Source organism: Trachinotus anak, unplaced genomic scaffold, assembly GCF_046630095.1.
Source record: "Trachinotus anak isolate AG129_WGS33_773 ecotype Australia unplaced genomic scaffold, CSIRO_AGI_Tana_v1 ptg000010l, whole genome shotgun sequence".
NCBI classification, from domain to species: Eukaryota; Metazoa; Chordata; class Actinopteri; order Carangiformes; family Carangidae; genus Trachinotus; species Trachinotus anak.
The window spans coordinates 25,148,699-25,270,594 of NW_027273861.1; the positions used below are offsets into that span (position 1 = coordinate 25,148,699).

General features: G+C 40.3%; 4 protein-coding genes and 1 non-coding gene across 8 annotated transcripts; 2 read left to right on the forward strand and 3 right to left on the reverse strand.

The window, feature by feature from the left end:
* Window positions 1-25,452: 25,452 nt before the first annotated feature.
* On the reverse strand, window positions 25,453-25,524 carry trnae-uuc (transfer RNA glutamic acid (anticodon UUC)). Its single transcript has one exon. It is a non-coding gene; the product is annotated as a tRNA-Glu (tRNA).
* Window positions 25,525-46,164: 20,640 nt separating this feature from the next.
* On the forward strand, window positions 46,165-96,342 carry atp11b (ATPase phospholipid transporting 11B). 3 transcript variants are annotated; one of them, XM_071486390.1, is made up of 30 exons: window positions 46,165-46,493; window positions 53,541-53,657; window positions 54,922-55,011; window positions 57,445-57,525; window positions 57,911-58,018; window positions 59,300-59,428; window positions 61,360-61,463; window positions 62,667-62,714; window positions 63,137-63,201; window positions 63,816-63,897; window positions 63,995-64,145; window positions 65,278-65,475; window positions 65,840-65,998; window positions 66,372-66,559; window positions 68,043-68,111; window positions 68,411-68,484; window positions 68,745-68,848; window positions 69,823-70,004; window positions 71,875-72,078; window positions 72,575-72,728; window positions 72,900-73,002; window positions 73,101-73,246; window positions 73,560-73,619; window positions 74,145-74,272; window positions 74,518-74,656; window positions 76,202-76,267; window positions 76,923-77,026; window positions 77,912-78,077; window positions 86,786-87,076; window positions 92,805-96,342. In XM_071486390.1, exons 1-29 carry the CDS (start codon window positions 46,467-46,469, stop codon window positions 87,056-87,058), a joined length of 3,519 nt encoding a protein of 1,172 aa, XP_071342491.1. In that variant the 5' UTR covers window positions 46,165-46,466; the 3' UTR covers window positions 87,059-87,076; window positions 92,805-96,342. The 3 variants fall into 3 exon arrangements, with proteins under 3 accessions (XP_071342491.1, XP_071342493.1, XP_071342492.1); XM_071486391.1 differs by having other exon boundaries at window positions 46,166-46,493; window positions 86,786-86,949; XM_071486392.1 differs by lacking the exons at window positions 86,786-87,076; window positions 92,805-96,342 and adding an exon at window positions 79,503-83,247.
* Window positions 96,343-99,544: 3,202 nt separating this feature from the next.
* mccc1 (methylcrotonyl-CoA carboxylase subunit) lies at window positions 99,545-109,206 on the reverse strand. 2 transcript variants are annotated; one of them, XM_071486393.1, is made up of 19 exons: window positions 108,909-109,206; window positions 108,309-108,352; window positions 107,810-107,949; window positions 107,535-107,630; window positions 107,243-107,364; window positions 106,922-107,069; window positions 106,674-106,795; window positions 106,455-106,566; window positions 105,966-106,047; window positions 105,730-105,857; window positions 105,420-105,603; window positions 105,001-105,110; window positions 104,578-104,794; window positions 104,395-104,481; window positions 103,826-103,875; window positions 103,400-103,537; window positions 102,663-102,770; window positions 101,322-101,393; window positions 99,545-101,198 (listed from the first exon to the last, which is right to left on the reverse strand). In XM_071486393.1, the coding sequence occupies exons 1-19, from the start codon at window positions 108,962-108,964 to the stop codon at window positions 101,064-101,066; spliced, it is 2,151 nt and encodes a 716-aa protein (XP_071342494.1). In that variant the 5' UTR covers window positions 108,965-109,206; the 3' UTR covers window positions 99,545-101,063. The 2 variants fall into 2 exon arrangements, with proteins under 2 accessions (XP_071342494.1, XP_071342495.1); XM_071486394.1 differs by lacking the exon at window positions 108,909-109,206 and adding an exon at window positions 108,583-108,769.
* A 287-nt stretch (window positions 109,207-109,493) lies between these two features.
* lamp3 (lysosomal associated membrane protein 3) lies at window positions 109,494-113,451 on the reverse strand. The gene is made up of 7 exons (XM_071486400.1): window positions 113,302-113,451; window positions 111,961-112,065; window positions 111,564-111,646; window positions 111,130-111,255; window positions 110,503-110,575; window positions 110,230-110,400; window positions 109,494-110,013 (listed from the first exon to the last, which is right to left on the reverse strand). Exons 1-7 carry the CDS (start codon window positions 113,357-113,359, stop codon window positions 109,874-109,876), a joined length of 756 nt encoding a protein of 251 aa, XP_071342501.1. The 5' UTR covers window positions 113,360-113,451; the 3' UTR covers window positions 109,494-109,873.
* An 884-nt stretch (window positions 113,452-114,335) lies between these two features.
* LOC139626155 (piggyBac transposable element-derived protein 4-like) lies at window positions 114,336-118,109 on the forward strand. The gene is made up of 2 exons (XM_071486395.1): window positions 114,336-114,875; window positions 116,225-118,109. The coding sequence occupies exons 1-2, from the start codon at window positions 114,685-114,687 to the stop codon at window positions 117,978-117,980; spliced, it is 1,947 nt and encodes a 648-aa protein (XP_071342496.1). The 5' UTR covers window positions 114,336-114,684; the 3' UTR covers window positions 117,981-118,109.
* Window positions 118,110-121,896: the final 3,787 nt, after the last annotated feature.

Below are 121,896 nucleotides of genomic sequence, written 5' to 3' on the forward strand. Positions count from 1 at the left end.
AAGAATATGCAGTAGCCTACGCCACTGGACTGACTGCAAGTTCCACTTCCTTATCTCTCTTCCCAATGTGGTTCATGTTAACTCACTGATAAACCAAACATGCCACTACAGGAAGAAGCGATTTCACTGACACTGGTTTGTGAAAACAACACTTCACCGTATGATTCAACGTGCATTAAAGTGATGATAGAGTCTGTGAAATGTGGAGTAACAATATTGGGAATGAGCTCGAGACTAAGAGGATTTAAACCAGGTTGCAAAACACAAACCAGAATGAAATCAGAGAAGAAAACTCACAATGGAAATGTAACTTTTTGACAAAGCACTGATTTGACTCGTATTGTAAACTGTGGTGCTGTGAAAACAGGGGCTGGTTCTGTGACATGATTTCAGTGCTTTCACTTTTCTGCACAGAAACATGTATTTTAAATCCTCACAAATAGTGTTACATGCACTGTGCGCTTTAACTGACTTCATGCAACAAGTGAATGGTTTTAGTTGTTGTTGTGTTGAATCATAACTAAACACATCAGCATCGCTCCAACATTGAATAAGTGACAAGGTAAAGCTTTGTATGTACTTCTTACAGAGCTATGAATATATGTTTGAGTAGAAACTGTTGTTTCGAAACCTCCATTCTTCCGCTCTCCTTCTTTTCTCTCTCTCTCCACTTCTCTCCCTCGCTCTCCATCTCGACAGTTCACATGTCTGATAAACCATTTATCCCTCCAAGGACGTTTTTCCCATCTGAGCGTCCGTCCAATGAAATAACACACTCATCACATAATGGAGTCCGTTCCTATCGTCTCAGCACAGAGAGGCCCAGAACCCACATCTGCTCCCGAATACCCCAGACAATAAACAATTCACTCCTCATGTTCAAATCTCATTTTTCGGACAAAGTCTCGACAATAAAAAGAAATAAATTACGCCTCCGCTGAAGGGGCCGCCTTAGCCATTCTGGAGACATAGGGAAAAGTTTTTCTCTGAGTTTTTTCGCGGCGAGCAGATTCCTCTGAGCTAGCCATTATCTCAGGGAGGAAGTTAATTAAAGTGGCCCAGTCTGAATCAATGGGGGAATTTGCAGCCGCGCGATGGACAGACCAATGGACTGACGGAAAGAGCGGAGTGACGGCCATGACACCACTTCAGAAGAGAAGATTAGCCCAGAGACAAAACTCTCGACTCTGATCAGCCCTACAGTACGGCTCTCCTCCTGGATTACTCCTCTCCCACCCCTCCCTCTCCTCCTGTCTTCTTCTATCTCTCCCTTTCTATCCATCCATCCCCGCCTCCCCCATGCTCCATCCCCAAAAGAACTTGAGGGGGCTTGTCTTCAAAGCTCGTCCCCTCCTTCCATCCCTGTAATTCCTCACATCATTACCAAGTTTCCAAAACTTAATTTTAGCAATTACACATGCAATTAATTAATAAATGTGCTGTCATTACAGCCCCTTGTGTGATCTGAGCCCCATGAATGGGAGGTTGAAATAAAGTGGTCAAATGAACTGGGAGGGCTTCAGAGAGAGACAGAGGGAGGGAGGGAGGGATAGAGGGAATGAGATTGTTATTAAGGGATTGCGGAGTTAATCGGTTGAGGGGCTGCTGCTCTATCAGAGGCAGAAGTCTGCAGGGAGAGCGAACGAGAGACAGACTGAGAAAGAGATAGGGGACAGACAGGGAGCGAGAGTGAGACAGCAAGAAATGTATGGAGAGGCAGAGGCAGAAAGACGGGATGGTGAGGACGGAGAGGGAAGAAATAGACCAGAAGAAGCAAGAACAAAAGCTAAAACAGAAGACGGAAAGCCAGAAACAAAGGGCGATAAGGGGGGGGGTTAGGGCTCTATGAAGCGGGCTCAGTTCAGTCAGCCGGATTATTAATGAGATCAGCGAGTTCTCAGGTCACTACAGCAGCATGAGCAGCAATGCAAAGGCAAAAGACACACATGCACAGAACACACACGCAAAAATGCAGAACGTTGTCCTCGTAGCCTTCGAGATGTGAGATGAGTTTGAACGTCAAGATGAAAAGATGAAAAACAATAAAGAAAAGTAAATGTGGCAAGGCAAGTGAGTTTTGTTGTAAAAGGAACAACAACAAAAAAAAAAACTGAGAGGAAGTGCTAACAAATACCTCAAATCGCAAAGTCGAGAAACAAAAAATAACCTAAATATACAGTGTGGTTTGAACGTCAAGTCCAGGGACACAGGCAGAGAAACAGGGTGCTGGCTCATTTATCACTTCAGTGTGTTGACGGGAATCACACCTGATATGAGGAACAGGATTGAATTACAGATGTGTGTGTGTGTGTGTGTGTGTGTGTGTGTGTGTGTGTTTGTTTTGCTTGGATATCAGATGTACAGAATTAGAGCAAAGTCCATTAGCCAATATTCCAGCTGCATCGAGCGCCACAGAGCAGCAGCAGCAGTGACGGAGGATGTTACAATCACATGACGTGGCTCATGGAGACCTTTGACCTTTCTGACCAAGACGTTCACTGGGCTTTCATCATGAGCTCTCCACGGTCCGAGGCTACCAAAAGACAGTTACGTACAAATTCAAGTCTCGCTGAAATTACTCCAAAATATACAAAGTCGACATGTCACATTCTGTGTGTACATTATATATAATGTAAAACTGTTCACTATTCTCACAAACTTAAAAGAGGTCATTTTAAAACTTCTTTATGTTGCATTTCTTCCAAAATGAATCATTAACATATTCATTTATTTGCATAAACAATACAGACTACAGTGGCCTTCAAACTTATTGTATCCAGGATTAATTTAGTAGAAAATCTGCTGCTTTCCTGTGCAACTACTGATGATGATGATGATGATGATGATGATGATGATGATGATGATGAGAGAAGTGAAAGACTGGAAGTCGTTGACATCATGGAAACAAAACTTTGAGACACAATGACACTATTAACAACCCTCCCGTAATTACTTCACCCATGATCACATTTGGTTTGATCTCATCTGTTGTTACCATAGTTACACACGTTAATGTTTGAAGCCAGCAAATATTCTTCAGCTTAAACAGTGAGAAATTTGTCCTGCAGTCGGGTGAAACACAGAACATACACAGAGTTTTGAAGATAAGATGAGAAATGAACTAAAATCTATAGTAAAAATCTGTAGATCCAACTGAAGCTCATATAAAATACAGCGTACATCTACTGACACAACACAACAGCTGGTGGTGAAAACATATCAATAACATCACCCACAGATATTGAAGATTCATCATCAGCTGACTCATCGTGAGCATTTAACTATTTAATGGCATGAGACATATGACCATTTATTCCTGTTGGACATTTGGACTTTGGTACTTGATCTCTGTCCAGAGGAGAGAGGTAGGCTCTAAAGTGAGGAATCACATAGAAAATGTCAGATCAGGCAGTTTGACACCATCTAAAATGTGCTGAGATCTAAACACACAGAAGAACACATCATGATTTTGAATATGATCAATCTAAAATAAAAAAAAAAGCATAAATTGTGAAGAGTACATCATTAGCCACAACATGTGAACAGTGAAAGCTCCCAGCAGACGTGCAGTATAAAGTGTCCAGAGGCGTATTGAAACCTCTCATGTTGAATGAGGAAAGAGGAAAAACAAGATTATGAACAGAAGAGAAACCAAATGACTCTGTGTCGCCTCTCGGCTTCTCTAATCTGCTCTGAGTGCAGGCTGCTCAGTCGGGATGAATTAAAGATGAGGGTTAAAACAACACAGCTTCCAGGGTTAAGAGAGGAAGAGAGAGGAGAAGAGGAGAGGAGAAGAGAAGAGAAGAGAGGAAGGAAAGGAGAGGAGAGGAGAGCAATAGAGAGCAAGTTTTTGTTAAAGAAAATCAATCATAAATTAGGCCCTGCACTGTCATGAGTCCACTCTCAGTGCATCTGTGTGTTTACCAGATCAGGATATTTATTTTAACTCACTATAATACAGTATGTCTCTTTGTTTTACTCTGACAAAGTGTGTTTACCTCTGTCAAAACTGCCAGTACGTATGGGTATGGTCCGCACTCTGCCAATTCCATCCCAACACGCCCGCCTGTCAAAACAACAACTCTCCCTCTTTTTTTGAAAGAGAAAAAGGGTAATTCCATGAATTAAAATGCTTAAATGACAGTCAATCAGGCTTGTAATTCCGTCTGGTATAATTAGAGGCTGGGAAAACTAATTACAGCGGAGAAACCTAACTCTCCTCTCGCTCCCGCTCCTCTCGCTACTACAGCAACCCTCATCACCGAGATCAGGTGACAGCTATCAAACTCGTTAGGCCGCCATGCACCGCCACACACACACACACACACACACACACACACACATATGCAGACATACACGCACTGTGTGGTTGAGCGAGCAGCTAGGCCAAAAAGAGATGGAGATGAGGAGGAGGAAGATGAAGGGATAAAAAAAAAATAGCAGCAGGTAATCAAGAAAGAGTGGCGACAACAACAGGTTGTGTTCTTAATCAGCAGTGGAGAGCAGAGAGAGGGAGAGAGACAGAGAGAGAGACTGTGAGGGTGTACAGGGATGAGGAGGATAAAGAGAGGAGGGAGAGGAGGATAAAGACAGATACATAAAGATGGAGGGAGACAGTGAGAGCATATAGACTGAAATGTAAACTACTTTAAATGCATCAAGTTGCTCTCAGCTTGATTACTGCTGGGAAAAGCTGAAAAAAAAAATTCCTGATTATGCCCACGACCTGCGAACAGTTTTACTCAAATGAATGACAGAGCCAGCTAATAATTAGTTGTGGCTATAATTAACTGCTTAAACTGCAGAAGAACTTTGTTTCACTTAAAGTCCTGCAGCAGCAAACACTGGAGAACAAGTGACTTTCACCAGCAGCTGCTTCAGACCAGAACCTGCAGGACCAGCGAGAACCAGGTGAAACTGTGGAGCCGCCAGCTTCCAGAAATAACTTCTGCACTGGTCGCGCTACAGTGCGTGAACGATAATCTGTCTGATATGAGTGAGGCTCATTAATTTTCACAAAAAATATTCTGATTTTTTTTTTTTTTTTTTTTTTATTCGATGATGAGTTTTCCCTGTTAAAGTTTGATATCAACAAGCTCTTGTTGCTCAGAAATGATTCTGGAAAAGAAGAAAGTTAATGTACTTTTAAATTACTTAAAAAAAAAACAGCAAAGTGTTATTTTCACCCATGAAAGCAAAGATACATTTGTAAATTTGTAAAAAGAATGTATGTAAGTTAAATATGATAATAAGCCCTTGAATAATGAAGATAAGATAGAAAATCATGTGTGTGTTACTCCAGTGAATCCTCCAGGCTGCCATCACTAAACCAGTTGGTAATTTGAGTTTAACAGGTAATTCCACAGTTTTTATTCATGAATTTGGCTGATAAAATAGGTCATTTTATTTTTATTTTTGAACTGTGCAGTTCACAAAAATGATGTTTAGCACACTTCCAGCTGCAGCTTCAGGCTCACAGCTGCAGTAAAACGATGCCTGCTGCTGGTCAGTTAACAGAGGCCTGTCACGTTAAACCCTCTGTAACATTTAGCCCCTTTTACGTCCCTGCCGCGACATGGTAATGACTAGGTATCACCTTGAGGAAAAACTCATTACACTGAAACCAATTGTCCAAAATCAGGTTTCTTAAACGATGGGTCGGGACCCAAAATGGGCCCGGGGCCTGATTGTGAACTGGTTTCCTTGTGAGGAGAGAAACAGAATACTTTGACGCCCTTCCAGCTGCAAGCCAGGAGCTGTTTTATCACTTGGCTCTGTTTTGTAAAATCTTTAGTTTTAGTTTTAAATTAATTTCATGTATCTTTGTGCCAGTTTTGTGAGAGGAAAAACACTTTTTCCTGTGGCATTTACAACCAAATGTTCATACAAATACACACACAAAACTCCACATATACACTTTGTGGCTGCAGTAACCAGCCTGACATTATTAGAGCTCTGACACTCACTCAGGTGAGCTCCCCTCTCTGTTTATTCTAGGTCACTGTGTTTACCTGTTAACCCTCCATGTGTCGCTCACTCTGCAGTGAGAATCTGGCTAAATGTCACCGCTCGTTCCCTCCGAACCACGTTGTGAAGGTGGGTGGGGGACCTGTTTCCAAGGCGACTGGGGTCTCATTTTTCGCCAGCGGCCCATTCCCAACCTGTTACCAAATGAGCCGGAGCAGCAGCGCCGAAGCTTCAAAGAGCAGCAGCCTCGGAGCCGCCACGGGGGCCGCTAATGTCAGGAAACCCAATACAGCAGAAAGAGCTGGAAGATTTCAGCTAAAGCTACGTAGACAGATGGACGGACACACAGACGAGTTGTTTAGTGTTGGGTTCAGGGAAAGAAAACATAAATTCTGTCGTCTCCAAGTCTGGTTTCTCTTCTCTATCTTCTATCTCAGCAATGCATTCTCATCAACTTCAACCCCGGCTGATGGGAGCATGTCTAATTCACATTTTACTTTCTGGGACTTTTCAAAAGTTTGCGTAAAATTCACTTGATAGTCGGATGGGAAAAAAAATTTGGTAACTCTTCCTCACTCCCTCCTCATCTAGCCCACCTGCATTTCTTGCTGTCTTTCCCACTCTCTGTCATTTGCCTTCATGCCCGGAGGTCGCAGGGCTTCAAAGTTTATTTCTCTCCATGTTAACTTCTGGAAAAATGCTTGAAATGAAGAGAAGAGAAGAGAAGAGAAGAGAAGAGAAGAGAAGAGAAGAGGCCCACCTGAAAGATGCAGACAATATACTGTCTGTTCTTCAGCAAAGTTCACAACATGTAACATATTACTTCAATACTATTAAAACACACTAAAGACAGTTTATAACAGCTCTTTGAAACAGCAGCTGTGAAGGAAATCGGAGTGTGGAACTGCTCAAACTGCCAAACAACATTTTTTGAAAAGCCAGAAATCCATCTAGTGTCCTTGAGCCCGGTCATTAATCATTCAGGTGATTAGTCCAGTGTTGGGATTAGTCTTCACTATAAACTGTACATAAAGATGGATGTAGCCTCTGTGAAGTCACCTATATGTTTCTGAAGAGTGGTGTTGAAGCTCAGAGTGAGCTGCTCCACCATCGCCACCTTGGCAGTGCCTGACTCCGGCTAACTCTCGGCTAATCCAAAAATGGGCAAAGTGATGGTGCTTGTGTGGAGCCGAGACTTTGTTTAATGCCAGTTTGTGGGAAGCACGCACTCACCCACTTGTTCCAGGCTGTAAACATGTTTATTTCTGCTGTAAAGTTGAGCATTTTAACATGGGGGTCTATGGGGTTTGATTCGCTTTTGTAGCCAGCCTCTAATGGTCAATAGAGCAACTGCATTTTTTTCACTTCAGCGTTTGCTTCATTTTTCAGCCCTGAAAGTTGCCGCTTGCTCTGTTCAGTGTCTACCCAGCTTTGTATTATCTGCAGACAATCATACATAGTGTATGCTATTGTTGACATGTGGCAGGATGTCTCTACTTGTACTATGGTTGTGTTTGACAGCGAGCTGTTGACAGTCGGTGTAAGAATGTGTGTATGTGGATGTGTTTGCCACAGGCATAAGGGCACGTGGATTCTGCAATTGTATGAAGCACAATTAAGTATTACGTGCCCTTGGTGTTCTGTGTATTTATATGATAACAAAAGCTTGTGTGTGTTGTATTGACATACACAGTATATACACAGACATATCAAAGGCCAAATCGTAATTTAAACGCTGCCAAGCACGTAAGAGATTCACACATCTGTCAATGCAAACTTATTTTCGTCATTTTGTTCACAACTTATTCTCCTGACCACCTGTCTGTTACTGAAATGCAACATTTGTGTCAGTGTTCACACACTGCTGAAAATCCAGGAGGAGGACGGAGCTGGGAAGTTTTTTTTTTCTTTTCTTATGTGTGTGTGTGTGTGTGTGTACGTGTGTGTCAGGACGTCAATACAATCTAGGACACAAGATGATATTACAGTAGGTGTAAACAACACTGACCGCATTCCTTCTCTCAAGATAAAGTATATAAGTTCACTACACGAGCATAATTTGTGAGCATGTGCTTGTTTTTAACACAGTAAGGTTTGCAGTTTAGTCTGTGTGTGTGTGTGTGTGTGTGTGTGTGTGTGTGTGTGTGTGTGTGTGTGTGTGTGTGTGTGTGTGTGTGTGTGTGTGTGTGCGCGCGTGTGTGCGCGTGTGTGTGCGCGTTTATGTTTGATGACTACTTCTCTGTCTCCCATATGTGCTGTTCTGGAGAAGTTTACAGTAGGCTTGGCTTTTCCATGGAACTGCTCTGTGTGTGTGTGTGTGTGTCACTGAAACAACAGCTGGTAAGTGGAGGAGTCTCCTGTTCCACACTCTCTCCTTCCCACAGCACTGTTTCATAACAGATTTTTGGTTTTTGGTCAAAAACCAGATACAGTAGCTGCATCAGGCTCGATCAGGTTCTGCAAAATTGCCTTCCCCACCTCCCACAGGAAAATGACACACTTCCAGCCTCTATTCATCCGCACTTGTCCCTGTGGACGTCTTCTCTGTTCCCTCACCCTGGCCTGGATGCGTCCGTTCACCTGCTCCCCACGTATCCACCTCACTGTCTGTCGATCCATCTATCTATCTGTCTGTCCGGGCCTGTGTTCTCTCACCAGGGTTTGATTTCAGGCTGAATCGACGCCCTGTAAGACGAGTCAAAGCCAGTGGCTCCGTGGAGGCTCCTGGGAGGGGAGAGGGGGGCGTGCGGCCGGGTTTCATCCCGGGGAGGGTGCAGTGTTCTGGGGTTAGGAGTGGCCCGGGGGGCCCCTGGGCGCGATGGAGGGACGGATGGGTGGATCCACTGACTGATGATTGTGTTTCCCCTGAGGCAGAGAGACATAGATCACAGCAGGTAGAGCGAGTGAGAGAGAGCAAGATAGAGAGAGAGAGAGAGATCGCTGGGTAGAGTTAACTATTTCATGCTTAACACACTCTTTACAGAGACTTTGACCCAGAACTCATTGTGCTACATTATATCTGTGCTTTTGGTTTCGGGCTGTTTTTGAGGTTTGAACCAGGTGAAATCTTAATGCTGGTATTTTAGATAACAGCTTCAAACATTGTGCCAACAGTTTGACCCTTTTGCTTCAACATGACAATGTTGCTAAGCACAAGGTTAAATCCATTAAGAAGCTACTTTAGCAAATTCATAAATATGATATTTGTTTGACCTTATTATGGAGGTTGGGGTGGATGAATGAGAAATGTTTTTTAACAGTCGACATTAGTTTATTTAAACCATGATCACGAGATCCCTGAGTGAGTCTTTCTCAAACCCTCAAGTCATTTTTATGCCTAAACCTAAACGAACCTCAACCACGGTGGTGTCAGTCAGTTTATGTCGGCAGCGGTGATCTGTGGCGGTGTTGGATGGCACTGACGGATGTTGCGTGCTGAAAGGGGCTCAGATCAGAAAAGAGGGAATTTACAAATTGTGTATTTTTTGTCAATTAATTTTGGAGGACATGATGACAAAGGAACAGTTTTCCAGGCTTGTTGTGGAAGAGCCTGACTGGCCATGACCTCCAACCCAACCAGCAGCTCTGGGACAAACCAGGCCAGGTTATTACTGCAGTGTATTCATGGCCAGGTACAGTTATGGTGTTTAGGCCTATATCTGTGCGTGTCCATATACTTTTCGCTATAAGCAGCTGTCTTCCCTCTCAGGTCCCTATAGGACTATGTTGCTATGGATACCAGGGATAAATTAGCATTGGCATGTCTTTTAATCCGGGCTAAATCATAACTGTAGCTATAGCTCCGGCTGGATTAATGCAATTACAGCTAACTATTATTACAGGACACTGTTACCACTTATTCTGTCTCTGTCTCTCATCCTATATAATAAATGGCACTAACACACCACGCAACCCTTCCAGACACCAAATATAGATTCAGTTTCCGCTGTAAAGACGGCTGTTTTCATTAAGTACATTTTGGCATAATCCTACTTGTCAAATTAACATCAAAGAAGGAGCAAGAACAAAGCGAGAGGAAGAGCAACTCAGAGGGAGAGACACATTTCCTGTAATTGACAGATCGTCTAACAAAGACGAGGAGCAATAAATTAAAATGTTAATCTGCGACTTCCTCTGTGTTTTGATTTTGTTGTTGGTGCAAAGTTTATGCGGTTATGTTTCTGTTCTGCTGCATTTCCGAAAGTTCTCACGTCAATCAAAGACTGCGCCCTTTTTTTATCTTATTTCATCTTTGCTATCACCGCTCAACAACAAAGCGAACATATTTGATTTATTGCAAACAAAGCGGAAATATGAAGTGCATGATTTTGTGTGCAGCGCTTGTTTTGGGTTTATGTACATGTGACAATCTGAAATATCAACAAAGAATAAAAAATATCAAAGATTCATCATTGTTATTAAAATAAATCTCTTTTCTTTTATCCCCTTTTACATCTTATCACTGCACTTGCTCCAGGCTGTATCTTATATTTTTTTAAAAACCCATTAGACTCTTTTTGTTTTTACTAGTTGATTGCTGGTTGTCTGCCTTCAGACAGGTTTTTCTTGTATGCTGATTGTGTGGTTGTCTGAGTATGGATGTGTCATGTGCTCAGGTCTCTGAGATCCCAAGGCTCAAAGTATGAGATGCATTTAAACTGAATGTCTAAAAGATGTCACTGCATCTGGCTCTTGTGTCACTGAAATTATACATAGAGCTACAGAGCGAGTGTCAGCACTTGGGTTCATTCAGTCCATCAGTGTGACTAATCCTGGTGTCTGTGCTAGTTGCTGCTGAACTAAACTGTTTTAAGTTAGAGACACATTAGTCTTCTTCTTCTTGCGTTTTTAAGAGGTTTGCACACAGCCGTAGTTGTGTTACCTGCTTAGTAAAAGCCACATTTATACCTGGCACATGAAATCCCACATAAATAAGATACAATCACATGCACGGTTAAGTGCACATGAATATGTCTGAGATGATAAAGTCACCGTTTGATGATCAGATCAGAATGAGTTGTATGCACTTGATGATTTTACTGAGTACGAACTAACCCTGTTTTTTCCATTTCTTGTGACACTGAGTGACAGTCTCACTTTGTCACACAGCGAACAGCAATACTGGCCTAGGGGCTGCGCGCATGTGTGTGTGTGTGTGTGTGTGTGTGTGTGTGTGTGTGTGTGTGTGTGTGTGTGTGTGTGTGTGTGTGTAAGGGGGGGTTCACCTCAGCTTTGAAGCAGTTTCAGGTATCCAGGTGCCAGGCAGGTAGACAGCCAGCCCTCAGCCTATAGCCCATGGTACCCTCCCTATATGTCTGTGTGTGTGTGTGTGTGTGTGCAGCAGCAGGTCTCCGGGGAGGTCTCTGGTGGTCACAGAGGTCTGTCTGATACATGAAGGATGGTCTCCCTCTCTACTTTCTTTACCCTTCTCTACTTTCCACCGCTCCATCGTTTCTCTCTGTCTGCTTCTCTCCTCCTCTCGTTCTCTCTCTTTCTGTGTCTCTCTTCTCTTCCCTTTAGTTCTCACTACATCCACACGCTTTCACCAAGATAACCCCGTAGAAAATATAGTTTCTTCAATTAATAATTTCTAAACACAAAACCTTGATTAAATCCCTGGACTTTCCTTGACATCCATGTGATCTGAATCTCATAATGTCAAATAAACTAAACCAGTTTTTAAACAAGTCAAACAAGTTTTCAACAAGTAAGTGAAAAGATTTTTTTTCATTAGAGTGAATAAATTATGAATCATTTTTACAATATAAAACATGAAAGATGAAATATACAGTACATCAGTTTGATTTATATCTATACTTCTCAGACTGGCCCTTTTTTAAAATATCTGGTCTTACAAGATTCGTTCATATCTCTGGTTGGTTATGACGCACAAATCCCTCAAAAACTGAGGGAAAACTTATCATCATGAAACCCTGAAAACATCTTTTTGTATTTTTCCTTTAATTTCTCTCTGTAATATGCCTCTGGCTTTATATGAGAAGAATCCATCTGTCTTTGGGTTATTGTCACTTTTTGTGAATTTTTCTCTGTCGTGACTGATTTTGGTATCGTAAAGATATTTTCACGTGGCTCTGTCTGTCTCTTCTTCATTTCATCTGATTATAGATGGACCTCAGACTGGTCTGTTGGTCACTGCACTTTAAGTCAGTCATTCCATAAAAAAGCAACACAACAGTTTGTTATTAGAAAGTCTGTTGCATGTATGTGAGTGGTTTCATGTCACATGTGGCTGGATTGAGGGGAAACTTAGATAAAGAGAATAAGAGAAAACACATCTTTAAGGAAATTGTTAAATAACTGATACAAAGAAGCTGAGAGGATAAAGTTCTGCCTGGAAAATAAATCTTTCTTTTACATAGTGGTTTACATATGTTTTATGATTGTTATCTGAACAAGCTGAGCATGTGTCAGAGAGCTGCTGTATTTCCTCGGTTTCAGATGAAATCATCATGACATCTAACAGACCTGTTTTAAAAACATGTGCATGTTCATGGCAGAAAGCTGCGTAACACGTGATCAAAGGCGAACATAGTGATAATGTTACAGACAGTTATAACTGACTAATGATGTGATACCTCGATGTTGATGTTCCTGATGACTTGGCAGACCGTTACACCTGAATTATGCAGAGGGTAGTTTTCTGCCTCTGGCCTGACAACTGTCGCCTCTTCCAGCTGCCGGCCTGTCTCAGATCATATAGATAAACACAGTCATGCATAACCATTAACACTTATCCTTCCCTGCAGAAAGTATGACAGGACGTACGGTTACAGTGCGGCAACAACACAATGATATATTTGCTGTCACAATATGAAAAATAATTTGTGCAATTGATCAAATCTGCACCATCTTTTTTTTTCTTTCTGCCATCTGTGGGTTCAGACTTTATTCTTAGAGCCAAGAGTTAGAGAGAAATAAAGAGAGGAAAAACATTCACAATTTATTTTTTTATTCCATTTTATATTTTCTATGCAAATTATATTAAATGTGTTTTTTAGTGCACTTTAGTTCATGGCAGACTGTTTTCAGAATTAACCTTTATTTTTCAGATCTTGTCTTTGTTAATGGCTGCCACTAACTCAATATTATCAATTATTATTATTAATTTCCCCGGTTTATCTGCCTGTTAATAAAGACTGTTTAGTTTACAGTTTCTCTAGTATTTTGGTTTTTTAAAAAAGCAGTGAAATAAAAGTACGAATAAAAGTTGTTGTTTTTCTGCCCTGAGCTATGTCATATTTGCAAGCTGTGAGGAGGTAAATGAGACGGGCAACAGGCCGTCCACACCCACACACACACACACACACACACACACACACACACACACGGGAAGATGCCCTGAGGCATGTTGTTGTGCCGAGTGGCACGGGTTTGGGGGTGGAGGGTTGTCAGTATTGCACCATATGGAGAATGATGGTTAAAGTCAGAATCAGACATAATCTCTTCCTACTCCACCCTTCTTCTCTTTTTTAATCACTCACCTTTCTCCCCCTCTCAGTCCTTTCTTCCTCCCCTCCTCTGCTTTCAAACAGCTTTACAGTGTGACATCTCTCTCTGAGGTTTGAGCTTTTCAGCAAGAGATAATGAAATAATACAGACAGTGTAAAAAATGTATTGACTTCGTTTTCAGTGGTGTGTCATAATCATAACTCTCACAGAGATCTACAATACAACACCTTGTTTGGGGATTGTCTCGTGTTGTTGTCTCGTCTACACTTTAGCATAGCGCAGCATTATCTAAAGTAGGAAGACTGCACAGACTGTGACCTCAGTAGTATTTATTATTCTGAATATCTTGGAGATTCAGTAATTGTGAAAACCTCAGATGTTTATATCCATTCACTATGTGGTGATTTCAGATGTGAACGGGTTTCTAAGACCTCACACCATAACTTTCAGAGAAAACATGGGAACTACCTCCTGGTGTATTCATTTCTGTCTTAAGTGACAGATATAAATCCTCCATCGAGGAGCTTTCTGAAAGCTGATACACATACCTGGAGGTTTTTTTTTCCTAACAATGAAAACTTTTATCTTCTAGTGAAATTTGAAGATGAAAAATTACAAGTATTTTGTTAACATTTAACAACAACCTACCGAGTAAGTCTTTCATCCATTGCCGATTGTCATGTGAACATTGTAATTTTTACATGAGAACTGTAGTTGCTGTTGTCGACCCAAAACACTGAGAGAAAAGCGGCTAAAAGCCTGAGCATGGAGGTTCACTCTCAGGAGTGTATCCATGACAAAATAATCTCAACTCAGAGGAGACATCAGTTCACAAATTGTCTTGGGTCGTTGATGTCAATGGCCAGTGATGATCTTTGACCCTGTTGAAAGTCCTGGTCTCTGTATGTATACGTATGTATCAGCAGCTGATGTTGTCTCTTTCTGGTGTTCATTGGTTCTCTTGTCAGGGGTCTTTGCCCGTTCACTGATGTAGGTTTCTCCACAGATATTTAAAGTGATAGTTCGGGTTGTTTGATGTGAGGTTGTGTGAGGCAGTTAGACATAGTCAATGCGTCACCTGCAGTAGAGCAACGGCACAGAAGCTGAGCGATTTGCTGCTGTGGATGGGGCCATCGGCAAAAACTGTGTTCTAACTACTTTAAAAAATGCCTACACAAAAAAAAAAAAAAAAAAAAAAAAAAAAATATATATATATATATATATATATAATTCAACGGTTGAGAAAATGTAGTTCCAAATGAAAGGGCTGTTTGACTGCAAGATAAAGCAGTGAAAATATTGAAAATAAACCATAGATTTAAACTGATATTAGCTTTTTTTGTGGACATTTTCTTAAAGTGGTTAAAACATGTTTTTGCTATTGACTCCGTCCATCACTCACACATCACTCAGCTTCTGTGCCGGTAACCTGTGTCTACTTTTCTAACCACTTTTCTACTACAGGTAATACACTAACTCTCTATAACTACCTCACACAAAACCACTGTCAAATAACCCAAACTATCTCTTTAAAGCTAAAAGTTTTTTTAAAGCTTGAGAACTGGTTGTTGATTCTCTGTTGAACTGTCAGTGCGAGTCAACCTTTACAAAGTCCTGTAACTCAGTGTAAAACATGTCAGCTATGTTGTCTAATTGGATAATAATCCTAAAAAGCTTTAAGCAGCTATCTTTAAGGCAACATAGAACATTTATTATTTTTCCATAGAGTAAATCCCACTTGATTTACTCAATAATAATAATATCTTAGATAAAGAGGTTTTACTATGTTTTTGCCCATTTAGATGGATGTTTGGCCACATTTGAACACAGCAGGAGTAGCAGCATCATTTGCTACAAGCTTGTTCCCCTCTTCCTCTTCCTCTTCATGCTAAGACGATGACACACAGCCAAGTGTGTGTCACGGTAGATTCACAGTCTCCTCCCTCCCTCCGCCCCCTGTATGTCATGTTGGTGTGTAATAAACCTCCTCTCCGCGCCTCCATCTCACTCTTGCCGCTCTGTCGGTGTGTTTGTTGCCATGAATGGGATTTAGTGTCACACACAGAGAGCCAAGGCTTCTTAAAGTGTGTTCTCACACACCCCCCGGTCCCTCCCTAACCAAGCTGCATGTGTGTGTTTGTGTGTATGTGTGTGCGTGTCAGGCAGGTTAATGCAGCCCTGTCATCAGAAGTCTTATCACTGTTGGACAGGATTCAGCGCTCCACCTCAGTGTCAACTTAACACACAAGCATGCACGCACACACACACACATACACACACTTAAAAAAAACCATGACTTATTTCTTGGCACCTCATTAATGTTTTCCTTGAAAGTTAAAGTCCTGACAAACACCTACAAACTTTACGTGGTTGCTCGTCGGACATGTCTGTGTGTGTCTGTACATAAGCAGTGGGATTGCAGATCATGCTGGTATCGGCTTGTGGAAATTAATGCTTAAAATATTTCTGGAACCATGACTGAGTTGTGATGCTTCAACCCTAAAGCGCTGACTTTGAAAACAGTCATAAGTGACGTTTGAGATCTTAAGTGCTCCGCTCCTCTGAAAGAAGAGGACATGAAAATACACTGTTGTTTTCAATTTTAACCTTTCCAAATTTCAATCATTATTTTATTTTCAATGTTACTTAATGTTTTTTTGTCACATTTTGAAACGCTTCAACACACGAGGACCTCATTTTCTTTAAACTGCAGCCTTGCAGCACAGAAGCAACAACATTTTTCTTGATGTAAAATCTGCACAATTATCCTTTTAAAGCAATTTTAAAACAAAATCCAAGTGAGCAAAAGCTGTGATAAGATGAGATTTGGATCTTACAAATCAACTACTTAGCAGACACACAATGATAGTGGCCTCTCACTCAAGTTTTATTGTTGTTCATGTGATTTCCTCTGTTATTTTTGATCCTTACTGACTCCTGAGAGGGTGGCATGTTGGTGCAGTGGTTAGCACTGTCGATTCTCAGTGAGAAGGTTCTGGGTTTGAATCTGGGGCCTGGGTCCTGTTCCAGCCGTGTCTGTGTGGGTTCCCTCCGGGTCCAAAGACATGCACAGGTTGATTGCTGAGGGTGGACCCCGCCCTCGCCTAATGTCCACTGGGATTGGCTCCAGCCCCTCGCAACTCTATAAGTATAAGCAGCATAAGCTTTAACTGGTTACTGGCATCTCTCCACCATCCACTTATTTATGATTTAGGTGTATGTGTATGGTTCTTTGTAATTTCCACATAGGAAGTGTAATCAGATTATCTCAGATTGATTTCTGCAAACAGCTCAGGCTTGCTTCAGCCATGAAAAACAACCAAATGTGCCAATCAGAGGAGTTCAGAAAAATGACTGACAGCTCTATGGACCTGCAGAGTTAGATGTTGATTCTCAGTGGTTGTGGCAATATACCCAACTCATATTCCAGCAGGTCAGGTGATTGAGTATTAAGATAAAAAATATTTAGCTTGAAACTTGGAATGGTTGTCAATATTCTACACATTTGTTACTGCCCCTCCCCATAAAAATACCAACAATTTGTGTGCATCTGTCAATATTTTCCAACTTTCCTACCCTGCCTGTGGCTCTCTTTTTTTTAAGGCCCTGTTGTCTCCTAAAGCAGCTGGGCACTGTAGTTTTTAGTAAGCAATGCAAAAACAGGGGTAAACAGTGCATTTTTTGAGGACTATTTTCAGCTGTGGATTCATATCTGGAAGGTATTTGAGGAGCATGTGTATGAGTCAAAATAAACTACAATATATCTGTTTATGATAATGAACATGTCACCCAGGGCAACAGCGTGGCTCACCAAGGTGTCTGTAATGGCTTTTTTCAAAGAAAAGAAAAAAAAAAGCTACCGCCTTGTGGTTGTATGCATCCGCCACTCAGTGAAGCTTCAGGTTACATCCCTATTTTATCGACAGTCATATGAAAAATTAACCATTTGTGGGAAATGTTGTCATAATGCTGTATAAAGTTTTGCCTTATGGCTTGACCTTTGACCTAAGACTACCAAAATCAGTTCGACCCTGAGTCCAAATGAACATTTGTGCCAAATTTGAAGAAATTCTCTCAGGGTGTTACAGAGATATACTGAGATATATTTTGTGAGGTCACCTTGACCTTTGACCACCAAAATCAGTTCATCCTTGAGTACAAGTGAATGTTTGTACCAAATTCGAAAGAAATTCCCTCAGGGCGTTACTGAGATATTGCATTCATGAGAATGGGGTAGACAGACAGACGTAAATACGTACGGACAACCCAAGTTCTCATGGGACATAATGAAAAATATACCAAACCAGTTTATGGAGTGCTGTGTCCCAGTACTCTGCACAAACAGATATCCCTGTTAATGTTGTGTTTAATGCAGTTTAATGTTTAATATTGATTAGAGCATGATTTCAGATTTTCCCTCTTACTTTCCCTCAGATCCACTTTTTTTTCCTCCGTTGATATGACAGGCCAGTGTTTGCACTGTTGTTCTCACCACAGCACCTATCTGTTATCTGGAACATGAGGATTACTGTAGCCACTTATTTGATGAACAGAAGGCACTATCTGTTTTATGCTACGCCTGCAAAGGTGCCCACTTAACAATATCCGACCTTAATGATAATATTAATGTGTACCAAGATGAGTCGGGCAGAACAATTAGAGTCAAGCAGCCACGGAGTGTTCGGCAGCTTATCGCAGCGCCGCTACAGTCAAAGACAACCGGAATTATCTATAAAACAACTTATTACACAGACTATCACCTTAAAGAGGAGGGAAGGCAGCGCACGCAGACATGCACAAACACACAGAGGCAAACACACACACACACAAGTTTATCTGTGAGGTTAAACCTATTATTAACCCCAGGGGTCTGAGTATTAAACTCTTCCTCCTGACGGACAAAAGATCTTCCTGAGGAGAATAACAATCACACAGCTACTGAAGAGGGAGCCTGATAGCTTCTTAAAAAGAGAGAAAGCCACATGAAAAAGATAAATAAGCTGTGATTGCCTCCTCCTCCTCCTCCTCCTTCCTCCCTCCTCCCACTCCCTGCGTACACACCCCGAGGCTCATGGGTAAAGCCTCAGTATCAGGTGAAGCCTGATCCGAAGTTAGCACCATTCCCATTGTCAGCGTCCTTTTTATGTGTCATATTAGTTACAGAGAGACAAAGGGGGGATCGATCCAGCGGAAACCAGGTACCGCTGGAGAGAGAGAGAGAGAGAGAGAGAGAGAGAGAGAGGGAAGGAGGGAAAGACTGAGAGAAAGAGAACGAGAGAGAGAGAGAGAAAGCAGTCATGTTAATATCAAGTTATATTTCCATTGAGGTCAGTGGGGCAGAAACACACACACACACACACAAACACACTGAAAAAACCACATTGCCCAAAGGGAAGTTCTTGTGACAGCTGAAGCCACTGTAACATCCCAGAAACCCACAAAACAGGAGGAATGACATTTACTGACACACACAGCATCATATTTGGATGAGACCTGAAGGTAATTCAACTGTTTACATCTTTATTTTTGTAGTTTTGGCCACCAATCCTCTCAGTCATAACAACACTGCAGTCCCCAGGTTAAACACAGAGATCTGGGAACTGAGCAAGAGACACAAGAGGTCGCACATTCAGGTTGTAAAGAAGCCAACAGTTTAGCCACATTATCTGCACCACTTTAAGTGGAGGTAGAGGACGTGAGCAGTCCCTCATTGCACAGTAAACCAACGCGGTCTCCTAGAAATTACATTTATTTATTACATTACATTTATAGACAGCAAAAATGTTTTAAAGGAAACCTAACTGCAACCAGATTAGATTTTCTATTAACATAATGACGATATGTTGTTGGCAAGTTGCAATGTTGATAATGAATATATCAGTAAAATACTCACAAACATATTTGCTTTCCACCAAAATATCCAATCTCTCCGTACAACAGCAGAACTACAGCATTATTATGGAGGAAGATCTTGGTCTGGTTTGATAAACAGTGTCACACAAGTTAACAGTGACTTGCAAATCAACAAATTATTTATCATTCAACTAAATCTCTCCCTAAATTTAACCAAAGTGCTTTTGTTGCCTAAACCTGATCACAGACAGGAGTCAGGATGTGAGCCCTGGTCTCTGGTGTGAAAGCCATGCACCTTCCACTGCTGTTGATAAATGTGCAGCTTCATTCATTCATAAATACCCATAACTAAACACATTGATTTATAAATCCTTGTTAGATATTCTTGCACAGCTGAACATTTTTAGTTTTCCCGTTCTTGATTCCTGCACTTTGGAGAAGCTGTAAGATTTCAGTGAGATCTGTTTCTCCGCTCAAACACAACAAACAGATGAAAAGGTAGAATCTTACAAGCTCACAAACTGTCAGATAGAAGTTTATTTTTGTCACAATACTGCAAATCAAAACAGCCTACTTAGAGAATAATAGTGTACGGGGGTGAGGTTACCATCTTTTTGAGGCAGTAAGAGGCAGGGTTTTTTTTCTTTAAGATATTGTGGATAAAATAATGTCCTCACACAGACCACAGCTAGAGGACAGTTTTTTATTTGTTGTAAATGGATATGCCAGTTACTGTACACTGTGTGACTGAACATAATACCAATCAGTAATATTCACACTAATGCAGCCATTGCCACAGTATAGAAATAGATTCTGTGTATGATTAACTGATTTAAGAAATTGAAGGAATTTTGTAATCACTTTTTTTCATTTTGGATGTGGACATGTTAGTGAGATGTCTTTGTCTTTAAAGCATCCACATGCCTCAAAGAGTGGCTAAAATGTGTTTCTTTTCTTGAACACACATCTTTGTGAAGATTTATTTAACATTCTCGAGGAGAGGAGAGGAGAGGAGAGGAGATCCTCCACCCACCCCCAGGGGAGTGAAAGGAGAACAGGGCTGACCAGTGGAAGGACACAGGAATAAACAATAAAATTCATTCTCCTCCTCGTCTTCCCCTCTGCCAGGAAGGAGAGGTGAAATACAAAAAAAAAAAAAAATTGTTTTGATAAGCACTCAGTGATCAGTGTCAGTATCAGTGATAGTCTGGTCTTGTTCCTGTCCCATTTAGGACCCTGATGGGACCAAATCCCAAGATAAACCAAGACTGAACAGTGTGTGTGTTTACTTGTCTGGAAGCCTTTTTATACAGTCACACTGGAGATTTACCTCCTCTGCAAGGATAAAAATCTAAAAATCCCATGTCAGCCATTAAGGCTTTCAGGGTGAGGGTCTGGGTAAGGTTTGGGTTTAGGCATTTAAGCCTTCACAGAAACGAGAAAACACAATAGCCAAAAAGAAAAAACATGTTTGCGCAAACCTTCCTGTGCAGGTTCGTCTAATAAGCATCTGAGTGGCAGACAGGAGCCTTGATTGAGCGCTATGTACTCTCTTTCACACACACACACACACGAACAACAGCTAACCTTGGAGCGCCAGCGATTCCAAGATGGAGATCTTCCATCTCGCTCTGCGGCCTCAGTGAGCGTCAAGGTGACAGATGCATTCAGCGACATCCAGCTGCTTCCATAAACACCGGGGGGTAGGTGACCTTGAACGCCTGCCGTGTTTCTCTATCTCGGGAACAGAAGCTAACGGGGAGGTCGCGTTTAGTCAATTTAGTCAAGTGTTCTGACTTAAAAGCAAAAAAGAAAAATGATTATCAGATGCATCTGTTTGTCCTCAACTTGTCCTGGCTCACAACCAACGCAACCGGCCTCATCTGCAAACAGATGTGATGCTGGCAGACGCTGCACTGAAGTGAGGCGTACACCTGTTCCTCTGGCTGAACCTGGCCTCCTTCCTGGATCGGACAGTTCAATGTTGTGGTTGTGGACTGTACAGAAGGTGAGTGGTTACAGCACAGCAGCCAGGTCCTCAGTGTGAGCCTTTAACCCTGGTCCCGTGGAGTTTGCACAGTGTCCCACAGTGTGCATGTGGTCTTTCCTGCGGGTGCGTTTACTTTCTCTCTCAGCGCAGCGACAGTCAGCTCAGGTGAATTTAAGATGGACATGAGTATGAATGTGGTTCCCTAACAACGCATGTCTTCCATCCATCCCACTACTCCCACTAAAATGTAGTCAACACACAAGAAGTCTTATGGGATATTTCTGCAAAATTACATATTCATGAAGTATTTTCAATTATTATTTTGCACATATTTGACATGCTTCTTCTGGAAGACATAAGCATTTTCCATTTATTTAATGATTCTGATTTTCTTACTATATGTATCATTACAGTAGAAAATAGAAACTCAACAATGCAAGAAAATGTGTTCAGATCTATGAAACTATTACTTTATATAGCTATCCATTTTTTTTACCCAATGCATGTTGGAAGTATAAATGTTTATGAAAATGGGTGGAGGAATGTGGCATCCATCTATTGCAATGTAGTAAGTAAGTCTTCAGGATAAAAACTAAAGTGTACTTGCTGTTTTTGGTATAATAAATATTTCTGTTGCAAATTATTTTGTCATAGAATTAATTGCTTTTTTATTTTTTATTTTTGATGATAAAAAACTTAATTTAGGAAATATAGTTGTTTTTGTTACATTTGTGTTGCGGGTTTGAGATTTTGTATGTTTTGGCCACTTTGGGTATATTTCTAATAAACTAAAAAAAAAAAAAAATTTATGATACCTTGATGTTAATCGTTTGATGCTGGCGCACTTCCTCTCTCCCATAGTGCTCTCTGGTTTCATGGCAGGTCAGGGTGGCATGAGAATGACCTGGCAGGTGGGGTCAGAGGCCACGGGGCTCAGGGCTAGGCTCAGGTACGGGGGTCCTGTTACACTTAAGGAGACAGGAGAGGGGTCTTGTCACTCACTGTCAGCAGATCACAGCACTGAACCATAACCTTCACCTCTCTGACAAATCTCTCAGCACTGCAGCCCACACCTCCACGGCCCAGAGTCAGAGCAGGAAACATGAATGTGGATCAATATTAAGTTACTGACCTTGAGCTGACGACAGAGACTTTAAATCAAATGTAGGTTTTATCTAAATTTCTTGGTTGCTCAATAATTTTGCCATTCACCTCTATCTAAACAAAGCCAGTGGTGAGGTTACAGACACTTGTTCATACCGTGTGCTACATCATGTCACAGGACGCAGTGAATTCTCATGATGTGTTGGTTTTGTGTGTTGCACTAGAAAATGATGGTGACACAACACAATAACTCAAAAACCTGTCCAGTAAAATAGAGTGAACCAGAACTGAAACAGTCAATAAAGCAGGATTTTGTAAGTAGGAATTTATTTGTATCATTCTCTTTAAAGTTTTATAAATACATTTATTGGACCCCAGAAAGAGCAGCTACTGTTGTTGTTACGATAACTAATGCAGATCTACACTACAGGTGTCCACACCTGTGCAATCCAGTACTGTTCTGCTATAAGGTCAATTTTTATACCTATAATGTCTTTAGTTTTGTTTTTGTTTTTTTTGGACATTTGTGTTCTAGCATTGAGGTCATAGTGAGTGGAGGCGTTCCCCCTGAAGTGTATGTAAATTAGAAACACTTCTCAATATAATTCAGTCCAGTGCAACGCAAGCTTTACCTATGACCTATAATAATCATGTGACTGAATTAACACATTTCAAACAATGTCGGAAAAAGTATTCCGAAGGTTAAAGTTATATTAAAGTAATATTAAAAAGTATTATAAAAGACTTTGTCGAGGTAGAATTCATAGCAGAGCTGTTGGATTAAATTCTATCTGAATGCAGAGGTGTACCTAATAAAATGGATAGTGAGTATAAACAAACAAACGTAATTGTTGTTTTATGCTATGATGGACCATACCTTGTGATATTATATTTTTTCTGGGGGTCCACTTTGTCATAACATAAATTACAGCATCATGTTTTCTGTTACTAATGTTAATTTGATGTTCTGTGTCTGATTCAGATTCTGTTAGGTTGATCATTTCTTTTCTCTTTATCTCTACAACTCCACATCACACCACTGATGTACCATCAGATTAATATCTACATTTCCATGCGGTTCACAGCCTCCCTGTTCTTAATCTCATTCTCTGTCTCCCTCTAGTGCTAAATGTTCCCTGATTGCTGGAAACTTTTAAACATTCTCACATCGAGTCAAGTCAGACCACGCACACGAGATGAAGACGATTTTGCAAACAGTTTTAGTTTTATATTACATTGGCACATATGCACATTATACCCTTCTTTCACACTGGTCAACCTCTTTTCATGCCTTGAAGGTTTGATTTTACTGCATTTGAGCCTTTTCATTTCACCGGTTGATCTAATATGTTGACCTGCAGGTGATCAATATAAATGATATGGAGATAAATCAACCAATGCAAACACACAACAGTTCATCATAATGATTAAAACATGGGACCTGCTGCTGTTGTTGGTTGCTCCAACATGTCAGAGCATTTAACCCAAGAACAGCAAACACACACACACACACACACACACACACACACACACAGATTCATCAGGCTTTGGGATCCAACAGCTTTGCATGAAAGCAAAGGTGAAACTGAATCTGTAAATTGCAGAGCAGGGAAAAGGAAAGAGCGAGAGAGAGAGAGGGGCGAGAGGGATAGACAGAGAGCTGTTATCAGAGCAGGGGTGTGTGTAACATCATCCCCCTGCTAGAGTTTCCTGATCGGGTCACCTGACCGCCGCCTCGGGGTGTGATTGGCTGATTGGCTCTTGCAGCCAGGTAATGATGTAAGGTGAGTGTGTGGGAACGAGAGAGGGTGATAAACCTGTGTGAGTGTGTGTGTGTGTGTGTGTGTGTGTGTGTGTGTGTGTGTGTGTGTGTGTGTGTGTGTGTGTGTGTGTGTGTATGCGAGTGAGTGAGTGTGTGGGAACAGGGTAGGTTGATAACAGCTTTTCCCACTGCTGCCATATGACCCTCTCACCTGCCTACCGAACACTGGTTATCACCAAATCCTACACAGCAGGAGGTCTATGTGTGTGTAGGTGTGGGTGTGTATGTGTGTGTCTGCAAATGTGGGTGTGCTGATGGAGGATTTGTGTGTCTGTCTGTGTGTGTTCATTGGTGTTTGAATAACCTGGGTGAGGGAGAGTTTCACAACCAAGAAAAAGAAATACGAATCAGTTCAACAGAAGAAATCAACCAAAAACACAACGTTACTGCTCTGCTTCAGTAGCAGGATAGAGGAGGTGCTACATTATTACATTTGGCACATTTTCATGTAATGCACTTGTGAACTAGAGTTATGTTTATGTTTTTTTTTTTTTTAATTTATCACAGGATAGGATTTCATCAGACTGGTAAAACTGGAAGTCCTGCATCCAACACTTGCTGTGTAACTTTCCAAAACCAACAATCAAACAAACACACAAATACTTCATGCAGTTATTCGCCAGGTGTGTGGAGGTAAGAGAGTAAGCACTGTTCAGACTTTCTCTCTCTCTCTCTCTCTCTCTCTTTATTTAAACAAAGACTTTCATCAAAATTCATGCGAACATGTGGTTGCAGCACTAAAGCTGTGTCCCACTTCAGGGGCCACATCCTCCGGAGGCTGTATTTGAAGACTGGTTGCGTCACAGCGGCATGACAAGGCTGTCCCGTTTCGAAGGCTCCTTCAAATGTAGTGAAGAAATGCGGCCTTCTTTTCCTGGGCGATGAAGGATCCAACAGTAGGGTCCCTTCATCGCCCATTCTATCCCACGATTCATTGTGGACAGGTAAAATAAGATAAGATCGCCTTTATTAGTCCCACAGTGGGGAAATTCACAGTGTTACAGCAGCAAAGTGGAGTTGCATAGAACAGGAAAGCTGCAAGAAACTGCAATAACAAATATTTAGAAAGATAAATAATAACAATATAATAATGTACAAAATATATAGATACAAAAAATTGCATATTTACAACAACAGTAGCAGCATTTGTGGGATATTGACAGATGCGTGAGGTTGTTACGGTGGTGAGTTGTCCATTTCTGGTGTGTGTGTGTGTGAGAGAGAGATATATTACTGAAAACAGCTGTTCCCATACCGGGAGTCGAACCCGGGCCGCCTGGGTGAAAACCAGGAATCCTCACCGCTAGACCATATGGGACATTGAAAGCAAGTGACACAGACAGAGTCTGGATTCAGTTCAGTTCAACAGCTAATGCTATACAACTGTTAAAACCACGGGCCTTAAAAACCTCAACCTTGTGGAAGAAAAGTTGGGTCAAAAAAGTCACGGTTGCTAAGCGACAGGTGCAGTGCTTTGCGTTGCAACGGTATGCTGGTGAGGCAAGGTGAAAAGCCTCTGTAGGCCAGACCGTCTCATTTTGGTTCGGCCTCGGTGCTCTGCTGTGAATAAAGGACCACACCTTCATAGACCGGATCCTTGACCGCGCCTCAATTGGGACACAGCTTATGAATACCTTTGAGGAGACACTATCCCATAATGTATAGCTTCAGCAAAAAAATCACAGGGTTGTCTGGCAAAAAAAGTTGAACCTGGTGCAATCTGTGCTCAAATCACAATGTGATGTCATCATCAAGGTGCTGCAGTGGCCAATTAAATAAATGAAACTGGTTGATTCCTGGTTGATGACTTTGTAACTTGAAAGCTGTATTTCTACTGTTCAGAGTAAATAATTGCAGCGTTGATAACTTTCACAGAGTGGTAAAATCCTGTTGCATGCTGTGCAGTGTTTTGGCATCTGGTAAATCCTCAAATTTCATGATCTGTTACTCAAACTGGACTTTCTGGATCATCTTAGTCTTAATCCCAAACAGAGACACACCTGCACTTCTTCATATGACCGCAGTGTAGATTTTCAGGTGCCATACTAAGTACAGTACAATAACTAACAGAAATGTAATGGCAGGTTTGTTAAGACCATCCCATCTTACACAAGGATGACCAATCGGTAGTCTGCTGCGTTTTCACACCACCCTTTTGTATCGCCTTAGCTCGCCCAGAACTTCAGCGGAGGTACCAAAAAAAGAAAAGGACCAGGTATCCACAACTTCTGCCTGAAAACCCAAAGAGGCGAGCAGAGTATAGTTGAGTTAAGCAGGTGCCATGCAGTGGAGAAGGGTTAATTGTTGTTGCTGTTTTTCCCCTCCACCATAACTTTCTTCCATGTTTTATGTTCCTTGCTACTCCAACACACACACACACACACACACACACACATTTACACCACAGTCACCAACAACAGCTCCTACCATCCAACACAGTTCCCATCCTAGTTGCCCAAAACCTTAATTGATCTTGGCCCTTAGTTCACCGTGTGTGCATGTGTTTGCATGAGTGTGTGCGTATGTGGGTGTTTGTGTGTGTGTGTGTGTTTTCTGGACAGAGGGAGAGTGAGACAGGGAGAGAGGGAGTGACAGTCAGTGGGAATAGATTTTCTGGGAACTGGGAGCCCCCATGAACACCACACTACATTTAACACACACACACACACACACACACACACACTCCTTCCCCCCCTCGGCCCCCTTCACTCTGGAAGAAGCTGGCTGGTTCTCAGACACCTGGTCATTACCATTGCTAATTAGGTACCATTAATCAGGCCTGTATGAGTGTGTGTGTGTGTGTGTGTGTGTGTGTGTGTGTGTGTGTGTGTGTGTGTGTGTGAGTGTGTGTGCGTGCATGTGTGTGCGTGCATGTGTGTGCAAGTGTGTTTTTATGCATGTGGGCATGTGTGAGAACGAGACAGAACAGGAAAAAGAAGCGTTTTTTTAGAAGACGGGAAGTGAGTTCTTTAACAATGACAGTTATAACATCTTCAACCATTTCCTCATTTAATGTTATATTTAATTCAATTTAATTCGTTTAATTTAGTTCAAAGTTGTAATCCTGCTAGGCCTAAAATTCATAAAACAAAGTATGTTATGCCTTTTTATGTTTTGTTGCTCTACTTTACTCATTTTCCTCCGTATTGTTTATGTGGTTATTTCTGGACTCAGATATATCTAAATTTTTTCCCAAAAAAGAGGTATTTTTTCCAACTTACACTTAACCCTGCTTGTTCCAATATATTATTCATACTGTTTAATGATGTCCTGGAAAATATTCTGCATATTTTCTTCATCATGTTTTACATATTTCTTGACAATTCAGCCAACACACTGTCTATCTTTATGGAATTTAAAATATCTAGAATAAAAATTGTGGGGGGGGGGGTTTCCCCCACACAACCTGAGTTTCTAATGACCAACCCACCTGCTGGTCAGAGGGGTTGTAGAGGTTACACTGCTGCTCACAGAGTCGCTTTCCTGAGCATTTCTCATGACAGACAGATTAACACACAGTAGCCATTATTCTGTGTGTGTGTGTGTGTGTGTGTGTGAGTGTGGTGAGTGCATGTGTGTGATGATAATGAGCGAGATGCATCAGTGAGCTGTGTCATCCGAGGGCATTAAGCAGGGAGATGGTTTAAAATCAGCACACACACACACACACTCACACACACCACCCACTGTATCCAGCACATTCCTCCGGTGTTAGCAGAGGCAGCCCTCCCTGTCTCCCCTCACTCAGCCCAAAACAATTAAAAAAAAAAAAAAAGAAAAAAGAAAAACACTGAGGAAAACAACATGAAGCTAAAGCTGCTCATGTTCTGAATCATCTGAATTCACTGATGCAGATAAACGATGTCAGAATCAGCTCAGACATGACTGAGCTGTGAACATCTTTGGCTGCATATTTACCACAGAGACGATGATTGATGATTATTGTTAAACTTAGTACTGACCTCCAGAACTGATGGGAATAATTAATCTGTGCCAATGAACTAAAAAGCACCAACATGGAATGGTCATAATCGTGTATAGTGGCAATTCATCCTCAAAGAAAAGTAAAGTTTGCTTCCATTTTTCTTACTTTATCTGAAAGTTAAGTTTGTCCTCTAATTATAAAATAATAGAAAACTGTTTTATTATTTATTAATACAACTTTTATTCTGATATTTAGAGAGATAAAATGAATAGGTCGCCATAAGTAATTGTGACACTGAGAATTAAATAGTTAATTTCCCCGTATTTGTATTGAAAAACATGAAAATAATGTGACGTACCAGACGTAACTCGCAGAAGCGTGTCAAGGAAGATCCATGGTTCTGCTGAAGAGACAACCACAGCTGACATTACTGGTCAATGCGGACTGCTTGTGTTTTTCCTACATTCTTGTGATGGTCATAGAGATTGTTTATAGTGAGGAAAACCCTGAGCAAGTTAGAAAACATAGGGCTCTGTAACTTTAAATCCATATTCTGTGGTCTAACTAAGCCATTTCCAGTGCAAACCTTTGCATTGTCATTCTTTCACAACACACAGGATGTTTGCAGCAGCAGGACAGTGTGGGGTCAAATCAAACTACGCTACCAATGTTTCTGTTAATGGAGGTACATGTCATTCAGTATAACCATGCAGCTCAAGTATTGTATGTATTTTTAATAGTTTTTGGGATATAATGCAGAGTACAGCATCACCTTTAATATTATATTAACATCTTTATAATTGATGTTGTATCACTGATGATGAAACATAGCCACACACACATTCTCATCTAATTCCTGCAACGTCCTTGAAGGACAAAGAAACATGTTGCAGAGCACCGACCCACACACGCACACAGCTCAACAGCCACAGAGCCAACAACAGTAATATCATGGGAAGATTAAGGTCAAATACATTTGAACCAACAAATGGCCTTGGATAAGAACATATACGTACTTTATTCTGTTGCCTCTTTCCATTTCTTTTTTGCTTAATTTCTTTCTCTTTCACTGTTTCCCTATTTATAGGCTTTTGTTTGTACTGAAATATGTCAGAAAATATTATATACACACACACAAAGTACCACATACATACACAACAAAGAGCCTGCTGGCCCTGTTTGTCTGTGAGATGCTGTTAATACAAAGGTTTGTGTTTATAGAACAGACAGGACCCCCACCCCATCACCACCCCTTATACCACACACACACACACACACACTGTGTCTGATGACCCCTGACAAACCCTCTCTTGTTAAATACAGGAAATTCCTAATGGGTGTAAACAGTTGTTTATTAGGGTCATTGCTAATTCACACAAAGACGTGCAAACACACACACACACATAAAGCCACGCATGTATTAACTCTCAGCATGTGTACACTCTCTCTCACACACACAAACACACTCTAAAGGATGCTTCACAGGTAGCTACTGCTGGGTGTGTGTGTGTGTGTGTGTGTGTGTGTGTTGTCTCCTTGTTATCAGTTTCATTTATTACTTCACACCTCGGCTATGTGGGACTAATGCGACCCCACACATCAACACACACAGTCTGTCAGTGTGTGTGTGTTCGTGTGTACGTGTAGTTGAATCTATTCTTATGCTATAATTAGACATTACAGTGTGAGAATGGATTCACATAAGAGACACCAGCTTCACTTAAATATTTACAAAGATTTAAAGTATTTAACCGTCCAGTTAAACCTGTTCACCCATTGAGATCTGTTGTACAACAGCTTCACAAACTTAAACCATTAATTGGTTTGACAAACATTTGTTGAAGAAAATGTTTGTATTTTTTTCAAACTGTATCACACCTTATCAGAAGAAGTGGGTTAATTCTATGCCCATGGGTGGTGGTCATGTCTGTTTAATTATGCATAATATAGAGGCCGAGGCAGATATCACTTCATTCATGCTCCAGGGGCTTTTTAAAAACCTGTGTGAATATCTGACTGCTGCATCCCCAGATCTGAACAGCAAAGTTGGTGAATTGTACAGCAGAGGAAAACTAAATTAAGGTTATCTGTGAACAGGGTGCAAATGTATTCATAAAGAGCATTCAGTCTGCATTATCTATTGAGGTTGAGGGTAAGATAAAGATGTTCAAGTGCACAGGAACCCTGTAATCCTTGCTATAATTGTTTATGATCTGGAAATGTCAAAGGAGAGAAATCAGTGACTGATCAGAGATGATCTTATTGTCCATCCTGCGTCCACAGGACAATGAAGACCCACTGTCTTCATTGTAAATGAAGCCTTTCACATCAAGGGGGTCTAATCAGGTATGGGATAAATATGGCTGTCCTCTCCCACCAGTCAGAGGAGGAGAATTAAGACAGATGTGGAGCCAATAGCAGAAGTGCTAAGTGGTTTATGTGCAGAACAACGGGGAAAAGAGCAGATCAGTGCCAAACAAAGCTGCACAACAAAATAGAAACCACCTCAGACAAAAGATCACATTCAGACCCCAGAATAAGACAGAGGGTTATTCATCTACTCTGGATTATTAATAGTATGTTTCAATAGTAGCCTCACGACCGTCAATATTCATTATGACTAACAGCATTCGAATGAACTGGATGTATCGGACACTTTGTTTGCGAACAAAGAAAAGCCAGGTGGAGCTCACAGGAAGTGCAGCCCATTAAGTCATTTATGTGACACTGTAACCTAGTTAGAGATTCATCTGTTGGTGACAAGAAAAGAGCTTATTCATTTTATTCACTCAAAGGTTGGTCAGTTCATTTGGGAATAAAAGAAATCAGAGGTTATGAAATCTGCATATTCCCCTGTTCCCTCATTTCTTCCCTTTGTGGTGTTAAATTAGTCATAAACATATCAGCTGGACCGAATAGAGGCCAGTCGAAGCACTGAAATAAAGCTCCAAATGAGTTTCTTTCCATTTGTTGTCAAAAAAAAAGTCTCATAATCATTATGTTAGTCCTACTATGTGTCATGCAGTTTCAGCTTTCTGCTCGATCGCCACTGTACACTGTGCGACACACAGAAGTACTGAAATGATATTCTTTAAAAATGTTTCAATACTTGTACACAAAGTCGTTTTCTACAGTCTATTTTCCTCCTAACCGGCTGTAGCTCAGAGTTTGAACCGTATAACAGCAGATAAAACCCATTTGGCAGATCCAAGGCATGTGGGAGCCAGATTACCAAATGTTCCACTCCACATTAGTCCCATATTACATTAAAACCACAGTACTTTGGGTTTCATTTCAAAACATACCCAGAAATTAAAGCATTAATTACTGTAATGATGGTAATCTGAGGGAATGTGACACCACGTTAGAGCATGACAGATTTAGAGTATTTCTGAGCAGGGCTAATTTAAAAATGGTTTAATTCTTGCAGAGGTTTGAAGCTGGTAGGAACCATGGGGGATTGTTTGACACGTTGCTATGTTGACTAAATGATACACCAAGAAGTTGTCTCAACTTATGTTAAGTCCAGTTCAGTCCAGTAGGGGACTGCAGGGCTGGGCAGGTCCTTTTAGACACAGATCCACATTTAAAAGGTTTGTTTCTGGAGACGTAAACCAACAGACAACCCTGCTGCGAGGAAGTCTGCTGCACGAGCGCCATAAATGCTGACAACATTACACAAGGCTTTTAGGAAGCATGGAGACAGGGAGGGTGGAAACGTATTGTTTTAGCTCTCATACTCATCGCATGCAACATATATTTGATCAGGCTGAAATGCTGATACAAAAGAATAAGACACAGATCAGGGAGTTTGAGCTGAATCCTGCAAACAAAGCCCACCATAAAACCGGAGGACGCTTGAAACAAACTAGTTCATAAGGAGTGACCATGTAAAAGTGTTTATAGCTGGTCCACATGGTCAATCTCAATGGCAGGGTGAAAATCCTGTCAGAGGGGCAAGTGCAATGTCATGTAGGGGTGGGTGTAGAGGGTTTTAGACACTTCAGCAATGAAACAAGCATGAAGCATACTGATGCCTGTAGCCTTACACTCACAAAGAGTGGTTAGAGGTTAACAGCATCTTTTAATCCTGTTTAAGAACGAAATATTAGCATCAAAGACAATATTTTAGCTTTTTTTTTTTTTGCATTTAGATATTCAGTAGGCTTACCAGTGTTCTAATCATCATCTAATGATGATCATGACAGTAGCAGTCAAAAGTTTAAACACACTCCCCAAAGTATGTCCAAACTTTTGACTGGTACTGTATAAGACTGATGGCACTGGGTAGCGAGTAGGTTTTTTATTTTAAATCAGTGTGCCTGCTGGCTTTAGTTTACTACCTATTACTTGGGCCCTGGGTGGTGGAAAAGTTGATGATGTGTCTTTTTTGGTTCAAGACATTGTTGACATGGACAAAATGAAGTTATGTGTGCTTGCAGTTCAGGCAACAGAGGACAGGGAGTCATCTGGAATACTAACTTTGCCCAACACTGATAACTTACCACTGTCAGTACACTGATCCACTTTTACCCCTTCCATGTTTGTCAGTAAGAGCGACATTGTGAGCCTCCAGATAGTGCCCGTCCTTTCAGCCAATCAAACGCTAGACTAAATCGGTTGTCTTGTTCACGCAATATTGGTAGGGACAATTCTGTTCTCACAAAATATTGGTTGGGACATGTCCCTGCCGTGCATGTGCAAACCTATGTAAACCTTGAAGGAAAGAAAACAATGACACTGGAGACAGAGGACAGAACGGACTGGTCTTTAAATCAACCCCACATTGATCTCCTGATATATTGGATTGTGAAGTGGATGGAAACCAGTGCTGCCAGCCTTCATAGCTGATTCAGTGTTGATGGTCAGGAAAAGCCCCAGAGGCTGACTGGACTTGGCGTGGACCCGGTGAGTTTGAAGGCCACATCAGCGTGAGCCAGGGATCACACATGTTGGTTAAAAGGATTAATTGGAAAAGGTTCTTCATTTCATTCAGGCCATGTGAACAGTAACAGACTGTAAAGCAGCAGAGTCAAGTCTTGGCTCACCCGTGTGTGTCTGCAAGTGTGTGTGTGTGTGTGTGTGTGTGTGTGTGTAATTCAGAACCAGAAGTAGCACCAATTCGCTAAGTAGTCCAGTTGGAGTGACAGAATGACTAAATGGTCCAAAACGGACAAACAAAGATCCATATGCCCATGCTGTGCATATGCCAGCTAGCTCTCTCTCTCTCTCTCTCTCTCTCTCTCTCTCTCTCTCTCTCTCTCTCTCTCTCTCTCTCTCTCTCTCTCTCTCTCAGCAGGCCAAGTCAAATCTTGTTGCTAGGTTTTACATGCTGGCAACTCTCCAAGCCACTCATGCATTGGAGTGGACTGTTGGACTCTGTCAGACACACACACACACACGCACACACACAACCATCATATTTATCATGCAAAGCAAAGTGAAAGCTCCCATTGATAGTACAGCCGGAGCGAGACGGTGGTAAGACAGGCGAAGAGAGAGACAGGCGAAGTGAGAGGGAGGGAGACATTTCTCTCTCCTTAACAACCATCATCTTTAATCACCACTTCTAATTTCTCCTCCTGTTGGCTGTCACAGGCTCCAGCTCGAACCCCCCGTCCACGCTATTAGCATTTTTGGAAAGTGAAATGAAGTTCTAAGGAAGTAAACCACTCAGTGGACTGATACAGGAACAGCACTTCAGCGGAAATCGTATTGCAGAAAATTAGGATTGAGCCTCAGTTTATCAACACTGACTGAGACATTAAAGTTGTATTTTTAGATCAACAATTACAATTAAACAAATGTGAAAGGCATCAGAGTTCTGCAATTCCCTTCAGCTTTACAGATGATTTTAGCATCTTTCAGCTAATTGTTTTTGGTTTTACAACCCAGAACTTTACTGTTTTGGTTCTGTCTCATCACATTCATTACAGAAAGCCAGATATTTAACTCAGGAGTTGGTGGAGACCAAAACAGAGCTAAAAGGAGGGCGAAAAGTGGAATTACATTCGTGAGTTAGACAAAAACGTGACTTAAAATGAATGCCATTGTTGCTGTGTCTCTGCTGCTCTGTGTAAATAGGTAACTGTTTGCTAACATGTTAAACATATCAACTTTATAAGGAGATAATATGCTAATGTTGCGCTAACAGTTTCTTTCCACTGCCCCCAAGTGGCCAAAATCAATCAATGCAGCATAATCAGGAAGTTTATGCATTGCTTTACAGCACAAGTGAGGAATCAATCACTTTATTTGTTAGAGGACAATTTAAAAAACGTGCACACAATTGTATTCTACTTATACTATTGAGTTTTAGTCTCAAGTTAGCTTACTTAGTCTGAATACTGACTGATATTAAAGTGCTTTTATTGATTAGTCTTGTGAAGTAGAAGGGACACATACAGCATAGTGACAATATCCGCTTTTTGCAAAGAAGAAACAGGGTTTATGGGAAGAGAAAAATGTCACTCAAGACATATTTTGCCAGTGAAGTGCAATAATTCCACTTGTTACTCATGTTTTTGCAGTTTCCATGACATTGCCACAAAACAAGGGAAATCACCACCACTGACTGAGAATTGCAAAAGCTCAGTTACATAATCAGCCCTTGATAACTGGACTTTTTTATGAACTGTAAGAAAACTATATAATGAGCGGGACAGTGCAATGAATAGTTACTGTTGTCAGTCAGTTATTAATTATCTGCTATTTTGGTGCCTGTTGTTCCACTCACTCCCAAAAAAGGAGAATCTGCGAATGCCTTTATCTCTTTGCTTGGAGTTTAAACACACACAGTGACACACCTAGGTGGGATTTGATGGCAGAAAGAGTATGAAAGTGAAGCCTGTGCATTCATCAACATGTCTAAAACAGGACAATGACTGCCCTTTAGGTAGCTCCTGCTCTCTTTTCCTCCCTGTCTTTGTCCCTGAAAAAAAAAGCCATGAGAGTAAACCTGTTTTTCTGTACAGGCGATTTAAGGTAACAATAGATGAAACAAAAATGCAGCAAACATCTTTGAAGCTTTTAGAAGCAAATATTTACTCAATATGAAAGAGGCGAGGCAGGAGGGTTTTATAGATTCAGGTGTTGTGTGTGTGTGTGTGTTTGTGTGCGTTTCCATTTTTGGTTGGGATTAACATCATTACCAAGAGACAAACAGCAGGTAAACACGGAGGGAGAACTTCCAGTGTGTTTGCGTGCGTGTGTGTATGTCAGGCCAATGTAAAGACAGAAGCTAGCTACAGGTGTACGGTTACAATTGGCAGATTAAGGACTGATGTAACCACTGGGGAAATACACACTCACACTCACAGACACACTTTCATGCACACACACCAATATGCATGTGGGTCTCGGTACACAAATGAAATATCTTGGACACTAACACAATAACAAAAACAAATAAATATGAGCATCTGTAAGCACCTCTGGATAGTTTTAATCTGTATCAACACCAATAAAACCAATAATGTGTTTTAGGCAATAAAATCGATTCCCTGGAGAGAATGGTTCTTAAGTATAATTCTGTGTACATCTTTTGCCTCAAAGCCAATACTTTTACCCCATAGCTCCATTAGGTTTGGACATGTTAAAGAACAATCCTACATGTAACACTCAGAGGGTTAAGAAGCCATGATAAACAGTAAGGTAAATACCAGTGCAGTCTGTGTCATGAAGCAGCCCTGCTGGGTTCTTATTGGTGGGTATGTATCACCATCTAGTGGTTGTACTGAGAAGTAGTGTGGTCCAAGAAATTTACCATGGTCCAATGGAGGAATCTATATTGATATTAGTGGAGAACATGCTAGGTCAGGAACTGTATACTCAAAAAGAAATTACATTTTGACCTGCATCTGGCCAGAATTTCAAACTTGATGGAAGAAAAATAGCAAAAAGAGTATTTACCTTTAACAGAAACCTCCTAAAGATGAAAGATTTGGAGACGGCATGAACTGCTGCCATCATGAAATGTGCATCTGTGTTTGTGAAACTGCAGGTGCTGTAGTTTCAGTTCAGTGCAAACAATAAATCACCAGTAATACCACAAAAATAAAAATGCTTAGTTGAACCCCTGAAAAACAACCGGTATATGACAAATACACTGAATTTGGAATAAAAAGTAAATAGATTAAAATATATTAATGTAGTAAAGATGTAGAATAAGAACAACACTAACACAAGGATATGATGTATAAATTAAACCACAGGAGATTAACATACAGCTGTTTTAAGGGTGACATACAGCAATCTGATCCAACAGCTAACATCACTTTCAAATGACTGTGAAATTTAACTATAGCTCATAGCTCATGTGATTTGTTTGTTTGATTCGTTCATTTTTCATTCATTTTCATTCATTCATTTCATTGTCAACCGGACACATTCATCACACCAACACACTAACCACCCACACACATTCAAGTAATCATTGGTGTTATTTACATAACGAAGTGAGACCACTGAGATACCAGGGCCTCTCTGAAGCAGGCTTCACACACACACACACACACACACACACACACACACACACACACACACGTGTGTATATATACAGACACTTTTCAAAAGCCCCTGCCCTCCTTGCTTTCCTGCTTTGTCTTTGATAGCTGTGGGTATTTAGCGGCATGCTGCCTCCTCAGAAGAAAAGATATGAGGGTAAAAAAAAGAGAGATTGAGAGAAAAGGAGGGGAAGAGGATGAAGCAGGCCGAGCAAATGTTTGGTCTGTGGCTGATAGAGGCTTCAGATAAACATGCTGGTCCGCCTGCCTCCAAACACGCACCTGACTCCGTATGTAGCAGAGACAGAAGAGAAGACGACTGGCAACTCCACTTCCCCTTTTACCTGCTCTGTCTATCTCAATACTGTGGACTAGCAATTCAAAAATCAAAAATAAGTTGGTGTGTTTCCCGTTAAGTAACTGGTGATTTACTAAATCGAGTTGCACCATTAAAACTTAACTAAAGACTTCAGTGACAAGCTGAAGAAGCACAACTGCTACATACCTGATTATGCCAACCGGACTGATAATGTTCTTTGGTCATTCAGTGTAATTGGCATACCGTTGTCTAATGTGAGATATTTTGTGAAATGTGATTTCAAAAACGTATCAATTTACTTCCGTGTTAGGTCAGATACTATATTAGCAAGCGATCATTAGCTTTGTTAGCTTGGTTCAGTTAGTCAGTGACGCAGCGCAGCGATGTAACAGTGAAAGTTTGAACTTCTGAGTTGGTCAGCTCCTGGAAGTTTATAAGTGACTTCTGAACAAGCACAAATCTAATCAATCTGTCAGCATGGAGACAGACTGTGAGGGGACACCTTTGTTAAGTGAAGACAGAATCATGAGAAGAGATCTTCTTCTCCTTTGCTTTTTACAGTCTTTGCATGTAAACTCTGCTACTGGATTTGCGTCATTCAGTTTGATCCTGTCTTCCAGATTCGGTCAGGTCATTTCCCACCGTGGTAATCTGTCCAGACCTCAGTGTGATGTCAGCCGAAATAAATGTTTTCATTGCACCGTTATGCATCATGTGCTCACACTCATACATGCAAACACACAAAATTATTTTGTTTGCAAATCCTCCAAACTTACAAATCTGTGAGGCCTTGTTTTGTGCTTGTTAAATTATTTTTTTTATCATTAATTAAAATCTATACAGTATACTGTATTTGTATTAGCAGTAGTAGCAGTGTGTGCTCCCTCACTCACATGCCGTCCTCCTTCTATGGATTTAATGCGTACAAACACTGATATTCTCCCATTTTGTGTTTACTGGCACACACATATTCACGCACACATACACAGTAGCAGTAACGGTCATATCAGACATTACTTCAGCGCAGATAACAGAAGTTGTGAAATGAACTATGCAAATCTTTCTACTTCACCTCAATCTTAGTCTCATATCAAAGCTGTGGAGTGATAACAGCTCCCTCTCACACCCCCACACACGGTTTTAGATAGACTTGGTGACTATGTTGGTGGTCTCTCCCCCTCTTGTCTGCCTTGCTCTTAGATTAGCCTAGTGACTGACTGGTATGTGCAACTTAATTCCCAGACATTAAAGTCAGACTTTAACAGCACTGAGTAGGTGTAGCCCAAAATAACAGAGATGCAGCAGTTTTGGGTGAAATAAGATTTTTATTTTATTTGATTTTATTTTTGCTGATACTGTTCTTGAACGTCTGCTTCCATAGCAACTGAAAAACACAGACACATCTGAATTAAATGATTTAATCAATTTCAGTTAGTTTTTTTAAATTCACATGTTCCAACTCAGTCAGATGATTTATATGTATTGCATGTACTACTTTTAGCACACTTATGACAATTAAAACATACTTTTGATTTTAAAAAAGTTTACGTACGCTTACATTCAAAAAAACTTTTGAAACAAGATAGCTTTAGTCGCACACAAATAGGTGTTTTGTTTACATTACATTACACAAAAGTGTATTAAAGTATATTTAATATACTTTTAGAAAATATATTGACCATTTTATTCTGGTAATGCAAATAAATTTCTGTGTGTTGCTGCTGATTCAAGCAGGTCTTTTGAAGATCACAATCACTGCTTCTGATGATAAAATAACTACTTCTGCAAAAACAGGATGTATTAACTACTTCTACTTTTCATGCGCCAACCCTTTTGAGTTCAGCGTGTGTGTGTGGTTGTGTGTGTGTTTAAGGCTGCAGGTGTGCCGTAAATGTGTGTGTGGGACATTCTCTTCTGGTGCTGGAGCAGAACAAACATGGATTAGAGCCACACCACCATGCAGGTATCAACAACTCCCTGTTCATCTACACACACACACACACACACACACACACACACACATCCCAACAGCCAGCTGCTATGGCTTACATGATGTCAGGGCCATTAAAGTCATGTAGCTGGAGAGGGCAGACAGTCAGATGAAAGGCCTGTCATTTAAACAGAGTGAACTATTAGAAGGCTTAAAATCGCTGATGGACAGACAGGTTTACCGCCTGGAGGCACCTTCAGGCATGGAGGCTGCAAAGGCCTATAAAGTAGAGAGGATGTTGAATATACAAGCATGAGTCTATGCAGGTTAATACTGTATCATGGGTTTTACACTATACCATGAAAAACATGTCAGTAGTTTATTTTTCATTATTATTCAGTCATCAAAGATAAAACATGATGAAGAGAGAAAATGCTGCAGGTCTCTCTTAACACGTATTGATTGATGACTCTGATGTTGGCTTAGTCCTTTACACACACATGCACACACACACTCATACACTCACCCGCTGTCTTAGTCTGGAACTGTGCAAGCAATCCACAGAGAGTTCAACCAGAGGTTTTCCTGATAACATTCACACCCGTACATACAGTTGCACATGCACACCTGTGACCTGGCTGCCCACTGTATCACGCTCTCAGGTTTTACTCTCAGTTGGTAACAAGGAGCAAAATGTTCTAAAGATGTTCCAGGACTTCATACAAACATACGATACATAAAATATGTCTGTAAAGATCCTAACAGTGCTAAAAGAAAAAGATTTTCTGTCTCACTCTTCATACCTACCACATACTGTAGCATTTACACTCTGCAGGCTATATAGATGTGTGATCATCTCTGTTATGTATCATTATGGTACCACTAGGCTTAATGCAGGTGTGGAAGTAACCAAATACTTTTCCTGAAGTACTGTACTTCAGTGCAATTTTGATGTCCCTGTGTATTGCTTGGGTACTTGTACTTTTTACTCCATTTCATCTATACCAACAATTAAAGTTACTTCTCAAATTGGGATTCTAGATTCGAAAGATTTGATTATCTTATAAAGCATGATGCATTATTTTAGATAAACCTATAACATGTCCATATACAAGGTGACATCAGGTCCAGCAGCAACATTAAAATGCTGCAATCATCTCAATCCGTCCTCAATAATAATTCTATGTCATAATATGGTATGATTAACATTTTTAATTAATATTTGGTAGGGGACATTTTGCACATTAAATGTATTTATATTTACTTGGATCACATTTTTCTTATTTTTCTTCTAGCTCTGGTGAAGGAGGGAGAACAGAGACAACTTATCGCTAAGCTAGCCGCCTGCTAAAACAAACTGAGCGTGTCTGAACTCATATAGACACACAGGTCCAAACCAGCTGCAGCTCAGTCACCCACAAGCTGGGGAGCCAAGAGCAGGGAAGAGAGGGGATGGGGGCCCTAAAGGCCAAGGTCAGCAGGGGCCAAGGTTACCACGGCAACGTCAAACACACACAAATGCATTTACACAGGCAGATGCATGTTGTGAGCTAGAGTTACCACAGCAACTCACTACAAACACACACACACACACATACCTCATCAAGTCGGGAATGAACGTGTGGAGATGATGACTCAAGAGTTCAGTGTAGAATATACAGAGTACAGTTTTATCACCTTTTCACATCATATGGCAATAACTTGACTCCAAAAACCAGATCCAGGGTAGAATATTTGCCTCAAACCATGAAATACGTGTTTTCATTGAAGTACTTTTTGTAGCAACACATGCAAATTGTAAATCACAAAAGTTTTGAATTCAGGTAAATATGATACTAATTTCAAATTATTTTGCTTGTATTTATAAATTTCTGTCACAGAAGCTCTTCTGTCTGTATCTGTGAGACAAGGGAGTGACACACAGGCAGGATTTTCATCTACACCCTCTTTAACCAAACCACTCAGAAAAAAACTGTTTGTGTGTGTCAGAATGATGGAGGGGCGAGGGTTTGCATTTTCAAGCAACTGCTTGTCCTGGTAGAAATGAAGCAGATCGGAAAAGCAGCAAAGCATAGATTACCCCTTTCCCACACACACACACACACACACACACACACACACACACACACACACACACACACACACACATACCTTCAGCATCTTACTCAAAAGGGAACCATTTGACAAGAGATTCAGAGCTGTTTGGGTGCTCGGTGGGTGGCTCCACTGCAGCAGCTGCTACATGGCACAGTATCTAACAACTGCTTTACCAAGAATCGTGACTCATCTCAGAGATTCGGCTTCTGTTTGGTGAACATTCACTGAGGAATGTGTTGCAATGAAGTAAGCTTGAGGATGGGAGCTGAGATGAAAAGCCGCACTAATCTTATCAGATATAAAGCACTGAATAAGGATTGCTTGGGAGAGCAGACCTTCCCTTCAGATGTCCCTGTGAATCTGCAAACCAGTCATCTGAGACGCTTCTTAGGGCAGTTGAGACGCAACATCCCATAGCTTTTTAAGGCCATATCCCACCAATGCAATTCATTAAAAAAATATAGTTTTGTTGTTGAGTTGGAGAGAAAACTGTCTTGATTTAATCACCTTTGTCACTTCTCCACTTCTTGTTCTCTCTTCTTTGCAGCAAGAAAACTATCTCAGAATTTGATTTAGAGAGAAAACACTGCAGTGCCTTTCTTCTGTCTTTTATTCTGTCTCTTCTCAGTGAAAGGAAAAACCCTCATTGATGTATGTGGATTATTTATAAAGATCCACTGGACTCAAACACACACACAAACGCACACAATTTGTCGTCCATGACCAGGTCCAGTGAAGTGGATGAAGAGCTGCCTTCCCTCTGTCTCTCTGGGTCACAGAGTAAGGAGGTCAGGGTGTTAGGTGAAGAATTAGTAGCTCCTCAGGAAACCCAATACCACCCACCTGGCCACACACACACACACACACACACACACACACACATACGTACACACTCATACACACATATACCTTGACAGACAGATACACACACAAAATAGTTGAACTGCAGAGATTCACCCAGTTGTGACCAACTGCCTTCAGGAATCTTAAGGAGCTGATGAGAAGCTAAAGTCACACACACACACACAGACACACACACAAACACATTGGCACACATGTGTTTGAAGCATTTGAGTTTTGTAGATGTGATGTTGTCCTTTTCTTGTCTTATTTGTTGCATTTTACAAATTGCATGACAGTAGATTGACTTATAGTTGTAACACCACAGTATGTCCACAAGAGGGAGACTCACACCACATATCAGCTCCCAAACAAAGCTTTTACTTTGAAAAATAATTACAAAGTAAGACCAATTAATTTACAATTATCAATAACCAACATCAAGAATTAACTTTCACTTGATTCTAGTAATTACCAATCGGTGCCCTTCAAGTCCATTGTTCAACATTTTGAACACTAAACCACTTCCCTCCATATGCCTTTAATGCTCGTCCTGGCTGAAAAGCACTGGGTTATTTATTAATTTTTTCAAGACTAATACTCAATTGATATTGATTCAGGCAATCACTTTAAAAGCCAATCCATTTTTCTCCCTAAGAGGTAGTATAACCATTTGAGCCAGGCTCCCGGGAGTCCTGGTCCCCACAATGAGACAGATATTCATGCTAATGCAACAAGACAGACACTAATATAGACACATGGTGGAAGCCGAAGTCTGAGCAAGCAGCCATTACACAGGGAGAGAGGGGGTCTATGCAGAGAGAGGGAAAACTTGTCCTAAGCCTATTAGTACTATTAGGGATACTTGGTGGTAATGATTGAAAGCCACTTAGCGCTGGTGTATTTACCAAGGGGATCAGCCACAGCATGGTTAAACAGGCCTGATGGATTAACTCAGTCCAATACTGAGCAATGCACACTGACCAGGAGAGGAGAGTGTGTTTGCCTATAATTGTATGCCAGGAGACAAACTCTGATCGGCATCATTTGGGTTTGTCAAGAAGCAACACTTGCCTCATATACAAATGCATGTGGATTTTATTGTTTTAAAAGCGGGACTAATATTGATTTTAAAAAAAGAAAGAAATTGACAGCCACATTTCAAAATCACATCAGAGGACTCTAGTTTCCTCTTTTTTTATACAACTGTGTAAGATTGCTGACCCATATTTAATAATCCAGGAATAATGATATTAGTCAGTTATCAGTCAGTGCACCTCTAGCAGGAGAACGTATACAGTATATGTATAAGTTTAGGTAAAAATGCAATTTTGCCAAAGCTTAAGGGTCAGTAAGTTGATGCAAAACAACTGTTTTATTAATAGAAAGTAAGTCCAGTTTAGTGTGAGCAAAACATCAATACAGTATGGATATATGAGCCAACGTACTTTGTACTGCAGTGATATTGCTGATTTCCTTAAAGATTGCATTACAGTAAAAAGATACACATTATTAAACTTGTTTTATTATTAAATTTAAATTGAATGCCTCTGTTTAAATCCAGTTTTAGATACTTGATTACTTTACTTTTACTTGAGTACAATTTTGAATTAATAGAGTATTTCTATACTGTGGTGTTGATACTTTAGACTCAGAGAACGTCTCCCACCTCTGTACACAATAGTGTTTTGTGCAAAAGCACCAACAAGACCTCCAGCTCATACTGTTGTATGGTCTAACATTAGTTGTTTTACACCTATGTATGGCCTATAAGTATTTCAAGCACAGGTGTATTTGGACAAATACAATGTCACATCTTATTTTGCCAGTATCACTTAGCCACAGTTGGAAATTATGCAAAAAATGTATAAAATATATATATGAAACATACAAATAATGTTTAGACCATCAGCCACATGTGCAGGATGACTTTTACCCTTAACCATGCAGTATGTTAAGTAATCTCATCCTGATGGCCTACAGCATGACAACATGACAAGCACTTGTAAGATTGCAGTATAGCTGAAGGTAAAATCAATACTTATCTGGGACAGCAGCCAGACGTTACCCTGTATTATACCGTTCACTTCCATGACAGACATCAAGGGCATTATGGATCACTGGCCAGCACTCTTCTGTCTGAGGCATGAAGGCTTGTATTAAGCGTACTGCATTTCAAGTGGCCACACGATCTGATCTGACTCATGCTTCATGAAGCCTAAAGTAAATGTAATTACTTCTGCTAATATAATGTGTGCTACATGGTTTCAAGACATAAACAACAGGGAGAGGTTCTGAGTGTTTTTATATTAAACTCTGGACAGTAGGATTAAGTAAGCAAGTATAGGAGAAGCTTGGTCTGGTTCAAATAAAACATCAGTGCTTTTAGTTGTAAACTCGTAACTCTGGGGGATTCCTTTGGGGTTCCCAGGAAAGGATTTTCTCAATCCCTGAAAAAGTTGACATTTAGAGATGAAAGGTTTGTACTTTAACACCAACATGCACATCCCTGCTGACCTCTCCCATTAAATACTAACAAACTGTATCCATTCCAGCTGTGAGGTGGGAGCTCCCAGATGTTGCTGCTGCAGTGGCGTTATGTAAGTCAGTGCAACCTAGAGATTATACCCTGACAGTCACATGGGTAGAACCGCTGGGCTCTGGGCTCACATACAAACACAGACAGATAGCGGATTAGCCACAGGATTTGCAGAGTAAAGCTGTCTTTCTTTTGACATTTTTGACATTTTCTGCTTTTACTAGATGCACGGCAGAAAAAAAAAAAAATCACAATAAAGCACATGACACTGACTATTGTAAAATATAGATGAGTGGGTCTTAATTCCAAAATGTTGCAAGCACTGTGGCACAGTCAGTGCCTTACTCTGCTGACTCACAGAGTGGCCTAATGCTGTCTTAATCCTGGAGATAAATGCATGTTGGTGGCGTTTGGCTTAGCTTTACTGTTTTTTTTCCTGATCTCTAAAAAGGCTTTCATGATGGTAAGGCCAGTAGGAGGGGTCTTTGTGTGGAAGAGGGTTGAGTCATATTATCACCTTAAGGCGCAAACGTGAGCGTATTTAGAACGATGCATGCAAATACATTTGTATGTTTTACTTTTTCATTCAGGAGGCCAAAAAGAGAGAAAAACACTGCTGGGCAGCTGCAGCTATTCTGTCTAAATATAGCTGCTGGAACACATTGATTACACATGATGATTATCATTTGCCATTTGCTTCTCTGGCCATTGATGGGAACATCACTTCAGTGTCTTCTATCATATACAGCATATTGAATCAATTTAGAAAATGCACAGTGCAGCCAAACCCTTCAGATATTTTCAAAAGTATGAGCGTTTCTCATCCTTCCTGTGTGGTATCATTACATGTCTTTACGTTATTGACTGATTATGTGCAGCAGCCAAGTCTCCAAGGAGGGAGGGAACAGGAGTGGATTCATTACTGGGAGAGCGCCACTAATACAAGGATGACCTCACTTTATGTGAGATGCCTCACAAGAGAAATCCTGGAACAACTGGAGGACTGGAGAGCATTGCTGAGAGATTTAGAGGATAGGAATAAAAGGCAAATACATGCTATATCCACCTAAAAGGTTCCCTTTGTGGGTGTACCGTTTTATGTCTAGCTCTAAATTGTTATGTTTTTAATCTTCCATTCTAAAAAAAATCAAAATCAAAGAAAACAAGAGGACTTGAATGAGCAAGGCCTGTGAATGTTAAAGTTAAAGGGACTGGTTTTCATCTCATGTTCAGTGAGGAGCTGCTCCAGGAGAGGAGAAATGAATTCTCTCTGGCTTAACATATCTAAAGCTAAAACACACTTGGAGTAAGCAAATCCACTTTAAGTCTCCAGTCTATTGGCTCTTTGTCAAATAGCATTGACCAGTTCAAAAAGTGCCCAGTAAGCAATCCAGATATATCTCAGAGCCCTGCATTATCACTATTTGCTGTATACAGTATTAGCAGTTTTGCAATGCAGTGAACACTGCAATTAAATAGCACCACTGCATTATGTACATCTTTATGGAGTAAGGTGTAAGTTCAGGGCCATTCAGCACCAGATATGCTTCATAAAAAAAAGAGTTACAAAAACACTGGTAGCCTACTCATGTCTGATGTCCTCCACAAACATTATTCATCTTCAAAAGGCTTTCCAGACTCTTACTTTTCACAATTTTACTGTTTATAAACCATAGACTGCGTGCATGCATTAAAATGATGAAATTATACATAATTCTTATATAGTGTATATAATGTCAGTTCTATCTATCAATCCATGGTGAGCAGGCAGGGGGCGTGGAGAGGCCGCTAGAGAGCAGTCAGTGTCCGCACAGAGCTGTGTGCTGGCAGGGGGAAGCTGATCGTGGCAGAGCAGAGATGGTGCGCAGCTCGCTGGGACTCTGTGGCCAGTCGTCTGTCACTTTTACCGGGGCTCATTTATCTGACGTTACCGCGGAATGGGAAAGGCTGGATTTATATTTTTGCACAGTTACACTGCATGAATGCGACCGAGAAGAGCTGCCTTTTGGGGGAAATATTTATGGTCCGGGACGATCTCGTTGGAGTAGCTAGTTGCTAGCGCTGCGCTAGCGACTGTGCTCCCGACTTCAAACGTATTTTGCTAGGATGCTACGGTGGATACGACAGCAGCTGGTAAAACTGCTCTCCTACCTTTCTTATCATGTTAGCCTTTATTAGACCAGCAGCCGTGTAATATACAACTCAGCCCACGGAAAGCTGTAGGAACTTTATTTGGATCAAATTTGGCAGGCTAGCCTGGCTAATTAGCTGTTGTCTAAAACATTGTTGTTTGTCTCGCAGCTGTGACAGCCAGGTGTAGGTTATCATGTTAGCCACTTTCCCAGCTAGCTACCGTTAATTAGCTGACAATAGACAACTGCTAACTAGTTGAGACTTGATTTTTGAGTTTAAATCTCAGTTGGTAAGAAGTTTGCTAGCATTTTAACTACACCTGAATTGTTTCCCATTTTAGAAATACTTTGAAAGTCAACTAAGTTAACGCTAGCTAGCGGGCTAACAGTGTAAAAAGTTAAACAGCGTTTTTAACTCTACTTATCTAGCTAGTGTCAACTAGCATACTCTAACTGAGACGGAGTTTTTTCAAACTAACTTGTTTATTTATGTCTAAGGAGCCTGGGGATTAACTTTTGATATCTGGTTAGATTAAATTTCGACTATAATAATAAACGGTGATCTCCCTTATGTTAATTTTAACGTTGCCTTTGTATCGGTCTAGTGCTTTGTTATTTCTTAAATAGCCAGGTCTGTATATATTGGCTATAATATAACATTAACGCCCTTTGATTGCATATGTTTCGAGATCATCCTGTATTTGCTGAATTCACCTGTTGTTTTTCCGCAAACATGAATGTGGTGACACATCGACAGACACAGGACATCAGTAGAGCAGATAACCAACAATAATGGGCCATGACAAGATAATGAGTCCTACCTGACTGTGATTTTAACTAATGATGTCAGTGCAGGAAGTAACAGGGGCAGAGCAGATAAACTTAGTTTTGAATTATGTTTGAGGGATGTAGGATTTGTGTTGAAATCATGCTGCAATGACACAATGGTTATGTGACGATTGTATGAAATGGTTTGTGTGGTAATTTCTGTGTATGAAAATAGAGTTCACAGATTGAATGAGAACCAGCACTCACACGCAGTATAAATGAGAGTGGTGTGACTGGTAGAGAGGCTGTGTGAGCATGTGAGGCAGGCATTCCCATGTGAATGAATGAATTAATAAATGAATGAATGAGTGCATATTATAAGATTAGGTACATATTGGCCTGTTGATGCCACCATAGCCAGAGAGTTAAATCAATGTTTAAGTGTTTCTCAACTCTTCTGCCCAAGCTTCCTGTACTTTGGGTTAGCTGACACTTATTAAATTCTTCAACTTGGTTTGACTCTTGCTCAGTTTGTCAGTGTGTGCAAAAAGTTATCTTTCTGTTATAAGAGATTAATTTTGGCCTTAACTTTTTTTTTTTTTTTTTTTTTTAAAGAGCACCATAGGGAGTTTGTGTCCATAGAACTTGTAGCCTCCTTCTAATTTGAGATAGCTCAGGTCATTTGACCCATCCCATACAACTGACCCGCCTAGTTAATTAAAAATGTAATTAAATTGCAAACAAGTTGGCTAATGAAAAAGTTTGTTGGGGGTATTTGTCTGACCTTGATATCAACTGGAAGGTATTGCACAGATGTTGATTCACTCACACATTGCTTATCAGTTTCTTTCTGGTGACATTGGTCCACATGAGGAAGGAGAAAGGAGGAGGGAAAGTTGGGGAGTTGTAACTGGCAGTGTGAAAGGCTTTTAATGTCTGTCTTTTTTTTCCATCAGTATGACTGACATCATGCTAGTAATGCTGCAATTATATCATAAAAGACCTACTATAATTACAGTACAAGTAACAGCTGCAACTGGGAAAACCCTTTGACATCTTGCACAGGAAACTTTTAAGTGTATTGTGCAAATTGCAGTGTATATAGTATTTCTCATGATTATTATATTGATTTACTACCTCCCAGGCAGCAATTGTTCCATGCCCATTTGGTATAAAAGTCAGCTCACATGATCAGGATGTTTGAGAAGTGTGATATGACTGTAGAACGACTGCTGCTTTATTTCTATAAAAAACCCCACATAAACAATGTCCCCTTCATAAAATTAGTAATATATTATTATTGTTTATGTTTTATTGCTTGTATTTTGAGCTTTATTTTCCAATGGCATACTTCACAGATGTAAAGCTTTTCTGTAGCAAATTATTTGGTATTTGGGAGTTTCTGATATTGCTTCAATGCATTAAGCCAGAAGAAATTTCTAAATTTTTATTGCCTCCAGCTGATGTAATTTTAAGGGAAAAAACCCCAAAACACAACTAGAGGTTATTTAAAGTTCACTTTGATATACTACCCATGTCTCAAACAGATTTCAGCCCCTGCAGGCTGATTTTGATGCCAGTTTGAAATGAAAAGAAACCTACAACCGTGTGAAGTTAGAAGTGAAAAATGGAGATGATTATATAGGTAAATGTTATTGTTAAATGTTTTCTCAGACATTGCTGCTGCAGTCCTAATAGTCCGGTATGATAAAGCAGTAAAACATCTGATAATTAACCAGTCTGTGCCAGTTCCTTATCAACTGTTGCTGTGCTTCAGGTTATTCATTTCATGCCACATGTTATTAGATATCTGTTTGGCATGCCTGTGGTCATGTAAGTATTGCTCTTGTCATCAGCAATCCTGTCAAAAGCACCTCCCACCCCATCTGCCTACAGTCTATTGCTATCTGTCTTCCTCTTTGTGTTTACAGTCTTTCTGTTTTTACCATTACTCTTTATCTGACTGGATTTCTCCCTCTTTCCATCCCTGATTAGCTCATCCGATTTGATTAAATGCCAATTGGTCTATAGTATGACTCAGTGCGTTGCCTTGGTTGTGATGCCTTTTAGTCTGTCTGCCAGCCATTGTTCAGAGCAATGATTCCTCCAAGGCAGTGTGGGACTTGTAGGCTTTATGCAGGGAGTAATTACCTTTTGGTCTACAAATTGAAGGAGGCACACGAGTCTTGGGACAAAATAAAAAGTATGATTTCAGATGTGCAGAGTGTTTACAAGAAAGCCGCATTGCAATTGTTGCTATACTGACAGTCGTATTTATTTTTATTTTCATTGCATTACTGCCAGTAAAAAATGCCTACTATTTTCTATCTAATATTCAGTATCAGCTTCTTTAAATCTTTTCCAAAAGGGGAAATAAAAATGAAAAATGGTTCCTACTAGGCAAAACATATTGCTGTACTTAATGAAAAGGTCAAGTGCCTCTAATACGGCCAAGAGTGACATCAGCACAATGAATGTTTAAGTCGGAGTCACAGCCTATATTGGACTAACTGTTACGTCTTTATTAACGAAAAAGTAATTTAATATTGGGACTTGTTGGTTGCTGTAGTGTAGCAGAGTTGTGTGTGTGTATATCTAGTAAGAGATCTGGATCTAGTTCAAGTTAGTTTAAATTCTAGATTATGGTTTGGTTATTTCATTTTTTTCTTTCTTAAACATTCAAGGAATAAATTGAAAAGCTAATTGTTTAGGTCTTGAAGTCAAATGCAGGGTGGCACTTTTAATGTTGGACTCATTTGCTTGACATAACTGAGATAGTGTGGACCATTATTGTTGTTTAATGTATGCTGCCTCAAGACTAGCATTAAACTCAGGCAGTTGATTTAGGATAGGCCATAGCACAGGGGCAATGAGTGGTTCTAACACTTAAGTCTCATGCAAAAAATAATCTTGGTGTGCAAATGCTGTTGATTTGTATTATTAACTGTTAGAAACTGGTAGAAATCATTAGTTCCTCTTGAGAGCTGCAACAATGACTAGATTAAATCTACTTTGTGGAGCTTACAGAAACGTTGGGTAAGATGTGTCCCTTCATTTCACAAGGCCACATCTTTGTTACAGTCACACAGGACAGTGAAGCATGTACTCAGCCAGCAATTAAGCTAACTTAAGCTACTGTGTGGAAAGATATAAATTGTTAAGCAACTGACAGCTGATTGATGTGACAGAGAGTAAGACCCTCTCACTCCTTAGACTGTCTGAGAAACAGGGTGGAGACAGGGAATGAGAAACTCAGACAAGCTAGGGTAAGGTTCCTTACAGTGATCATGTAAAGGTGCATTAAGTAAGATGTTAAGTCCTAAAGTATAAAGTATTACCATAATCTATCTGCAGCTCATTGACTAATGCCCAGGACTGAACAAATACTTAAAGAGATGTGAGGATTTCTGCTTACAAAAACTTCTTCCTTGCAGTGTCAGGAAGTGTCTGCAACTGCTGGCACATACAGGTTGATTTAAAATCCAGTATTACCTAATGTCTGTTTAAATGTTAACCGCATCGTGGGAGCCGCTCAGCAGCCAGTGTTAACAAACAGTGGTAGTATTGTGTATGTTCCTGTTACCCTGTAATGTAATGTAATGTATGTCAGCCTGATTGAATCTGATGCAGAATGTTGCTTTTTCATGGTTTACATGCTCAGTTGACCTTCCTTCTTAAAATGTTTTAATAATAAAGTTCAGAGTTGTGTTGAAAGACTGACAAATAGAAAAGTAAACTGTGTTCTGTGAGCTGGTAGAAGCTTTTAACCAGGGTTCATTCATTCACTTGAAATTTGTGAGAACTTCCGTTGTTGGCTGCATTTCCCTGGTCATGAATTCACATGCAGTTGAGAAATGCTGCTGTTTGCCATGATTGAGTTAGTGTCAGTACAGTGGTGAGAGTTGTGTGGCTACAGTATACATACTGTATGCTAGACTATGTGGATGCTGTTCTCTCCGTGACTTTTCTGCAGAGTATCTGTACATGCTTAAAAGGAACCACGCGTTTTAGTGGTTAAATGGCTGAGATGCATGGAGTTCAATTTGCTTTAATCATCACCTTTTTGTGTCACAAACGCCTCTGTACATTTGGTCATAGAAGACAAATGTCTTTTTGCAGTGAATCCATGGATTCAGTGCTGTTGGGTGTGAGAGTCTTAAGTAAAAATAATTATAATGTTTCAGGCTACATTCCAGCTACATTAATTATACATTATATATACAAAAGTTTAGAGGCTAGAAGTTGGTAAAAATATACATTTAAATATGTTTTGCTTCTATTTTAATGTGACCACTGTTTGACCCTCTCCCATCCCTTGTCTTGTCTAAAATGAACATAAAAGCACAGAAACAACAGAGAAATGTCTTTTGAAAGCTGTGAACAAATTGGGGAAAAGTGGATCAGCAGAAATGAAAAATCCTGAACATATAGTTTTTCTTTCTAACAGTGGATCACTGATTTTATGCTAGGTGATGACAGAAGGGCAATGTTTGTGCAAAGTTTTACATAGAGTGCCCATTAAAACATTAGTTTTAAAATGCTAACAAATGTGCTGTTTTTCAGTCTTAGTGATGGATGTGGTGTATTTATTAAGAAAACAGTTAGAAAGCCGCAGCAGATGGAGAGCATAAGAGAGTGAAAGGCAGTAATAGTTTGCATGTGTCCCTGGACAGAGGTGAATCAGTGTGGGAGTGAGTGACGTGGCCCGGATACATTCCTCTGTGTGTGCGTATGGGTGTGTTTGGGAGTGAGTGTAAGTGTGTGTGTTAGACCTACGCAATTTGCAAATGATTGTAAGCACTTGCTTTAACCTTCTCAATAGAATTCAGTTGAGTGTGATAGAAAGGACAGCAACAGAAAGTTATGTTTGAATTATGCAAGAAATCGTGACAGTCATGATGGAGATTCATTAGTTAGCCCAATGAAAATCACATGTGTTTGTTTTGGTCTCCAGATGAGTGGATGAAAAATGACCAACATCAGCTGATAATATTAAGAACATTGACAACTTCTCTAATATTAACCAGTGCTTAAGATGTTTGTATTTAAGTTGTGAAAATTGTAAAAATTAAATTTAGAGTCAGTGCCAATTGCCAGCAAATTAACCACAGCTCACCACCAGCATAGCCATTTGGACGCATGCTTTAACAAAGAAATTAACATACTGTATACAGTAGTATTAATTGAGGAAGACATTTACTATGTTCTACCTCTTGCACTGTAAGTATATGCCACCATCTGTATTTGCATGATACACAGTATCAGTAGTGTAGTTCCTGGTGTTGTTTGTAGGATGCCGCAATTCCCAAAAGAACTTTGCTGCACTAGGCAAAATAATGACACATAGAGAAATTGCTTTACTACACACTTAACGAAACCCTGTTGAATAGAGGTGCAAAGAGTTGCCCCAAGTGGATTATAGTGTGGTGTAGACTTACAGGGAGTACTTGTGCTTTTCTTCAGTGCCAACGATATAAAGTTACTTCTCTTACAATAAGGTCATAATGGTCCTGGTCAGACCTGGCATTAACACTCACAAACACACTGACAACAGACCTGACTAAAAACAACAATGCATACCTGTTTATTTGCATATAGAAGTGAGATCTAATCACAACTGGCCACTCGATGCATATGTTAATGCTATGTCTGAATGGGGCCACTGTTGAATTGCCTCTGAACCACTAGCCAGCTCTGCATTCCAGTCAGTTGTCTATCTTGATCCAAGTATATTTTAAATGTAAGTAGTCTTCAACCGAAAATGAATTAGTATTTATTTGTAAAAAAAAATATGTTATGACAATTACAGCATAAACATTTCTTATGTTACAGTTAGTAGTATTAATAGTAATTATTAGTCATTTGTAGTCTTGTTTTATCTTGACAGGGCTGGAACTACTGTACCAGCAAATTTTAGGTGTTATTTCTTTAAAAATTGATTCAAACAATTAAGTGTTCATCAAAATAGTTGCATATTTATTTTCAGATAATTGGTTAAAAATTGCAGCTAAACACTAGTGTACATGAAGAAAGGTCAAAGGTACATGTTAGTCAACATTTTGTGCTGAAGTCGTTACCACTGCCCTGCTTATAAGGAATAAACTAGAGTTGTGTTTAACTTGAAAAAGAATAATTACAAAGAAATAACATGTAACATGTCTACTTTAAGTAACCTGCTTTCTCCTTTTTCCCTCCTTTTGCACCTTTTCCATTTGTCACTTTTTCCTCCCCCCTTCTCTCTACACCCTCCTGTATGTCCATGTATCCTCCCATCCCTCAGGGCTTTGACCCCCCTCATCAGAGTGACACCAGGACGGTTTACGTAGCAAACCGTTTCCCCCAGCATGGCCACTACATACCACAACGCTTTGCAGACAACAGAATCATCTCATCCAAGGTACCAAATGTTGCTTAATCCAATATTGCAATCTTTCCTGTGGTGTTATTACCACGTGATTTCATGGTTGTCAGTCAGAATGAGGCAATATGGTTTTTTTTATGTCATACATGATGTAATTTTATTGTCTTTTGAATATAAGGAGGAAAAGGTTCTCAGCACCACAAAACCACTACGTATGGACTTTAGCATCTTAAGCCACAAGTGCAAATGAACTCAGTGATAGAAGCACTGTTTATCTATTTATTCACGAATTAAGATGTTTGAGGCACTTGTTGTTTTGTTCTTTGAAAAATATGAATCATGACATTTTGCATGAGCCGTGACAACACCCATGCCTGAGCAAAAAACTGTCGCCCACAGAAACTCAGAAACTAATTTCTGGCACCAGCTTGACCAGTGTGAAAAAAGCTCTGGAGTGGTGGCAGAGAGATAAGGGGTGAAGCACGATTTGTTGATAACAGGATCAACTCAGACAAAAAAAGTTTTATTTTGGAGAGAGGATTAGTGAGTCAGTTGGAAGAAGACGGAACAAAAGGATAATAATCCAAAGAGGCTGCTGCCTGCCTCCAGCAGTGATGACTCTCACTGATTAGGCAGTTGAATACATGATTGACAGTAGCTTTAAGTTACCTCAGTTAGGATTAAATTGATTTTAAGTCATGCTTTTTGAGAGACAGAAACATCTCAAATAAAATAAGGTTATTCCTGATGGATCTTTGTACTGATGTGGTGACTTTCACCTTAATAACAAAAAAGCAAGTTGTTTAAACTCCAAATTTACTGTCGAGTAAGTGCAGCCGGAGTTTTTTTCTTTCATGCCCATGCTGCACAGGAAGTGATAAACTAAAACTTAGAGTGAAACAAAAACAGTCAGAGCAGCGAGTAGGCAGCTCCTCTGAAGAACGGTGTGCTCAGCACAGCTGGGTCAACTCGTTCACCACATACCAGAGTACTTGGATGTCATGCTACATAATTTCAGGATGTCCAATTCCTGTTCATTGAATCTGTTATAACTCTTATTTTATTTGGAGTTCCAGGTTGTAGTGTTGACTAAAGAAAAGATGTGAAGATAAATCCTTTGAAGAAGCACCGTATTTTTGTCAGCCATATTATGACAGGATATGTTAAACACTAAGCCAGACATGTTCTTGTCTAATACTACACAATTAAACTCAGTTTCCTTTAAAACTAAGCTAGTTTTACTGCTTCATGCATTGATTTATATGTAAATCCTAAATCTAATTTCCTTTTTCTCTTTCAGTACACAATTTGGAATTTTGTCCCCAAGAATCTGTTTGAGCAGTTCAGAAGGATAGCCAACTTCTATTTTCTCATCATCTTCCTTGTACAGGTAATTACACTCCCAAATACACAAACACTCACTGTTGCTACCTGCAGGTGCGTGTTCTGCTCAGTCAAGAGTCAAGTGTGACCCAAATACAAATGTGTGTGTGTGTGTGTGTCCAGGCATGAGTGAGTGACTCATTTACTTCTAGGGCCCAGCAGAGAGACAGGTCTGCATCTGTATTAACACCTTACACCCACACATTAAGTAATACGTTAGACTTTAAAGCCCGCCCTGAGCATTAGGCCTTCACTTTGCATCACTCAGCCTGTGCTGCAGTAAGATTTGGCTTTCAAATTTTCAGACTTCTCCTGATTTATTTGGGCCTGTGTAGTGAAGCCCAAGCAATCGACTTGACTCTGTCTAAAAAAGGTTCTCTTTCCACCCACTCAACTTGTCAGAGAAGCTGAAGTCAGCTTAGTCTGAAATCACTGAAAGTATGGCCTCTTTTAATCTTGACATTATGAACATGACATTTTCTTGGATGGACAGTTTTTAGGTGGTCTAAGATGAATTCCCAGATAACTGTTGTGAAAAGTCTTGGTTTCATTGTGGTTTATGTAAATTCTCAGTAGAGTTAGAGATGTTTAATGTTTGCTGTTGCTGTTTGTTTAAATGTTCAAATATGTTTTGGGCGTGTCTTCTTTAAGGCTATCTTGGGGAGTTTTCTTGTAAACAAACAAAGTTTCAGTTTACAATCAGCGTGACTTGCCTAAATCTATTGTGTGTATCCTCGAGCCCTAACAGACATGTAAATTGATTTCTCATGAAACAGTTGCAAAGCCTTTTTTTCTCTCTATTTGAAACACGTATTGTTTACATCCATGCTTATCTTGTAACAGTCTTCTTATTTCCTGCCTTTGCTGGGGCACCGCTGCTTTTCTCAACACTTTGCTGCCACTTGTCAAGAGGTGGAGTCGTGTGAAACAATTGGCAAGAATGAGTATCACATCACCTACTTTTGAGAACAAACAAAATGGGGACCAGCTCATAAAAGTATTGCTCCATAGCTCTACTAGTAGTAAATAGCTCCCCAGGGTTAACTTGCATCTCTTCCTTCATAGCTTGAAGCAGACGTTCTTTGGCAGATGCTGTTCTAGCTGCTAGATACACTCTCTGTGTATAATTAACAAAGTGTAAAAATGTGACCCAGCAGGTAATGATTGAAACACAAATAGATCAAATCGCTGTGCTTCAGTGTTCTGTGCTTCTCTAAACTATTGTAGTTTTTGCTTGTCTGCCAAAATGTGTTTTATATAAGTCACTCAGGTGGCTCCATATACCATATACTAGGGATGTCATGGTACCAGACATTTGGTACCAATGCCAATGAAATTCTACAATTCTAACCACACGCAACAGCAAAAAACAGAAAACAGAGGCTGCTGCAAACACAGTGTGTTAACACACAGACATGTGCACACCTCCATATAGTCAGTGTGCTTGCAGTTTAAATTGACTAAATACTAATTTGAAAAGTCAGCCTTATATTTTGACAGACTGAACAGTGATGACTGTAAACTGCTAATGTTATGAGCTGTCACTAAGTTTGCCTAAACAAGCCTAGCTACAACAGATGCCAGCTGTCACAATTACATTACCATTTCAGGACGTGAACATTTTGAGCTGCTTAGACAAATTTTAGGTGTTTTCTCTTTTCTTTTGAAATGTTTGCTTACTGGTTTTTGGTTATCTATAACTTGCCCCCTCGTCATCTGTGTCAAATATAAAAAAACAATACAACAGTCTTACCATACAACTGCACTTGCTTCTGCCATTCCATGTGTTGTTGTTATTGTTTACTGTCCCTGCCTTCTTCTTCTCTTCGAGTTTGATGTCAGACTAAGATGCTTGTAGGGTTATTATACTGTCCTTGTCAGTCTGAATCGCATCTCCAGTGCCTACGACATCAACAGTACTGTACCGTGACATTTTCAGAATTTTAGAATTGATCTGGCACCGAAGAATCGGGCCATGTGGCTTCCCTACCATAGACTGCAACTGCAAAAAAGAATCTTTAAAAATGTATTTGTAAATGAATGAATGAATTTAAAGTAAAGCAGTACTAAAAGATTTAAGTTTTTTTTTTTTTACATTTGCAGAAAAGCATGCTTTAGCTTTCATTTCTTTTGTATCACTACAGTTATTGGGATAATATATGTGTAAACAAATTTTTCTGAAACCTTGTTAAAAATGCTCCATCACTGATTCAAGTGCTGCTTTTTTGTTTGTGTGAGATCTGACAGTTAACCTTTAGGGGAAGTTTAAGAGATTTCCTGTATGACACATCAGCCACAACTTCTCTCTGGCATCTTTTTTAGTTGTATCTCTCACAGGGCACGCCCACTCTTACTCAGTCTCTGCTATAATGTTTTTTTTCCACCACACGTCCAATTTGTTGACATCTCTCTATCCCCTGCTCTGTATTTGTCTTTCCAGTTAATGATAGATACCCCAACTTCCCCAGTCACCAGCGGTCTGCCTCTTTTCTTTGTGATCACAGTAACTGCCATAAAACAGGTAAGAACACAAGCACATGATAGTTCCCTCTTTGTTGTGCTGAAAATGGGGAAGTAACAAACATGCAGTGTGATTAAAGTTAGATTAATTGTTGTCAACAGCTTGTGAATTGCAACTTGTTTTTAACTTAGTTTATTATTCAAATGAATTTGAATTCTTTAACAAAACTTGTGAGGTTGTTCATAATGATAAATCCTTCAACCAGTAACGAACATGAACTCAGCACTGATACAAAACAGTGTTGTCAGAGTATCATAAACAGCTACTTGTGAATTCAGTTGATCTGTGACTAGTTGTGCCTGTTTCACCGTAGTTTATCAATAATGCCACATTCCACTGTGAAGCTTGCTGTATTTTGTTGGTTACTGAATGAGTGTTTTCACAGGGCTATGAGGACTGGCTGAGACACAAGGCGGACAATGAGGTGAATGGGGCTCCAGTGTTTGTGGTTCGCAGTGGAAGTCTGGTCCAGACGAGATCTAAGAACATCAGGGTAAGATGCCTGAAGCTTACACCATTAAAGACCTAAAATAGCTTTTCACACCTTGTAGCCAATAGCCATAACTAACTGTAGCCTGGCTGTTAAATTCCCAGTGCTAGTGGTGTTTCTGTAGAACTAGACTGTATAGAAAGATAATATAAGATATGTTGACGTTGAAAAGAGCATTGTTTCATGTGTCATGAATGCAAATACCAAGGCATCAACCAAATGTGTCTGGAAAGTTCTGTGACTGATGCATTTGTAGAAGTAACACAAGTCTCTACAAATGTCACTGTGTCATGTCCATATTATTGGAGTGTATTGTCTGAAGTCATCATTATTTGTACTTGCAGCCTGTCATTTTCCTGAAGACCGCTGGTGAACCATAGTGACTCATTTTTGAGCCACTTGCACATGTCCAGTACACCCATTAGCAAGTCTTGCTTAACTCTCCTTTCACTGATGAGATGTCTTTGTTAACTGGATACGCCTGTAACTCAGAACACTGTAGTGCACACAAATCCTCTGAGGTGAGAGACTGTAACTAGTGTGTCTTGAGCCAGCACAACTCTTTCTAAATGGTGTATGCCCCTTAGTCAAACAGTAAATTAACCTCTCAAGCTTGAAGCTCTTGGTACTGTTTAACCAGTGACAGCTAGGATACCTGCTGTCACCTGGAGTGGCAGTTTTTTTTATTGGCTGCTCAGAGTTACAATGTTGAAATTGCTAACTTCTTACTCATAGACAACCATCCAACTATGTAGCTTCTTAGCAACTGTCAGTAACAAATAAAGACGTGGCAACTCTGTATTATTATTACTCAAAAAGAATGAATAAGCTAAAATGCAAATGCTAAGAAGACTTTCTTCTAGGCAGGCTTATTGTCTACTAAGCTTATCATTTTAAGGCTGCTGTGACCAGTTTCATAGTTTGAAGTCATAATAGGCAAAAAGAGATCATTTTGTGCATAGTAAAACTAACCTGGATGTAAGAGGGACATCTGAGGACTTGGAAAACTTACAGATTCATAAAATGATCCAAACAGCACAGTGTAAGGGTGAAGAAGGTTCATTTCTAAGCATGAGGATGACAATCCAGTTTTTTTCACTCTGGTCCTATACAAAAGGAAATTTAATGAACAGAATTAACTATTTCAAATAAATAATATTTAGCACATTTCCTGTGTGTGTGTGTGTGTGTGTGTGTGTGTGTGTGTGTGTGTGTGTGTGTGTGTGTGTGTGTGTGTCTGTTTGTTGCTGCTTGTCTGTGTGGGATTTTCTTCCCTCCATCCAGGTAGGGGACATTGTTCGTGTGGCTAAAGATGAAACGTTCCCTGCTGACCTGGTGTTACTGTCATCAGATCGTGCAGATGGCACCTGTCACATCACCACAGCCAGTCTCGATGGAGAGACCAACCTTAAGGTCTGTATGTGTGTGTGAGTGTGTTAGCTTTGGGAATGTATTGAGAATGTCATCTGTGCTGTGTCTGAGTAGTGGTCTGAAAACGTTTAACAGACAGACTATTACTGAAGGTATCCAGTGAAGTTTTCTTTCTTTCTGCAAAGAGTGTTGTTTGCGGTGCAGTCAGCCAGTTGACTGAGTAAACAAGATAGCCACATATCTACAACCAGTCCTGGGATTCAGACCTGCAAACTCCACAGCTAACTGCTCCACCTAAAGATGCCCTGTGGAATTTAAACAAACAAACAAAAGTTCATTTATTTTATGTTTTTCATCAAACACATAGATTTGCATCTTTTCAAACAATTAAAACAAAGTGGGGACCCACTCATAAAAAAACATTACGAGTGGACGACTAGCACTACTAGTGGTCAAAAACACAGGTTGCCTTTTTAAGTTGTGTAGCTTTGTACTCTGAGTTACTGCAGCTAGTGTGGTTTTATGAATGGATAGGCCAGTGATAGTAGCAATGATGCAAAGGAAAAGAGGGTTGATAAAATGTTGATACTCCTGGAGGCTGATAGAACTCTTGTTAAAGCCCATACATGGAGAGAGAGACTCATTCATAAGCTTTTTAATGGGAATAGTTCACCTATACTGGGAGTTAGTCTTTAATTGGTTGGAGTTTACAGTTTAGTTGGCTGGCCTCTGCATATCTGTCACATGACTGATGTCAGCCAGGTGTTTGCATAACATGAGAAATGGTTTAAAATGACTTGGATATGATTATGTAATTTCAGTATAAAACTTCTCATACTGTGTATTTAGTAAATCCTCCTCTCATCTCCTCTCATCTCATCTCCTCTCATCTCCTCTCCTCTCCTCTCCTCTCATCTCCTCTCCTCTCCTCTCCCCTCCCCTCTCCATCCCCCCGCCTTACCCCCCAGTCTTGCCACAGGCTTTGTTGATCAATTGTCTCTCTAACAACATTCTGCTGTTTCTGTTACAGTTCATTTATTAAACATGATGAGGTTTTGTTTTGGCCTAGAAATGTATTTGCACAGCCTATATACCTTTTGATATATTTATATATACTTATCAGTTTCAACTGCAGCTGTTTACATACTGTATAGTGCAGTGATACTATAGTAGTGCACTCTCTTCCTGCTGTCAGGGTTTGGTTGTGTACGTCTGGCAAGGTGGACTTATCACATACATGCAGGTGCACATTCCTGGTAGTTTACTTTGTAATGTGAAATCCATGTTTCTACTATTGAACTTGTGTTTGTCATGAATTTCTAGAATTGCAACGTCCTGTCTGTGAGTATCACAAACAGTAATGATGTTTTTTGACATCTGATAAAACTTTAAATACATTAATCTGTAACTCCAACTGAACTTCCTCATTCTCTCACCTTACCTTAAACAACACCCTCCCACCAAGGCAGCCCCCTGTGTGTATCTCAGACAGTATCTGACTTTGGAAAACTGTCATTGTCATTGTCAGTGGATAATATGATTATTCACTTTTGGTATATATATATTAGCATATTTGAATAGATGGACAGACACTCACAGTGTATCTACTTTGGTTCAAATATTATGCAAATAAAGTCATCATTCCACTAATCCATTGGTCTGTCTTACCCTCACATTCACCCTAACCTGACATTCTCTCTCCTTCATATTGGCCATGTTGACAGTTGAGGTGGTTCCTCTCCTGCAGAGCAGCACTAACTCACTGAACCGGTTGTTTCATAAATAGGAAGCTGTGTGTCCTAACAGTGTATCTGTGCGATCATGAGTTTGTTCATGAGTTCTCACTGTCTTTTGTATGAAGACCTCTCCCTTATAAACTGTAGAGAAAAAAAGGATCTTTGTTCATTATGAAACAATGATTTGCCTTCATCAGCATAAATGCTGTATTTGTGTGTTGTGTTGTTTGTCTGTAGACCCACTTCTCTGTGGCAGAGACATCAGTGTGTCAGTCAGTGTCCCAGCTGGAGGCTCTGCAGGCTGTTGTGGAGTGTCAACAACCAGAAGCTGACCTGTACAGGTAATCAGCACCTGTGTGTAGTCACACCCTCAGGGCGAGAACATAAAAAGTCCAGTGTGAAGTCACTTACAACAGTCAAAGGATACACCCAGCTAAACCCATCTTAGGACATTACACATAAAGGTTCTGCTTTTGGAACCTCATATAGCAAGATTTTAGTGTTTTTTTTTTTATGTTTTATTCTTATTTTTTATTTCATATCTGTTCCACTGTAAGAATATATCATGTCACTCATTTCATTTTCTAGGAACCCCTGAAGAACCCATAGAATTAATTCTACCATTAATACATGGTAGAAATATAGATGTGATGTGGATATGTTATTAAGCAGATCATGGTGTGAGATGATTCATCACCGCTTCAGCAACTCCTCTTCCTCTTGTCTGTCTCAGCTGGCTACTTCAGGATCGATCAGTGTATTTTTAGATCAGGCAGTTTGTTTCAATGGCAGTTTTCTCCCTCCCCCTTCTGTGGGTTGCTGTGTCTGTCTTCACGCTCCCTGAGTTAAAATGCACTTACCACTAACCATCAGCACTTGTGTTGTCAGCTTTGTTCAGTAATCTGATTTCTTCATAATCATGTTAAAAAGAAACCTAGCTCCCTTAATCAGGTTAAGGCATTAAAAATAAACCTTGTTCAGATTCTGCTGGAGGAGCCTGATTGTAAACACTTCACCAGATTTGTTATGAGGTTATTACATGTGAGCATGTGCATGACAAAAACTTCACAAAGGGAGATTATTGCTGTGGCAGCATTGCAGTAGGATGAAAGGGAAGATCTGTAATCTTTGTAATACACGCTTGTTTTCAAAATAATTTAATCCAAAGTCCTGAAATCAATAGGTCTAAATCTGTCAGTTTTCTTTGCTTAACATTTATCTTGTTTTTTTTGTTAATGTTGAGACATATTCTCACTGTTCATCACAGAGCTTACTTACTCTGTGCTCTGTGCTCTGTGCTCCTGCACAGGCTGTAGCAACATCAATCCAATCCGTTTGAAGTATGTCAGAGTATAGAGGAGAAATATGATTACTGACCAGCTGCATATAAATACAGGCTTCACAGTAACCTGGTTGTTGAAGTGGTTGTAAGAGCCTTTCCAATTTTTTGATGCATTTACATCATTTCTTCAAGTAGCCTGGTTTCCTGTTTGTGTGTGAGAATGTTCAGTCCACTCAACTGAAATGCCTTTGTTGTTTTCCAGGTATGTTGGTCGGATTACGGTGACTCAGCATGGGGAGGAGATAGTCAGGTGAGATGAGATTTATCCAGCTGGTTTAGCTTATAATTATATTTGTGCAAGATGAACCAAAGACACTGAAACAGGTTTATATAACGGGGCCAAAATATTGCTAAACAAACTTCCCGGATAAGATGGGTTGGATAGAGAGGCTCTGGATTGTGTAATGGGAGGCATCTGGTTTGTATCAATAACCAAATATGATGGGACAGTAGTGGAGGGTGAAATATGAAATTATGTCTGTGTGGGATTTGTTTTTCAGACACTTTGCAGGCTTTTGAAGACCTGGATAATGTTACAAAATCTTATCTCATAAGTTATTTATTTATTATTTTATTCTTATGAGGGTCCTGCTTTGTCACGTTGGTACTACAGTCCTATAAGCACATCCATCTTATTTGTATTTATATTGTTTTTGTTTGCTTTTATGTCAGACCTCTGGGTCCAGAGAATTTGCTGTTGCGAGGGGCCAGGTTGAAAAATACCAAAGAGATTTTCGGTGAGTCAATGCCATGAGAAACAAAAGAAATGGTTCTGCAAATCCAAACCTTCACCTGAGAGGGGATCAGCTAGAGGGGAAAATTATTTCTTGCAATGGGATGTTTCCAATGAAATAATGAGCTCTTCACAAACAAGTTGCTTCTGAATCTGCTATTGAATTTCCCCTAGGGGATGAATAAATTACATCTATCTATCTATCTGTCTGTCTGTCTGTCTGTCTGTCTGTGGATATTGGAAGCTTGATAGAGAGATGACACAGGCACATCGCAGCTGTGACACCAACAAAGCCAAGCTCCATGGACATTATGATTAGGGCAGGCCACTCCTCATTATATGGCTTAGGTCTGATTATGTTATCTGAAGACTGCTCTCACAGACTAAATATTCAGATCTCTCTTTTATCTGCAGGTTTTACAGCAATGTCCCAAAGCTGCACTAGAATGTACTGTGTATGCTGTTAATTGTTAGGCATGCAGAAATAAAGCCAATGATCTACCATGGACACATTGGTGTATTATGTTCTCATGATTTTATGTACAAATTGATCAATTGTCTGTTGGACTAATGTCTCTGAAGATGACTGTAATACCCTAACCATCTGCAATGTTGCAGGTGTGGCGGTTTACACAGGGATGGAGTCCAAGATGGCCCTTAACTATAAGTGCAAGTCCCAGAAACGCTCTGCAGTGGAGAAGTAAGCACTTTCTTTTACCTCTCAGGGGAACAAGATATTGCTGTTTTCAGATATACTTAATTAAACATTCAACTTAAAATACATTTTCCGGCATCAGGTCCATGAATACCTTCCTAATCATCTACCTGGGCATCTTGCTGTTCGAGGCCATCCTCAGCACCATCCTGAAATATGCCTGGCAGGCTGAGGACAAATGGGACGAGCCTTTCTACAACCAAAAGACTGAACAAGAGAGAAACAGCAGTCCGGTTAGTCTGCTTTGTGTTAAGTGTCAGAGGAATACATTCTTATTGACTTGTTTTTTGTATGTAATGCAGGCTATTGGCCCCAGAGATAAGATGTAGTGAGATTTTAATCAACATTCCAGTTTTGTCTCTCTACTGCAACCTGCACCTTCTTCCACTTTCATCCCCTCTCCAAAAAATGTAGGAGCTTTTTCTCTTCTCTGCAGCTGTGAATTAGTAGAGTTAGTGAAGATATTAAGAGCAAAGATTTTAATCTGCACATACACACTTAAACACACAGAATCCTAGAGTGGTGCTAGGAGGGGAGTTTAATGTCTCTAGATTTTGTGACAAGACATAATAAGGAAGTGGCTGTCACTGGGCCAGCCTATCAGCCTGCCCGTCAACACTAATCAGTCAGTTGAAAACTGGCCATCCTGCTCCCTGGAGACAGAGATGAATACCAGCAACAAAATAATGGGCTGTGTTTTTTAGATGTAGTATAACAGGTGCTCCTGTTACACTCTATACCCATTACCAGTGACATTATCTCTCTACATGTCAGCCTCCTCTCTCTCTGAGGAATCACCCAGTCTTTTTAAAGTCTAAAAATTGTCTAAATGAAGCCCTAAAAATGACAATATCCAAGTCTAAAAATGGGTAACTATCAGGAAAAATAGTATTTACACTATTCTGTGACAGGTTCAGTGTTTTTCTTGCATAGCCTGTCCACTTCTAGACATCATAAATCGCCCTACTTTATTAGTATCTTATTTAGTTAATTTCTTATAATTAATTTTATTTTGTAAAGCAAGTTGGCCAGACCTCAGCTTCATGTCTAACATGTCATAAACATGGCTCTTGCACAGCTGCTGATACTCTGCCTCTCAGTCTGTCGTCCTCTCTCACTCTCCTTTCCTGTCACGTAGCGTAATTAACTCCTTTATGGGAATGGATTACACTGCCTGCTTTGATTTAGAAGGATCATTTCTGAAGCACCACCGTTCTGTGCATGGCTAAGAAGCTATTAAGTACATTTGTTTTGCAATCTTATCATTACTCCTTACAGTTCAAGACAATGCAACCTGTTTCAGTGTGGGTCCTCGTTGTATTATACTCATCCTAATGAAAATTTACTCCCTCCTGCCTCCTTTAGATCTTGCAGTTCATCTCAGACTTCTTGGCATTTCTGGTCCTATATAACTTCATCATCCCCATCTCGCTCTACGTAACCGTGGAGATGCAGAAGTTCCTGGGCTCCTTCTTCATTGGCTGGGATTTGGACCTTTACCACGAGGAAAGTGACCAGAAAGCTCAGGTCAACACCTCTGACCTCAATGAGGAGCTGGGGCAGGTATGGAAAAGGAGCAGATGCACACACACATGGCAAAGGAATACACGCACACTCACCCACTCACACAACATTTACACTAAACTTACTGATATAAATAAGTTTGTATCGTATCTTTTTATAAATTCAGAATTAGAAAGTAGAAATAAGTATTCTATTAGAAAATGAGTACTGAATTTTTCATTTAGTTATTGTATATTTGTATACAATATATTATGTTTAAAGACATTCATCATCCATATTTCAGGTGTATTTGTAATTATTCAGCACTCAAAATTTTAATCAGTAGGACAAGAGCAAACTTCTCTGCCTCCACGTCAATAACACTTAACTTACATGTGCACATTTGTGTGTCTCTGTTTTCTAGGTGGAGTATGTTTTTACGGATAAGACGGGTACACTAACGGAAAACGAGATGCAGTTCCGTGAATGTTCAATTAACGGAACCAAGTACCGGGAAGTTAACGGCAAACTGGTACCAGAGGGACTGACAGACGATTCACCAGATGGTTCTACGCCTCACCTGGTAACTCACATACATACACATTACATTCATTTTCTTTTGGCAGACACACACACATCACTGTACATGTACACTGTTCTCACTGCTGCTATCAAACAAGCACAGCAGTGGCTTTTTGCCTCAGGTGGTTGATATACTGAACAATAGATAATGTGACTAATGCACCTTTGCAACTAAGAAGTAGAACTGTTAAAAAGTGATCACAGCTCATCGCCTAAATCAAACTCCACGACAGCTAGAAGCTACACTGTGCGAATGTGGTGACTCTAAATCATCACTTAAGTTTACCATCACATACAGACACTGTATAGAATTTATCTCAATAATTTATATGGTTTCCTCCTCTCTCATCCTTCTCTGTTTTCTTTCCTTCCAGATCGGTGAGGAATTGTTATTTCTCAAGGCGGTGTCATTGTGTCACACAGTTCAGATCAGCTACGACCCGCCAGACTGCCTGAGTGGGGGAGGAGACCCATTCTCCCATGCAAACGGTTTCTCTTCCAATCACATGGAGTACTATGCCTCTTCACCAGATGAGAAAGCTTTAGTAGAGGCGGCAAAGAGGTGAGGTTACGCCAGAGCTTTTCATATGAGATTTCTCGTCTTGGGTAAATTTCTAATAGTGCAAAGGTTGAAATCTAAGTGGAACCTAAAGATACAGTAGTTGTGATGTTGATAGACGGTACCAATAAAAATGCATTGGTGTGTGCAGGTGTGTGATTGTTACAATGCAGGAAATGTGTAGGTTTCAGCCTTGACTTTATTGTCTGTGAGTGAAAATGATGAAAGAAAACAATTAGTACAAATAATTAACATTTAAGTGTGATATCTAGTTTTTTCAGCCTGTTCAGTCTTCTCCAGGTGTAAGAGAAGAGCTTTGGCTTTAGCTCCTAGTCATAATATACACACCTTTTCTTGACGACTGCACCAGTATAAATCCTGGCTGTTGACATGACATGCTGTAGTACCCTTTCTTACTGTCAGCTGCTAAGGGACATTAAAATGCCTGTGGAAGTTGGACTTCCGGCCAAATAGAAGGTGGCACTTTTTCTTACTCTTGTTCATTTTACTGTCACAGAAATATAGCACAGGCAAGAATTTAATGTCTACAGGGTCGTTAAAAACCCTAAAGCAAGTCTGTGGTGAAAGTGGCTCAAAAGGGAAAATCATTAAGAACAGATTCTGCTATACCGGTTTGAAAAATGGTGGTTAAAGATGCTGAAGCTAAAAAAAATCTCCAGTTCTACATGAAAACTAGGGAGAATTAATGATTAAGAAATGTGGCTGTGTAGCACCCATCTAATTTGTCAGACTGATGTTTTACAGAATCTTTCAGGATTCATAGTGGATGAAGTCAGTGACTATGGCCAATGTAGTTTTCAAACCATCAAATTAAATTATGTTGAGCAGTGAGGGGCTGCACCCATGACCCAGTGCTTCCATGCTCCACTGAGCCACAGACAGAGTATCTCTGTTGATTTAAACCAAAAGGCGACACAGTTGGAACCCTGACCTCGATAATCACTGGTAGATATATCACTCAGTTAATGTTTCAGTAACTTTATAAATGTAACCTCGACCTAAACTGTCAGCACTGGTCAGAATACACAAACATGTTGAGTTCGTATATCTTAGCGCTTTGTTCTGGTGTTAAAAAAAAATGATAGAGACTTGCTTGGTTTGATGCAGCGACCCAGTGGCTTAGTCATTTCACAGCAAAAAGGTCCTAGATTTTATCACCTTGTTTGGAGTCTTGGTTTCCTATTTCTTCACCTGGGTTTCATCAGGATTTCCCATGTTTTTCCCCACAGTATAAACACTTACATAAACTGAAGGCGCCAGCCCTCCTTGACCCTGAGAAAGATTAATAACTGAATGATTGAATGGCCTGAGGGGAGCACTAAAGCTAAAAGTTGCTTTTTTCTTGTCTTTTAAAGGCCCAATTACCTTCAAAACCTCTAAACTACAAATTGGATTTTTCACCTCATATTTAAAAGTTAATTCTCCAAAGAAGTCTAGCTATTAACTTCTGTCTTTTTTTCCTCAGAATCGGAGTGGCCTTTACTGGCAGCAATGGAGACACCATGGAAATCAAAACGTTTGGCAAGTCAGAGAAGTGCGTCTCACCCTGGGCACCTCTTACATCACAAATACTCAAAACTCTTTTATATGATCTCCAGCTATTGAGGGACACATAACATTTTCTGTGGTTAACCTTAGTTCAAATTTCTTAGTTATAATTTGGACTGTGGAGAAAGCAGCCAATGCTCACATTTAATGCTTGCATTTAATGTTATCCCTGTAGTATAGCAACAAAAACATGCATGCATCTAGACTGCAGCCAAAAACTGACTGTGAAGAATTGTCTTTGTCTGTCCAGTGAATCCAAAGTTAATCCTTTCTTTGCTCACTCAGGTATAAACTGCTCCATGTGCTAGAGTTTGATGCTGACCGTCGGAGGATGAGCGTCATACTACAGACTCCCTCAGGTAACACAGTGTTCTGCTGCTCTGCATTTTTGGTAAATAGTTAATGGAATGTATTTATGTGACACTTATGTAGTAAATGCAGTTTAATAATATGGTTAGAAAGAATAGATATAAACATCTTAATGTTTTGGCATTAGTAAATTTTGTATAAGAATATACAGAATTTAATTGTACTCAAATGTTTTCATGAGCCTCATTATGATTTGTATGTATAATTACTACTTTCTCTGTGCCTTCTTCTTGCTACCTTGACTTTCTAGGAGGCAAAGTGTTGTTTACCAAAGGAGCAGAGTCAGCCATCTTGCCTTTCACTACTGGTGGTGAAATAGAAAAGACGAGATTGCACGTTGATGAGTTTGCGCTGGTGAGGAGTCATTTATCTTACAAAAATCTTTGAAATGCATTTCTTGTTTCTCAAAGCTCTTCTAGCTTTTCCAGCGTATATCATAACTGCTGTTTTACGTATCCATTTGGTGAGTTGTGGTCAGCAAAAAAAATTCTGATATTCTGGTATCATATATCAGCTCATTAGATTGAACACCAGCATGGCACCCATAACAGAACACCATAATCCAGCAACTGCTCATTTTTTAAGGGTGTGGCAACAAATATGACTTTCTGTGAATGTGCAGACGAGCTAGATTCACAAGAGTTATGCTGACATGTTCCCTGCACAATGTTCTACTGTACATATCTTATTCTCTTAAATGAACTGTCCTTCATGCCATTGTGAGTCTGTGACATAGTCTCTTTAGATAGATAAAATCTACTTACCCTATTCAACACCTTGGTGAAAACCCTCAGAAAAATTCTCCCTGAACTTTATGATGAAAAATTTAAAGCTCTTGAACCACATGTTTATGATTGTGTCTGACATTTATCTGCATTGTAGTGATTATTTTTGGCTCTTTTGCTCTCTGTTCCCATTAGACTATAAATTTTTCACCACAATGTCCATTTACAGACACACACTAAAACACAGACACGCATTTCTGGCCCTACATCATATCATCAGACATCAGTACCCAGGAGTTGGTGCTCTGCACTGGGTTGATTTGTGGTCGTTTGCCCCTCAGGCTGGTTCCCTGATTTAAAGCCAAGCTTTGATAATTTGTTTTTCTGTTTCTTCTCTCTCTGCTTCCATTTGTCTTCCTTCTTCTCCTCCCCACATCCTGTTGACTTACTCACATTTACTGTTCTTCTCCACACAAACTTGTTTCTTTCATTTTACGGTTATTTTTACCTTTTATTATTTAATGTTATTATCTTTTTCTCACATGCTCTGTCCTTTTTCCTGTTTTTCTCTACCCATCACCTTCCCTCCTCCTCCCACTGTAGAAAGGTTTGCGGACCCTGGTGGTAGCATGTCGCCACTTCAGCCCAGAGGAATACATCGATGTGGACAGGCGTCTGAATAGTGCCCGCACAGCGCTGCAGCAGAGGGAAGAGAGACTGCAGGAAGCCTTCAGCTACATTGAGAGAGACCTGCAACTCCTGGGAGCAACGGGGGTGGAGGACAAGTATGGATGTTTAAGAATAAATTGGAATATATTAGTAATGCCCTTGCAAAATACTGGATCTCATCACATTCAAATACAATGGCAAAAGCTTTGCTACTTGTCAGTGCTTTCCAAACAGGCAGCAGTAGTGTAGGACAAGTTGGACAGCACTGCTGTGTATTGGCTATGCCTACTTTCTGTGCTGCCCTGTAATACGGATGTATTATTTATTTAATTTGAGGAAGAGGCTGATTCTAAACCATGAGTTTGTGACCTTTAAAAAGCTATGTGAATGTTACTTAGAATTAGGTTAGGCATTGAAGTAATACTTCCACTTTTGGAAAATGTGCTAAATATTTTCTTTTTAATTGTGAGATAGGAACATTGATGTGACTTTTATGTCTGCCTGCTAACTATGAAGCTAGAGACACGCATACATACATATGATGTGTTAGAAGTGCTTTTAGGTGGATTCCTTTTTATTCCTTTGGACAGAGCCAGGCTAAGTGTTTGGCTTCAAGTCTTTAGGCTAAGCTAATCGGCTGCTGGCTTTCACTTCATATTTTGCATACAGATGTGAGAGGGATACTGATCTTCTCATCTGACTCTTGGCAAGAAAGTAAATTATCACATTTCCCAAAATATCGAAATATTCTTAAATATTCTAAATGATACAGGTGATCATTTAAAAGCCGCTTTAACTGCCCAACATAGAGTTTGATGTAAAGTTATGAAATGTATATAGATTTTTTTATAAGCTTGTGTTGCCACTGGCAGGGAGTAAATAACATACTGTCACTGTTTCGAAAAAAACAAACAACATATGTTTCATTTCCACATGGTTAGTTTCAATAACAATTTTTTGCAATGTGGTACTAAATGAATGTTTTACTGGTTATGCTTTATGTGCATGTTCTGTAGTTAGAGGAGTCAGTTTCATGATTAGAGTTGAGAGGAGCTGTTTATAGAGACACCTACAGCTGCTTGGAGCTACAGGAGAGCTGATAACCAATCTAATAATTATTGTTCTAAATAGTTAAAATGTTAAATAAATAAATATTAAAATTTGTTTGGCAAAAAAGAAGTGGGATATTTTAAACAACAGAAAACACATTTCCAAAAAAAGACAGATAAACACAGTTGGGGGGAGAATCTCCAACAAACAAACAATGTATAGTCAGCAGGGGGATGGAGACGTCACCTCAGTGAACCTCTCTGCAAATGAATGTTGATATGTGTTTGCATCGGCTCACCATCTGCTCCTCACATAAGCCTCTCATTTCTCCCACTTTGTTATCTCTCTGCTTTCGCTCTATGTTCTCTCAACTGCTTTGTTTCTGTATCTGCAATGATTTCCTCCTTAGGCACAATCAGAGGATCTCCTCTATTATGGAAGACAACAATAATAATTTCCTTTTTTTCAAACCAATATGAGTAGAGTAAATCTGAAAGCCATTGTAATATTACGTCTTATTCATTGTCCATTAACCTCTTTAGAAATATAAACTGTGGCTAGAAATGGGATAAATATACTAAAAAAAAAAAAAAAGCAGCCATGGATGCCAATGGCGTTTAGTTTCATCTGTTCTTTTTAAAAGGATCCTTTTAAATGTAAAGAGTTACACCATACATTCACTTAGTCTTATTGAACTGTGGACACTATAGTTAACTAACAACATGACCACATTAACTCCACAGCAATAAAAAACAAAAATGCCAGTTCACTACATCACCTCACCTACAATGAGTCTAAAAAAAATTTCCTTTAGTTTCATGCCAGCCAGGGCCTGGCCTAATGTAATTATGTTTAGGAATCACTGGAAGCTCTGTACATTCAGTACATGGGACATGCACATTGTGTTTATTCTCTCTCCTCCTTGACTCCTCTCAGACTCCAAGACAAAGTCCAGGAGACCATTGAGGCTTTACGGCTGGCAGGGATCAAAGTATGGGTGCTGACAGGGGACAAACATGAAACAGCGGTCAGTGTCAGCCTGTCCTGCGGCCACTTCCACAGAACCATGAACATCCTGGAGCTCTTGCAGCAGCGCTCTGACAATGAGTGTGCTGAGCAGCTCCGCAGGCTGGCCAGGAGGTGAGTCTCTCATTCTCATTTTGACATATATAGTATATGCACAGTGTATTTTAAAATGCATCTTGTAGCCTTGTATTCTGATAACACTGGAGCTCTTTAAATATTAGATGGTAAGTCAGGATTTATTTGGATACCAGTTATTTAATTAATCTCTTGTTGTTAGTTTGTTGTCAGGCTGAAACAGGCTTGACCTTAACTTGTTCAAATACTGTACATTTTTAGAGAGCAAAATAAGTATCTGCAAGGAAATTAGGAAGTAGGCTGGCTGAAAATGCTGTAGTTGATTTGATTGAGTAGATTAATTCAATGCTATAAAGATATCTATGAAGAAGAAAAATGTAAACAAAACATCTATGTAACAGGATAATGTACTGAGTGAATAGCCTAACAGTCTAATAGGGCATTAGGGAGTAGTTGAAAGCACTGTAGCTCTCTGTGCTCTGTCCTTCTCTTTTATCCTGTTCTTTTCTGACTTTTTCTCTCTGTTTTTTCCCAGGATAAAGGAGGACCACGTCATACAGCATGGGTTAGTCGTGGATGGAGCCAGTCTGTCTTTAGCGTTGAGGGAACATGAGAAGCTCTTCATGGAAGTGTGTAAAAACTGCTCAGCTGTGCTGTGCTGCCGCATGGCCCCACTGCAGAAGGCTAAGGTACCAGTGCTTTGCCTTTCCAATAAATCACTCTTAAAGTTTCAAAAGAATCACATTAATTTCTGACATGAGCTAAAGCACAGACCTGCACAGACCTGTCATTGTGTTGATGTTATCAAAGCCCTTTTTCCTGCCCTGTGTTTGATATCAGTATTACTGTGTTCTCTCCAGGTGGTTCGTCTTCTAAAAACTTCTCCAGAGAAACCCATCACCTTAGCTATTGGGGATGGAGCCAATGATGTCAGCATGATACAGGAAGCCCATGTGGGCATAGGTAAATATTCAACACACACACACACAGGGCATAGCCAAACTCCACCGTTTTGGTTTCCTGTAGTTTAATCGCTAACGTGTGTTTGTGTGTGTCTCCAGGTATCATGGGGAAGGAGGGTCGTCAGGCCGTGAGAAACAGTGACTATGCAATTGCCAGGTTTAAGTTCCTGGCTAAACTACTGCTGGTCCACGGTCACTTCTACTACATTCGAATAGCTACCCTTGTACAGTACTTTTTCTACAAGGTAAGACATGGCCGTGGTGACAGAGTTTTGAATTCTTAATTTCTTGATTCGAACACATTCCTAGTGTGAGAATAAGATTCTCTGAGCTCAAAAGAGGTTTTCAGTGATACATTATGTTCTATGTTCTGTTATTCAAATCTCCCTTTCACACCAACCTCTTGATAGCAGTAGATCCAGGTGCTGTTCATCGAAGGAGCACATTGTAATTTACAGAAATGGGCTTTTACCTCAGCTGTTAACAAGACAAGTGTTCAGTCATGTCTCCTTCCACTGCAGTGTTTTTAACCATTCTCTCCTTCACTGTCTTTTCTAGAATGTGTGTTTTATCACGCCCCAGTTTTTATACCAGTTCTTCTGTTTGTTTTCACAACAAGTAAGTCTCTTTTTCTTGTCTACATTTTTTTGTCATTGTTGTTTTGACCTGGTTTTGACAGTCCTTCATGTGGGCTGCTTTACAGCATTGCTTCATTAAGAGCATTCTTGGGATAAGTCTGTTTGATATCCAGATTGATTTCCATTTTTAATTTGATACAATTTATAAGATTTAAAAGGCTCAACAGGAAGGAACGTCATTTTGAATTGCTGTCACATTCAAATGGGATTGGCAGTGAATGTGTTACTAAAGCTTTGGTCTGTTAAGGTTATTACTTTGCTCCTGGGCAAGGATGATATCAGTCCTAAGAAATTATTTTAAGATATTAAGACTGTATACAGTGTGGAGATGCAGAGGGAGGCTATTCCACACAGAAAATGTTTCCACCCTTCTGTTTTTCTCTTGTATATCTAACTCTTGTCATCCTCCCTGCCTGTTATTTTGAAGTTAGGTAAGATGAGCTGGGAATATCAGTTTTAGCTAATACATTTGTGTTGAGTGAAATACTGTCTCTGTCCATTCCAGACTCTGTACGACAGTGTTTATCTGACACTGTACAACATCTGCTTCACCTCGCTGCCCATCCTGGTGTACAGTCTGTTTGAACAGCTGGTTCATCCGCACGTACTGCAGAATAAACCTGGCCTGTACAGGTAAGGCCAATGTTTGTTTATTTGTGATAAGCTGCTTTTGTTAGTGAGTTAGTTTGGTTAGTTCATATATTTAAAAAGAGTGTGTCTAACTTCAAGAAGAAGAAGTAACTTTATTTTGTTTAATAATATATGTACCATCTACCTGCACAATTTTCCAGCTGCTTTTTTAGCAAAAATGGCATGAAAATTAGCCTTGATACAGTTTATTCTCTAAAGGAAGGTTATCAAATGTTTGCATCCTACAGGGACATCAGCAAGAACTCTCTGCTGTCTTTTCGGACATTCCTGTACTGGACTCTGCTGGGCTTCTGTCACGCCTTTGTCTTCTTCTTTGGATCGTACATACTGATGGGAGAAGACACCACACTTATGGGCAATGGACAGGTGTGTGTTCAACTATGTGTGTGGGATGTATTGTATGTTTTTACTCTACAGTAGAATCCCTGCTGAGAGGACTTCCCCAAACCATCTTAGGAAAGTGTTACTTCGGGGCATAAATGTTTGGCAGTAAACAAATGCAGGACAACTGTTTGTGTGTGTGCATGTTATGATGAATTATTGTTATTGATTGGACTGGTTGCCTGCTGGTATTTCTGCAGTCATGTCTTCCCTGGATCTGGCTCTTCTCGCTCTCATTCTGTCTCTTTGTTTAACAGCCTTTTATATAGCCTGGTTGTCTCTATAACAGTTTGAGTATGTTTTTCATTCACTGGTTAATAAGTAAGTTCTATATCTATATCATATCTGCTGTCTCTGGTTCTTCACAAATTCAGTTTCCTTCTCTTTCCTATCCTGCTGCATATCTTTCTTTCAGTCTGTCTTAAGTTTTGTATTTCAGAAAACACTCTCTCCTATTGCTCTCTTCGCTCTGATTTTTCCTCTATCTTTTGTTGATTACTCTTTTTTCCTTCTGCCTTCACGCTGTGCATGTCTTCAGATCTTGCGAGCTAACAGGCAGCTGGTAAGAGTCTGCTCCACAGATGAATGCATGTCTCCTTTGGGGGTTAATGAGGGGACTATCAGGACGGTTCCTCATGTTTTTGTGGTTTAAAAGGTGGTGATGGTTCAAGGAGGCTGCAGCTGAAGATAGCACATGTAAATAGATAAAGAAAAGCGGTGCACAGAGCAAAAAGACTTGGTTTTGTTTTTTAATTGTGAGATGAATAAACTAGAACTTGGAAAAAAAATTCCTTTTAAGACCCAGAATTGTTGTCTGCTCCCCTGAGTGTCTCTGTGTGGAGGCATCATATGACTCTCACCATTAGTTTTCAGTGCTCAGACTCCAGCAGGGTCTTGAATTGGCTGGCAACAAAACAATACTCCCCACAGTTCTCAAACTCTAAGTAGAGTGATTCTCATAACAAGCAGTGGAGCTGCGAGTGGCAGTCTCACAGTTGGAGGGCAAGGCCTCATTATAGGCAATGTAATATGGCACAACTTGTTAACTTGGGCTGGTGTTTTTTAGAGGTTGTCTCTTCACTCCACATCTCTAAACTAAAGTATGTTCACCTTGTCCTGCCTGTCCTAATAGTTTTGAACATAATCAGTAAATATCAAATATCATGTTTTTTGTTCTCATTATTCATTGTAGTGAAATTCCAGCAAAATGTCGCAGATCTTTCTGTTTGAATTGCTTGTATCCTAGTACTAATGGTACAGTGATACTGATAATACTGAGTCAAAAAGGCAGAGGTAACATTATGTTTATCAGCTCACTCTTGACTACAGGAAGAAGAAATTGTAAGATATTAAAGTGGCACATAAGCTGTGATACCATATGTTACAATATATTACCTTATCATTACATTGTGATTAATTGGGTCCATGTATGTAAACATAGGCAGTATTTCCCTGTGTTGTAGTCTTCTTTGTTGTTGCATTTTAACAGTGTTGACTGTTTAACAAAGTTTTTTTGTATTTGTCTTGTAGATGTTTGGAAACTGGACGTTTGGAACGCTGGTCTTCACTGTCATGGTCATCACTGTCACATTAAAGGTAAGTTACACCTGATCTTGTGGTTTCACAACAAGGTAGCCTGTTAATTTATGAATTTTGTTATCTACTATTTCATGACTTCAAAATAATCTTTGTTATTGGAATTTACAGACATTATTACCGTTACTACTGACTTCATTCAATACTTACTATGAGTGTTGGGAGTGTTTAGTTTTTATTCTCTAGTGTCAGAAGTTTCCAGCAAACTGAGCACAGAAAAGCAGAGACCCAAACTAGTCAAAGCAAATTTGTAGCAAACTAAAGACCAAGGTAAAAAGGCAAATGAGTACTGGGCTGTGATGCTTGTGTTCTTCTGTGTTTTTAAGTTGTTTTCCTCCTGATGGTCAGAAATAAAAATGTAGCTTTAGGATTGGTTAGTGTGTGCATTAACTGAAAGCTGGGTAACATGTTGAGGTCCTTAGGGACACTCTTTTCCAACAGCCCCAGTAAAAATATAGTATGTTGTGAAGTATAAGGATGATGTCAGTGGCCAATAATAGGAGATTATTTATCACAGGTTGGGGTCAAGGTCTCTCTTACAGCACTGAGGCAGAAAGCTGTAGTTTATTGATGCCCTACCTGCCCCTGTCTCAGTGTTTTACACCTATATTTTATTCCCCCTCCCCCTCCTGTGTGTCTGTGTGTGTAATTACAGCTTGCTTTAGAAACTCATTTCTGGACGTGGATGAACCATTTTGTGACATGGGGTTCGATCGCCTTCTACTTCATCTTCTCTCTCTTCTATGGAGGCATCATCTGGTAAGAACAGCTTCTTATATGTTTTGCTGATGTACAAAACACTTCTTTAAAACATCATATTAACATGCTGCAAGTTAAATATGAACAGTACATAATCTAGCCTTGGTCTGCCAAGTGTCTTTAAGCTGATATTTTGCCTGCAGTTAGTATCATATGACTTTATTTGCCTACATAGTGAGACAACAGACAATTTGTCTCTGCACCTAAAGGCAGCACAGGACTCTCCCTTTGAGTGAATATCATGTTTTTTCAACAGTCTTTTGTTAAAGACATTGCTCCTCTTTTAAGCTATCACTTAATTAGTAGCATGTTTAAGTCACAACTCATATCATCAATATGTTGTGCAATTTGCAAACTTGCTTTTGAAAGCGTTCGCTGTGATTTATCTGCAGTGAGATAGGTCTGCACAATGTGCACTTACTCTGCTATTAGTCCAGAGATGAGGCTGATGTGCACCAGATTTATCAGCCTTGTCACTTGGTAGATAAATCACTGAGGCTTTCTTAGAAAACTGTGATTATCTGAGAGTGTGTTGGATTGATCAGATCAATCTTAACCACTTTACCCAGTCCAGTCAACTCACAGACTGGTGGGAGCCAGCCTGACAGAATTGGACCATAACTGAAATTTGTGACCAGACATCACCACAGGTCCTTTAATTCTGTGCTTTCTGGGAATAACAAAATCATTCAGGGACACAGCTCCAACTGCAAATACGACTTGAATTTACAGTGAAGACTTGCTGCCCACCTCTATTGTTGTTTTGAAAAGTTGTAGTTGTAGCACAGTTCTGATACTAACTTGGCTAAAATGTTACTGTCACTTTCAGACAAACCAACTTATCGGTGTTATATGTAACCAATGTTTGCTTCTTTCTCCCTCCAGGCCATTCCTCCACACCCAGGACATGTACTTCGTATTCGTGCAGCTGTTATCCAGTGGTTCGGCCTGGTTCGCCATCATCATCATTGTCATAACTTGCCTCTTTCCTGATGTGGTGAAGAAGGTCTTCTACAGACATGTCCAGCCCACCAGCACACAGAAGAGTCAGGTAACATAGAGATGAGAGGGAGGAAGTAAGAGTGTGTGATCAGAATAAGGCAACCGTTCCAGCCATTCTTCTGAAGTGGATTATTCTTTAGTACAGGTTGTAATTTAAATTGGCTGCAAGAGACTTGTCCAGCATTTACTGTCTACTTGCCAGAGGTTTCAATGCTTTTCATATGTCCTACACTCTGCTGGACTGACTCCAAGGTGCACTGTAGTCACTTGTGGTCCCAGCAGTTCTCAGATCACTGTTTTAGTTTTCTGTATTATCCTGTGTTTTTTCTGGGTATTCACTCTGCTGTCACTACTCTGGGAATAGCAGATGTTTTTTTCTGTTCTTTCCTTTCTTATCTCTGTTCTCAGTAACAACTTTGGGAATATTGGATGTTTGAGTAGCATCAACTCACAGACTGAAATCTGCATTATTTTAGCTAACTGTGGCTTTGTGACTACAGAAGGAGGAGGATTAGAGAACGGTATGATATCACTTTCTACGAAACAAAAAGTCATAAAGAAATCAATCATTAGGCAAATGTAGAATCAAAAATTTTGTCTGCAGCAACTTTGTTAACTTTTTAAATTTAAATTAAAAGGATGAGCTGAACACTAGCTAATGTAAGTACCAGTATTTGTAATGCTAAACAGCTATTTCTATGGGTTTGGGTCTTCTATAAGGTCTGCATGCCGAGGCTCGAAAGTAAAACTCATTAAGTAATGAAATGGCTGAGGGAAGGCCAAGTTAAACTGTCTTCTGTGTGCCGTGTTAGATTTAATACTTTTTCCTACTTGTATTACAAAAATGGAAATTATATTTCCTGTACAGAGACAAGAGCCTGGAGGGAGAAAATAAACTAAAATGTCAAAGTAACTCAGATTCTGGATGGGGAAAGAAAATGTTCCATGTGTCGCATTGTTTAAATTGTTCATTATTTTCTCAGCGTCTCTGATCATAAGTAACTCACTTCTTTTCACAAACAGCATGGTGTTAAATAACAACGCATGACTCCCCTCTGATCGAGTATGCACAGCCACATGCGCACATAGACAAACACACAGTGTGCATGGTCACCTTTGAACACAGCCACACTGTTATTGTGCGGATTTGTCCAGCTGGAGACAGTTTATGTTTCAGCTTCTTTCCTCTTGTTTCTCAGGGAAAAAAAGAGCTGCTGTGTGTGTTTGTTGTTTCTGCCCTAACCTTTGTCCAGTTTTGTCTTTGTGTGTGTGTGTGTGTGTGTGTGTGTGTGTGTGTGTGTGTGTGTGTGTGTGTGTTTGTGTGTTTGTTTGTGTGTTTGTTTGTGATTCTGAGAGTGGGTCATTATGAATGGTGTGTTTGAATGCGTGTGTGTGTATGAGAGCTTGATCTCTAACCTCTCTGTGTCTGTGTGTGTTCTTCCTCCTGTCATCTCTGTGTACGTTCCTGGTGTAGATGTACTCCAACCGTGTGGCAATAGGTGATGACTTCATCGCTCTGCAGCCTCTGTCCAGAGCCAAGAGCCAGCTGGGCAAAATTAGGTAGAGGAGATGAGACTTATTCAGCCCTGGTCTTCAAATTCTTCTAAAAATCAATTCAAATAAAACAAGTATCCCTGGAGTGCTTTCTTCAAGAGCAATCTGTCTATATTATTAGATTTTGGCAGGAGATCTGTATATTTTTGTGAATAGTCATGAATATTGGCTTGTCCTTTTCCCCTGCATAGAGGATGCTATCCCTAAATTCAGTATCTCTTCCATTAGTTATATATGTGAATATGTGTTTTAGGGCTGCAACTAACAGTTATTACAACAACAATTATCATTTAATATCTTTTTTATAAAATGTAAGAAAATGGAAAAAGTATAAGACGAGCATCAAATCCTGACATCACCAAGTTTTATCGCATACCTTTCTCACATTAATGGTACTAAACCAAACCAACAACTATATTGGATGTCCGTCAACACTTTATTGGTGTTCTTCCCCATGTTCTTCTTATTCAAATTTTAGATGTGACATTAACTTTGTTTGGTCAATAATTTACTGGTTTTTGTGTCAGACAACATACAGGTAGTATTCTTAAAAAGACTTTGGCTTTCTTGAAGGTTTACCTGTAGTAAACTGATGCAGAGGTTAAGATGCTTGTCAAAATAAGGTTTAAAATCTAATTTGCAGCATAACATGAACAACGCCTAAAAAACAGAAATATTGCTTTATGGACAAAGCACTCCTGTTTATAATCATTCATATTACACTTAAATGTTCTTTCTCCCAGGTCTGGACTTGATTTAGTTCTGCTTAGGCCAGTTTCTAACACTAGCAATGCACTTCCTGCCGTGATGTGTGCTGCTAGTGTTGGAGCTCGGCTTTTTGTTTCATGTCTGTGACTGCATGCTCTGGACAAGCCAATCAGCATTCTCCGTGATTGGGGGTTAAACATTTTTTTGGGCCTTTTGGAGTCAGAGACGAAGCAGAAGAATGTGACATAAAGCATTTCAGCTGCTGCATGTGTTGTATTTGAATGAAAGGCTGACCACCACTCCTGCCTGCTATAGCATGGTACTGTCATTACTCCCCCACTGCATGAACAAAGAGATGAATGAATGATTAAGTGAATTAATGTCATATTGCCTGGGAATCCTCCTTTTTGATTGCTCCCCTCTCACTCATTATGCTGTGATAGCAATGTTGTTATGCAGGGACCCTATTTGGTGTCTTGAGTCATAATTTAAGAAGCACAGTTCTGACTGTGATGTCCTGCATCAGCATTAGTCCCAAATCAGGGCACGTGGTCAGACCTGCCTCCTGACCATCAGTCAGTGGTCCTGTCATACAACCACAGTCTGGCATGCCAAGCTCATGTATTAGTGATATATCAATCAGTCGCATGGTGCAGCCCATCAAACCACCCCTTTTATCTATAGCATGATCTGTCCTCTTGACGTATGCCCAGCAGAATGCCCTCAGACTGGTTTCACCACTTGAGAACACCCTGCTCACTTCAGAGCTGCATGGTTTCAGCAGACTCACAGAACAAGACTGATGAACCCACTACAGCTGCATGACAGACTCTTGGAGTGGCCTGGGCTGCCTCGTACAGCGGCATGATGCTGTCCCTTTAGAAGCATGACAGACAGCTGTGTTATTGTTTGAGACTGATGACTTGAAGATCTTGAGCTGTCATAGCAGATATCACTATAAACAGCCTGCAAGGGAAATACAAACAATAGTGTGAGCTCTCTTTGGTGAAGGGAAAAGACCAAAAGCCAAAAATAAATCCATGGTCTTGGTCAGCCTCTGAACATAAACAAATGATACATGTTTAACATGTGTAATTTTGCTTATGTTGAACTTTCCAAGATCATGTGAGTAAACTTTGTGCAATAAATAGGGTTAGTGTTCTTTTATTGTATTTTAGCTTAACTTAAAAGCTAATTTTACTGCATGCATATCTTTATCTTAACAGTTACATAGCAAGATAGTTTGTCTGAAGCACTCATTGGGAAATTTTACTACCATATTTATAAAAATAATAGGATATGTTTACTGTTTGTAATGGTTTACATTACACTTAGTTGCCAGTTTATGCACCAAGCAAAAACCAATGCAGTATTGCTCACTGATATAAATGGCATGGACAAAATTTCAGAAACACCTCAGTGTATCAAAATGACTTAAGTTGAATCAACAAGTTTCTGAAACGGCTCCATCAATAACTAAACAGTATGACATTTGTGAAGGTGGGAGTTATTGCAGGGTTGTTATATTACTTGGCAAGGTGTCTCTAATAAACTCGAAACTAAGTGTATATTTTCAAGATAATAATAATAATATAAATGCAGGTCCCATCCCATGAATTCTTTGAGCAGAAACAAACTGTAAACTTGTAGATCATAGAGGTCTTGTGCATTATGGTAAGAGACGGCAAAAAGCACATTATGCAAAAGAGATCCTATTTCACCAGGGAGAATAATTTGTTTTTTGAATTAGTAGAACTACATAAGATGTTCTTACTGGGTTCAAAGAGGTGTGTTCATGTTAATGTGCTGTATAATGTAATTTATTCAGTTCTGTAGAAGGGATTCCAGTATCTGTCAGTCCTTTTGTCATAATTAGATTAGAGTGAGTTAATCATCAAGAACCCAGCAGGCTCTACTGGCTTTCCTGTTGTTTGCCTACCCAGTAGCTCTGATTGATTCAGCAGCAGGTTTATTGGTTTGGATGCTGAAAGATTTGCTCTTATCTGCACTCGAAGGATCTTTTTCCCTCGAGACATTTGGTATGCCTGCAGCTTCTTTCTGCTCATTTGCTTTTCAATTTTAAAGCTATTTCTGAGCTTACTGGCATTCTTGCCAATGTTCAATTGTCTCTGCTTTTGTGAGAAATTACTGCCCTCCCCCAGTGACCGTCAAATTTTCTGACTGACCTCTTCTCAAGCAGTGATTTATGATTATCTCCTAGTCCCAATTAAAATGAGGTTCAGGTCTGCAGCAGGGGAACAAGACTCAGGCTGCACATTGGTCTCATGACAAAAAGCAGGAATCAGCTGCTTTCTTTCAGCTCTGTTGCTTTGTTGAATAGTATTGGTGAGGTCACTGGTGAACGGCATTTCAGCGTATAGGAGCTCACTGTAGAGTTAGGGTCGGAAATTTCATCAATTAACTGCCTCCCTACAGTGCAGCCTGGACTGACATTGACCACTTGCTTCCTAACTGAATTAATCTGCGGGTTGGTAAATAAGCAGCACTGAAAAAACATATCCACCTTAATTTTGGTTGTTTAGTCTTGTGTTGAGTCTTGAAATCACATGTGTCATCAAGAAAATGTAAGATAAGGCCAGTAGAGGATCTTTATCAAATGAAAATTAACTCGGAATAAGCAAACTTCAAATCAAGTACCCTCTCTAGAACCAAGGCCTTGTTTTAGCACATGCACCAGCTTTCAGAATATTTACTAAAGTAAGACCAAGGAATTATCTGAACCCAAATCCAAATCGTTTACTTGATTCATCAAAGGTTTAAAGATTGAATATGAGACTAAAGTGGATATTTTTTGCAGTGTGGTTGGTGAGTTAACAGGCTGGCTTGACTGGTTATGTTGCTTTGTCAATGTCTGACCTACCAACAGTCTACCTGGTTGACTGATGGTTGAGCTGTTTGACTGGCCAGCAGGGCTCACTGTAAGCATCTTGTGTCCTTCAGATGGAAGAGGGTGAGGGTTCAGTCGGCCCAGAATATGACCCTGTTAAAGCCCAGCGGAGCCCAGGGGAGGACAATTGGCACCTGCTAGCTGCTTATCCTCCCCCTGCTACTCCCGGCCAAGACCCCTGCTCCCCTAGGTAGTACCATACATGTACTTCACTCCCATCGTCCCCCTTGTACTGTCGCTGCCTTGGCGTTGTGGCCTCACCTGAGGACCAACCAACCCTCTGCACCCCCTAACAGCTGCAGTCAACCAACCCTTATGCTTGGTTAAAACAACCTGCACCTTGGTCATTCTTCCATGGCTGTATGTCACAACCGCCCCTACACTGCCCTTTTATTTCATATATAAGAATACTACTCCTGTATTTGTCTCTGTCGGTCTTACTTCCCACTTGTATGAATGACGCAACCGTTACCCACAGTCATGATCGACTCCATCCAACCTTACCCTTGCATGAATAACCTTGTCCTTCTCTATCCAGAAACGACTGACCCCATCCTCCCTACCCAGCCATGATCGTCCCCATCCTTTCCCTGTCCTGGTATAAATTCAGCCCTCACTGTTATTTGTCAGATCTGGGTTTAGAGCTTACAGAGAGAGAGAGAGAGAGAGAATGCTGTTGGCATGCTGAGTTCTTTGTCTTTGCTGTGTTTTTGTTCAGCCATCTATTCCCATCATATTTAGTGATGTCACTCCATATTCACGGCTGAATGATGTTTCGTTTTCAGCTTGTAACTATTTGATGTCTCGAATTTCAAGTATAATTTTAAGTATGATTTGTAACTTTTTTTCTATGAATTCTTTTCTCCTTTTTCTCTATAATATAAGACTTTTTCATTTTATTTTCTCTGCATACAGAGCTTGCTTTCTCAGTGCCATATATCATACTGGAAACCAAAGAGTATTACATTTTGTTATGCTGTCACTAAAATGATTTTACCAGAGATACTCTGCAGTTGTGTGAACCAACATCATGTTTTAAAATAAAACAACAATGAATTGTAGCTGAACTCTGTAGCTGCTACAGTAAATCAGCCAGGGGTGATGTCACCCATGTAGCTTTTACAGAGGCCTTGGTCAGTTTATGACAAAACCTCAGTTCTGGCATGGTTTCTCAGAAAACCTCAGCTTGCTAGAGAACTATTAATCACATGCTTTGGCCTGGTTTTGCTCTGGGCATCATGTTGCTGCTACTTCTCTACATCTGTAAAAGTAATGGCACCAAAGAGTTCCTCAGAAGCTGCAGTGGTTAGTGGCTAGTTCAGTCGATACTTCTCTCTTGTTCATCTCTGTCATAAACACTGAGGAACAACTTTTATTTTAACTGGACTGCCAGTAAAAACCTGCTGTATCTGAACTCCGCCTACCACTGCCTCTGTGGTGACTGATCACTGCTTCAGTGGTTAATGTAATAGTTTGTTGGTTAGACCAAGATAAATCACTCATCTTGGGGCTAATGAAAAACCAACAGTGTTTATCACCCATGTGTTCATACCAACATAAAAACACCAAGGACACTCCACCAACAAATAAACAGTAGTCTAGGAAACATTACCATCTGTGGTTACAGCTGTGTCTTGTCTTTTGTTACCGTTTTTTTCTGTGCTTCGGACTGAATGTGTGTTTGGACTAATCACATTCTACAACCTCGTCTTTTCTCTTTGCAACAGCAGGGTTTAAGAGGTGTTTTTTGTGTTGCAGTAAAAAGAAAGAAATTGCATTTCTTTTTTCAATTAGAATGAAACAGTATGTTCTGATCGAGGGACAGCAAAACCATGCATTTTTTTGTCCACGGACACATTACCCTGCCAGCATAATCCATATTCAGTTTTGTCCTGTCTGTGTTTTCCTGTTGCCGGCCAAGAAGCAGAAGTTTGGTTTGATGCCAACAGTCTCTCCAATTTCTACTGCAGAGAAAAGGCAACATTACAAGCCAAAACCATGTGTGGAATACATGGGTCACACATTCAGCCACAAAATAGGACCATTATGGGTCAGATCAGAGGAGAAAACATCTAATGATAAAAATTTCTGATGTGCTGATTCTAGACCATAAAGAAGCATCTTAGAGTTTATTTAGCTGTCCGTATGCTGAAATAAACTGGAGCTTTTAAAAGTTAACATACTACTTTTAGTTGCACAGAAATATATGGGGAATTATACAGTATGTTGCTGTACCTTAAGAGTTAAATTTAGGATCTTAAGAAACAAAAAATGTAATTCCTAATAGCAAAAAGTACAATTTGAAGCTGATTTATGGACTTAAAAGAACCAGATGGGTCACTATATATACTCTGAGGTTAATCTATAATTCTGTTGTCTTGTAGAAAAGGAGGGTTCAGGATGCAAACTACATGAGCGTAACCTCACACTCCCTCTCCCTCTTCTCTCTTTGTCTCTCTGCTCTTCACTTTCTCCTTTCCCTCACACTCTCTCTCGGGTGCTGACTCAGATGAACAGAGCCACCTGATACCACAGGTTTCTAGGCAGCAACTTCATTCAGCCTTGACTACCAATGCCAGTCTTATTATTGAAGCAGTGAGAGTTTTCTTTTTAACGTAGTACAGACAATATTCTGTATCAGTTTTTACAAACATGAGGAAAACGATCTGGATAGATGATGACAGCACTGAATTGTTTCTTTGATACATATTTATATGATCACTCTCGAGCCAGTACAAAGCAGAAGTAGGCTGAATGTCCCCGTCTTTGCTTGGACTTCCTGAAATCTGAGAATACTACATATTTTATTCAATATAATCCCAACACATGGAGTTCTACAGTTGCAACATAAAACCTAATCTAATATCATTTTGAGGCCAAGGAAGTAGAGGAAAAAAGAGCTTGGCTTGTGTTACTGCCTGAGAAGCTGATCGAGTGGCCTTGGATCACAGTTAGTTTATGCTACAGGATGTGGATTGGACTCTGAGTGATCCATCATAGATATTACAGTCTGTGGTTTGGAGGAATTGCAACAGAGAGACAGGACATCTTGCATTGAAGCAGCACTGACATTATAATACTGCGCAGGTTCGTCCCAGCCCATGGCAGCAAAATAAATGCCCAATGTTTATAGCATTATATGAGTAGAGTGGGAATTGTATATTTGTGTCAGCAGCTCTTGTTTGCTGAGATGTCTTACAGAAAAAATCTCCTCAGGCATTACAGGAAGTTTTTTGTTATTTCTTTGTTTACTGGTTTTATGATTTATGTATTTATTTGCAACATTTCAGCCCTTTTTGTAGCATGTTTGAAATGTGTTCCCTGTACATCATTGTTCTTGTGACAGCATGCAATATGTCATCCTCCAGTCGCACTTATCATCTTGTCAGAACGTGACAGTCAAAATATGTTGAGTTAGTATTAATTTCTTCTCTTTTCTTCTCTTTGTCCACTCACTTCTCCCTTTGCTTCTTGTGAATTTGTCCTCTGTCCTCTTTCTATTTTCCCAACCTATGCCACTCTCTGACTTTTCACATCACCCTTTCTTGCTCTTTTTCTGCCCTTCCACCCTCTTCACCTTCCTCCAGTCTCTATCAGCCCTCCAGGCGCAGGCCCTCAGCTGTGTGGAGTCCCTGTGCTGCTACCAACATGGGCATAGCGGCTGTTCCCGCCTGGCCCGCTTCCTGGAGCAAATGACCGGGCAGTGCCAGGCCAGTGCCAACCACTGCCACTCGTCCGGCTGCAGCAACAGGTGGGGAGGACGACGACGACAACAAACAATGATTATGAATCCTGACGAATCGTCTCCGCCTCTCGGTTTCAAAAATTTGGGCTGCAGTCCTGACTGCTATAGCCCATAATGTGGCTACAACTCTACTGTAAGTCTTTCTTGTTCCGATTCATAATAGGTAGAGCGTATAGCCGTGGGGAAGCCGGGTTTCCGTCGGTGATAGAGACTGGTTTAAGGGTGTGGCTTTGGGAAAGCAGCTGAAGGAAGAGTTAGAGGCTGAAGATGTGTGGATCGAGCCGTCATGGACTGCACCATGAGTTTCTTATTTACATCAAAGTCCATGTTTGGAGAGTCTGGACGTTTTGATTAACCCGACAGAAAGATGTGCTTAACCTCATATCCACAGTAGTGTACTATCAGTATATCAGTACACCTTGTAACCAAAACCATAGCAACCAATGACTGAATAGATTGTTATGGCCATGCCTTCTACACAGCATGCAGATGTGGATGTTTGGCAGCCTTGCCTGGGAGATGTTGGGTCTTAGTAATTGTACCAGGGCCCGTAGAATAGAGACCTGCTGCAATATACAGGCACCCAGCAGGTCTCAGTATTACACTGCAGTATGTAACCTGTCTTGTCTGTGTAGCCCCTACATTAGGGTGGGTCTGTCTATTAGCCCATGTGTCTTTGTCCTATTCAGCTGTGCTATGGTCTGTTGTTCTGTCTGTCTTGTCTGTCTCTTCTGTTTCTGTTCAACACTACCTTAAAATCAAAGTTTGGTGTCCAAATGAGAGTTAGCCTGATTAGCCAGTTTTCAAGGAAAACTGTGTAATTTGTAATGCACTTTAGCAGATGACACCAGTGTCTATATGTCAATCATTAAGTTGACTTACTAACTTAAGTTGACTTCTACATGTTGCAGTAGTTCCTCTTGTTCATTGGAGGACTTCTCCACTTGAGATGAAGCCAGACATTGGCCAACTAGTCGAATCATATATGATCCAAATGCCAAATGTGGGTGTGCACATCTACAGTATTAACCTATGACTGAAGAGATGTGAAAGTGTTTCATACGTGGGAGGTTGCTGCAACTTAGCTTTCAAGCTGCACTTAGCAATTTTGCATTTAGGTAGCTCTTAAATGGCAGTGAGAGGTAAAAATAAATGAAACACAATCTTTATTTACTGCACAAAGGGAGCTCTCAGTAAGTGCAGATTACATTTCTTCAATGCTGCAGCTCAACTTCGTGATAAAGGATGATAAACATCAACAGCTAGAAATTTTTTTGCTCATAAAATATTTGCCTGGTGCAGCTTTAAAGATGAGTAAGCTGAGCTCACAGTTTCCTGGTCTGCTCAGTCTGCAGTTTCAGTGTTACGGTGTCTCTTTACCTGAAGCCCAGTGACACTGTGGGGTCATTGATTAATTGACCTGATCAGCCCTTTCTGCTGAGCAGTCAGTATTCCCCAAAACAGCTTGGGACTCTCAGTATTGATTAGATCGGTAATGAAGATGTATCATTCTTGTTCTTTGTGTGTGAGTCTTTTGCAGTAGACATTTCACAGTCCAGTGGTGTGGGCACGCATGTTTTTTCACTCATGACTTTGTGTGTGTTTGTAAAGGTATTGACAGCATGCAGGTTAGAAAAGGGATGCACTGCTCCTCCCCCTCTCTCTTCAGCCCCACCTGATAGCAACCTACAAACTCTCTGTGGACTGTGTAATCAGTCAGTCAGGTCTGAGAGGTACAGCCATCCAGTGATTAATCTTATTGTAGAGACGTAAAATTCTGACTGGCTGTAATTTTATCACCAGGCCGTATCATCTGGTGATCTAAACTCTGATTCATCTTGTCAAGAGCATAATATGGGTCCTACAATTTAATATCTATAACGTTGAGTGGTCCTCAGACAATGCTGGGTGGGATATGCACCACAAAATAATCAATTTCAATTGTTGTCAGGGTCAGTTCATTGAAAGAGGAAACTGTTCCCATCACTTCAGGGTCAAATTACCACTTAATGCATGATTCAGTTTGGATGAACGTCTTCATCTGGGAATGATTGATTTGTTTTCTGACTTTGGCACGAAACAGCCAATTACATTTTTCCAGCTGAGCAAACAGCAGCCTACTTGTGCTCTGAGAAGGATAAACATAAACAATCAACATAAGGAAAATGCTTTGCTTTGGTGTGCTTTATAGTGTATATAAAAAAAATATTTTCTACTAATAGAGCTGGGGCTAAATCTGCAGTTAAGTTTTTATCCCTCCTTTCCTTTCCTCGTCTATCCCCTCCTCACCTCCCTGCCCACCTTCTGTTTACCACAAACCTTTACCCGTCCCTCCTCTCCCTCTTCTTCATCTTCTGCATTTAAGGAAATGAAGCAGAAAACAACTTAGAGCAATTGAGTGACTATTGAGACTCAGCCCACATTTGGCCTTAATGCTAGGATACTGCCGTAAGGGTAAGGGAATATAACCACCTATCCATCCTATATGCTTAGTGACTGAAAGGGACATATAGCAAGCATATTTACAACTTATATAATACTTAAAGTATTTATCTGATATTTATTGGAAGCCCAATTGTAGCTGGCTGCTTGACTTGGCCTGTTGACTTGGCGTTGAATGTTCGCCACAGCTGAATAATGTCTAGGGGCAACAAATCAGGAACGGACATGGATGTCAGGAATCAAAGAGGTTTTTCATAAAAAAACAAGATAGATGCCCATGTGTACTTGTCACATCCGGCAGCTGAGTCTCCATCCATATCTCAAGCAAATTTTATTCAGACCATTGAAATGCGAATAAAACGAAAACTAAAAACATTGATTTAAAGATCATCTGTTAGTATTTGGATGCACTAATTAGAAGGCATACAACCACAGAAAGTCTAAACATTCCAAGCTGTTGTAAAACAAAACTGAACCATCCATTATTTGATAAACAAACTTAAATCTTGAAGCCTCTTCAAAACCTGTTTGTAGTACCTCCAATATTTTATTTAAATTTGCAACAGCTGTTCATTTTCTCTAATTTAATGCATTAGAATTTAAAAAATCCTTGGATGGAGATTCAGCCTCTGTCTGACATCCCTTGCTCCTCCTCCTCTTCTCCTAGAACATGGGGACCACACCCTAAACCAGAGAGGCTGCTGGGAAGTGTAGTCTCAGAGAGTTTTTTTTTTTTTTTAATTTCACACTTCCTGTATCTATTTGTCTTTTTCTACTGGATCCTGAAGCCTTATATGTGCTTCTGAGAAGAGGCCAACTTTGAGGGCATGCTTGTTTTACAATCAGGAGTATTCCAGGCAGGTGGAGTTTACTTTCTCCACCTGCCTTGTCCACTGCAGACATCAAAACAAGAATGCCCAGACTCTGTCTTGTTGCATGGGGGCTGCTGTTGCCTTTGGCATTTTGTACACAATGTTAACCTGTATGTATTAGTGCCCCCCACACACTCCTCCTCTTGCACTTATCTTTTTCTGTCCTCTCCGTCTTTCTGTGTCCTTGTCCCTGTGTGTCTGAAATATGCATAATGTTGTTCGACCTTCCAGATTAATTATTCCTGTGCTGTTGATGTCCCCTGTGAGCTCCGTCTTGTCAGAAATCTGCCTGTTCTGTTCTTTTCTTGGTTCATGTTCCCACTGGTTTATCCCAAAAGTGTTTTGGTGCTAACATCCTCTTTGTTCTGTCGTAACCTGGGGAGCAAAGATGGTTTTAGCACTGAGATGTTTCCATTTGACCTCGGCCCTGGTAGACCGCTGAGCTAGTGATGTATCACGTGAGAGTGCCTCCAGTCAAACCACCATTTGATTCATCAGCCTGTTTAAAGTCCCTGGGTTTACTGGGTCTTAAAACGGTTGTCTTCATCTCAGAGCAGTGTGAAATTAAAGGTCATGCGTTACGAAGGGTAGGACAACTGACATTTAGAAACGAAAAAATATCTCGAAATGTGGATGGACAGGTGCAGAGAGGAGGAAATCTACAAGTCTGACGTTAGTGAACTCGTCATAGTTTCAGCTATAAACAGTTGAGTGTGTCGAAGCTGCACATACATCAGGCTTTACTCATGCAGTCTTGTGAACATCAGGTGTCACAGCCAGAATGGAGGAATTGTTTGAACTCAGCAGATGTTAAACCACAGTCGCTCTGCTCCTCCCTGCTGGTGCTTTGAGGTAGAAGCTCTGATCATTGACTCTGGGTCAGCTCTGATGTGAGTTAGTGCTGTGGAGGTTGGGTTATTGTGACCTTTAACAGTGGCAAGCTGTGATTTTCATGATGAAACCATGTTGTATTCTTTTTTTCTGGTCTAGCTTGAAAATTTTTTGAGCGGTTTACGAAAGGTTGAGATTGTGTGCTTGATTTGTCAGACATTTCCAAAGGAGACCCAGCTTGCTAAGCTAATAGAGAAGGGTTGTATTTTTACAAGGGCTCTGTCATGTGTCTAAATAGAAATATACAGAACATCATAGATTTGATACTAAATAGATATATTTAATGTTGTGGAATGAGATAGTACAGTGATACCTATTTTTCTTCTGAAGATTTTTAAATAGCCAAATTTTATATTTACCTGCAGAAAGTCAGATACAAATCCTGCTTATCTTGAGAGTGGATATGAGGCAAGAATGTTGTTGGTGCTTGTTTATCATTTATTTATTTCTCTCTATGGTGATTGTGTTGAATTTTATCCATGGGTTGAGTAGTTCAAGTCTCTCCTCATCTCCTCCCACCTCTAAGAACAAACCAGAGACTAAATTGGTTTCAGAACTGTGATTCACATACAATACTTTACAGTATTTATTATAATTACTATATTCATTGTTGTTTCTGACAAACGATACTGACAGGGTCTCACTGAGCCCAACTAGCACTGCAGACATTTGCATCATTTGCATTTTCAAGAGCACTGAGGACATTATTCTACAATGGCTCCGCATCACTGCTTTTTACTCTAATGGAGCAAATAAAAAATATAGTGGATAATGGATATACCCAGATTTTAACATGTTTTTTTATAGATCAGAGTATCAGCAGGTCCCAAACTGCAAAATGTAAGGCCTAAAGCAATAATTAGTGACCTTATTTTTTATATATTTTCTTGTTCTGTGTGTACTCTTAAAGTTTAAAACCGCATTGGTAGATCAATGTGACGTAGTCATAGGACCTGCTTTACTGAACAGTTTGTATGATCCTCAGATATTACTTTCCTGCTGTATTTTTTCAAATATTTTGTTTTATTCAAAAAAAAACAGTGACACCTCTGTCAAAAGTCCACTGTACTTTGTTATCAGTAGGTGTTTAAGATGTCGTCTCTAAACTCATCTCCAGGTAGCATTAGTACGGTCGTAAAAGTTTTGGGAAAAAAAGAAAGATTATTATCTTTTCACTAAAAACTCAGGACTATAAGGGTATGATTCAAGCCCTCAACTACCATTACATTATCGTAATGGCATTAGCGTCAATTATCACCTTTTCACTGAGCCCCGCCCTCATCAAACCAACGACTGCTAATCATGTGTTCCTGTGGAGCCTGATAGCTGATTGAAAAATACATTTCCTGGGTCTTTGAATTGACTTCTCTGCCCTGACAGACCTGGATTGGTGTGAGTCAATGAGGAGAGACTTGATGTTCATCACTAACACCATCACACCCATTACTAACTCTCACTCCTCTGTCCCTCACTCCTCTCTGCTTCCTCCAGCCTGGTTGTGTAGATTGTTATCACAAACCTCTGGACAACAGTGTGTTAGCTAGTAACAGTCGAGCCCACTGACCCTACACACACACACACACACACACACACACAACCTCTCACTCACTCACTGCGTCAGTCAGCTAACCTTCGGTCACTGCTGCCTGTTTTCAGGTCTTGGAGTGACGCGGACAACTTCTACTCCAACGATCGCAGCATCCTGACGCTGTCACCCATCGAGGCCACGCACTGCTGACTCCCAGGGCCACTGACTGTAACACACAGAGCTGGGGGGGGTGGAGGGGCAGGGCTTCCACTCCGCTATGAGTCATAATCACACCCCCACAGTCCTGCCACCATTTTCTAAACCTACTTCAGTTTAAACCAGATGCAGCTGGAGGCAAACGGACTCAAACGGGAGCCGTCACATCATTTGAAACCAAAGGACTCGGCTCATTGCAGCAGGCTGCTCTATCCTCCACCAGTCTGTACCCAGTATGAATCAGCCCCTTGTAGAAAGGTTGAAAGTGATGTCACATACGAGCTGCACGATGAAAGGAAATGAAACCTTGAGCGTGGAGAGAGTCAGCACGACATGAAGCAGACGTCTGTGGACCTATTCGTGTAGAAAGATCAAGTCAGCATCTTAGCAGCTGACATCATATCTAAATTTACTACCTTCGAAAACAGTTAAAGACATGTTGAGTCTTACATTTAATTAATCAGCTCACAGGTGCTGCCCTCTGAGATCACATGAGTTTTATGAACTCTATGAACTATTTATTTTTCTTTTTCAATGCAGTTGCCAAACTTAATTTTTCATGCAACTGGCATTAAAACGTCTTTTGAAGTCTCACACATTCAACGCAGAATGGAGATTCCTGTTAGTCTGGACTTTTTTCTGCTACAAACGTTAGCTAATGTCAGGCATCGCCCCCGCTGGAAGCATTGCAGCCTGAGGACTGCTACTGAACCCAGCTGGTTTGGTCAAGCTGATCGTCCTCACCGCAGGACTGAGGTGGTTTAACGATGACACCACAAACCACATGTAGCACCGGGACAGAAGCTCAGCAGAGTCAGACTACATTAGGAATTCATCTTTGAGGTGTTGGCAAGCAGCTAAGGCCCATCATCATGTTGTTTCCATTCGGCCCCACTGCTGCACCTTCATTTCTCATTCAGATTGATAGAGGGAACAAAAATCACCACCCACAACCCTGTAGCATCCAGAGCCTTTGCTGATCCAGCGGCTTTATCTTTCCTGCTTCCTTCAGACGTATGGTAATCCCCTCAATACTGTTCACAGAGTTCATCTCCACTGTGGTACCAAAGACCAAAAGATTCAGACTGGAGTTTAACAGAAAAAGTGTTTATTTTTGTGCCTGATTGTACAGAAGCTTATATTGTTGTTAAGAAGACTTATCGTTGTTCGTGCTGCTTTCTCGTTGTGACTCTTCAGGCCTCCGTCTGCCTGGTGGCCAGATGGGGTCTGTTTAAAAAGCCATACATTTTTCAAGAGGTTATATTATTGGTAGATTATTGAAGGTACTCCAGACAGAAGCTGTTTGAGCCTGTTGTTAATTTGTACTTGTTCCCCTTGAATGCCTTTTCTCATTCAGCCTGGTTACAAAAGGCATCTCAGCATCACAGACCATGATGTCAGGGAACATTTTGAGGTAATGAAAGAATTCAAGGCTGCAAAAATCGACCTGATCAGACTTTCTAACATCTGTACAAACTAGATTTGAGGTATCTGATCTGATAATGGTACAACTGTGATTTCAGTAAGACAAAAATGGCTTTAATGGTGAGATGCTTTTCCAAATCACGGCTAATGCATGTTGACCCAGACAGCAGAATGTCTCTATCTTCAGAGAGATAGATTTATCAGATAAATGTGATCCAGCTTCAGAGGTGAAAAGAAAAGCAGAGCGTTTGCACAAGTCACATATCAAAAATCACTTTTTTTTGTTAAATCATTGCTCGTCTGACACCATTGAAATCATCCCAGTCATGTTTTTGCTGTTATGTTCTTGCCATGTGTGTCTCTATCCACCTGTTGATGAAATGTGTGTGTGCATGTGTGTGTTGGTGTGTTACTCTGTATGGCAGCCATGTTGGTTGAAGGAAGTACAGTACTTAGCTTTGTTGTAAGCTCTTGTACGATGTCAGTGACCACATGCTGCCACAAGGTTAAAGGTCAAATGTTTGTCTTTGTGTGCTCTATTTTCTTCAAAGTGAAAAGAGTTAAAATTAGGAAAATTGTATCAGTTCTTATTTGTTGACTCCAAAAGGTGACAGAGCTGACAGAGGTGTAATGTAGAAACCTCCTCAAGACAACCGTTTTAAACTTGACATCAAGAACCACCCAACAGTGACGGGTACATGCCTCAGCTCACACAGGGAACACACAGAGTCATAGGACGTTTCTGTTGCGCTGTGGTTGCTGTTTGAAGATGTTTAAGTGTCATTCATATTCTTGTCAATTCATTGAATATTCTTGATGTTTATTTTCCTCTATGGTACACATTGTTTGATGCATACCTGTTACACCCTCTGTTCACACAGGCGCAACTGACAATGAAAGTGTCTATTTATTATTGCAGTACTCTTGTTTTTCCTGTATTTGTGTTACACCTTTCTTACATATCAATATATCTGTGGGTCCTGTAAATGGCCAGAATGCAGCGACTTCCAAAGGTGTTTTACTTGATTCTACATGTGTCACCAGGAGGCTGAGCATCTGTCTAAGATCTTTACCCGAGCAGCAGCGCTGCAGCTGCACGCCTGAAATAACCAGGATGTTAGTATGTTACAGGACATTTAAAAAGGACACTTCCAGTTACATCACTCCATCCAACACATACTGATCATCATACTGTTGATATAAACCCTATTTCCAATAAGCACCTTAGGCCACATTTACACAGGAAATAGCTTTTATTTTTAAACCATTTAACCTCATAATTGTTATTAAAATATCTACTTGGATGCACCTGTGATTTCTGTTATCTGTACCTGGATTAGAAAACATACATGTTAATGCTAATTAAAAGGGGACACTCCATGGATTCATTTCATATTATGTAAACCAGTTTTCCTCTGTGGCTCTGAACAGAGCTTTGTTTGGCTTGAGACTTGAAAGAAATATGACAAGAAAAAGGTTTGTTATTATAAACTAGAAGCATGGAGTTTAAAAGATGAGAAGATGAGGGCATTTAACAGGCAGGGAGGGTGAAATGAGAGACGCTGTAGTTGCATTATTGGAGTTTGACCAGGAACTACCACTGGGAACTAAACTCTCATTATCTCAGCCTTTGCTGCATTAATTTTGACAGTACTTGTTGTAATCTGTCTTTAACAAATCTAACTTCATGAAAGTGCAATACTAAATCCAGAGTACCCCTTTAATACATTAAAATCAGGATGGTCAGATTTGATGCAGCAGAGACCCAAGTATAAGGTCCCTAACACGGGTCATGAACACTGGATCTTAAAATGTAATGAAACTCAACAGCATCCAAACCCTTCATACCTGGTAAATGCTGATGTCTTTCCAACTCCACACCCATAGTTTACACCAAAAGCTGTCTGTTAAATAATAGGTTTACATTTTTTCAATTCTATTCTTAAAACAACATCTACGAGACCATATGTACTTTGAAAGAGTTATTGATTACTGTAATTGTTTCCCTGTTCCATATTCTGTGCACCTTCTCCACGCTGCAGCTGCTGGAGTCACAGAAATCAAGTGAGTGTCTTCCATAGTTGGTACTTTTAGTGTGAAATTCCCTCAGTTTTCCCTCCTGAGCTTCAGCAGGGGAATAGTAACATACAGTACGTTTTTGCACAGAATGTGGACTCTGGATTTTGTCGCCCTTCACTTCCACCGTTAGAAAGAGATCTCTGCATGAAGAGGAGGAATAATTACAGCAAGAAGATACTGTTTCACTGTACATACAGGCACCTGGTGATTGCTTTAAGACTTGAAAAATTGTTAATGTGTAAAATCATTGGTGCTGCTTTGACACACATGTAATGGTGAGCAGGGCTGACATTAATAAACAAACTAATTTAATGTTAGTGTTTTGCCCAAACAAAACTAAAAGTTAGTAAATGATCATATTGAATCATCTCCCAGGGAAAAAAACTGAACTATATCCATCCGGAGAGTACAAACCAAAATTGGACAACTCATGTGTGGACCTGGCACTAACCTCAGAGTGTAAGGAGCATTTTGGGGCGTCAGCGCCGTGACACTGCTGCACTGTGACTGTCTACATGATGTCAGAGCAGATGGCAGAGGAGGGGAGATGAGGCTGAGCTGTGCAGAAACACCTGCAGTGCCAGTCACTTCTGATGCCCCCTTGTGCTCACCTACGGAAGTCCAAAGTGTTCAAAATTAAATAAAGAAGACATTATGACCTAAGTATCACATTATTAAAGATTCATGAGAAAATATCATTAACAGAGTATAAACCAAGTGTGAAAGTTATATGATTAAAATAAAACACTCAGTTAAAAATAAATATAACTATAAAAATGATGTTGATGCCACCAAAAATTTAAAAAAAAAAAAAAAAAGGTAATTTGAGGAAAATAATAGAGAAACTTTGAAAAAGGACAACCTGTTATTAAAACTCTATATGATTAATTATCAATATCTTGAATATATTTCTCACTTTGAACACTTTGCGTTTCTATACTGAGTGATTTTTTTTAATCCTGGCACAGATTATTCTTTTTTTTTGACATTTCAGATATAATTGTGGCCCAGGTGGCACTAATGTGATAGTTTCTATTGCTGTTTATGCAGAAAAGGGATGTTGTATATTTCCTTAAGATCAGATGTGATATTAAAACATCCAAGACCTGGTTCTCTGAAGCATGGCAGCAGAGACGTCACCTGAGGGTGGGAATACAAAGCCTCCGGGGTATCTCTGGAAGCAGGAGATTACTCAGACACATAATTGAAAAAAATGATCAATTAATATTTTATCACACCGAGATGACGATCATCCATCAGAAGCACCATCCTGGTTTAACTGGATATGACGACGAGCTGTGAAGCTCTGTCTTCAGTTTTCCTGCTTCTGGAAATATTGGCCATATATTGAAGAAGAGCAGCATCAGCAGTAAAGTCATCTGTGTCCTCTGCTGGAGGAACATGAAAATGGAAATCGAGGCTTTTGTAATATCTGTGATATTTGATCGATCTTAAACTATTAAGTTAGAAAAATGTCAGCAGATTGTGTGGAAGAGCTGCTTTTACAGGATAGACATGTAGAAACGGTGGCAGGTGACGTCAGGGCGGAGATGCTCTTGGGAAACTGAGTCACTGTTTGCAGACTTGAATCTAATTAAGGTTTCCTTGATCGAATCAGATAAAAACGGGGAACAGAAATTAAAATGTCAACCGGTCGGTTTGTCCGCAGCAGAAGGTCCTGTGGCTCCGCATCCCCCAGCAGAGGCTCCAGGCTGCAGGTCCTCATCACGGTTCTCCCTCACCTGAGTGAGCCTCCTCATCACTCCTCCTCCTCCTCCTCCTCCTCCTCCTGTCCGTCAAGCTGTCTTATAGCTCATGTTTATGAAGATGCGGTTCTATTTACAAAATAAATACATTTGTAAAAAAAAAAAAAAAAAAAAAAATTGGAGCGTGATTTCATTCATTGAATTTCTCTCATGTGAGAGAAACAGATGTTAACTGACCTGAACCAAACCACAGGAAAACAGCTCACGACTGAGAGATGTTTGTTAATGAGGGAGAGAAAACAACAGAGTTTATATCAGTGAGAGCAGCAACTAATCCGTGTTCAACTAAAGTTCAGGCAACAACTTTATATGTTGACTCACAAGCTGGAAGGTTTTAATTTAATTATTCAACTATTTTGACTTTAAAGTTTACTTTGGTAGGGCTGAAACAATCAGCCAATAATCAAACAAATGAATCAAGACTTTTAATTATTGATTATTTCTTTAGGTCATTTATCAAGTGCCACATACTTGCTGGTCCTCACTTCTCAAATGGGAGGATTTAAAACTTTTCTGTTTTACTACAACTACATTAAATATCTTTGGGTTTTGGACCAAGAAACAAGGAATTTAAAGATGTCACCATTGTTTTTTTTTTTTATATATGGACCCAAACTGCTGAATAATAAATAACACATTATATCATAAATATCACAAATAATCACATGGGCCCATACATATATTAAAGCATGAAACTGTGGAATAATCCAGTAATAAGTTTAACTGGACTGTGATAAAAGTGGGATCAATTAATTAATAAAACTGAGGTGAAATAAACTTATTTTGAAAAACAGCTTTGCAAAAGAAAATTTCAAAATAATGTGCTAAGGTTAAAATGAACTGGATTATTCCAACTTTAAGTTTCATGTCTTAATATCTCATGTCTTATTTGATTAGATTTTTCTTTTTTTTATGGATTGAAAATTGATTTAAATACAGCACAAATAATGCTAACACATTAATATGATGACAACCACTTTGGTGCAACACCTCCCTGATCTAATAAAGGCTTACCTGCTGCACTGTGGAGGTTGTTTAGATCCTCAGTGGAGGCACGCGCACACACACACACACAGAGAGCATCACTGAGTAACAGCTTTCCATATTTCTCTGCCATTTTCTCGTACGAGTTGTGTCACAGGCATTTTCACACCGTGCGACACAGTGAGGGCTCTGCACAGCCACACAGCTGTTTGCAGTTACTGTGATTAGATCAACCCTCCTTCAGGCTGAGGCTGGGAGGAGAGTCAGTCAGTCCCAGTCTGCACACACCCTCACAGCCCTGATGAGAAGGACAACCAGCCAAAATAATGAAATAAAAAAAGATTAAAAATCATACGCGTTCGGAAAGTGCATCAAGTATGACATAACATGGGGCTGTGTGTACTTTGACAAAACTTTATTACAGTATCTGACCAGTCCATTATCATCTTTTTTTTTTTCTTAAAAATCACCTGTCATATCTACAAATAATCCAGGAAATAAACACGTGTTTTAGTCTACAAGGCCTCAAAGCACACAGTTAGTAAGAACAGAGTGATCGGCAGAAACAGGTCAAGTTCACGTCGTCTGTTTGGTGCTGATGGAGGATTTACACACAAGCAAAAACCATCTGTCTGTTTAAAGCTGCCTCTGACCGACATTTCATCCTTTAAGGGTTACTTTGAAGCCAGAGCCAAAAATACTGCAAATGTGATTTCAACTTTGTATCAGAATAATTTGGAATAGGGTCATTTCGGAGTGTTTTTCTGCCTCTCATTTCATACTGCCTCTTTCCTCGGCGCCACGTTTCACTCTCCTCAACATCCTCTTTTTAAGGGACGTTTTAAGTCAGTCTGGATTTCGAAAGGCAAACCCCCGATACAAAACATTTTCCCCACAATAAAAATATATTAAGTGTTATTTTCTTTCATCATCACTGCTCACTGAAAACCACAAAGCTTCAATATGTCTCAGTCTTAACCTTAGTAACAATGCATGTTTAAATGTTGTCAGTTTTACAATATATACAAGTGGTAGGAGAGTTTTCTCATCTTGTAAATGAGAGTGAAAGCCTTCATCTTCTCTGTAAATGTAAGAAATGTAGTGATGGTCCTGGTTTTCACTGGGCAGTGACAATAAAGTCTGGGCAATAAACAAACCAGTCTTAATGCAACATGTGGGGATGAGGATGATTTTTTTAAATCATGTAAATGAGACATATTTTTCCAGAGTTATCAGTAACTATTCTTAATACACTAAAGTCTAATTCTGCCAGTTTTTATCATCAAATTTCTCCCACCTACTTGATATCTTCTGCCTCATATTTTCTCATAGATTTAGTTTTGTCACTGTGTTCATGTAAAGAAGTACACACAGTGTGCATAGAAAGGAGACTTAGCAATCTACATCATTGAAGTGCATTAAACTAAACTGCACAGAGCTCCCCACAGTCCTCAAGAAACACTACACCACGGACAGAAACCGTCACATTAGAGGAGAGACGTGGAAAAAAAACAAGAAAGATTTGCAAACACAGAGGACGATTCGGTTATAACAAAAATATAAACACAAAAAAGAAAAGCAGAAACGGACAATAACAGTCAACATGAAGGCAACACTTTGTTGTGTGAAAGGCAACTGTACATTACAGATCTTTGTGGTGTTTACCCACTGACTCCAGTTCAACCATGGAACATTTCAGGTCACTGTAGCCGTTTTTGACCTTCCTAAAAGCATTCTGGGTACCCAGGTAGACAGCATTCATCTCAGGCTCGCTCCCAACACATGATTCAGGTCCTGACTTGCATTTTAAGAAATATTTATCTAATGCTGGATGCTCCGGTTGTCACAGTAACTAGTCCCGCCTCTCCTACCTGTCTCTGTGTATTTGCAGTTGCTTATACATGTGTTTAGATGCGTTTACTGGCTGCTGCCGTCCCCGTTATCCTCCCCCTCCTCCTCCAGTTCCACCAGGGGAGCGTGCCGATTGGCCTGAGAGCCCTCGCTGAAGAACACCTTCTTAATCACACCCGACTTGGGCGCACGGATTGTGTGCTGCAGAGAGGAAAAAAAACAACAGATCAAACCCAGCAGAGATTGTGTGTGTGTGTGTACCTGCCATTTAAACTGGTCAGAGGTGAGAACGTGTGTGAGGCAGAGCCAGCAGGAGTCACTCACCTCCATCTTCATGGCGATCATGACCATCAGCGGGTCTCCTGCAGTCACCTTATCTCCGGCCTTCACCAGCACCTGAACACAATACACCGCACTGTTTATTTGTTCAGACAGAGGATATTCAGTCTGTTCACCTCAAGAACAAAGAGCTGTTAATACTTTATACTAATGTCATTGTCTATTTAAATTTGTTGGTCAGGCAGCTTTGAATAGTCTTCAGCTCGTTCAGAACACGGCAGCGTGTCTGCTCTAAATCACTTCTGCTTCAGCATCACTACACCAGCTGCCAGTTTGTTTCAGATAAACAAGAATCAACTCAGAGGTGCCCTCATAAATAAAACCAATTGACAAGGTGGGGCCATAGGATAGCCTCTCAATGACTGCCTGTATCAGCAGGAGTGTATTATAGTGCTCATACTACAGCCTCTCACACTACATTAAAATCATCATTAGGTTTGTTTGGTATGAAGCAATGATGAAGTTAAAGTGCAGTTACCTGCACGTTAATACTGAGCATTGGAACTTATTCTTGACCTTGAAAACATGAACTTCACTTTTTTGCTAAGTGCATGTGAGTTGCTTTCTTGCTGAGAGTTAGAAGAGAAGATGGATAAAACTCTAATGATGAAGCTGGAGTCAGGAGGCAAGGGGTCAGCAGGAAGCCAGGCTCTGTGCAAAGCTCAAAAATATGTCCACCAGCAACTCTGAAGCTAACAAACACAAGTCAACATGTGAGAGTCAGACTAGCTGTTAAATCCATCTACTGAGGAAGAGCATGAGATGTAGGCAGATCTTTCTATGTAGTAAGAGAAGAAGTGTTTTAAAGTCTCCTGATATAGAAAATAATGGACTTGAAAAACAAAACAACACTTGTGACTTGTGTTTTTTTCCCCTCTCCTGTACCTTGTCCATTATTTTTATATTTTAGGACAGGCAACAGTTAGGACATCGTAATATTAGACTCCACAAATGAAAGGCTTATACACTGTCTGTTCAAGGCCTTTTTGTTTTCCCTCCAACAGAACTCAATAAGATTAAATACTTCACAATATCAGAACATTTTAAATCCCTGCTAAAAACTTTCATGTTATAATATTTTATATTTATTTTTATGTCTTTTCTCTATTGTACCAGCATAGTGTTATATAAAATACTTATACAAAATAAAATAAATATATATATATATATATATATATATATATATATATATATATATATTTACAATTCATTATTTAATATGATGGTTAAAGTCTTCCAAACCAAAATAAACAGCTCCCTTAAGCATGACAGAAATGAAATTGACTTACACTTTTTCACCTTATTTGTTAATACAAGCAAACTCACCTTCTCTATAGTTCCAGTCATGGGGGCCACAGCTCCACCCTGAGACCCGGAGCCGCTCACACCAGCCAGATACTTGGGCACTGGAACAGACATCTGGGAGCTTCCCTCCTGCAGTAAAGATGTCAAGATGTCAGCAACACACAGATGAAGTACGAGGGTCTGAACAGGCTTTAATCTCCCCTCATGTCAGATGTTGAACACTCGTCCCCAGTCAGACATGAAAGATAACAGTTTGTGCAGTGACGGGTGAAGTATACTTCTCTTTAAATTGATTGGGGAAAACATGAATTTGCAGCTTTCACATATTCTTTCATTTGGAAAAAGAAACACACTTGCATAAGCCCACCCAGTTAAAGTGTACAATGTTTAGATTTGAGAAAGATTTCATTCATCTTTCAAGCTAAAGTGCCAAATTCTCTGTGGCTCCAGCTTTTAAAATATGTATATTTGCTGTTTTACTCTTATGTGATACTGAAATATCTTTGAGTTTTGGACTGACAAGCAATTTGATGATGGTTTCCAGGATTCTGGGATGACCTGTTTTTCACTATTTTCTGCATTTTATGGACGAAACACATTAGTTGCAGCCCTAAAATAAATACTGCTTCTAAATTGCACCAAATTTATATTGTTAACAAATGAAAAATTAACTGACTAAAGGAAGATGTATCTATAAAGGAAGTAGTCAATTCACTCAGCTTGTGTTTCTAATATCAACAGTAGTGTGAGGAACATACCATGGAGAACAGGTGGACCGTGTTGTCCAGGATCACCAGTTTGGGACGAGACTTCACTCCATTGACAGAACAGTGCAGGAATGAAGCTCCACCCTCAACCTCTAGCTCTCCAGTCACATGGTACACCTCCTCACCAATCTGAAAGAGGAAGCACAGGTTCACCTCCTGATACCATTTTCCCTGCTAGTTATATTATTAGCACTCCATAAAGGGTTTTACAGTTATGTAATTAATGTATAATCAATAACTTGGTACATTTCTCTTCTTGTATTTACTTTTATAGTTGTTTACTTTTTTGTAATACATTTAAAATGTGAATAAAATACTGATCTGCTCATTTGTAAAACAGAATTTGTATTTTACATTAAAAAAAAAAAAAAACTAAAACACTGTGATTTTTAAAAGTGATGCAGTGCAAATGCTCACCTGCATACTGTAGCTTCCATCTTTGCTGTACTTGACGACCACATCGACTTCTGGAGACACAGACAAGAAATGTTTGCAAAAGAAGTTTTCGGATTCATGGGCAGGAAAGGTTGTGAAGAAAGTAGAAACACAAAGTCTGTAGTTGAACGTCATCATCATCATCATCACACTGACACAGCAGCAGCCACTGGACTTATTTTTGGCCTTGAAGTGACATTTTTAATAAAAACATTGAATAATTAATGTGAGTTCATTAACAAACTGTCACAGACCAGACCAGCTCTAAACTTAATTATTCAAACAGTCATTAAAGGAAAAAGATCCACAGATATGAGCCGACCCCAACTGTATCTGCTTATTAAAGCTAAAACAATATATCAGTTCTTCAACTAATCTAATACAAATTAACTGTCATCCTTGTCATTAATATTGCTCTAAAATATTCAAAACAATAAAATGTTTTTTTTTTGAGAGACTAAAAAAATAAAGTTTTTCTTTCCTCCCATCTGTTCTCTTCCTTCCCTCTCTTCCTGTACATTAGGGGGCAGTACAGTACTACTGGTACTTACTTTTGTCTCCCACCTGTAGCGTCATATTTCTGTTAAAGTCAATGTTGTTCCTCCAGCCACTGCTAGAGCCAAATGGGGAGAAGGGGTCTGAAAATCACACACACCATGTACACTTAGTATAGTATTATTTTTCAGGTCAAATAGATGCAAATCATTTCTCAAAGGAAGATATTATCCTCTCACCAGCGGAGGCTTGTGTGAACTCCTGCGTGTGTTTCTTCTCCTGCAGCACCAGACCCAGGGCCGCCTGGCAGATCGTCGCCCCGGAGGGAGCTCTCGGAGTGGGGAAGAGGTCAGCGTAGTGCTGGGGGATGAAGCTGGTGGTCACGTTTCCAGCCTCAAACTCTGGGTGGCCGGAAAGACTCAGCAAAAAGTCTATGTTAGTGTTCAGTCCCACGATCTGAGGACAGATGCAGACAAGAGGATGCAAAGAAAGTGAAAACACACAGCCATCATTTCTACAGTTTTTTGCATTTATTTTTTTGTATAATTTAAATCAAACACTACACATAGGGGCTTCAAGTTTAGTAAGTACATTTATACAACAAGTTCCGTTACATGACATGAAAAGCACCATCTGACTGTGTGTGTGTGTGTGTGTCTTACATTATACTGTCGTAAGCAGTAGCGCAGCTTCTTTAAGGCAGCTGATCGATCCTCTCCCCACACCACCAGCTTGGCAATCATTGGGTCATAATGTGCCGACACCTCATCCCCTGAAAACAAACACACACACACAGACGCACACAGACGCACACACACTATGTCAGTTATAAAGCTCCCAGTGCTTTTACATTATGGTATTCACCTGTATTTGTCCCTTGCTCATCCTTCACTATCTACACTCCACTGAAGCAGTCACATAAATAGATACATTTTCTACTGTTTATACTGGTGTTGATGTGATTGCATAAATTGGATAAATGGATGGAGATCAGTCAGTACTGTACAAGCTCTCACTGTTATGGTTTCTGCAGGGTATTCACCAGAGATCTATTTTAACTTGTCATCATTCTCTTCCCTACCTTCCCTGACTCCAGTCTCTATGCGAGTGTGTTGGTCTGCTGGAGGGGTGGAGAGATGCAGCAGAGGCCCTGCCCCTGGAAGGAAGTCGTTGTTTGGGTCCTCGGCATAGATGCGAGCCTCGAATGAGTGCCCCCCTAAGATGATGTCATCCTGGAGGAGAGGCAGGCGCTCCCCTGCTGCCACCTGGAGGAGATTATCACAAAATATTATCAAGTTTCTGTCAGTAAAACTTCTAACCACCGGAGGAAAAAATCCAAGCGCACAACATATTTTTATTGAGATTCTTTTTCTCTGTCCCTCCCCTCTCACCCTGAGCTGCCACTCCACCAGGTCCGTTCCAGTGATCATCTCTGAGACAGGATGTTCCACCTGCAGCCTGGTGTTCATCTCCATAAAGTAGAAGTTATGATGGGCGTCCATTATAAACTCAACCGTGCCTACACAGGAAGACAAACAATATGATGCCCATACACTCAGCTGTGTGTTCTGGGTCTGAGAGAATGAGACGGTGTGTGCAGGTGTGCGTGGGTGTTTATGTGTCTTACCTGCACCTACATAGTTGACAGCCTTCGCTGCTCTAACTGCTGCTTCTCCGAGTTTCCTGCGAACCTCGGCACTAATATTAGGCTGAAAAAAAAAAAAAAACACATATAGAAATGTGTAAACACTCAGGGCTATGATCACTCAAAATGTTTGTGTCAACCACTAACACAAATGCAGCAGTAATTCCTACCAACACAGGTCAACTTTTCTAGCTTTTGTCACCATGATAGTGAGTGGAAAGATGCTAATGTGTCTCCTCTTCCAAGAAAAAGAAACTAGTAGTATTAACTAAAAGCTAAACTTGAGTTTGTAGAACAGATATAATGCAAACTCTGGTTTGACAGGCTGTTTTCCCATGATGACCATTTTCTAGATGCGGCAAACCCAAACGTATGAAACTGATTTAATTGCCAGACTTTAAATTTACAACAATTTTTAGAAGTCGATATCAGATACAGGATACATTTCTGTGACCACCATCGTGCACTCACCCCTGGTGCCTCCTCTATGATCTTCTGATGTCTCCTTTGGACGCTGCAGTCTCTCTCAAACAGATAGACAGCGTTACCGTGCATGTCTCCAAACACCTGAACCTCCACATGTCTGCAGGAGACACACAGAGAGAAATTAAAGGACGATTTTTATGAGACATAGGTAAAAGTAACAACACAGCAGAACTGGCTGGTTGGCAGTTAGTTGGTGAGTGTTACCTGGGGTCCTCTACGAACTTCTCAACCAGCATGACGTCATCGTTGAAAGATTTTCTAGCTTCTCGTCTTGCTGACTCCAACTGCTCTATGAAGTCTGAGTCTGAGCGTGCAATACGCATCCCCTAAACACACACACACACACACACACACACACACACACACACACACACACACACACACACACAAACAGAATTAGTTTTATGAACTTAATCTGTAAAAGTTATACTAATTTTGTCACATCCTCTCACCTTTCCTCCTCCTCCACGCACTGCTTTAATCATCACAGGGTATCCAATCTGAGCAGCCTCCGCTTGCAGCCTCTCATCTGATTGGTCCTCTCCATGGTACCCACCAATGATTGGCACCCCAGCAGCTGACATGATGTGTTTGGATGTGCTGAAAATGGATACAAATCAATATCAGTCAATTAGGACAGTCAGTCAGTGTTATTATTGCCTTATCCTTTTTCTATTTATGTTTCTATTCAACTGTTCTGTTGCTGCCGTGATTACACAAAGTCCTGGGCAGATGTTATAAATAATTTGTTACTTTTTACACATATGTGTCACCTTTTAATGCCCATGTCTCGAATGGCAGAGGAAGGTGGCCCAATGAAGATGATGCCTTCCTGTTTACATGCCTCTGCAAACTCTGTGTTTTCAGACAGAAAGCCATAGCCAGGGTGCACCGCCTAAACACACAAACACACATACAAGATTTCAGAAAAATTAGGTGTAATAATAAATTTGTGCAAATTTAAGAATAGCTAATGGGATTAAAGATGATAATCTTGGTACTAACATTATAAACTAAATTTATTATAATGGTTTAAAGAATTCTCCTTTTAGCAGGATTACTCACATGTGATCCAGACTTCTTGGCCACTTCCAAGACTTTCTCCATAGAGAGGTAACTCTGCTGGGAGGGTGGAGGACCGATGTGGTAGGCTTCATCCGCCTACAAAACAACCAAAGCAAACACAGACTGCTTAAAAAATATTGGCAGATTAAAAAAAACAATCTGATGTTTAATTGTATTCATTAAAGCTTCTGTAGAAAGTGGGGAGTAACACAGAGACCTGATAACACTATAAGAGACGCAGCTTTTTGGTGAGAAAAATGTATGAAATTTCTCACCATGGCCACATGCATGGACTGCCTGTCTGCGTCACTGTACACCGCCACAGAGCGGATGCCCATCTTCTTGGCCGTACGCATCACACGACACGCAATCTCCCCTCGATTGGCAATCAACACTTTCTCTATCCTTCCCACCCCTGGAGAGGACACAGAGGAAACAAAGTTTTTACAACTGACATCTAATGCTCTTTACATGAAATCAGATGCTATATTTAAAATTACATAAACACATATTGTTGCTTCACTAATTAAAGCAATAGTAAGTGCAACCAAAAAAAGCGCAGAAAGACTTAAAAGGCCTGCAACTATCACTGCCCTATCATCCTAGGTGTGAAGTAGTGGCTCACAGATACAACCTGTGTAAATGCAGGTTACAGGTTGACACATTACTCTACAGCCAGCTATAGTCACTTCAGTATTTAAATTTGCTGCCAGCAGAGCAATTGCTATTATAATTTCTTATAACAATCCTGCAACAAGCACGTCCTTCACTCACCTCCTGAGACGAGCCTCACGCCTCTTTTGGTCCATGATAATTTTCTGAAAGAATGGAGAGAAGAGAGAGGAGTCAATAACTTCAGCAGCACTCAAATTTCTTCATGGCTGTGGAGGGCAGAGGCGAAATGAACGAAGTGCTCATGAAACAGCAGCTCCAGTCACTATAGAGAGAAACCTAATCTACATAACCGAGCTGCATTTGATAGAAGCCAATGAATAGTAGTGGCACAAGTGCATGTTGTACCAGCAACATTAGCCATGCTAACTGCTACCTTTATTTAACCTTGCTCGGGTCTTATCTGTATCTCCAGTATTTCGCAGAATGAAAAACATTTTATCAACAGGCTGACGTTGAGTTCAGAAATAGCGTGATTTTGTCCAAGTTAGCCATCTTGACCATCAGTGGGTAATATACAATCTTAGCTACAAAAGTGTATCTTATCTGGTTAGCTCAGTCGTAGGATAACACTGGTCCGCTTGAAAAACTTTTAAAACAAGCTAAATATCTCAGTGGTGCAGATTTCTCTGAAAGGGGGGGGGGGGGGGGGGGGGGGGCAGCCTGTTTAAGAACAGACATGTCACTATTTGATGTACTCACTGTGTAAATATCCTCAGACCCTGCAGAGTGGGGAAGCTCAGGATAACTGCAGCCATAGCTACCAGCTGCTAAGGCTAGCTGCTAGCTTAGCTAACTGACCAGCTGAATGTGGAAAAGGCGAAGTGGTAATTTACTAAACCCACTAATAGTTAGTTTGGAATTACAATAATTACAGCTAACCACTCAACTTAAGTCGGAGATAAACATCTGGGACTTTTATGTGTCACACACGCACGAATACGCACTGCCAAACGCTATTTAATTTCGGTATTATTAATTTTGACCTTTCCAAGGACTCGTAGCGTCGGCAGCCAATGAGAAAAGTTGATGTGGAGGTGTGGAGGGAGCGGCAGTGAACACAAACAGGCAGCAGAGGGAGGTGTTTCATGGGTCACACAAGAGGTGGGGCTATGTGTAATTTGTTTGCTTTATTTTATCATTATTATTATTATTATTATTATTTAGCTTTCCTTGTCTTTTCATCCACTCCGGTGATGAATTACAATTAATAATGAATAACTACACTCATAAAAATATAAGACTTGAATTGACTGGTTCATCTGTTTTGCGAGTGTAATGGAAGTTTCAATCACTAATTTTCTGCCCCCTCTCCTTTTATTTAATAACTATTGAAAACACAACAAATTTGAATATTACAACAGTGAATAGTTTTTATTCAGGGAATAAAAGTCATCACTGGAAGCAGAAAAAAAAAAAAAGAATGAAATTCTGGTTCATACAAAATACAAATGACAATGTAAAACCTTTAAGTTAATGAACGAATGGTTAAATAAATACATTTAAAAATATAATTTGCATTTATAGTTTGCTTGTTATGAGAAACATTTATGAAATAAAAAAGTCAAGTATAAGTTGAGGTGAAGTTTGGGAACTTTTTGTAAAAGTAACTCGGTAGAAAATATTCTTTGAGCTGGAGTAAATCTGCATTCAGTGTCACAGCGAGCTCAGAGCCTGTCGTAACCTTGTCTGCGGCGATCATTGATGAACAGGAAGGTCAACACTGCGATCAGGATGAGACCCACCACTATGGCCCCGATGATGATGGGAATGAGTCGTTCCTTAAAGTCAGCCCAGCACTCCACCTCTGAAACAAGACAGAGAAGGAGGATGATTAAATTAATTAATAGATATGAAAATGTGTATATATTTTTTATATGAAAAAACCTGATCAGTGGTTTGTCCAATAAGAAATCTTAAAAGTAACTGCATCTCTCTATCTTTATCTCATGACCCCTCAGGTTTTTCACTTAACATCTTGGTTCAGTTCCAGTTGTGGAACCCAAATGTTCAGCTCAGTCACCTGCTCCATAGTGTCCGTCGGGCAGAGTGAAGGCCTGCATCTGCAGAGGGACCAGCTTGATCATCAGCTCAGAGGACATCAAAAGTAGATTCTCAGATTTGCACCTAAAGCTCTGGCCATCATCTGTTGCGAACAACTTGACATGGTCCAGCATGCCAGAGTAAGTCTTATCTGAAGAGGATATAAAACAGAGACAGTTGTAGATTATTTCTCAGAATCCAAAACAGAAACAGGCTTGTACTGTCTGTCCTCTCTTTTTCACTCTGGTCTTACTGGCACATCTCTGACAAACAGGCACAGGAGACACATGAGCCGTCAGCCTGCTGATGTAGAAAATATCCTTTTCCTGGGGAGAAAAATACAGAATAGTTTGATTTAGAAATCCTAGAATCGTGAACAGATACACATTTTTCCAAACATAATTTCATCACATGTTGTGAACATTTTGATCTAGAGGTGAACCTGAAGTATTCACTAAAGCCCTACGCAAATTATTACATTCCATAAAGAGCAAAAGAAGTGAAACGTTTTCTTATAAGGTGAAATGTCTGTTTTTCTTGGCATAGCTGAATTTCCAATCATGCGATGATCAGAAAAGGTGACTATTTTATACATGTTTAAAGCCCTTCTAGCACTGGAACATCTTGCTCTCTCTTATTTTCATAATGGCTGAAATGCTGAATATTTTCTGGCATTTTTGGACCAAACTATTTATGTGATGTTTGCACTTGAACTTTATTCAGTCTTGTAATAAGCTGATGCTTAAACCTGAGTTGCAAAAACCAATAATTTTTTTTTTATCACAGGAGTATATGAAGTATGTTGTAAAGGGAAGTGGGGAAAATGCAGGCAGACACAGTTCTGTCAGACACACAATTCTGTCTCTAGATGTGTGTGTACCTTTCTGAAGGTGAGCTGCAGACTGGCAGCGTCGTCTGGCAGCGAGAGAGAGAGAACAGCGGTTTCTTTTTCACAGAACCCGCTGACATTAACCCTGCAGGGGTCCAGGCTGAAATACCAGTTCTTCTGTGAGCATACAGCAGAGAAGTCTTACTTTATATCACTGCACAGTATCACAAGTCATCACCTCTCCTCACTTTCTTCTTTGATTTGTGCAAAAATGTGACACTAAACCAACATTTGTCTGATGACAGTTCTATATCTTCTTCACAAAGAGACGCTGACACAAATATACACTCTGCAAAAAGGTGTAAGAAGGGAAGAAACTAATCCATACACACTGAGGGAAACATGCACTATTCATAAATTGACAACCCTGACAAATGCAACACACACACACACACACACAGTGTGAGCCAGTCACATCCTTCCACCTTCTTTCCGCTGACAATGTACTCTGCTCCCATTGTGGCTTTGATGCAGGGTTTCCCAGTAAGGCTCTTCAGCATGTAGGTCCCTGTGCATAACACACACACACGTGCAAACAAAGTGCACACATACATGCATTAACAAACACAGATAGTAAAGAACCAATTGTAATGTGAGTTTTACATTGGCAAGTATCATTATCTGTAACTTCCAAATGTTTTGTTTCGTCACTTTCATTCTTCATCATCTGCCACACTTGAAATTGCCTTGATTCCATCACTACTCATGCCATTATTTCAACATCTTTGTGATTCCTTCAGCAATAGATTAGCTAGTGGACCAGCAACTGGTGCTTTTGTTTATATTTCTGAAATAAATCTCGTCTTGTGACTGTGTGTATACCTATTTGAGGAATGGCCTCAGAGGGCTGCAGGACCGGCCGATAGATCTGAGCCTCAGAGTCGGAGCCAGGCTGAACAGAGCTGCCATTTCTCCAGTGGTGGGCGCCTGGTGGAGGAAGAGAACTGTCATTTCTATAACAAGGTCTAGACAAAGTTTATAAACAAGTCTCAACATGGTGGATTTGGTAGGAAAACCGTTGCTTGCTTTATGGCACAAAATTGTAATCAGGAATATTCACCATTAGAGCACAACATTGGATTTTGACACAACACTGCCTCTAAAAGACACGGTCAGGTTAAAGTGCAGTATCAACTTGATATTGAAATTTGTAATTAATCAAATTATATGTAAGTCATTGAGACCCAGTGAATCTGGGGCTGTTGGAGCCCCTGCAGGATGGATGCCAATAAGGTAGTTGTCCTCAAAGCTTTTCCAGAATCTTGAGCTGTCAAATATTCATCACATCTAAAATCACATCTAACATGTTTGTTCTCAGCTTTGTCTACTTAACAAGAAGCAGCTGAAAATAGTTTTGGATATTTTATTATAGAAAAAATGTCTTGACCTTGGTCTACAGTTTACAGGAATTACACTAAAGTATCACAATTACAAAAACATAATAATGGCGTATGTTGTTTTTTTTTATGCTTGAAAGCTGCTGCCAAACTTCATTCACAATTTCTTTCTTTTTAAAAACCTTCTTTCAAAGAGATTTGAAAGTGAACTGGTGGATGCAGCGATATGGTGCTACATCATATGAAAACTGGCTGTGATCGCTTAAACCACAAAGTGAGGAAGACAGCGAGTGTGGGACCCTTAGAGACCACACAAGCAACGATCACTGTGTGGAACAGGAAACCAGACCTGCTGAATTTGAGAAATTTACACAGCACTGAAAGCACTGACACCATGAAAGTGTAGTACTGCACTCCATAAAGTTAAAACAGCATTATGAACACCACCATAATAAATCATTAGAAATGTCCCAATCACAGGTTCACTCCCTACATTATTGATCCCAATGGATGATAACTACAGAACGGGAGATTTCATTAAACAGTAGTTGCATGGCATCATATATATATATATATATATATATATATATATATACATACATACATTTATATTCATTGATCTATGACATAAAAGTTTTGGTTTCAGAGTTCAAAATATCAAAAACAGTTTTTTTATACTATCATGTAGAGAAACGGAAGATACATTTGAAAACAACAGTAATACAGTGGCACTGTTTGAATTAAGAGAGACAAAGAACAACCTATAGAGAGAGTTTATTGTCTTTTATCTGAGGGTGAAATGACATTTGAATATCATCAAACTGACCTGGAATAACAGCAGCCAGGAAGAAGAGACACCATCCACCTGTGTGACCCCTTATCATTATAGTTAGAAAGAGAGTAGAGAAGAGCAGAACAACACGACTAGATGAGGAGCGCCGCAGCTGTGGAGTGGTGGTTCAATGTGAAAACTGTTGAACACCTACACATCTAAAAAGATGCCTGCAGAGGAAGTGTCGCGGGAGGCGTGGCAGAGGTGACACCTCTGATGGGAAACTCATGTCAGTTAAACAGACAAGCTGTGAAGCCTGTGAGAGCCGGATCACATGAATCAGAATTTATGTGCTTGATGAGTAATCACCAGATGGAAAATAAACATACTGCAATAATATTATAAACTTAAGTCAAAGTTAAGTCAAATGATCATGTTTCTCTTTGGGTTGTATTAAAGGATGAATGTTATGTGTTATATGTTATATAAATATTATATGAGACTGTATTATAGTTGATAACCAGCAATACAACAGAAACAAAATAACAAAAAGTATTAGCATTATTATTGTGTGTGTGTGTGTGTGTGTGTGTGTGTGTGTGTGTGTGTGTGTTGCATTTTTTTACTTATTTATTTTGTGATCATTCTGAGGTATGGACTGTTGGTGACACAAAACAAGCATTGTGAGGCAATTGTGACGGTATTTCTCATTATTGTATCTTTTTTTCAGTCTTTTTAATTGTTGTAAGAGGTGATGACGTTCAGTGGAAGCTGCTTTAGTCTCAGCTATGGAGATAATCATCTTTATAAGACTATGATCTTTTTAAACAGACGTTTTATCCTAAGTTGAGACTGTATGGAAACCCAAGTCTCCACTGACTCTGGCACTATCCACCGGCCAATGCGGCGATTACGTAGACGTCCCTGATTTGCTTAAATTACACAACTTCACTAGATCCAATCCACAACGCTGCAAGATATAGTTAATTTATTTAGATTTTTTCTATTTATTTATTTTATTTTATTTTTCTCAGTAGGTGGCGGTATGCACCTTTAAGCTGGTTTGCGATCCGCCAAGACACACGAAGAAGAAGAAGAAGAAGAAGAAGAAGAAGAAGAAGAAGAAGAAGAAGAACAAGACGCAGAAGAAGAAGAAGCAGCAGCAGCAGCAGCAGCAGCAGCAGAAGAAGAAGATCCGCTGTATTTCAGAGGGTGGCGGTAACGCCTCTAAACGCTCTTTGCCAACCGCCATAAAACAACACAAGAAGAAGAAAATAGCCCGAGAGGGGAAGAGGAGAGAGCATGGATCTATGATAAGACCATGGGAGAGAGGGAGGGCGGCAGAGAGGAGGCAGCTGCGAGAAAACAAACGACGGAGTGAAGAGAGAGAAAGAGAGAAAGACTTTGCAGCATTTTAGTCATTTAGAAAACGTTGCGATGCCCAAGGCGAAAGCCCGGACCAGGTCCCCCGGGTCCCCCGGGTCCTCCAGGTCCCCCGGGTCCTCCAGGTCCCCCGGGTCCGCCGCCAAGTCTCTGCAGCTCAGCGTTGACTCGTCCGACGACAGTGAAGACAGTCAGTACAACTCGGAGAGCGACTGTGAACAGGACATCGACGCTGTTTTAGACGGGTGAGTAAAAAAAAAACCCTATTTTTTCTTGTCTTCACTTTTGCTCTCTGTATATTTACTATGTGGTACTATTTGCAGTTGTGAAATTAAATTATGCTTTGTCATCTAGTTTGACTTTGTCTGTATATTTACTACTTCTTGCCAGTGATGCGCCATACCACTGGTTTCCCTTCAGATCCGATACCAAGTAATATCCAAGCTGGTATCGCCGATACCGATACTTTGTTCAAAAGTTTAATATGTTCAGTGAGGTAAAATAATAAGTAAGCTGTAACTATTGCAAATAATTCTTGGGAACCACCATCGCACAGGATCTCAAATGGGAGCTAAACATCAGCTCCCTCATCAAAAAAGCTCAGCAGAGGATGTATTTCCTGAGGCAATTGAAGAAGTTCAACCTGCCAAGGACTATGATGGTGAACTTCTACACCTCCATCATTGAGTCCATCCTCACCTCCTCCATCACCATCTGGTACGCTGCTGCCACGGAGAGGGACAATAACAGACTGCAGCGTATCATCCACTCTGCTGAGAAGGTGATTGGCTGCAATCTTCCGTCCCTCCAGGACCTGTACGCCTCAAGGACTCTGAGGCGTGCAGGGAAGATTGTAGCTGACTCCTCCCACCCTGGACACAAACTCTTTGAGACACTCCCCTCTGGCAGGAGGCTGCGGTCCTTCAGGACCAAAACCTCTCGCCACAAAAATAGCTTCTTCCCATCTGCTATTAGCCTCATCAATTGCTGATCAATTGCTGATCAATTGCACCAATCACCAGAAAAAATTCCTTGTATGTGAAAACATACTTGGCAATAAAACTGATTCTGATTCTGATTCTGATTCTGATAAGACAGCACACTACTCTCTTATTCTTTAATTACAAAGAAAATACATTCAGTGCACCATTTAGCACTTTGAACAGATCAAAAGAAGATGTCCCACAGACCAAGAAACTTAAAAGTTGCATGTTAATTGACACTAAAGCATCTGAATCAGGCTCCCTTGAAAATGCTTCATAACTGAGGCAAGCATGCTCTCCAGTTAGTATAGTTAGCACAGCTGAGCGTCTGGGCATCTTACCCAAGACTAATTCATCTGCTGGCTAATTTGCTAGTCAACTAGGTATTATTTAGAGTCTAAATAATAATACTGCTTTCACCAGCATATAGTCTAAATTTTAGACTATATGCTGGTGAAAGCGTTGTCACTTTCTACTGTGTCCCTGTTGATGATAAAAGACACATATCCAGTCATGCACAGTTCACAGTTACACTATAACTCCTATGTGTGTGGGCTTTGGTAATACTGAACTGGATATTTTGCTAACTGTGCATTACATTTGTTTGGTAGATCAGAGGACAGCAGCCCAGACTGGGAGCCCGAGAAAGAGCAATCTTCATCAAAGAGACGACGCTTGTTCTTCGCTGCCTCCACTCCTACACCCGCTGGATCAGGGGGCGCTGCGGCCACCACACCCACTGCCATAGGTGCTCAGGCTAGAGGTAGAGGAAGGTTGCCAAGACCATCTGGGTTTCATCATGTCCCCCACCTCCCAGAACAGCAGTGGCAGACTGTTGAGGATGAGGACGTGGAGCCTCCTCCTTTGACATTCAAGCCACTCAGGCAGCCGGGACCGCAGCAAGCCACCAGGATTGCCAAGACGCCACTGGACTTCTTCAAACTATTTTTTACAGATGCTGTGCTGAAGTGTTTGGTGGCAAACACCAATGCTTATGGACATCAGAAACAGCAGGGGAAGAAAGAGGCGTGGCGGAAGATCACAGTCAAGGACTTTCTATCATATATGAGCATAGTTGTGTACATGGGACTTGTAAAATGCATGGGAATTGTTGATTATTGGAACGGGTCCCGTTTTTATGGCTTGCCGTTTCCTGGATCTGTCATCTCCCGCAACAAGTTTCTGGTCATTTGCAGAGCGCTCCACATGAGCAGCCTCACAGCTGATGCACACAATGATGCTAAGAGGGGGACACCTGATTATGATCGGCTCAGTAAAATCAAGCCCCTCTACCAGAGCATTGTAAGCGCCTGCAAGGCTCACTTCCAGCCGGAACAGAACATTTCCATAGATGAGAGGATGGTGGCATCGAGGGCACGAACTAGACTGAAGCAGTATATTCGTAACAAGCCCACAAAGTGCGGGTACAAGCTGTTTGTACTCACTGATTCCGAGTCAGGCTACACCTGGAACTTATCTGTGTTCGAGGGAAAGTCGGCTGGTTCTAGGAAGGGCCACAGCTACGACTCCGTGATGTCCCTCATGGACTTTGACAACCTGGGGACTGGTTATCACCTTTATGTTGATAACTTTTATACTAGTTCCCATCTTTTCAAGGACCTGCTTGCAAAGCAGATTGGAGCCTGTGGAACCATCCAACCTGATCAAAATGGTTTCCCCAGAACCCAGGCCAATGACTTCACCAGGGGTACTCCACGGGGTACCATCAGGTGGATCAGGGACAGCAGTCTGCTCTTTGTCAAGTGGATGGACACTCGACAGGTAGCAATTTGTTCCACTATCCACAAGGCTTACAGTGGACACACAGCCAAGAAGAGGGTGAAGACAGGTGGAGAGTGGAAGGAGACTGATGTCCCTATTCCGGCTGCAATAAAGGACTACAACCAGTATATGGGTGGTGTAGACCTGTCTGATGCCCTCACAGGATACCACAGCGTTATCCACAAGACCAAGAAGTGGTACCGGGCTTTCTTCTACCACTTTGTGGATATTGCTGTGGTCAACGCCTACATTCTGTATCAGCAGTGCCAGAGGAGTCCTCCTTTGACCCAGAAGGAGTTCCGGCAGGCACTGGTTGAAGAGCTGGCAGGCAAGGGCTCTGTGTCTACATATCAGCGGCCGATTTCAAGATATATCGCACCCCCTGCCCCAGAGGCTTCACACAAGCTGCACTACTTCACAGAGGGACAGGTGGTGGCAAAGAAAGATGCTGGCTCTGCAGGGAGAAGGAAGTGTGTGCGCTGCCATAAGAAGACACCAGTCGGCTGTAGGAGCTGTAATGTGGCCTTGTGTTTCGTGGCAGCAAGGGACTGCTACAATGCATGGCACACACTGAAAGGACTGTAAAGACTCTGCAGACTCTTAAGGACAAAACCAGGACTGCCTTAGATTTTTAAAAATATTTTGTGTGTATAGTTTCAGCAAGTGCAAGTTTCATTTTGGCAACTTTCTTGAATAAAAATTACTCAATTTGAATTCCATTGACCACTGACATTTTTGTCTCGTGCTAGCATACAGAGTTTTGTCACATGACAACAGCTGATTCCATACAGACACTAAACAAATGAGTTGAGAGAAAAACGATGATCAACAATGTTTTGGATGATGGAAAGAAGTTTTATAATCATCACCCTTTTGTAAAGTAAAAGACAGGTCTAAACAGTCAAAGTACAGGTTTAGCAAGGTGGTGAGAGAAGCTTAACGACTGAAAAAAGATTCCTCACCAGTTCTCAGCCAACAACTCTGCTTCTGTCTGGAAGGGGCTCAGACAGATCACCAACTACAAACCTAAAGCCCCTCACTCCATTAACAACTTGCATATAGCCAACAAACTGAATGAGTACTGCCGCTTTGAAAGACAATGGCCGTAATGCATGCTAATACACCATGCATACTAATACACTATGCATTAGGACATGGTGTAACATGCGTTTTCAGTGATCTGATCACAATTGGTCAACTCTAAGTACATGTGTTCACAACTAGCTTTAAAATGCATCTCCAGTGACCACTTGTGATCAGACCTGACTTCCCCACATCATTTGCAAATAAACAGGTGTGTGGTGTGGTTTTTGCCAATCTAACACACAGGCTGGTTGTCAACTCGCCTATGTAAGTGTGTGTGTCAGTGATAGTGAGAGAAAGGGAGCAAGCAGTACAGAGGGGTTAAGTGAATCAATGTGCTGAGCACAACTCTACAGTGAAGTAAGGGTTTATCCTAACTATTTAAAATAAGTAAAATATTTCTGGTTAATTATGAAACTGCAATGGGGCTAATTAGACTGGCAGAGGACGTCAGTAAAGTAGGCGGACCTTCAATGTGAAGGAAGGAGTTCCAGCAGGCACTGGTTGTAGAGCTGGTAGGCAAAGGCTCTGTGTCTACATATCAACGGCTAGTTTCAAGATACACCCCCCCCCCACCCCCCCGACTCAGAGGCTACACACAAACTGTACTTCTTCAGAAGGTGGCAAAGAAAGATGCTGGCTTTGTAGGGGGAAGGAAGTGTGCACTGCCATAAGAAGACACCAGTTGGCCACATTACAGAGTGCTACAACACGCACTGGCACACACTGAAAGGACTGTAAACTCTGAAGACTCTTCAGGACAAAACCAGGACTGCTTTAGATTTTTTTATAGTTTGTGTGTAGTTTTGGCAACTTTCTTGAGGTCAGTATGGCCACTTGAAAATGTGGGAAAAATCAATAAAATATTCATATTTAAACATTAATATGAAATAATAACTCCAAAATTAATTAGAGTTATCCTCGGGGGCACCTGCCTAAACTTTGAAAGATAGCCAATATTGTGCAGTCTCAAACTGATTACTGTTGATTTGGAACTTTTAATAATAATTAAATTGATAACTACAACCAAAGTTACCACATCAAGTGTAAGTAAGGTTCTTTGTGCAACTTTAAAGACACCAGTAGATATACGTAAAAGACATTTATTTACTAGGTTCTAAGTAACATACAATGTCTAATCTACTATCTACAGGTAGGTGTGTGTCTGTGTGTGGGGACACAAACAAAGGGAAGATGGCTGAGTCAAAATGTTTGCTGTGACCACATGACCTTGAAAAAGCTACCACAAGATTGTGGTCAACAAAGAAACTACTCAAGAGAGCAGGCACAAAGATGGCTGCTGAGACCACATAGCATGTGGGGGAGGGAGAGTGTGACTTTCAGGTAGTCACAGGGTGCCAGGTTAAAAAGAGGGTTAGCTGCATGCAGTTCCTAGCACTGGGCTACATGTATGTGTGTGGACATATAAGCGTCAGTTAACAGGGGGGCTAACCAGTAACATTAACAGATAACAACAAAGCTCAGATACATCAACTAGGTCAGTACATGTACATCAACAAAGTCAACAATCATGTGTTTAGCCATTTTGTGCTACACTGTGCTACTAAGGGTTATACCCAGTCAACTCTACCCAGGCCTTAGAACTAAAAGAGAGAAGGTCTTTCCCTGTGTTGTCTTCACAAGGTCCAGATAATTTGTGTGACGTCCTAGTGGAGCCAAGTCCTTACAGCTGTGTGGCTTTGGTGTTGCAGAGGAGGCCACTGGCCGCTCCTTTGTTCTTGCAGAATTAGTTGTTCCACACTAACTCTGCTGTTGCTCCTGTTGCTTGGGATTCAGCTGCAGACTTGGTGTCGTAGCAGCTGGCACTGAATTAAACTTGTTCACTCTTGGTTCCTTAAGCAGGCACTCGCGTCACTGCTGTTCAGAAAGAGCAAAGTGGAGCAGTCTGCTGTGAGCAGGAGAGCTGGTATTCTGGGTAGCAGTCTCAGTGCAAACCTGGTGCTAGGAGCCTTGCTGCTCCTGGAAGAAGGTCCAAGAGGAGAGAGGCTTGTTGCCTCTTGGAGAACCAGGAGGAGAAGAGGCTCCAGGTAGCAGTTGTGCTGACCTGGTTCTGGGAGCCTTGTTGCTCACACAGCAAGGAGAAGAGAGAGAGGGGCACAGCTGGCTTCACTGTATGGTGACACCTTGGTCAGTAAGGGTGTGTATGGGATGTACTCATCAGGTGTAAAAAATTGAGGATTGTGGGGAATGTTGTTCACAGGGTCCTTCGTTCGTCTGTAGAACAAAAGAACATGTGGTCTTCTCCACCCTGAATGATCTGAGTCCCAACAACTGGGACAACATGGTGTAATGTAAAACAGTGACCAGCAGATGGTGGTATTACTGTGCAGTAAGAACTCAGGAGCAGAGGGGGAACAAGTCTCTTTCACTGCTGAGCTGTTTCCTTTCCTAGATATCTAGAGATCCTAAGTCAGAGGCAAATACTTGCTGTAGATTTCTTCAGGTTATTTCACCTCTTTCAAGTCATCTCCCGGTCAGTCCTCTCTATAGTACTGATTTCACTTAAAACATGGCAGCAAACATAATTGACAATGTCTGTGTGCCAATCATTAAATAACTTTGATCATTATGCCACATTAACTGCTTGATTTCCTCAGGGACTCCGTCTGCATGGAAGCACCTGCTATCAATAGACTCGGTGTCCTTCTTTCTCAAGTATTTCCTTTGTTCATGCAGTTGCCTGAGCTTCCTAAATACTTAGTCCTGCTCATTTTTGATTCATTAATGAGTAGATTTGTAAATTTGCTTTGTGATTTGCTCACACACTTAGCCCATCACATCCTCCTAAGATTTGTCAAGATTTTCAAGTCACACAAGACTAAATATTCATGTAAAAATACAGCTGTTCCCTCACTCAGAATTATTCATCTTTATTAATGAAGACATTAGTTTTGTGCTCTTTTAAGTGTCGGTTTATTAGATATGAAAGGATCTGAAGATCAGAACTTCAGAGGGATATAGAAGATTTAAATCAGTCAAGGGGCACGCTATAATGGCTTAAACTCACAGTATGTAACTTCTGCCGCTATGGGTCTCTCAATCAAAACAATAACAAAAGACAGCGTTGGATGATGTAATGAAATAGTGTGGGCTTATGGGAGTTGTTGTCTTCACCACCATTGCCATAAGCTTCTGGTTTGGATTTCTTCAGAGTCAGTCATTCAGGAGGTTTTTACTGTCAGCTGAATTATCCATAGCGGTGTCCTCCTCCTAAATGGACCAGTGGATTAAAACCAGTGGAAACACCAAATAAAGCAATGTCACTTTAAAAATCTTTGATTCATCGGTGCTGTATGGCAGATTGAAAATCAGGGAAGAGTTGGGGGCTAAAACTACAAATCTAAATCTGCTAATCTTATAAACCAGATGTTTGGGAGTTTTTACTGGCAGCAGAAAT

Coding starts and splice junctions, on each gene's coding strand:
- atp11b (XM_071486390.1), top strand. CDS start 46,467: ATGCTACGGTGGATACGACAGCAGCTG. Junction 64,146..65,277: donor AAGAGAGAAACAGCAGTCCG/GTTAGTCTGCTT, acceptor TGCCTCCTTTAG/ATCTTGCAGTTCATCTCAGA. Junction 78,078..86,785: donor CCAGCACACAGAAGAGTCAG/GTAACATAGAGA, acceptor ACCTTCCTCCAG/TCTCTATCAGCCCTCCAGGC.
- LOC139626155 (XM_071486395.1), top strand. CDS start 114,685: ATGCCCAAGGCGAAAGCCCGGACCAGGTCCCCCGGGTCCCCCGGGTCC. Junction 114,876..116,224: donor ATCGACGCTGTTTTAGACGG/GTGAGTAAAAAA, acceptor TTTGTTTGGTAG/ATCAGAGGACAGCAGCCCAG.
- lamp3 (XM_071486400.1), bottom strand. CDS start 113,359: ATGATAAGGGGTCACACAGGTGGATGGTGTCTCTTCTTCCTGGCTGCT. Junction 111,647..111,960: donor TGAGGCCATTCCTCAAATAG/GTATACACACAG, acceptor TGTTATGCACAG/GGACCTACATGCTGAAGAGC. Junction 110,576..111,129: donor TGCAGCTCACCTTCAGAAAG/GTACACACACAT, acceptor TTTTCTCCCCAG/GAAAAGGATATTTTCTACAT.
- mccc1 (XM_071486393.1), bottom strand. CDS start 108,964: ATGGCTGCAGTTATCCTGAGCTTCCCCACTCTGCAGGGTCTGAGGATA. Junction 107,950..108,308: donor CGTGAGGCTCGTCTCAGGAG/GTGAGTGAAGGA, acceptor TGTCCTCTCCAG/GGGTGGGAAGGATAGAGAAA. Junction 102,771..103,399: donor CGGTCCACCTGTTCTCCATG/GTATGTTCCTCA, acceptor TCTTTACTGCAG/GAGGGAAGCTCCCAGATGTC.